Below are 144,179 nucleotides of genomic sequence, written 5' to 3'. Positions count from 1 at the left end.
ATTGATTCCAGAGATACATGCATTGGCTTTGAGGAGACCTTTTCCCTGGATCCTGCATTGGCTTATTGGGTGAGATTCTTGCCTTGGTTTTGAAGGAGGCTGTATTGTTGAAACTCTGGCTTAAGATACCATCTGAACTTCTAGCTGAGGATTACTGGGAAATCCATGGGGAGACAGAAACTTGGGGAAGCCCTGCCAGAGTTGAGTCTGGCTTCACAGAAGGGCTGGTAGTCTTATTAGAATCTGTCTTTTTAACTACATTTTTCCACTTTTACTCTTTCAACCTCTTTGTAAATAAAAATGCTAAAAGTCATTTCGACTTAAGCTATAATATTTTTATATTGGCAACCATAATATTACTTTATAATTCTCTTATTTAGTATAAAACCTAAATTTACTCCTTACAGTGTCTGCCATTGTAAATGGCATTATGCTCAGTTTTTACAAATATATTATTTGATATTCACAATAATCCTGGGAGGTGGATGCTATAACCATGTACATTTTACAGTTCTGGAAACCGAGACAGAATATAATAGTTATTATCCCAGGGTTATATAGCTAGTAAAAATCTTAGGCTAGATTTGAACTCCAATGTTCCTAACTCCAGCCCCATTGATCTATAACTTAGACCTACTTATCTCCACAAGCTCCTTCTTTCCTTTTCAATGTCTTCCCTTGAAATACCTATCTCACGTAAACAATCAAAATTCCTCCAAATGACCATATAATCGTATGACTTAAATTAATGTCCAATACTTAGAGTATTATTTTTATAAAGTTCATCTGACAAAAATAGAACCACATGACTAAGTTTTTCTGCCTACTCAGAAATCCTCACTCCACCAAAGCCCCAATAGGAGGGAAAAAGATCAAGAGATGAGACTACACCCAATTTATATCCTTTCTATGTCATCAATAATGACAGGAAGTGACCAGGGTGCTGGGGATTGTAGTTTTGCTGGGAATTGTAGTTTTTAGAGTAATGGATTCTAATTACACACAATGAAATGCCATTATTTTCAATTCTCTTATCCTGATCAATTTCTTTTGAACCTATTCCAATTTGTCAATTTTCTTTGTAAAATGTGGCACCTAGAACAGAAAACATATGCTACCATGAGCAATCTCCTTCCTCCCCTTCAAGAAAACCTTAAAAAGCTAATCATAATGAATGCCTTAATAACTTTTCCACCCTACTCTTTTCTTAAACTTTTAAAATCCAGATTCTATTCCCAAAACTCTATGGAAATGGTTGTTTTAACAAAGTACCTACTGATTCTGTAATTGCCCAATCAAAGGACCACACTTTTTTGAAGGAATTCCAGGTGTTATCTAGAAATCCCTTTATAAGGTCAATGTCATTGGCATCTAGTTGCCTCAGTGGATAGAACATCAAACCTGTAGTTAGAAAGGCCTGAGTTCATATTCAGCCTCAGACAATTACTACCTCTATGACCTTTGAAATGTCATTTGACCTATTTGCTTCAGATTCCTCAAATGAAATAATACATATCTCCCAGGGTTTTTGTAAAAATCAAGTTAAATAATTGCAAAGTGCTTGGCACAATGCCACATTAAGTGCTATATAAGTGTTGACCATTATAATGATGATTACAGTGATGATGATGATGAAACCTTACAATCTCTGCTTGAAAACCTTCAACCCACTATCTACTAAAGAAATAAACTGCTTTTTGTCAATGTTAGTGGTTAGAAAGTTTTATTTCTTTTATATCAAATCTAAATCCCCCCTTTTTTTTCAAATTCTTTCCATTGCTTTTTTTTTAATATTGGACAGAATCAGAAAAAAAATTAAACTTTCAGCATAGTTCTTTAAATGTACTTAAAGATTACCATGTCCCAATATTTCTCCTTCTCTGGGATAAACATTTCTAAGTTCTTTAATGGATCATTGCATGACTTGATTTCCAATAGTCTAATCATTCTGGTTATACTTTTCTGAAACTATTATACCTCTTTAATAAAGCTCCCATCACATACCTCTACTTCTTTAACTTCCTTCATGTTTTAGCTAAGATTTCCCTTTTTTCAAGTTTCTTCTTCCTGTTGGTTATCTGATTTATCTAGTATATCTTGTCTGTACATAATTATTAGTATGTTGCCTCCTCATTACACTGTAAACTTATTTAGAGCAGAGATTGCCTACCCCTTTAGTTATATTCTCAACATTTAGCATAGTCTGCAACATAATAGGTGTTAAATAAATGCTTAGGGACTTGACTTGTTGACTTATTCTATATTTATTCTTGCTTCCATAATCCCTAATGTTTTCTATCATAATCCATTTCCCTCCTTTTTCTCATCCCTTCTTACACAATAATTTACGTTCATTATGTGTATATTATATCATGCTTTTCATACACTTAAAACTCTTCAATGATATCAAAGTTATAATGTTTAAAATCCTTTCCCTGATATTCAAGCAGAAGACTGTCTGACACCACCATACATTTTCTATTTAATTTCATAGCATTTGCCCTACATACTCTAGCTAAACTCACTACCACAGTGTGTGCCTCACATTTTCATGTCCCTATAACTTTATTCACACTGTGCCTAGATGACTTTCCTCTTAAGGCACTCTTGTCCTGTATGAATTCTTATCCAGACACCTTCTCTAGGAAATTTCCCTCAGTTATCTGAGTCAATAATAACTTTGACCTGTCTGTCATTCCCAACTTTTTCCACTCTCTTATAGCATTTTCTTCACATGATATTTATGTACTCACTATATATCAAAACATACTCTATTTGCACATATTTTATAATCTATAAGATTATAAACTCAATAAGGAAGGGATCTTATGTCATTAAAATAATTATCTGATGAGAAACTTAGCAGTGCCCTGCACAAAGTGGGCATTTAATAAATTTTTCTTGAATTAAAACAGATGAGGTGATTATTTCATGGTTCCTTTTAATGTTAAAATTCTATGAAATGTAGTTTCACTGAGACCTTCCCTTTCATCCTGAGAATTCTTCAAAATCAGGCTTTTTACTCTCACAAAATCCCAAAATTACAGATGGAAAGCTTCTTAGTGGTCATGTACAACATTAACACACCTTGAAAAGGAATTCTCTAAACAACTTCTCTGACAAGTGGCCATTTTCAGACATGAACTTAGGAAGAACCCACTAGCTGGTGAGTTGCACTTTTAAATAACTAATTTTCATGGAATTTTCCCTTTTTCAGCTTAAATTTAGCTCTTTGTCACTTCTCCTTATTACTCCCAGCTTTGCCCTCCAGGGCTAAATATTAAAAGTAAACAATTCTAATCTCTCTTACAAATGATAATCCTTCAAATACTTGAAAACAGTTTCCACACCCATCTGACCCTTCCACTCCCAAGCCTTATCTTTACACTAAATATTCACTTACTCTTAAACATATCCATATATTAAAGGCCTTGATTTTGAGAGATTTTTACCATTATGACTGCCATCTTTTGGATGATCTTTAGGTTATCAATGACTTTCATGAAATGTGGCAAGAAAATTTCATAAATACTTAAATTTCAATTGTCTTAAATAATGAATGATTTGGCCAGTTTTTTTTTTAACTGTAATTTACTTTTCTGTGACTGTTGCAAAATTTTTAACCACAGGAATGCAATTATGAGAAATTGAGTCTCCAAGCCATAAAGAAATAGTTTTATGTGGTGAGAGCCTATCTCCAATAAAGCTGAACTTCTGATTAAGACCAAAAGAATCCTAGAACTATAAAAGAACTTCCTATATATTCCCAAAGAATATCCCAACTTTTATGCCAGTACAAAAATAATCCAAGACTAATAAAAATAGAGATGTGGATTGATTGAAGTAATCAGGAAATACTTCTCATTGGTAGAAGTCACTTGATAGACAATATAGGGTGGAGAGCCTGAAGGCCAAGTCACAAGTTCAAGGCCATAATATTTTTTTTCATCTTATCCTCACCACAATCTTGTGTAGCAGGTGCTATTCTTATCCCTATTTTATGCTTATTTCACACAGTTGCGAAGATCAAGTGAGATATTTGTAAAAAATAGGTATCTGATATATAGTAGACACTAATAAATACTTAATCCCTTCCTTTCTCCTTTCAGAGAAAAAAATGTTGTATTATTCCTCATTGATTGGACCAACAAAATGTGCATGATCAGTTCAAAATTTAGAAAAAAATTGGAAATTTTTTTCTTAAATATATTCACTATGAGGCATAACCATTATTTACTACCTCAATTCTTTAACAATTTAAAATATTCTTTAATATCAATTATTTAACAGTGTACCAGCCATTCCCACCTCCTCCAAATTACAGGCAATCTTTGAATCTTCTTTCCTAAAGTGAGGGTGCTGATCAGAAGAGTGAGAAGCTATCTACAGTTCTATTAAGCAAGTTTCACAGTATCTTAACTTCTTTTTGGAGTCAGACAGAAGGGACTTCATATAGCAGCTCATGTAAAAATGTAGCACCTGCAATCACTACACTGCAATCTCAGGATTTGGTGTAAATCCATGCCTGGCTGTGAGAATTGAACCTCCAACATCTAGCTAAGGGCAAGAGTGGAACCCACTGTGATCCTTCATTTTCAATATATCCTCTATGAATACTATTGGCATGATACGATAGAAAGCAATTGCAGGGAAATTCCAAGAGAGATCACTAATTTCTTAGAGCCACTTATCCTACCTGACACTCACTGAAAATGCCATTGATATGATAGACTTCAAATTATAGCCTCAAGAGTATAATTTGCAAAGTATATGTGCTATCTCAGACCTTAGGTGATATTCCTATAAAAATGCATTTCTCCCTCTTTTTCTGTATCATCTCTTCTTTCAAATAAATGGTGTGAAACTTTCCAATAAAATGCAACTCATTCAGTTTTGCCCTCCAATGGATTAATTTACATCTTAAGTGATTCAGATAATTGTATACTTGGTATGCAAAGAGGATATAAGCCTTTTCTTGCCTTACATTTCTCACTTCGATGAAGTGTCATGTGGAGCCAAGTCTGGCTTAAAATATGTGTAATGGTATTTAAAAGTTGACATGTAATATCCTGTATGGTGAAAAGTGAAATGGGATTTTTAGAAATTTGTTGGTAACAACATCTTCTAAATTGGTAGAAATTGAAGGGGCTCATGTTTTACTTCTGATGGAAGAGAGAAATTATTTCAAGGGTACTAATTAAAAGAGACTAGACACAAATTAAAGGAAGCATAATTTCTTATCTGACATAATATATTTCTGAAGATGGAGTGAGGGGACAGAGGAGTACCATCTCTAATAATTAAGGCTTCAAATGCCCCAATCATATATTTATGCGCTGTATTAAATATAAGGATTTGAGAGAAAGTAGGTGGAGGGTCAGAGTTCCTTGACAACTGGTTCAAAAATGTGTTTCTATGGGAAACGTTTTTTTAAAGGTAAAAGATAAAGAGTAGCAACCTCAAAACCAAATAGTATTAGAATTTCTCCCTTTTTCACTTAATTTTTATTTTTCCAGATATATTGATATAATTTTTAATAATTTTTTAGCATTTGGTAATCCATGTTCTCTCTTGTCTCCAACTTCTCCCAAGAAGGCAGTTGTGCAGCATTATATAAGGGGGACATGTGTTATCTACAGTACATATTTCCTTGTTCATTATAATGTGAAAGAAGAGGGGGCAGCTGGGTAGCTCAGTAGCTCAGTGGATTGAGAACCAGCCCTAGAGAGGGGAAGTCCTAGGTTCAAATCTGGCCTCAGACACATCCCAGCTGTGTGACCCTGGGCAAGTCACTTGACCCCCATTGCCTAGCCCTTACCATTCTTCTGCCTTGGAGCCAATACACAGTATTGACTCCAAGACGGAAGGTAAGGGTATAAAAAAATAATAATAAATAAATAAATAATAATGTGAAAGAAGACATATCACTTATACTAGAGAAAAATTCATGGAAGAAATAAAGTGAAAAATGATATTGTTCAATCTGCATTCAGGCTTCATCAGTGGATAGCTTTTTTTTGTAATGAATCTCTTGGAGTTGTTGTCCTGGATCCTCACATTGCAGATAATAGTTAAGTAATTCACAGCTCATCATTGAATGTTATTGTTGTTTCAGTGTACATGGTTCTCCTTGTTCTACTCAATTCATTTGTCCCCCTTTTTTCTTTACAACATGAATTATTCTTCTCAATTTTAAAAAAGAAATTAGCAAATCTTTAACAAATAAAATGCTTTATTCTTAATTAAGAATGAATCCATTTTTTTTCCAGACAAGGAAACTCAAGCTCAGAGTACCAAATAAAAGTCCTAAATTGAAGGAAAACTTATGACAAATTATTGTATAACACTCTTGGTCCTAAAATCCATCTATGAGGTTATCATTGCATTAAGTGGATGGTATAATATTGAATACTGATTTAGTTCAATTCAATATAATATTGAAACTTTTAAAACATTATTTTAATACATGTATTAATAATTATTAAAATGATACAATTTTATATATTTTAATGGCTTTTAGATAGAAATATTTCTGAGACAAATTGCTATTATTCTTTCATATTAAATGTTATTGAAACTATTAAATAATTACGGAAAATAACTATTGTTTTTGCAATTATGAAAAAAGAAATCAGGCTTAAGTGTTTCCTCCAGAGCCTCACCTAAAGCATAGGTTTATAGAATCCTATTTTTAGAATTAGAAGAGACTTTAATAATCACTATTCTAATCCCCTTAATTTACAAATGAGGAGACTGAGATGCAAAACAATGAAATGACCTGCCCAAGGTCATACATGTTCTAAGTGACAGAGGTTTGGGGAAGGAGAATTACAAACCAAAACGTTTGCTTAAATTGAGGCACATAACCTGGCTCTCACATTCTTACTCAGAAAATCAGTTTTTAAAAACACAAACATAGATAATGATGTAGAAATCATCATCATTATCATCACCATGATAGCTAACATTTATATAGTATCCACTATTTGCCAAGCACTTTGCTAAATTCTTTACAAATATGACCCAAGAAGAAAATTACCTCATTTCAAAACTACAGTAACTTCAGGTACTATAGATTCCAGAAAAAGTCAACCAGAAATCCAGGGGAAATAGGAAAAATCCCTTCCAGAAAAGTAGTGCCTTTAAAGACAAACCACCTATAAGTCTCTTAGGTAAAGCAGACATTGTGTAGACATGGAGCCTGCAAGGCTTTGTATTACAAGGAAGTAAAGGCAGAAGAATTCATTAATGCCCCCAAGGGGATCAGAAAGTCTTAAAGTGAATAGTGGAAGTAGCCAGAATTAGCAGTAGCCACAGTGACCATGACATCCCAGGAATAGGGGTTCAAAGGTCCCAGATGTGATAGAGTGTTTGAAGATGTCATAAAAGTTCCTGAAGATCTCTGTTCAGAACCTCAAATAACCAGGAAAGGACTCTAACCCCAGAATGTGTAGGTAATAACAGGAATCCTAGTGGTAAGATCTCCAAAACAATATTAAGCAGAGCCAGCAATCTCACCCAGAACTTCGCCAAGTAAGTAAGTCTGTCCTTTTCAAAATGCTCCAATTCAGGATGAAGGGATAAGTAAATGAAAGTTAAATATTCCTATAAAGAATTATAATTGATCTAGGAATACCAAAAAGGTTGAACAAGAAAAGAGATATTCCATCAACAACTGCAAGCTGATATTCAAAAAGCAAAATGAATTCTCCTCAAGGACTATAAGAATTCCTAGAAGATAAGAATTATAAATTTAAAATGAAATTTAAAATTCTAGAGATATTATTGGAAGAATAAAGATCTTCAAATTAAAAAAATAGCAAACTTTATCCAACTAACTGACTTCCTGAAAATCAGACCAAAAGAAGAAATTTTAAAACATCTGATATCAGAACCAACTGATACAGAAAAGAGATCAAGGAGAAATCATTTAAAATTATATAAATGTGTATGTGTTTTTATATATTTATACATCTATCTTTGCCTCACTTTGAAAATATTGTATTTGATTCCACATGATTAATGAAAAGAAATTTCTGACCATAAAAAAAGCTTGTTAATCCATATACCCTGGCTATCAAAATTCCATAGTTATAAAAAGTAAAAATACACATCTGTCACCTAAGAAGTCCAGAATTATTCATGCTAATGCACAGTAACCCAAGCACCTTCCCATTTAGACAAAGCTACCCTGGAGGTCAATATTTCAGCATAGACTTATGTAAATGTTATGGTTACTTCCTCTTCTGAATATCTGTTTTGCAGATAATGGAGATCAGACTATTTCAGGTGCATTATGACAAAAGTATATTAACTTCATATGCAGTTAGGCAGTGATCTGGCTTTAAACAAAATGTAACATGAACTCAGTTTAATTTATATAGTCAAATTATATAGAAATTATCTCTGCAAGGATTATAACCTATTATATTTTCATTCACAGAGAATAAATATCTGAATTAGGAAAGTGCATAGCTTGGGCATATGGGGCATGTACCAAGAGGCACCCTTTTATATGAATACACATATATAACATAGACACTGCTATGAGAAAATATGAATCTTCAGTCTTACAGTCACCCACTTCAAAGTCTATATTTGGCTCTCTAACAGGGACTGTTTCATTTTTATCTCTGTATCCTCAGCACCCAGAATTATATACAATGTATTTTAGTTAAGTTTGTACAAAAAGCGCTGTACAAAGAAGCACAAGTTCCTAGAAACCGGAGTCAAATCACCTTAATTAAAATCTTAGTTCTGATTCCTTATCCTTGTATTGCAATGGGCAAGTCACTGAATATCTCTGGCCCTCAGTTGTCTCTTCTGTAAAATGAGGGTAATATTTACACTACCTTCTTTAGACGTTTTAGAGAAAAACACATTTGAGAAGCAATGGTGCATGGTGGATATGTCACCAATAACATGATATATGTGAAGTGTTTTGCCAAGCTTAAAGAATTCAATAAATGTTGGATATTATTATTTGGAGCCAATAGTACTGAGTCCATATCCCAGTTCCACTATTTGCTGTATAGTCTTAAGCAAATTCCTTTGTCTGAGTCTGTTTTCTTGTCTGTAAAGTAAGTGGGGGAGGGAAAAGGGAGAAGTAGAAGGAATATATGGCATTTAAATTTCCTTCTATTTCTATAAGTACAATTTTATGAGCTTAAAGCACTAACTAGATTGGCATAACAAAGAGTTGCAGAAGCAGATCTCTACTAAAATTTAGGTTTTTGATTTGCCCAAAACATCCAGTTTTAGCACTCAATTATAGTCTATTGTTATTTAAATTATTTCATCAATGTTGACACTGAGTTAAAATTACTTTTTCAACTCTTAGTAACTATGTGGCATTGGACAAATCACTTGAGCCCTCTCTTATTCTGTTTCTTCTTCTTTAAAACAGACAGCATGATAATTATAATGCCCATGTCACAATCTTAATGGGGAAATTGGGGGTGGTGAAGATTGTAAAAAGGAACCATCATATACAAGGTGTTATTGTTAATGACTACATTTTCTTTTCAGAATAAGAAGTTAAAGCTGATTCTATGAAACTGTCAATCAAAAAATACTTTTTTGAAAACTCTTATTTTGCAGCACAAGTAGAATTATTGATTCTTAATTCATGGAGGGATCCATATTATACTCTGTTGACTCTAATGAACAACAAAGATGAAAAGTAATGGAATTTTGCTGGTGGAGCCAATCTTAATCTGGCATCATTTTAGTACCATCTGACCTGAGGGCCACCATGCTGAAGTTATCAAAGCAGTCATACTTTAAGGCCCTTCTGGAATAATGTACAATTGTAACAAGATTAAGACAGTAGGTAATGGACAAAGCAACACTGGTTAACCAATAACTTACTGGTCTAGATGCAGGGATATGGACTGGACCTGTGATTTCATTGGTTTAGGAATCCATGGACTGAGAAAACCCCTTAACCTAATACAGGTTACTACCTTTGCCTCAACTCACACTTTTAGAGTATTATTTAAAGAACTGAGAGATGAATTGACTGACCTTAAGTCATAGGGTCAGTATGTGAAAGAAGGGATATGTGAATCTAGACCTTCCTGGCTTCAAGAATTGAAATCCTATTGTTACCACACACTACTTATAAAAATGATTTTATCTGAGGAAAACCCATTGTTCCTCATTATTAGATGATAGAAAATAAATCTCTGAGGGAACAAGAGAAAGCATTAATAGAGAAAAAGAGGGAAGGAAAGTGTGGAATACAACTATTGATAGACAATCAGGGAAAATATGAAAACAGAATATTTGTGGAGGAGGACCTGAAGCTGATAGAAAAACAAATATTCCTTACTTCCAAAATTTTTCTAGCAATTGATTAAAAAGAGTGTTGCTACATTGTACTTCATGACTCAATACATTGAAGACAGAGGTATTGCCTGAAATAGGGGCTCTTATCCTTTTTGTTTCATGGATACCCTTTTGGTAAAATCTACGGCCCAGGACAGAACAAAATGGTCAAGTTGGAGGGAACAATATGGTAAGCTCCCAATCACAAGCTTCTCCAAACATATCTAGAAAATATATAAGACTGAATCTTAATGGAGAAATCCAGAAAAAAAACACAGTCATTTATCAATCACCCAGCCTAAGGAGAAAGGGTAACCTACTGACACTGGGTATTGTCATAAACACTCCAGTGTCCAGGAAGAGGCTGCACACTGACAAAGGGGGCCACATTCAAGCATCTTTAGAACCGTTCTAGGTTCTGTGATGGGTGTAGATGCAAACTGTCATCTCTTGTACTGATGGTGGACTGAGAAGCTACATAAGGAAATGGTATTCTGTAGTAGCAGTCCCTGGGCAATATACTGGGCAAGATGAACATTTTCAGAAGCTAGTAACAGCAGCAGTGTAGTTCACATCCCCTACTCAGAGCAGGGACTTACTTTCATCATCTTCTCCTGCAAAAGAACTACCAACACAGGAATCTCAAACCCAAAAGGAGCCTAAAATTCTGCCCCTCTGAACCAACAGAGCTTTACAGTTTGTTGAAAGAAACACAATCTTGTAGTAGTTGTGCATAGACCCAAACTATCAGAGTTCATACAAGGTAGTAGCAATCAGACTTTGCCATAAATTAGAACAGGTTAGAAGTACTGAAAGTTTTCAGGTCCTCCACCTGTTTCTGAGATAGTGGAATAATGCAACACTTAATACTTAAAGAAAGGTCACAACAGGACCAAGGCAGACTTCCTCCAGAAATTTGGCAAAATCCAACCTTATCATTAATCCTAAAGCAGAAAGTAAACTAGAAGAGTGAGTAAATAAAAAAGGAATTCCACCATAATAGGCTATTATGGTAATATGAAATCTCAAGATATAAACCTAGATGATGAGAACTACTCCAAAACATCTACAAGCAAAGCCTAAGAGAAAACCATAGCTTGGGCACAAACTCAACTAGACTTCCTGGAACAGAAAAAAAAGACTAAAAAGAATTTAAAATGTTTATTTTTAATAAATGGAATGAAAGCACTTGAGGGGAAAAATAGAAAAGAAATGACAGTTGTGGAAGAAAGAATTGGAGAAAAGGAATTGAGAGTTTTGCTCAAGAGGTTAAAAACTTTGCTCAGGCAACAAACATCATGAAAATTAGAGTGGATCAAAAAGAAGATAATGACTTGATGTGGCCACAAGAAATATTAAAACACAATCAAAAGGCTTAAAAAAGTAGAAAACAATGTTAGATAGATCTCATTGCAAAATAATTGGCCTGGAACAAAAGATCAAAGAGAAAAAAAAATTTAAGAATTGATTGACTATCTGAATACCAAAACCAAGAAAAAAAGCCTAAATACCATATTTCAATAAATCCTAAAACTGCTCATATCTCTTAGGACCATGAGGTAAAGTAGGAATAGAAAGGAGTTATCTTCTAAAAAACCCTCAAGTGCTTGCTTCAGCAGCACATAAACTAAAAAACCCTCAAAATGAAAAACCCCAGGAACATCTGTTTACAAATTTAAAAAAATTACTGCAAGCAGCCAAAAAAGATATCAAGAATCAAAGAAACACAATCAGTATCACACACCATCCAGCAGCATTCAACATTCACTAATATAAAGGAGCAGAGAACTTGTAAATATGGTATTCCAGAAAGCAAACAATATGGGCTTACAGCCAAGAATAACTTATCTATCAGGACAAATAAAATGCTACAGAGAGGTAAATGAACCCTTAATGAAATAGAGAGGCTTTCCTATATTCCTGGTGTAAGAGCAAGTGATGCAAAGAAACTTTGAAGAAAAAAATTTTAAAGTTTAACATGAACACAATAAAGGACTAAACAAGATTAAACTGATTACATCCAAATATGAAGAGATGATACATGCTTCTTGTCTGCACCCTACAATCATCAGAGTTCATAGAGAAAGCCCAATTATATAAAGCTTTGGAGTGTTTCTCATATCTTTATTATATTAAGAAAGGAAAGATTAGGGAAGAATATACTCTTAAGAGAAAAGGAAATAGTGAAAATTATCTCACCTAATTATGATACACAAGTAGACATCTTTACAAACAAGGAGGAAGAAGTAAGAGAGTCGACTGACACATGACCCTCACTCTCATCTGAAATAGTCAAAAGAAGGAAGAATACACATAAAGAATAAGATTCAGAAATACTTCTCACTCAGGAAATAGATAGGAAGATAAGTTGGTAAGGTGAAGGGAATTAGAGGGAAAATTGATTAAGGAAGAAATTAGTTCTAAACAAAGCAAACACATTCTATATCTTTTTGATGTGGCAAAAATGAGAATCTGAGGCATTGTCCATAAAATGGGCAATGGATTAATGTTACATTATATAAGACGGTGTACTATAGGAACATAGAGATGGCAACATGGACAGATGGATGTGAAGTCAGGAAAGCCTATATGACTCAAGGAAAGTCACTTAACCACTGCTTATCTCAGTTTCCTTATCAAAAATGATAATAATATTAACTATTTCCCAGGGTTATTTTGAGGATACAGAAAGACAAAAAATTATAAAATGCATAATACAGTGCCTAGCACGTAGTAAGCACTCTATATATGATAGCTATTATACTAAATTTTTATCAGTTGAATGACCTACTATAATTCCAGAGGACAATGACGAAATACACTATCCACTTCTTTATAGAAAAGCAAGTGACTCAGAATACAGAATGAGTTGAATACTTTTTTGAGCATAAAATGTCAAAATTTGCTTTGACTGCATTCTTGTAATGAATTTCATTTTTCTTTTGTTCTCAAATAAGGAGGGGATTGGAATGGAAAGCAGGGAAGGAAGATCTTAGATTATTAAAATAAACAATATATGTCTGCAATAAAAGAAATTTGTGGATTTCCTCTCAGAATAATATGATGGGTTGTTTTTTTTTTTAATTGAAGGAAAAGCCAACTTTCAATTAGATTTTAGTTGAAAAAAAGATGCTTTTCTTCTCAAAGTTGCCAACCTTTAATTTCTGATCTAGAGTGATAGCAAGTCCAATCCTAAGAAAAACTAAATTGTTACATGTTTCCAAAAAGCTAATCAAAACATTTAAAGAGGCAAGTGGCAATTGAGTAAAATTGTAAATGTCCCTATGCTCTATGATGCATTTGGCCTCTGGACAAATTCTAACATTTACTAAAAGATCTGTATAGGAATATTCAACTATAAATTTGAATTAAGTATTCTAGTAATAGCATAAAATAAGGCTGTTTCCTTTAACTATAGTTTTGCTCCTTAGCTAGAAAGTCCTATTTTTAAATGAAGACTATTCAATCCTGATCTGCCTTGAACCTATTATATACTACATTAAATTTTACCAAGTTATTAAAACAAATGCCTCATAATAATATCGAAAGCTTCTGCCTAGAGTTTTTGGACAAAAGAAATGGAAACCTTCTGCTTTACTGCTCACAATTAAAACTGATAAAATGAACTAGATTTTCAGTTATTATTTTAACATATTTAGTAACGTATGTTGGTTAATTGTGTATTGAAATATGGTGTATAGTTTATTTTGTAAATATCTGGGTTTAAGTGCTAGAAGGATCCTTAGACGTTATTTAGTTCAACTCTGACCTGCCTTTCTTCCATTTATCTAGTGAGGGAACTGTAACAGAGAGAAATTAAGTGGCTTCCTCAAAATCACTCAAGTAAGGTAGCAGAACTATGATTTTAATTCTAGCCACAAGATTCAAAATCCTTCACTTACTATCTCCACTATAGCATATTGTGTCAGGAGAGTTGAATTATTAGGCAGAAAACAGTAATGAAACGGGAAATTACATAAATTCTATCCTGATGCAAATCATTTGCTTCATTCCATGCTACAACTATAGTTTGGACCCAAACTTTGGAGAGCCAGAACACAACTCTATGCTTTTTCTTTTTAAACTATTAAGGGAAACCCTTTATCATATGGAATAAAAACTCTATGTATGACTCAATAGTGAATGATGTACACTTCCAGGTAAACAGCGGCAGTCTAGCCTCAGGACTCTTCCTCTCCTCAACACCTACTGATATAGACTACCTTAAAAGACCAAAAAACCCAAATTCATAAGAACAAAGGGACTCAACAGTAGGGCACAGCATTGAAGGTACGTGGGATTTGGGCATTGCCACACTATAAGGGGATAAAAAAAAACTCCCACCAAAACATAATCTGATCCATACCCCCCACTCCACCTATGGAGCCAGTGTCAGAGCGAGCACGCATCATAATCAGTGAGTGAGTGAGGGGCACCTCTACAGTGAATGAGGGGCACATCTAAGTCCTTGGCAGCTAAGGCCACCAAAGACCTACCCCTGAGAGCAGATACACCTGAAATCCCAGCAGGCTGAAGAGCGCAGACCATGGGTGCTTGAGGAAAGGTAGCACAGAGAAGGGCAGTAAATAGCAGAAGCTGCAGAGATTTGAGAGCTTGCCTCAGGCAAAATTCTTGCTCCTTAATTCCATAAACAGAAAGCCTGCCCATCTCACTAAGATTTCTGACTAAAAAGGGAAGGAAAAAACCTCCATAGTGATGGCAAATAGTACCCAGTAAAAACAACCTCCCTAAAGCAAGAAAAACAAGAAGAAGGGGCTGACCCTGTAAAATTTTTACAGAGGTAAAACCCAGGCTACAAAGGAAATAGAAGAGGAAATTCAAATAAATGCACCAAAATTTTCCAAAAAAAATGGAAACTGTCCAAAGCTCTTGAAGAATTTAAATTGGAACTTATCAAAAAGATGAAAACCTTCTGGTAAGAAAAGTGGGAAATAGTCCAAAGAGAAAATAAACATTTAAAGGACAAGAACTCCCCATTGGAGAAACAGCTGGAAGCCATGAAAAGCAGGATAGACTAAACTGAAGGGGAAATTCAAAGGATTATAGCAGAAAATCAAAAGATTAAAGCAGAAAACCAAAATATTATAACAGAAAACCAGGCCTTAAGCACCAGAACTGGGCAATTGGAAACTAATAATCTTGCAAAACAGCAAAAATTAATAAAGCAAAGACAAAAGACTGACAAAATAGAAAAAAACATAAAATATCTCACTGAAAAGATGATGGATGAGGAAAGCAGAGCACGAAGAGACAATTTGAAAATCATTGGTCTACCTGAAAACCCAGAAATCAACAGAAATCAACATCATACTACAAGAAATTATCCAAGAAAACTGCCCTGATGTTCTCAAACAAGGGGGAAAAATAGACATTGAAAGAAGAGTTCATAGAACACCCTACATCATCAAAAGACAGCTCCCAGGAATGTAATTGCCAAATTCAAGAGCTTCCAAGCTAAGTAGAAAATTTTACAAGAAGCCAAAAAGAGATAATTCAGATATCAAGGAGCACCAATCAGGATTACACAGGATCTGGCAAGCTTCCAGAATAAAGCACCTCAAGGCTTGGAATATGATATTCATAAAGGCAAGAGAATTGGGTCTTCAACCAAGGATCACCTAGCTATCAAAACTAGTCAGTTTTCCAGGGAAAATTATGGGCATTCTACAAAATAGAAGATTTCCGAGTATTTGTAAAGAAAAGATCAGAACTAAGCAGAAAGTTTGATAACCAAACACAAAAATCAAAAGAAAAACATGAAAAGGTAAATAAGAAAGAGAGGGAAAGGGTGGAAAAAAAATTTAATTCAAACTTTCTTCTTTAAGAACTACAATAAGATCAAATGATTTATATTAATATATGGGGAAAATGTTATTTGTAACTCTCAAAAATCATATTCATTATTATAGAAATTAGAAGAATCATTCAAAGGAAGAGATTGGGGTAATAAATGCTATAAGATAATATGCAAAAAAAAAGAAAAAGGGAAGGGGGGAATTAAAGATGGTACCAAGAGATACTTGAGGAAATAAAATATAGAGGATAATCTTTATCACACAATGATATGCATGGGAAGGGGAGAAGAAGAATAAAGTTATAAGGAGGAGCGGAAGAGAGTGCTAATAGGTAATAATTAAACCTTACTCTCAGTGAAACCAATTCTGAGAGGGAAGAACATCTAGATGCACTGGGGTCTTGAACTCTATCTTGTCCTACAGGGAAAGTGATAAGGAAAACTAAGCACAGTAGGGGGAGAGGGAGTTCAAAAAGGGAAGGAAAGAGAGGAGGAGGAGGGAACTTAAGAGACCCTAAAAAAACAAAAAGGCAACAAAAAAGGGAGGGGCCAGAAAGGGAAGCACATTAAGAAAGGGGATTAGGGGGATTGATTAAAAGCAAACCACTGGTTTAAAAGGATATAGCAAAAGAAGAAAGGGCAGAACCAGGAGAGGATTTTGAAATGCTGGGGAATACACAAGTGACAATCATAACTTTGAATGTGAATTCAATAAATTCACCCATAAAACAAAAACAAATAGGAGAGTGGATTAGAATCCAAAATCCTACCATTTGTTGTCTACAAGAAACATATCTAAGGTGGGTAGACACTCAAAAGTTTAGTATTAAAGGTTGGAGCAATATGTATTGAGCCTCAAATGATAGAAAGAAGGCAGGAGGTACAATCATGATATCTGACAAAGCAATTCTCCAAAATCAGTTAGAGATGAATCATAGAAACAATTAATAATTTCATTAAAGAAAATGACAATTATTAGACATCCTTTAAAAATCTATGGGATACAGTGAAAACAGTACTCAGGGGAAAATTTATACCCATGAGTTCATATTATTATTGATTATTATTAATAATATTATATATTTTAATATTAAATTAATAAATTAACAAATTAGGGAAGGCAGAGGTCAGTGAATTGGGCATGCAAATCAAAAAACTTGTAAGCCAACAAATTAAAAATCCCCCAAAGAAAACTAAATTAGAGATCCTAAAAATTAAGGGAGAAATTATAAAATTAAAAGTGAAAGAGCTATTGAACTAATGAATAAGACTTGAAGTTGGTATTTTGAAAAAACAAACAAAATTGACAAAGTACTGGTCAATCCAATTAAAAAAAAAGAAAGAAGAAAACCAAATTAACAGTATCAAAGATGAAAAGGGAGACATTACGTCCAATGAAGAGGAAATTAAGACAATCATTAAAAACTATTTGCCCAATTATATGGCAAAAAATATGCCAGTCTAGGTGATATGGATGAATATTTACAAAAATATAAATTGCCTAGATTAACAGAAAAAGAAATAGAATTCTTAAATAATCCCATATCAGAAAAAGAAATTGAAGAAGTCATCAAATTACTTCCTAAGAAAAAATCCCCAGGTCTTGTTGAATTCACAAGTGAATTCAATCAAACATTCAAAGAACAGCTAATCCCAATACTATATAAACTATTTGACATAATAAGCAAAGCAAATTTGTTTTATGACACAAATATGATACTGATTCCAAAGACAGGCAGGTCAAAAATGGAGAAAGAAAACCATAGAACAATTTCCTTAATGAACATAGATGCAAAAATCTTAAATAGGATACTAGCAAAAAGACTCCAGCAAGTGATCAGGAGGGTTATTCACTATGATTAGGTGGGATTTATATCAGGAATGCAAGAATGGTTCAATATTAGGAAAACCATCCACATAATTGACCATATCAATAAGCAAACTAACAAAAATTACATGATTGTCTCAATAGACCAGAAAAAGCCTTTCACAAAATACAACACTCATTTCTATTGAAAACACTAGAAAGTATAGGAATAGAAGGGCCTTTCCTAAAAATAATAAACAGTATATATCTAAAACCATCAGCAAACATCATCTATAATGGGAATAAAGTGGATGCATTCCCAATAAGATCAGGAGTGAAACAAGATGCCCATTATCACCTCTAATATTTAACATTGTACTAGAAACACTAGTAGTAGAAATTAGAGAAGAAAAAGAAATTGAAGATATTAAAATTGGCAATTAGGAGATCAAGCTATCACTCTTTGTGGATGATAGGATGGTCTACTTAAAGAATCCTAGAGAATCAACTAAAAAGATAGTGGAAATAATCAACAACTTTAGCAGTTTCAGGATACAAAATAAACCCACATAAGTCATCGGCATTTCTATGTATCTCCAACACATATCACCAGCAAGAATTGGAAAAAGAAATTCCATTTAAAATCACCCTAGACAATATAAAATACTTAGGAAACTATCTGCTGAGAAAAACATAGGAACTATATGAACACAACTACAAAACACTCTCCACACATTTAAAACAAGATCTAAACAATTGGAAAAACATTGATTGCTCATGGGTGGGATGAGCTAACATAAAAAAAAATGATAATCCTACAGAAATTAATTTACTTATTTAGTGCCATACCCATTGAAATACCAAAAAAAACTTTTTTTTTCCTGAATTAGAAAGAACCATAACAAAGTTCATTTGGAAGAACAAAAGATCAAGAATATCCAGGGAAATTATGAAAAAAACATGCAAAGGAGGTTGGTCTTACAGTACCAGGTCTAAAACTATACTATAAAGCAGTGGTCATCAAAACAATTTGGTACTGGCCAAGAGACAGAAAGGAGGATCAGTGGAATACACTTGGAGTAAGGTAAGTGACCTCAGTAAGACAGTCTATGATAAGCCCAAAAATCCAAGCTTTGGGGACCAAAATTCACTATTTGATAAAAACAGCTGGGAAACTGGAAGACAGTGTAGGAGAAATTAGGTTTGAATCAACATCTCACACCCTACACCAAGATAAACTCAGAATGGGTGAATGACTTGAACATAAAGAAGGAAAGTATAAGTAAATTAGGTGAACACAGAATAGTATACCTGTCACACCTTTAGGAAAGGAAAGATTTTAAAACCAAGCAAGACAGAAAAAAAAATCACAAAATGTAAAATAAATAATTTTGATTACATCAAATTAAAAAGATTTTGTACAAACAAATCCAATGTAACCAAAATTAGAAGGGAAGTAACAAATTGGGAAACAATCTTCAAAACAAAAACCTCTGGCAAAGGTCTAATTACTCAAATTTACAAAGAGCTAAATCAATTGTACAAAAAAGCAAGCTATTCTCCAATTGTTAAATGGGCACGGGACATGAATAGGCAATTTTCAGTCAAAGAAATCAAAATTATTAATAAGCACATTAAATGGTGTTATACATTTCTTCTAATCAGAGAGATGCAAATCAAAACAACTCTGAGGTATCACCTCACACCTAGCAGATTGGCTAACATGACAGTAATAGAAAGTAATGAATTCTAGTTGGGATGTGGCCAAGACAGGACATTAATGTATTGCTGGTGGAGTTGGAGAATTTATCCAACTGGTGGGCAATTTGGAATTATGCCCAAAGGGCACTAAAAGACTGTCTGCCCTTTGATCCAGCTATAGCACTGCTGGGTTTGTACTGCAAAGAGATAATAAGGAAAAAAACATGTACAAGAATATTCATATGGTATATGTTGGTGATGGAATACTATTGTGTTTAAAGAAATAATAAACTGGAGGAATTCCATGGAAACTGGAACAACCTCCAGGAAGTGATGCAGAGGAAAAGGAGCAGAACCAAGGGAATATTGTACACAGAGATTGATACACTGTGGTGCAATCGAATGTAATGGACTTCTCCATTAGTGGCAATGCAGTGATCCTGAACAACCTGGAGGGATCTATGAGAAAGAAAACTACCCACATTCAGAGGAAAAACTTTGGGAGTAGAAACACAGAAAAAAAAATTGCTTGATTACATGGGTCATTGGAGATATGATTGGGGATTTAGACTAAATGAACATCCTAGTGCAAACACCAACAACATGGAAATAGGTTCTGATCCAGGACACATGCAATACCCAATGGAATTGCACGTCAGCTATTTGAAGGTCATGGGGAGGGGAGGGAGGAATAGAATATGATTTTTGTAACCAAGGAATAATGTTTGAAATTGACCAAATAAAAAATAAATAAACTTTTAAAAAGTAGTGAATGATATACAAAAGTAACATCTCCATAGCTTAAAAATAGTATATGTTTTCAAAATTCATCCATGTAGGGTTCAATTACTGGGCAGATAGTAGGCAATAATTAATCATTTGAGTTAATGATTAATATTGCCACCTTCAGCCAGTGAACAATAACCTTCTTTACACTAAAATGTTCTGAGAAGAGGGAAGAAAGCTTTATCTGAGATACTACTTAAAGAATTGCTTGTTTAGGAGAAAAATGGGATCTTAAATGGGTATTTTGCATTTCATTACAGGTTATTATGCAACAGGAGTAAAGCTTGTCAGTTGTTGCCCTCATAATGTCAGGAGAGGCTAGAAATGCTCATAATGTTAACAAGCAATTACTCACATGTCTTTATTAGAGTGTAAGGAATTCAGGAATCTTTGTGAAAGCTGCTGAGCTCTGATCTGGCTTCCTGGTACAGCTGCATATGATGAAGCCCATGTCTTAAGTATTTTTATGACAGTCTTCCAATTGGACTTCTCGGGCCTCTTTTGGAGAGTCTGGCAAATGAAATTAAGCTTATCTGTTGTGAGACCTCTATTGGTCTAAGTCCAGAGATAAAAATGTGTTACTGGACTGGGTCCTTTGTCAGGAACCCTGTTGATAACCAAATAGAAATAAATAATTCGCTGAAACATTGAGTTGTGAATTAGATATAATAGCAAATCAGCAGATTTCTTGTGCAAAGTTCTCTAAAAATGGAATATGAACATGCTGAGATATATCTCACATATTAATAGAACATAGTTTTTCTGAAGGATAAAATTAAATAATCTTTTATCCATAATCAAAAAGAGAACATGTACCAACCCATGCACTATATATAATTATAAAAGCAGTTATAAAAGCAGGACAAACAGGACTAAAAAACATGACCTCATTGGCTGAGATGCTACTTAACTAAACCATAAGTGACTTCTTATAATACTGAGCAATGTTCTATAGAGGAAGCCATAATTGCTACTATTTTAAAATTACATTGATATTTAATATATGGATCTCCTTTATTTCAAAGTAAAAGATGTTTTAATTATAATAGGAAGAGCAGCATGATTGAGGATGGAATTATACACATTTGAATTTTGGGTGGCAATATGTCAAAAGGAATAAAATGCCAGGACTGAGGAAGTAGGCACTACATAAAGCACACATAGACATATGAAGAAATGAATTTAAGGCCAGATGAGCAATAAAAAGCAAGACTTTATAAATGCAAAGAGACAAAGGAAAATCTCTGTTCCCAAATCATTGCAAGTAGTCAGCAATCAGGAGATCTGCAGGAGTCCTAAGAGTAAAATGAAGAAAGTTGTCAAATGGCCAAACAGGAACAGGAACACCCAAGGGACCTGAGGTATCAATGGTTATTGGCAAAGGGTAAATAGAGACATTGACTGGCAGGGAAGGAAAGACTTTTATTACTGAAGCAGCTTCTTATCTTGGCCTCAAATATCTTTAGAATTCTCTCATGCTGATAAAAACCCATCTTCCAAGAATACCCGTTATAATTTTTTTTTTCCACCAATGACACTGATGCTCAAATTGAAAGTGGTGAAATACAAATGAATTCCTTGGATTTGAAATGTAATATAAGTGATAAGATGAAGAGAGTAGTTTAGTATTCTTAAAGAGTTCAAGGCATCATGCCTACATGAATTCAATCCTAGGATACTAACAAAAATTGATGAATATTGTTAAGATATCATCAGTGAATTATGATAAATCATGATCTTTGTAGAATGCTATAGGAATCTTCATTCACTTGTAGGTAACTGTTCTTTTTTTAATTAAAAAGAATCTTATATGTTTAAAAATAATTTTCCATGTTTACATAATTTGTTCACTTTCCCTCCCCTCTTTGCTTTCACCTCCCAGAGCCTATAAGTAATTCCACTGAGTTGTACAAATATCATCACTTGATATCTATTTCCATATTATTCATTTTTACCATAGAACTAAAACCACAAAACTTGTATAAACAAGTGATAAGTGATATGTCATAAGTTTTTATTTTGTATTTCTGCTCTCATAGTTCTTTCTCTCAATGTGGATAGCATTCTTTCTTATAAATCCCTCAGGAATATCCTGGATTATTGTATTGCTTCTAGTAGTAGAGTCTATTACATTTGATACTTCCACAATTGTTCACTTTCAGTGTACAATGTTCTCTTGGTTCTACTCATTTCACCTGCCATCAGTTCTTTGAGATGTTCGCGGTTCATTTAGAAATCCTCCTTAAAGCACAATAGTATTGCATCACCATCAGATACCATAGTTTGTTCAAACATTTCCCAATAGAGGGACCCCCCTCATTTTACAATATTTTTGTCACCACAAAGAGTACAACTATGAATATTTTTGTACAAACAGTTTTTCCTTATCTCTTTGGAGTACAAACTCATTAGTGATATTACTGGATCAAAGGGTATACATTCTTTTAAATCCCTTTACTCATAATTCCAAATAGCCTTCTAGAGTGGCTGGATTAATTCACAACTCCACCAGTAATGCATTAGCATCCCAATTTTGCCACAAATCCTCCAACATTCATCATTTTCTTTTACTATCATATTAACCAATATGCTGAGTGTGAGGAGGTATAGCACAAGGTACCATTTCAATTTGCATATCTGTAATTATGAAAGATTTAGAATACTTTTTCATGTGCTTATTGATAGCTTTGTTTTATTTATCTGAAAACTATCTATTCACGTCCCTTGAGCATTTGTCAATTGGGAATGGCTTGATTTTCTGTACAATCGACTTAGCTCCTTATAAATTTGAGAAATTAGACCTTTGTAAGGAGTAATTTTTCCAAACATTTTTTCCCAATTTGTTGCTTCCCTATTAATTTTGGTTGCATTGGGCTTTTTTGTAAAGAAACTTTTTTTAATTTAATTTAATCAAAATTTTTCATTTTACATTTTGTAATGTTCTCTATCTCCTGCTTGGTATGGTAATGCCAAGTCTCCAACTTCATTTTTTTTATTAGTAACCTTGATATACTTGATCTTTTGTTCTTCCAGATAAATTTCATAATATTTTTCTCTAATTCTATAAAAAAAAAGTTTTTGGGTAGGTTGATAGGTATAAAGTAAATTAATTAATTTTAATTATATTTATATATATTATATATATATATAATTAATAAAGTAAATTAATTTAGGTAGCATTGTCATTTTTATTATATTAGCTCATCCTACTGTTATAACTAAACTAAATCTAATATGGACCAAGCTGTTATAGTAATTATAGGTCTCAGTTCTTGAACTATTTACTTGCAGTGGACATTTGATTCAACTCTAATTTATTTTAGATGAAGCAGGGAAAAGTAATAGATAGGAGTTAGGAATAAGGTAGGAAATCTATTAATCCCTAATACTAAAATTGTCTAAAAAACACAACCCCCCAAAAAACTGGTTCTTCATGGAACTTCTTCATCTAAGAAGGTAGACACTACATTTAACTATACTCACTGACCAAAAACTTACTTCTATCTTACTAAACTGTGCTAAAATGATGAACTTTAAATATATAATAAACTCCTAAAGTAACATGTATAATCTTGAGAGAGAAGTTGAAGCAGTTGCTCTCTCTCTCTCCAAAAGTCAGAGAAGAAGCAGGCCTCTGATAGTTAGCTTTTCTCCACTCAAAATCTAACCATCCCCTCAGTTAACAAAAACTGTTCTTCAGCTCCCCTTCTGGTGAAGAGGAGAAAAGCTCTCAGTCCCCACTTTCTTTTCTTTTCTTTCCTTTTCTTTTCTTTTCTTTTCTTTTCTTTTCTTTTCTTTTCTTTTCTTTTCTTTTCTTTTCTTTCCTTTTCTTTTCTTTTCTTTTCTTTTCTTTTCTTTTCTTTTCTTTTCTTTTCTTTTCTTTTTCTTTTCTTTTTCTTTTCTTTTCCTTTTCTTTTCTTTTCTTTTCCTTTCTTTTCTTTTCCTTTCTTTTCTTTTCTTTCTTTTTTTTTTTAAATTTGGTCAATTTTGAACATTATTCCCTGGTTACAAAAATCATTTTCTATTCCTGCCTCCCCTTCTCTTCCCCTCCCTCCCATAGCCGACACAAATCTCCACTGGGCACTACATGTGTCTTTGATCAGAATCCATTTCCATATTGTTGGTATTTGCACTGGGATATTCATTCAGAGTCTATATCCCTAATCATATCCCCCTCTACCCATGCAATCAAGCAGCAGTTGTTTTTTCATGTCCCTTCCACCCCTGTATTCAAGCAGTTGCTTATCTTCAGTGTTTTTACTCGCACAGTTTTTTCAATGAATGTGGATAATGATCCTTCTCATACATCCCTCCAGGTTATTCAGGATCACTGCTTTGCCACTAATGGAGAAGTCCATTACATTTGATTGTACCACAGTATATCAGTCTCTGTGTACAATGTTCTCCTGGTTCTGCTCCTCTCACTCTGCATCAATTCCTGGAGGACGTTCCAGTTCACATGGAATTCCTCCACTTTATTATTCCTTTGAGCACAATAGTATCCCATCACCAACATAAACCACAATTTGTTCAGCCATTCCCCAATTGAAGGGCATCCCCTCATTTTCCAATTTTTTGCCATCACAAAGAGCACAGCTATGAATATTCTTGTACATATCTTTTTCCTTATTATCTCTTTGGGGTACAAACCCAGCAATGCTATGGGTGAATCAAAGGGCAGACAGTTGCTATAATCATCCCTTTCACATGGTAGGCTTTTATATTCTCCTCTTTTGCCCTAATCAAGAGGCTTCTTAATTCTTCTTCATATTCTCCAATTGTAATAGTACTGGCTACACATCTGATATTTCTCTCAGCAAAGTTAATTCTGGCATAATTCAACTTAATCCATTCAATCTGACATTTTGAATGACGCAGTCTGCATTTAAGTTAAATAAAATGGTCACAATATACAGCCTAATCATACTTCTGTCCCAATCTTAAACCAATCAGTTGTTTTATGTTCACTTCTAATTGTTATAGCTTGACCCACATATAGATTCTTTAGGATGTAAGTAAAACGAAATGATACTTTCATCTCTTTCAGGACTTGCTACATTTTGTTGTGACCCATACGATCAAAGGAATTAGTGTATTTGATGAAGCAGAAGTAGATATCATTTCTGGAATTTCCTTGTTTTCTCCATAATATAATGACTGTTGGCCAAAATTTGATTTACAGTTACTGTGCCTCTTCAAAAATTATCTTAGACTTCTGGTGATTTTCACTTCACATATTGTTGAAGCATAGCTTCCAGAATTTTAAGCATACCTTTGCTGGTGTCTGAAATGAGTACAATTGTTCAGTAATATGAATGTTCTTTGGCATTGGCATTCTTTAGGATTGGGACGTGACTGACCTTTTCCAATACACTAGTCACTTGTGAGTTTTCTAAATTTACTGGCATATTGAGTGTAACACTTTAACAATATCATCTTTTAGAATTGTGAAGAAATCACCTGGAATTTTATCACCTCCTCTGGTGTTATTGTTAGCAATGATTCCTTAGGTCCACTTGACTTCATTCTTCAGGTTCTCTGTGGTTTTTGGCAATGTTAAGATATTACTAGTATAAACCATCTGTCTATCCTTGCCAACCCATGCATTTCTTCTACTTCTCCTTCTGTTAAGTCACTACAGTTTTTTGTCTTTTATCATGCCTAATTTTGCATAAAATATTACTTTGTTCTCTATAATTTTCTTGAAGAAATCTCTTGCCTTTTCCATTCTTTTGTTTTCTTCTATTTCTTTGCATTGCTCATTCATGAAAATCTTCTTATCTCTCTTAGCAATTCTCTGGAATTCTACATTCAGTGGAGTATATATTTCCTTTTCTACTTTCACTTTCATGTTTCTTTTCTCATTTTTTTTTTGTGAAGTCTCATTATACAAATATTTTCCTTTCTTGTTCTTTTTTTTTCCTCTGGGCTGTTTTTCTGTTGCTACTGCCTGTAAAATATTAGAATCCCTGTCCACGGTTCTTCAGGGACTCTGTCTAGCAGATCTAATTCCTTAAACTTGTTAATTATTTGTACTTCATATTCATAAGGGATGTTATTTGGGTCATACCTATGAAAATATTTTTTCTATGTTTTTTCAATCTAAGTCTTCATTTTGTAATAAAATAGTCATGATCTAAGCCATAATTAGCTTTGGTTTTCTTTAAACTAACTGTAGAGCTCCTCTACTTTTCTTTGCAATGTATATAATTAGAGTCACTTTTTGGGTTATTGAAAAGAGTGCTTGCTGTGAACAGCAATAGACCAAATATCTATTAATTTCTGCCCTGCTTCATTTTGTATTCTAAACTTTGGGGGGGGGATGATTGGTATGTTCTGTTTAAAATTATAGGTACTTACTGTCCCCACTTCCAAGTAATATATTCCATTTTTGGACAGTTCTAATTTTTAGGAAGTTTCTCCTTCATTTGAGTTCAAATCAAAATGTTTTTTAACATTGACCAAAGAGAAAATGAACCTCTTATTTTATTTTATAGATATGACCTAACTAAAAAGACTCTCTAAAATACAATTGTATTGCCTTCTATGAAACGTGTAGCCTTAGAAAATTGCCTAAAGCAATGAGAGGTTAGGTGACTAGATCAGGGTCACAGCTATTATTTAAGTCAAAATATTTCTTAAATTCAAAGCCAGCCCTATGGCCACTATGTTAAACTACAAAAATGTGAGTGATGGTGATGTTCATAGTGATGATGATTGAATTTTAATTCCTATAATATCCATCCACTTATACTAGTTCAGTCATTTAAAACCAAATACAACAAATTTAATGCCTCAATTTCATAGAGAAAATGAGTTCCCTTATATGCTATCATTTTTATTTCATTATGTGATGAACTTTGGGAAATACTATAGAAAATTATCATTTTTGGTCAGGAATAGAAGAGAGATACATTTCAATTCTGCTATTCTATGATCCTATACAAGGTTTCTTATCTTGATATATGAACTTTTAACATTTTTTATAATTGTATTTCAATACAGTGTCTTTCTTCTATAATGGATCCTTTCTGAACATCATTTTAAATGCATGAAATAAAACAAAAAAGGATTTTAAAGAAAAATAAATGTATTGAAATATAAATACTAAAATATTTTTATTTTTAAAAAGCTCACCCAGGTTAAGAATTATTTGGTTTAGAGGATGAAATATTTCATCATTGGATCATCTCTCTTCTTAGGATAACAAAGAAATAGGGAGCTTGGGCACTACTTGAATCAGCAAGCAATTTCAGATGAACCTAGACACCAACATCTCACATGCCATACCCACCTTATTTCACTGATAGTAGAAACAGGCCAACAAGAGTATAGCTTTATTGAGATTCCAAGATGCTTCCTCTCCTAGTATTCAGATGTTTGTTTGGTTTTTTTTTTTACCTTGGATGGAATTTTCTTAACAGAATCTTTCTGTAGGCTGACAATTAAACCAGAAAACTTCAGTAAAAATAGATTTTTAAAATACTTTTACTCTTCCCTATTCTATCATTCCCAATGGAGAATGCTCCAAAAATCTCTTTTCTTAGATTTCTACCTAGAGAAACACTGCAACTTTTCTAATTGGTTTCTTTCCATTGCAGACTGGTTTTGTACTCCCTTGCATTTCTCAAGGTTCTGAGAAAGGTCTGATGCTTTGGGCTATGCTGCAAGAAGTCTAAAGTTTGAAGCATATAACAACCCATATTCAACAGCTCAGGTGAACAAATATTTACTGCCTTTTACATTTAAAGCATTTTACCAGGTACTGGCAAAAGGAATAAAGATAAAAAAAATACAATGTTCTGCATTCTCAAGTAGCTTACATTCTACTGAAGGGATGCATCATTTACACAGATAAGAAAAATGAAAGGTAATCTACAAAGGGAATGAGTACTAATATGGGATCAAGGAGGTTTCATGTAGGAGATGGCAAGAAACAAGGAAGGAGTTCTTTCCATCATCAACATCAAAACTAGGAATATCCTGTGTAGATCTAGGTAAGTGAGAGATATGTCATATTATATACTGTAGAATGGCTGGAAGTCCAAGTTTGACTGACATTTAGAATGTGTCTAAAGGTAATAATATGAAATTAATATGGACAGGCTGTTTGGTGTCCTATTTTAGAAAAATTTTAAATGTCAACTTGAGGAATTAGTTGGGAGCTATTGATTTTTAATAGTAGTGACATCAATAAATAATTGCTTTAGAAAGATTATTTGGATAGTAATGTGGGTTATAGAAATTTTCAACAATCATTCTGAAGAGTAGTTTGGAAACATGCCCAAAGGGCCATAAAGCTGGGCATATCCTTTGACCCACCAATGCCACTACTAGGTCTATATCCCAAAGAGATTAAAGATAGGAGAAAAGAACCCATCTGTACAAAAAAATATTTATAGCAACTCTTTATGTGGTAGCAAAGAACTGGAAACTGTAGGAATGTCCATCAATGGGAAATGGTTAAACAAAGCATATGCTTATAATGGAATACTACTGTGCCCTAAGAAATGGCAAACAAGATGATCACCCCCCCCCAAAAAAAAACCCTTCAAAGTCATAAAGAAAAAATACAGTGAAATGAGCAGAAAACAAACATGCTGAACAAAGTAATAAGAATAATGTATGATGATCAACTCTTAATGATTTAACTATTATTAACAAGATAAGGATCCAGTACAACTCTAACAGCATCATGATGAAAATGGATATCCATCATAGAAAAATCAACCAAAGGTTGAAACATACTATTCTTCACCTTTTTCCTCTTCACTAATTTCTCTCCAGTATAACAATGTTTCACAACATTACAAACATGGAAATATGTATTATACAAGAATATATGTATGGTTTAAATCATATCATTTGACTTCTTGGGGAGGAGGGAGGAGTGGGAATGAAGAATGAGGAAGGAAGAGGAATGAGGAAGAGAACATGAATTGCAAATTGTGAAAAAACAAATGTTAAAATTTTTATCACTTTGTAATTTGAAAAAAAAAAAAGCTTTTTTTAAAAGAAGTATTCAAAACAGAGAAACTACTAAAGAAGACATTCCAATAGCCCAAGGATAGTTTCATAGAAATATAGAAGAATTATATGTGTAAGAGATAGTGTATAAATAGGACTGACAATTCTTGGCAATGGGTGAAATAGATATGGAAGCTGGGAAAGATAAAAGAGACAAAGATGATTTGGAGTCCCAAACTTGAACTGCTTGAAGGGTATTTAATTTGATATATTTTGTTTGTTTGTTTGTTTTCCTTCAGAAAAATAGGATAACAAATTCCATTTAGAACATATTGGATTAAAAAGGAAGATGAGAAAGCTCTTGTGCATTTGTTATACAGTAAGCTTCTTGAGGTATTTAAACACAGAACACACCAGACTCAACAACTCAAATTAGCAAACATTTATAAATCATAAGATATGCAAAAAAAACTGTATAGAAAAGGGGGAAAGACACCTGGTAAGTGGGGATTATGGTGTGTAGTTTAAAAGAAATTTGGAATAAATTTTAAAATCATTTACATAGAAATGATAATTGAAATAATGATATCTTAATGAAATCACTATGAAAACATGTCAGTAGTCAAGAGAAAACAGAGGGCAGTGATTTCTTATATGGGTAAATAGTAAATAAGCTAATGAGTGAAGGAGCAAAGGGGATATGCATTCAGAAAATCTGAGGAGAAAAACATTTTTAAGCCTTTATATAACTACTTCAGACAACAAAATAGCTTAAAGTAAATATTTTTTTCATTAACAGAGATGTTGATTTTACATATATATATATACACATAAATATATTGAGTCAAAAACTTTAAAAAAGAAAAAAGTATAATGTAGTAGAAAAAGCATTGCAATGAGAATCAAAACACTTGAATTTAAGTCTCAAATTTGCTATTGCATATTAACTTCATTATATCTATCTAAAAAGTGAAAGTTTAAAACTAAATAGCCTCTAAGCAAGGATTTCTTAATTTTTTTAGTGTTATGGATCCCTTTAGTTTTCTAATGCAGTCAGTGGTCGTCTTCTCAAAATAATGTTTTTAAATATTTAGAATAAAATGTATAAGACTATAAAGGAAACTAATTGAATTTAAATCAATTTACTACTGGTGTATATATATATACATATATATATATATATACATATATATATATATATATATATATATATATATTAGTCTCTCGGTGATCGAGAATGACTGTTGTCTTTGTGCAGTTTCATCTACGGTGTACCCTCATGTGGCTTTGGAGTCCAAAGGCTGAGGCGCACAGTTTGTGGCACATGGGGCATGGGACGCCAGTTGTTACGGGAGGTGCGGTTGTGGCCTGTTGTCGGCGTTCACGCTCAGTGGCAAGACGTCGATGTCACTCATCTTCAAAGGTGGCGGCATGGTGAATGTGGGTTTGCCAGCTGCTTCTGTCAGAGGCAGCGAGTTCTAGTTGCTTTGGTGTCATGCCAGCCCACTTCAAGTTGGACTTTAGCTGATCCTTGAATCTTTTCTTTGGTCGGCCTTGTTTCCTGAGTCCAGCTGACAGTTCACCATAGAATACCTGTCTTGGTATTCGCTGTGGGTCCATGCGGATGACGTGTCCAGACCATCGTAGCTGGGTTTTGAGGACCAGGACTTCGATGCTGGTGGAGTTGGTTCTGTCGAGGACTTCCTGGTTGGTGATTCGGTCCTGCCATTGGATCCTCATGATTGACCAGAGAGAGCATTGGTGGAATTGCTCCAGCTGTTTCATGTGCTTCCGGTACAGTGTCCATGTCTCACAGCCGTACAGGAGCGAGCTGAGGACCACTGCGTTGTACACTTTGAGCTTCGTCGCAGTGCTTACACCTCTGTGTTGGAGGACTTTGCAGCGCAGCCGCCTGAGTGCCTGGCTGGCCTTTTGGATCCTGGCATTAATCTCGTGGTCTAGGGACCCATCGTTGGCGATGGTGCTGCCCAGGTACTTGAAAGTGTTGTCGTTAGAAAGCTGTGTGCCGTGGATTGTAATGCACGGCTGGTTCGTTGGCCTCCCTGGTGCAGATTGGAACAGCACCTCTGTTTTGCTGAGGCTGATAGTCAGGCCAAACAGTTTTGTTGTGGTGGAGAACCTGTCCACAATGGTTTGGAGATGATTTTCTTGGTGGGCCATGAGAGCACAGTCATCGAGCTTCCAGGATGAGTCTCTCTGTTGTCTTTGTTTTTGCAGTCAGGCGGCAAAGGTCAAATAGTGAGCCATCCAGTCGGTATTTGATGTAGACGCCCAGGTCTAGATCTATCACAGCATGTCGTAATACTTGGGTGAAAAATAGGTTGAATAGTACTGGAGCAAGGACACAGCCTTGTTTCATTCCATTAGAGATGTTGAAGCGATTGGAAGTCTCTCCACCAGATAGGACGTCCCCTGTTATGTCGACATGAAAGAGCTGGATCCTTTTGACGAATTTTGCTGGGCACCGAGCTTGCTGAGGATCACACACAATGCATCCCTGTTCACTGTGTCGAACACCTTTGTCAGATCTATGAAGACAATGTAGAGACTCAGGTTCTGCTCAAGGCATTTTTCCTGCATTTGCCTCACCGTGAAGACCATGTTGATGGTGCTGCAATCTGGTTGGAAGCCACATTGTGATTCAGGCAGGTTCTGCTCTGAAATGGATGACAGGAGTCTGTTGAGTATAACACGGGCGAGGATCTTTCAGGCAGTGGAGAGTAGTGAGATGCCTCTGTAGTTGTCACAGGCTGCTCATGAGCCTTAGTTCTTGTATAGGGCAACGATGGAGGCATCTCTGAGTTCTGGGGGCATGTCTTCCTCTTCCCATATGCTGGTCAGCACTATGTGGAATGCCTGGAGTGCCTTTCCATTTAAGACCTTGTACACCTCGGTTGGGATCCCATCTTTACCGGGTGCCTTGCCTGCACTCATTTGTTTGATGGCTTTTTGGACTTCCTCTATTGAAGGAGGGACATCAAGTTGTTCAATGGTGCGGTTTTGGGGGATCTGGTCAAGGGCACTTTGGTCGACTGAAGAGGGTCGGTTGAGAAGCTGACTGAAGTGTTCTTTCCACCTGTTGTGATGCCTTTTTTATCTTTTATGAGAGTGTCACTGTCAGAGGATAGCAAGGGAGTGGTGGTGGGTTTTGATGGCCCATAGACAGTCTTGAGGGCACGGAAAAATTGTTTGTAGTTTTTCATATCAGCAAACCGCTGGATTTCTTCTGCCTTTTTTTCCCACCATCGGTCTTGCATCTTTCTGATCTCACACTGCACTGTAGCTTGGAGAGACTTGAATCTGTCCATTTTAGGAGCAGAGTTTGGGTTATTTTGCCACTCCATAAAGGCTTTGTTCTTCTTGCTCAATAGGTCTTCAATAGCAGTGTTGTTCTTGTCGAACCAGTCCTGGTGTTTGCGTTATTTTAGGCCTAGGACTGCCTTTGATGTTTCCTTCACTGCGTCTCTGAACTGGTTCCATTTCTCGGTTGAGCTTCCAGTGAGTGGTCCCTTGGCAGACAGCTTGTTGTCCAGGCAGGACTGGAATGTTTGCAAATAAGATAGATCTCTAAGACGACTCACGTTGTAAAATGCGCGAACTGTCTGGGCGCATTTTGGATGGCGAGGCGCAATGCGCATTTCAAGAGTCACTCTAACCAATCCATGGTCTGTCCAGCATTCAGCTCCTCTCATGGCCCTGGTGATCTTTACATCCTGGATGTCTCACTGGCGTACAATGATGTAGTCAATGAGATGCCACTGTTTTGATCTTGGGTGCATCCATGTTGTTTTATATTTGTTCGCCATTCTGAACAAAGTGTTCATGATGGTGAGTTCGAACTCTGAGCATTTGCTGAGTAGCAGTAGGCCATTGTTGTTCATTTTGCCCACACCTTGTTTGCCAAGCGCTCCTTTCCATCTTTCATGGTCCTGGCCAACGCGGGCGTTGAAGTCTCCCAGTAGTACCAGCTTGTCATTTGTGGGCACTGAGTGCAGGATGACACTCAGGTCAGAATAGAACTGCTCGATGGTCTCCTCTGTGCTGGTCAGTGTTGGGGCATATGCGCTGATGATTGTGGCATACCAGTCTTTGCTGAGAGGTAAAAGGATCTTCATGAGCCTCTCGCTGATGCCCACAGGCAAGTCTGGCAACTGTTTGAGCAAACTGGTCTTGATAGCCAGGCCAACACCGTGAATTCTGTCTTCATTTGTGGCTCTATCTTTCCAGAAGAAGGTGTATCCAGTGGTGGCTTCACTGAGTGATCCCTCTTCTGGTAAGCGTGTTTTGCTTAAGGCTGCGATGTTGATGTTATATCGCACCAGTTCTTTACTGATTAGAGCTGTTCTTCTCTCAGGTCTTGGGGTGTTCTCTCTATCAAGTAATGTCCTGATGTTCCATGCTCTCAGTAGGAGTTTCTTTGTATTTTTTCTTTGATTTTGACCGCTTAAAGTGGATGATCCGCCAGCCACAGTGTGCTGACTGGGTGTTTGTAGGGCAGGCAATGTTTGGAACACTTTTTCTAGTCCCCTCCCTTGAATATATATGTTGGAGGTTCTTTTATAATACATTATATATAGTGCATGTGCATACATATATGTCTATTAGTGTGTAGTATATGTATAGGCATATTAAGGACCCCTATTTTGTTATATAAGGTCTCTTCCAGTTCTTAAAATTCTATCATTCTAAATACATGATCACTGTTATTGATAAAATACTGCATTAAAGATATTGTCATGGAGAGTATTGCTATCCCTTTGCCATTTAAGGTACTATGATATATAATATATTTTTCTTTACATTTCAGTGGAAGGATATCTCCTTATTCAGTTGACTGACAGAAACATCAAGTTGAATTATCTTATATTAGTATGATACCAGTAGTATGAATTTGGTCTGTTGCTTCAGTGATTAAAGAGTGGAAGCATCAAATTCTCTGATTTTTTTTTTGGCAAAGTTATGGATTTCCTTGAGAAGAAACTGAATTGTGACTCATCATGATTTTTTAGAAAGGGAGTTTATATGGAATGCTATGCTAATTACTAACAAGTAAGCTTCATCAAAGGCAAATAAAATAGATCTACTCATTTAAAAAGTCAAAAGTTACCTAAAACATATTTAGTATTCATTAGCAATGCAAAATTTTCTGATTTTACTATCATTCACAGAAATTGACTACAAAGTTTCATTCAAGAAAGTAATTGCTAAATAAGCCATTGAAACAAATTTTCTTCTAGCTTCTGTCCAATATAAAATATTTCTAAACCATAGTCAAAAACAGACTGAATAACTCTAACATTTCTAATAAAATTTGTCTGAGAGGTACACATATTTCGCATTAAGACCCAAACTCCTAAGAGTTCTTGGCAAAGAATCTTCCAAATTCTCCTTTTGAATAATAAATTGTCTCTTTTATTTGTTTAATTAATCCATCTGAGAACTATAATTTGTGAATGCCACCTGAGAAAGGAAGGCATGGAGTAAAAAGACATTTGCTTTTATTACTAGCTCAGAATATTTCCTGCCATAAGAGGAACATATGTGTTCCTTTGGCTGCTTAAAACTATGCCCTTCTGTTCAGTTGCTATGGAATATACAGAAAAGTTGGTCAACTTTGCCCAAGATGTTTAAGTGTTACAGAATGATGAGTGTATATGAGCAGTCACCTGGAGACTAGAAAATTCCCAGTTTCACCTGGCACAAGGCATAAGAGAATCAGAATCAATAGACCACCACCCCACATTTTGTTATAGACTATGTTCTCTACAAAAAAAGAAACTCTGATAAGGGGAAGAGAGTAACCAAGAAAAAATCAAATATTTTCATCTTCCAGTTTAAAAAATGTTGCTGGTGCCTTGGAAAACTCACTAAATCCTATAAAGGAAAATACCTTGAAGAAGCATTTGATGTGGAAAACAGAAAGCAAATTCAAAGAGCTATCTTAAATGTTGTTATGATTAAAGGGCAATCAATAGCATTTCCAATGTGGATGGACCATTTTTGTGTGCTGGCACAAAACAAGGGTGCTCCATTTGTTTTCAGAACATCTGGGTTGGCATCATAACTACCATTTTTTTTACTATACTGGTATAACCAAAATTTAACTTTTCCAGCATAAAGTTTTCTCATCTTTAAAACTATTACAGGTTAGATGGTTACCTAAGGTTGCTTCCAGATCTGTTTCAATACAGTTACATGATTCAATCAGCATAGAAAAGAAGCATAATGAAATAGTAGTGGAAAGATGCTGGACATTCAGGAATTTTACCAAATAGAAAAGGTCCCTAAATTTGTTTCTGTACCAGACACTTACTCTGAGGTGTGTGTCATTTAAACTATTTTGGACTATAAGATTAAACATTTAGAACTGGAAGAGAACCTTAAAGTCATTTATTAAAAACCCTCTATTGTATAGATGATGAATCTGAAATCTAGAGAGATTAAATGACTTTCCTAAGGTCATTTCGGAACTCATAGAGGTAAGATTTGAATCTAGGAACTCTGATTGTAAATTCAATACTCTTTCTGCAACTTTATGGAGCCATAATTGGACATAAGTTTATTCTACTTGAACATAAGATGATATTGAGATAAGACTGTGATCAGTAATTAGATAAATCCTGTAATGCAGATTTCAAGAATAGAAAAAAATGCATAAATCTATCCTTGGAATCTTCATGATATGTTCACAATCTAATTTTAAATACTTATTTTTAGATTTAAAATAACTTTTCTCTCCTTCCTATTCTTCTCCTCACTGATCAATAAAAAGAAAGATAAAACCATCATGAAAAGATATGCATATTAAAATAAAATGAATTCCAGTATTGCCTATGTCTAAGTATGCATATCTAATTCTGCATTTTAAATCCATCAATTTTCTGGCAGAGACTGGGTAGCATACTTCATCTTTAGTCCTCTGAAATCACAGTTTGTCACACATTCATTGTATTAAGTATTTCAAAATTGGTTTTCTTTGTAAAGATCTCATTGTACAACTCATTTTCTTAGTTCTATTCACATCACTTCATAGAAGTGTTCTGTTGTTACCTGTAAAATGGTCAATTTCAATATTCCTTTTAGTATAATATTACTCCATTATATTCACTGCCATAATTTGTCAAATCCCCCAAGAGGCAGGTACCCTTTAAATTTCCAGAATTTTACTATTACAAAAAAGATCTGATATAAATTTATTTGTCTGTAGAGGTTTTTTCTTTCCACATCTTGGAACACACATCCCTGTGGAAATACAGCTAAGACATTCTAAGGTCTAATTCCAAATGGCATCCCAGAATGAATAAATAAACTATGTCAAAAAAACACCAAAAATGCATCAATGTGCCAATTCCCCCAAACCTCTTTTTTCTCATTTTTGCAAATCTGAAAGGTAGGAGGTAGAACTTTAAAGGTACTTTAATTTGATTTTCACTAATTATTAGTGATTTGGGAAATTTTCTTTAATGTGGCTGTTAATAGCTTATATTTCTGCCTTTGAAAATTGCCTACTCACATCCTTTGACCATGTATTAGGGAATGGTTTTCTCTTAGAAATTTAAATTTGTTCCTTATATATTTTGTACTTACCAAAAGAATTTGTTAGAAAGATTGTTTCCCCAGTTAATTATTTCCCTTCCAATTTTAAGTGATCTTGTACTAGTGTTGTTAATTAAATTAATTTCATTTGTCCAAAATATTATAATAACTTTTCCATTTCTCTCTATCCTTTTTTCAGTCATAATCTTTTCTCTGAATAGATCAGAAAGATAATTTCTTCCTATAATTTGGTCCTCAAGTTTATTGATATCATCTTTTTTGTTCATTATGTAATCTTTTTTGACTAGGTCATGTGTCTATTTGTAGCATATCATGGCATCTAGTTTAAGATACTGTTCTCTGTAATTTCTGTCAAACTGTCTTCCAATATTCCCAGTTTGTGAAGTCTACATTTCTTCTTTTATTATGTATGTGACCTATTCAGTTGAGCAACCTCATACTTCTTGACTCCTTAATTTCTCATTTTTTCCATTAAATTCTTCGCTTTTTATGTTATATTGTTTGTTATGTTATGAATTTTGTTTTTCTTTTCTCTAACTCTAAAAATAATTATTTTGTAATTTGAGTGTTTTGCACTAAATCAATGTAAGTAGTGATATTATTTTTATGATTTGATGTTGTCTACTGAGTAATGAATATTAATCCAATTATTTGGGTCTTCATACTGTAAAGAATGTTTTGTAGTTAGATTCATCTAGTTTTTAGGTATGTTTTGGTAAATAGTTTCCTAAATATTTTCTACATTGAGTAATTATTTTAATGGAATTTCTATTTTTATTTCTTTCAACTGAGTTTTCTTGATAAGATACAGTAATACCAATAAATTAAAGGGATTAATTTCATATGCTATTATGTTTAATTAGTAGGGATGTAGTATTGCTCATAAATAATCAGATATCAGTTCAAATATCTTAAATAATGATAATAAGTCATTATCATCAACCTAATAAAAGTCAAAATCCTTTGTCTTGGATTCAAAATCTTCTATAATCACACTGGCCTAACTTTTCAGTTTTATGTCATCTTAATCTTCTCCATGCATTGTATGTATTTCTACTCATTCTTGAAATCTCAATTTAAATGGTAGCTCCTTTATTAATTTTTTTTGAAAAATTTTATTTAATTAATTAATTTACAATATTTTTCCATGGTTACAAGATCCATTTCTTCCCTCACCTCACTCCCCACACCCCTGTAGTCAATGCACAATTCCACTGGGTTTTACTTGTAGACACCATCTTTAATACAGAAATGACTTTGATTTCCCCCAACCCTGAGCTCCTTGGGCCTTCGCTCCCGAACTCCCCAGTGTTTCTTCTACATGCATTTACATGTGAGCTTGTCGTTGCTTCTTTTTTTTTTTAAGTTATATTTTATTTGATCATTTCCAAGCATTATTCATTAAAGACGTAGATCATTTTCTTTTCCTCCCCCCTACCCCCCACCTCCCATAGCCGACGCGCAAATCCACTGGGCATTACATGTTTTCTTGATTTGAACCCATTGCCATGTTGATATTATTTGAATTAGAGTGTTCATTTAGAGTCTCTCCTCTGTCATGTCCCCTCAACCGCTGTATTCAGGCAGTTGCTTTTCCTGGGTGTTTCCACTCCCATAGTTTATCCTTTGCTTATGAATAGTGTTTTTTTTTTCTCCTAGATCCCTGCAAATTGTTCAGGGACATTACACCTCCACTAATGGAGAAGTCCATTACGTTCGATTATCCCACAGTGTATTAGTCTCTGTGTATAATGTTCTCCTGGTTCTGCTCCTCTCTCTCTGCATCACTTCCTGGAGGTTGTTCCAGTCTCCATGGAACTCCTCCACTTTATTATTCCTTTTAGCACAATAGTATTCCATCACCAACATATACCACAATTTGCTCAGCCATTCCCCAATTGATGGGCATCCCCTCGTTTTCGAGTTTTGGGCCACCACAAAGAGTGCAGCTATGAATATTTTTGTACAAGTCTTTTTGTTCATTATCTCTTTGGGGTACAGACCCAGCAGTGCTATGGGTGGATCAAAGGGTAGATATTCTTTTGTCACCCTTTGGGCATAGTTCCAAATTGCCCTTCAGAATGGTTGGATCAGTTCACAACTCCACCAGCAATGAATTAATGTCCCTACTTTGCCACATCCCCTCCAGCATTCATTACTTTCCTTTGCTGTTATGTTGGCCAATCTGCTAGGTGTGAGGTGATACCTCAGAGTTGTTTTAATTTGCATCTCTCTGATTATAAGAGATTTAGAACACTTCTTCATGTGATTATTAATAGTTTTGATATCTTTATCTGAGAACTGCCTATCCATGTCCCTTGCCCATTTATCAATTGGAGAATGGCTTGATTTTTTGTACAATTGATTTAGCTCTTTATAAATATGAGTAATTAAACCTTTGTCAGAGGTTTCTATGAAATTTTTCCCAATTTGTTGTTTCCCTTCTGATTTTAGTTACATTGGTTTTGTTTGTACAAAAGCTTTTTAGTTTGATGTAGTCAAAATTATTTATTTTATATTTTGTGATTCTTTCTATGTCTTGCTTGGTTTTAAAGCCTTTCCCCTCCCAAAGGTCTGACATGTATACTATTCTGTGTTTACCCAATTTACTTATGATTTCCTTCTTTATGTTTAAGTCACTCACCCATTTTGAATTTATCTTGGTGTAGGGTGTGAGGTGTTGATCTATTCCTAGACTCTCCCACACTGTCTTCCAATTTTCCCAGCAGTTTTTATCAAATAGTGTATTTTTGTCCCAAAAGCTGGGATCTTTGGGTTTATCTTATACTGTCTTGCTGAGGTCGCTTTCCCCCAGTCTATTCCACTGATCTTCCTTTCTGTTTCTTAGCCAGTACCAAATTGTTTTGATGACTGCTGCTTTGTAATATAGTTTTAGGTCAGGGACTGCAAGGCCCCCATCATATGTGTTTTTTTTTCCATTATTTCCCTGGATATCCTTGATCTTTTGTTCTTCCAAATGAACTTTGTTATGGTTTTTTCTAAATCAGTGAAGAAGTATTTTGGTAGTTCAATGGGTATGGCACTAAATAGATAAATAAGTTTGGGTAGGATGGTCATTTTTATTATATTGGCTCGTCCTATCCATGAGCAGTTAATGTTTTTCCAATTGCTCAAGTCTAGTTTTAGTTGTGTGGAGAGTGTTTTGTAGTTGTGTTCATATAGTTCCTGTGTTTGTCTCAGGAGGTAGATTCCTAGGTATTTTATTTTGTCTAAGGTGATTTTGAATGGGATTTCTCTTTCTAGTTCTTGCTGCTGAGCTGTGTTGGAGATATATAGAAAAGCTGATGATTTATGTGGGTTTATTTTGTATCCTGCAACTTTGCTAAAGTTGTTGATTATTTCAATTAGCTTTTTGGTTGAATCTCTAGGATTCTTTAAGTAGACCATCATGTCATCTGCAAAGAGTGATAACTTGGTCTCCTCCTTACCTATTTTGATGCCTTCAATTTCTTTTTCTTCTCTAATTGCTACTGCTAGTGTTTCTAGTACAATGTCAAATAGTAGAGGCGATAATGGGCATCCTTGTTTCACTCCTGATCTTATTGGGAATGCATCTAGTTTATCCCCATTGCAGATGATATTAGCTGATGGTTTTAGATATATACTGTTTATTATTTTTAGGAATGACCCTTCTATTCCTATGCTTTCTAGTGTTTTTAATAGGAATGAGTGTTGTATTTTATCAAAGGCGTTTTCTGCGTCTATTGAGATAATCATGTGGTTCTTGCTGGTTTGCTTGTTGATGTGGTCAATTATGTGGATGGTTTTCCTAATGTTGAACCAGCCCTGCATCCCTGGTATAAATCCTACTTGATCATGGTGAATGATCCTTCTGATCACTTGCTGGAGTCTTTTTGCTAGTATCCTATTTAAGATTTTTGCATCTATATTCATTAAGGAGATTGGTCTATAGTTTTCTTTCTCTGTTTTTGACTTGCCTGGTTTTGGAATCAGTACCATGTTTGTGTCATAAAAGGAGTTTGGTAGAACTCCCTCTTTGCTTATTATGTCAAATAGTTTGTATAGTATTGGGATTAACTGTTCTCTGAATGTTTGATAGAATTCACTGGTGAATCCATCAGGCCCTGGGGATTTTTTCTTAGGAAGTTCTTTGATGGCTTGGTGGATTTCATTTTCTGATATGGGATTATTTAAGAATTCTATTTCCTCTTCTGTTAATCTAGGCAGTTTGTATTTTTGTATATATTCATCCATATCTCCTAAATTGGTGTATTTATTGCCATATAATTGGACAAAGTAATTTCTAATGATTGCCTTAATTTCCTCTTCATTGGAGGTGCTGTCCCCCTTTTTATCTTTAATGCTGTGAATTTGCTTTTCTTCCTTCCTTTTTTTAATTATATTGACCAATACTTTGTCTATTTTGTTTGTTTTTTCAAAGTACCAGCTTTTTGTCTTATTTATTAAATCAATAGTACTATCACTTTCGATTTTATTAATTTCTCCCTTAATTTTTAGGATTTCTAGTTTGGTTTTCTGCTGGGGGGTTTTAATTTGATCGCTTTTCAGTTTTTTCATTTGCATTTCCAATTGATTGATCTCTGCTCTCCCTAATTTGTTAATATAAGCATTCAGGGATATGAATTTACCTCTGATTACCCCTTTGGCTGCATCCCAAAAGGTTTGAAAGGATGTCTCGCCATTGTCATTTTCCTCGATGAAATTATTAATTGTTTCTATGATTTCTTCTTTAACTAAACGATTTTGGAGTATCATATTGTTTAATTTCCAATTGGTTTTAGATTTGGTTTTCCATGTACCATTGCTAATCATTATTTTTATTGCCTTGTGATCTGAGAAGGCTGCATTCATTATTTCTACTTTTCTGCATTTGTGTGCTATGTTTCTGTGACCTAATGTATGGTCAATTTTTGTGAATGTGCCATGTGGTGCTGAGAAGAAGGTGTATTCCTTTTTATTCCCATTTATTTTTCTCCATATGTCTATTAATTCTAATTTTTCTAAGATTTCATTTACTTCTTTTACCTCTTTCTTATTTTTTTTGATTTGATTTATCTAAATTTGATAATGGTTGGTTTAAGTCTCCCACTAGTATGGTTTTACTGTCTATTTCTTCCTTCAATTCTCCTAGTTTCTCCATTAGAAATTTGGGTGCTATAGTATTTGGTGCATACATGTTGATTAATGATATTTCCTCATTGTCTAAAGTCCCTTTTAACAAAATATAATTACCTTCCCTATCCCTTTTGATCAGGTCTATTTTTGCTTTGGCTTTATCAGATATCATGATTACCACTCCTGCCTTCTTTCTGTCAGTTGAGGCCCAGAAGGTCTTACTCCATCCATTAATTCTGACCTTGTGGGTGTCAACCTGCCTCATGTGTGTTTCTTGAAGACAACATATGGTAGGGTTTTGGATTCTAATCCATTCTGCTATTCGTCTACATTTTATGGGTGAGTTCATCCCATTCACGTTCAAAGTTATGATTGTCATTTGTGGACTCCCTGGCATTTTGATAGCCTTCCCTAATTCTAACCTTTTCTTCTTCAGCTCTACCTTTTAGTCCAGTGATTTACTTTGAATCAGTCCCCCTTGTCCCTTCCCTTTATGTTTCCCTTTTTAGTCCCTCCCTTTTTGTTCCCTCCCCCTGCCCCCTCTCTTTCCCTCCCTTTTTGTTTTCCCTCTCCCCCTCCCTCCCTTGGTTTTCCCTTCTCCTTACCCTTGTTGGGTAATATAGAATTCAAGATCCCAATGGATCTGGATGTTTTTCCCTCTCAGAGTTGATTTCCCTAAGATTAAGGTTTAAGTAAAAAACCCTCTCCTCTTCTCCTTCTTATAAGAGTTTTCTTCCCCTCCCCTTCCCATGTGAATCTTTGTGTGAGAACCATTATTCTATTTGGTCTTTCTTTACCCCCTATTTATACATTACATTTTCCCCACATGTTAGTATACATAGATTGATAGAGATGTAGTCCTTATAGAAGAGAGTTTGAGTAAAAGAAGAAGATAACATTTTTCCCCTTTCCTTAATATTTACCTTTTCTGGTATTCCTTGCTCTTTGTTTTTCAGTATCAAACTTTCCACAGAGCTCTGGTCTTTTCTTTGCAAAAAGTTGGAAGTCTTCTATTTTGTTGAATGCCCATACTTTCCCTTGGAAGTATATAGTCAGTTTTGCTGGGTAGCTGATTCTTGGTTGAAGACCCAGCTCTCTTGCCTTTCTGAAGATCATGTTCCATGCCTTATGATCATTCAGAGTAGAACTTGCAAGGTCTTGTGTGACCCTGATTGGCATTCCTTTATATCTAAATTGTCTTTTTCTGGCTTCCTGTAGGATTTTTTCTTTTGTTTGATAGCTTTGGAATTTGGCAATTACATTCCTGGGAGTTGTCTTTTGGGGGTTTAGTGTAGAAGGTGTTCTGTGAGCTCTGTCAGTGGCTGTATTGCCCCCTTGCTCTAGAATCTCTGGGCAATTTTCTTTGATTATATCTTGTATCACAATGTCGAGTTTGGTGTTTATTTCTGGCTTTTCTGGAAGTCCAATTATTCTTAAATTATCTCTTCTCCCTCTATTTTCCAGATCTATCACCTTGTCGGTGAGATATTTTATGTTCTATTCTAATTTCTTTGTATTTTGGCTTTGCTTTATTAATTCTTGCTCTTTTACACGATTGTTGTCTTCCAGCTGCCTGATTCTGGCCTTTAAAGCCTGGTTTTCCTTTTCAGTTTGGTCACACTGGTTTTGTGGATGTGTGAATTTCTTTTGCATTATTTCCCACTTTTCCTCCCAGAAGGCTTCCATCTTTTTGGTCATTTCTGATTCAAATTCTTCATGGGTTTGTGGAGAGTTTCCATTTCCTTTGGAAGGTTTCAGAGCATTTTCTTGTATATCATCTTCTATCTCCTCTGTATTTTTTATTTTGTTTCCATAGAATGTGTCCAAAGTCACCCCTTTCTTCTTGTTTATCTTGGGATTTTGGGGCTTCTGTGCTTCTGTGGAGTTTGCCATCTCTGAATGGGGAGGATTAGCTTTTCTTATCTCTGTCTGGTGTTCAGAGGCTTTAGTCCTGGGCAGATTGTAGGTTCTATAAGCTTTCCCTGGGTCAAATTGAGTATGGGCAATGACTTTCACTGGAACTGGAACGGAAGTGTTGGATCAGGGGGCCACACTCTCCCCTGGCTCTATCTGCTTCCCTGCAGGGGTCGGGTTGCTTTCTGGAAGTTGCCTTCAGAATAGCTGGCCATGAGGCTGTTTTGTCGGCCCTGAGGGTTGCTGTTGTTACAAAGCCCCCTGCTCTCTGTGGGGGGATGGGCCACGGCTTCCCGGAGCTCCAAGGGCAGTGACTTTCACTGGGACTCCAATAGAAGGATCCAGCCCGTGAGGCTGTCTTGCCCGCCCTGAGGGTTGTTGTTGTTTCAAAGGACCCTGCTCTCTGAGCGGGGCGGGGCTGCTGCTTCCCAGAGCCTTGGACTCTGCGCTCCTACCCCTTAGGTCTGAGTGATCTTGGGTTCTAGCTTTTGAGGTGGGATGTACCTTTTGTTCCAGGTCCAGGTCCAGGAGGAGGATTCCCAGGGTCTGTGCTGTTGATTGTTTTGAATTTCAGCGCCTTAGGAGCTTATAGTTTGAGATCGGTCGGGAAGGTTTTTCCGGAGATCTGAACTTTAGCTTTCTCTAAGCCACCATCTTGACCAGAAGTTCTCCTTCATTAAGTTTTATCTAATCCCCTCAATCAGTAATAACCATCACCTTTGACCTCAAATAGTACTTTGTTTAGAAGTACTCTAAACCACCTGTAATGTAATAATATATGCTCTCATTATTTGTATTTGTAATCCATCTGTGACACTGAAAGCTCCATAAGTGTAACTATTTCAGATCTTATTGTCCTTTGAACTTATCCTTAGGTTGTATATACAAAGGGTGCTTCATGTTTCTTAATTGAGTAAATGAATTACAAGATTTCAAATATTTCCAAAGGCATGCTTTTTATACTTTTCTTTTTTTCTTAGTATAGTAGGAGCAATAAGGGGCAGCTAGGAGATAAGATAGAATGCTTGGCTTAGATTCAGGAAGATGTGTTAAAATTCAGCCTCAGATACTTCTTAGCTCTGTGACAATTGAGTAAGTCACTTAACCTCTGTAACTGGAGAAGAAACTGGCAAACCTACCTTCATTATTTTTTCTAAGAAAACACCAAAGATGGAAGTTCCCAGGATTATGAGTCAAACATGCCTGAAAAATGTTAGACATATATAGCAACAATCATGAACAAACAATGCAATACACACAAAAGAATAAGTAGCTTAGATGAGGAATTATTAACTTATGTACAATTTATGTATTCTATAATGTGCATGTGATTTTTGCCAATGTAAGAATCTTGTTCAGTATATAGAGCTATATGTTGAAGTCAAGACTTGAGCCCTGGTCTGCCTGACCTTAAAGAGTTCTTTATTCAGTGGCAAAATGCCTCTGTCTCAGTGTCTCTCTCTCTCTCTCTCTCTCTCTCTCTCTCTCTCTCTCTCTCTCTCTCTCTCTCTCTCTCTCTTTCTTTCTCTCTCTCTCTCTCTCTGTCTCTCTCTCTCTCTCTTCTCTCTCTGTCTCTCTATATCTATCTTTCTTCCCTTCTCTCCCTCTCTCCCTCCCATTCTTCCTCTCCTTCTCCCTCTATTCTCTCCCTATCTCCTTCTTTTCCTTCTCCTTCTCTCCTCCCCTCCCACTCCATTTCCCCCTCCCTCTCTCCCACTGCTCCTCCTTTCCTAACCCATTTCCCTCTCTCTTTCCCTCTGTGCTCCCCCTCCTCTCTATTTCCCTCTCCCTGTCTTCCTCCTCCCAACTTCCTCTCTTTATTTTGTACAATTTAGTATAGCCAGTGGACATCAATCACTTTTATATGTCAAATTTAATAAACATTGTTAATACCAGCTTTCATTGCAAATAGACTGCTTCAATACAATGTATATCTGAAATGTGATACTGACATTAAGTTCACAACACTTAAAACATATGTGTGTGGCTATTAGAATTATGAAGGCTTCTTTATTTAAGCTTTCATCAAGGCATCATATAACTTCTTCTTGATCATGATATACCAACTAACATCAGGTAAAGGAAATCATAAAACAAGTGTCTGAACAAACACAGATAGACTCACACTAAGATAAGAGTTTGGCATCCACAAAGCCAGATGTCTCTAAATTGGTGACAGAATCTAAGTTATAGATATCTTCTTGATTCCTAAACAATACTACTTGGATTGTTACCTTCAATTAATTATATAAATAAGTTTGCCTCTGAACGATGTTATGACAAACCAGGACTATATATCTATCTATCTATTTATGTATCTATCTATTTATCTATCTAACTAAAAATACACACACACACACACACACACACACACATATATATATATACATATATATACATATACATATATATGTATATATATTAGGTTGCATTCGCAAGGTTCACTTAATCATTCTCTGTTGATAAAAGAGTTCCAGAAGTTGTTTTAGAAAGTGTAATGTAAGGCCTAATGGGGAACAGGGAGGATGGAGGGAGAGAGGGAAATAGGGAGAGAGGGTTGAGAGGGTGAAGAGATTGTTTGTCCCCTCTCTTCCTTTTTGGTGGAAGGTAACCAAGTTTTGTCTCCTTGACAGAGGGAATATGTCTCCTCAGAGAATGGTTCTGGGAGTTGGAGGACAAGAACTAGAGGAGGAAGCCCTAGAAAGATGACACACTGACCCCCTTAAGGTCCAATCTCTTCTTGAGAGGAAAGATGAATTCTTTTGCCTCTGGGACACCAACTGCCAGTTCCCTTCAAGATCCTGGGGCTACATCACTACCAAGGAGAGATGTTTATTCCTTGGGTTTGGCAGTTTGGATCACTGGGATCCAGAGGTTAACCCCCCTATTGGGGAGAGTAATGACCTCCCCATATCTTCAGTCTCCTTCATTATTGCTAGGAACAGACCCAGACCTAATTCTAGAGCAACAGATAAACTTATTGGGTTCAAACAGTGAAGGAGTGTTAAAAGGTAGAAAGTAGGGAAAATGGGGTTACAGGAGGCCCTACACTTGTCCCCTCTGGCAAATTGGCCCTCCAAAGTTTAGGGGTTCAAGATGTTCTCAGCCTTGAGCCCTCTTCTTGTCCATTGCCAATTGATCCCTACTCCTATGCTAACTAGCTATGAATAAGGAGTCCAGGAACAAAAAAGGAGAGATATGGAGAATGATATCTTTGAAAAGGGATCTCTGTGGATGGCTTCCTTCAAAGTCTCAGTACACAATATCCAATGATGGCTCTAACTTCTGTTATTGAGAGCTGAATGAGAGGTATCCAGAGGTTCAAAGGGAAACAGTTGATCTCCAGAGAGACATAAGTTTCTTACCAGCCTTAGAGATCTGCCTCTTCTCTCTAGCTCCCAGTTGGAAGTGAAGTGAAGTCACCAGTTGGAGTTCTTTAAGCTTCTGGTTCCCACCTGGAACTTTCAGTTTTTCTCTGTGCACTTCTCCTGCTCTCTGCAGTTGGTCTCTGTTCTCTGTGAACACTGTTCACAGCAGGGAAGGGGATTATATGACAGATTCAAATGGACATGTTTTTTTTTTTGTTTTTGTTTTTATTTTTGTTTTTTCCTGTGGGGAGGCTTGGACAGAAATCAGGATGAAGGTAGGGTACAAAGAAAAACAAAATGTATCAAAAGATTCTGTGGACTGGCCTAGTACAATTGATAATGGCAAGCCTCTACTATTCACTCTTTGGCATGTTAACTGACATGATTTATTGTGCCTATGGGACAGCAATGAATATAGCAAAATACTGGGAATAATTGAAACTTGAGATCACAACTTTATGGCCAATGTTCCCAGCCATTTATGGGTCTCTCATGATAGCATGACAACTTTACACTATTGTAAGGAAGGGACTCAGATTGATCTTGGGCAACCGTGACTGAAACAACAACATGGACAGTAAATTAGAGAGAGTGCTTTCCCAAATGGCCACCATGTGGCAGTCTAGACGTAGGACTCTTCCTCTCCTTACCACCTACAAATGCAGACTACCTCAAAAAGCCAAAAAAAAAAATCCAAATTCATATGAATGAAGGGATTTTACAGTAATGCGCAGCATTGAAGGTACGTGAAATTTGGGCATTTCTACACCATAAGGGGGTGGAAAAGCTTCCACCAAAACATGAGCTGATCCACCTTCCCCCACCCTACCTATGGAGCCAGAGTCAGAGCCAGCATGAGCACGAATCAGTGAGTGAGTGAGGGGGAACCTCTGGAGTGAGTGAGGGGTCCTTAGCAGCTGAATGAGACCACTGAGGACTTACCCCTGAGAGCAGCTAGACCCGAGGCCCCAGCAGGCTGAGTAGTGCAGAACATGTGTGCTGGCAGGGGCAGCAAACAGCTGAAGCTGCAGAGTCTTGAAAGCTGCCTCAGCCAAAATCCTTGCTCCTTAGCTCCATACAAAGAGGGCCTGCCCATCTCACTCAGATTTCTAACTGGAAAGGGAAGGGAAAACCACCAAAGTAATGGCAAATGTGCCCAGAAACAACAACTTCCCAACACCAAGAAAACAAGAGAAGGGGTTGACTCTGGATAATTTTTATGGAGGAAAAACCTAGGCTACAGAGGAAATAGAAGAGGAAATACAAATAAATGCACCAAAACCTTCCAAAAAAATGGAAATTGTCCACAAGCTCTTGAAGAATTTAAATTGGAGCTTATCAAAAAGATGGAAGCCTTCTGGGAAAAAAGTGGGAAATAGTTCAAAAAGAAAATAACAGTTTAAAGAACAAGAAATCCCAATTGGATAAACAACTGGAAGCCATGAAAAGCAGGATAGATCAAACCAAAAAGGAAAATCAAAAGATTATAGCTGAAAATCAGTCCATAAAGAACAAATGGCCGCCATGACAGACATGTATCAAGATTTCATGATTAACATAGAGAAACAGGGATGGGGAAGGACACTCTGACAGGCACAGGCAAAGACACAAACAAGGAAATGGGGTAGTGACATCAACAACTTTGACTGTAGGGCTATGCACAGAAAAAGTAATGGTGGACAGGCAAACAACAGAAGCCACAGAAGCTGAGAGGGCTGCAGGGGCTCAAAAGATTATGCCTCTCCAGGATTTTGCAAAGATTACACAGGACTCTGGCATCATCCACATGAAGGTCCTTAAGCCTTTCTCAATCCAGGATTTAGAGGCACCCCAGAAGAGAATGCCCCAATTTTGCACAGAACCTTTCAAGTGTCTTAAGGAGCTGAAACGTGCTTTCAGGTTCTTTGAACCCACTTTTGAGGACATTGAACTTTTATTGGGAGAATTATTTAGCCCCCAAGAGTAGGCCCAATTTCTTAAGAAAACAAGAGAGGATGCAAATCAACCAGCTGGCCAGAATTCCACAGTGATGCTGAATTTTCTAGGCCACAAAACTTAGCATACCTGAGAAAAGCTAGGGAAGATTTGCTGCCAGCAATAAAATCTTTCTGTTTCACCTGAATGCATGGGGAAAATTTGAAAGAATTAGACAGGACCCCAAAGAACACTCTTCCATTTATCTTGATAGGCTCCTGGAGAACACGGAGTCAATTTTAGGGTACCCTTAGGACAATGAACAGGCCATACCACACGACTAGAGACAGTTTTTATAGGGCTGCAATAACACACTCAAAAATTTCTTTAAACATTACTGCCCACAATTTGAATCACTTTCCTTGAAAGAATTGTGTGATTCTGCAATATACTTACATGACACACATTCAGAACAACAAAAGCAGAAGGATGATCAGATTAGGGACTTAAAGCCAAAGTTAGAGGAAGCCCAAGACACATTGAAACAAAAGGAGACAGAAGAAGTAGAAAATCTAGCAAGAATTAGAACTTATCCACAAACAAGACCCCGATATCAACAGATAGGTCAGGCAGATGCAAGGAGAATGCTTCCTTTGCAACAGAATTGGTCATATAGTCAAATTTTGTCCCACGAAATCCCAATATGCACAAGGGGACATTAGGAGACCATAATACAATAACCGCTACAACCAAAATAGAAATTACAAAAATAATGATAGAGAAAACACATACTACAACACATGCAAACCAAAATGCTATGATCACTGTGAGCTAAGAAATCAAACTACCCCTGATCTTAAAACACTGCAAAAACTCCTCAGACATTTCCCAGCTGTGTGACCCTGGGAAAGTCACTTGACCCCCATTGCCTAGCCCTTACAACTCTTCTGCCTTGGAGCCAATACATAGTATTGACTCCAAGATGGAAGGTAAGGGTTTAAAAAAATGCAAAAACTAATCAATGATGGGGCAAAACACAGATATTCAACAGTAGTAGCTAAGGGAAATGCACATAGTTTATGAAGCCAGGAAAAAGCCACATAGTTCAAAATGGGTACAGGGATGCATGGCAAGGGCTACTTCATCAAGGAGGGTGCTAAAGGAATTCTTAGGAGAAGAAATAGATTTTGGGGAGGAAGAGATTAAAAACAAAAACTTAAAACAGTGGGAGAGGGAAAAGGAAAAGAGTTTCAAAAAAAGATATTAGACATGAAAAACAATCTTTGAAACATACAGAAGCACACAAGGGAATAATAGGATGAACAAGGGGGAAATCAAGACGTACTTAGAAAAATTTTTGACATGCAAATATGGGTTGGGAACAAGCAAAATAGGGTTACATCACAAGTCCTTAAATCAAAACCAGCATCACAACAGAAAACTTACCAAATCCAAACCTTTCACTGATTATTCAAACCCCCAAAAGAAAGAAATGGGCAAAAAGCAAGAGACAGCCCCCCAAAAGTCCAGAATTACAGAGTCTAGCATGCAAAAAATCCATATCCCCACTTTCTGAAGAGCAAGGGCAAACTTCTGTACAAAGGGAACAAAAAAAATTGTGAGCAAAAGTCTAAATTAGATCCTAAAGCAAAAGACTTCTTTCCCAAAACAAAAATTGATTTACAACTCACAAGTAGCAACACAGAAGCAAACAGGAGTCACAAACCATCATAAGAGACCACTGAGAGAAAGAACTGATATGGGGAGGGCAATGTCAAAACTTCAAATAAAAAAGACATGCTCTCTCACAGACCAGTAACTTCCATAAACTCCAGGGAGATGGGTGAGGGAGAAAAGAAACAAGATCAAACAAGTTTACCTTGTACAGTTAACCTTAACACTGAGCTTATTCAAAAATCAAGAAGCAACTTTGTCACACTGTAACAGAAAGCCTGAAAAACCAAACACTGGACAATTTACACATAAATGATTCCATAAGGGGCACAGATATGAATGCAAAAGAATGCACACCAATACTTACACCACCTAATGCAAAATCAAATTATACAAATGAAAACCAAATCATGATAGCTTCACAAAACAGGGTAGAAAATCAACATCTAAACAGAAGGGAAAACAAATTTGCAAACAGCAACCACATGCCTTAGAGCAAGACATCATTGGGCAAGAGTGAGTTCAAGGCATGGAAAACACAGAATCACTGAATACAATGGTACCTGTCATGCGAAGCAATAACAATCAAGAATGTTGTGTGGATAAAAGTTGAGGAACAAAACTACAACACTTTACTTGATACCGGGGAAACAAGATCCATTCTCAAATCATCCCCAGAGAACAGCACCATAGATGAGTCTGTGAAAATAGCTGGAGCTACCAGGGAAATACAAAGGGTTCCAAAAATTAAGCAAAAGATGGTAAAACTAGGTTCTTTAACAATTGATCACACCTTCCTACTAATACCTGGATGCCTGGATAACCTTTTGGGGAGGGACTTTTTATATAAAATTGGGGTGACTATTCAGTGTAAGCAATCAGGGAAAGTCTATTTGCATCTATCCAAACAATCATTAAAACTCTATCCTCTTCTATCCTCTTCTATTCTTGGGGGCAATTAGATGAAACACCTGATCAGCTGTACATAGACAAACCAATGTTTGATATCCTCAAAAATATACCGGAAGGTGTATGGGCTATACATGCAAATGATGTGCACTATCTAGATGATCTTCTACTTGCATCTCCATCTGCAAGAATATGTGTACAAGATTCAAAAGCACTGCTAATTAAACTTTTAAAGAGAGGGTGCAAAGTATCAAAATAAAAAAAAAACTGCAATGGGCCTTACTGAAAGTAGAATATCTTAGTTTCACCCTGGAGAATAGCACTAGAAAGATCTCAAGCAAAAGAATATCAGACATCCAAAAGCTAGGAATGTAAAGAACAAAAAAGCAGTTAAGAGCATTCCTTGGGGTTTGTGGTTTTTCAAGAAACTGGGTTATTGGATACTCTAACATCTCTAAATGCCTAACTGAACTAACAAAGAATGAAGTAAAAGAACCCCTGAAACTCATGAAGGAACACTTAAATGCTCTGACACAATTGAAGCAAGCAATTTTAACTGCCCAAGCTCTTGGAATTCCAGATTACACCAAAGAATTCCCCTTGTATGTCCATGAAGCAAAGGAAATAGTTTCTGGAGTCCTAGCCCAGACTGTGGACTGCAGATGAGGCCTACTGTATACTATAGTACCATACTGGACCCCGTAGTTCAAGGCATGGTTCATTGTCTGAGGTGCGTAGCAACAGCTCTAATGGTGAAAAAAGCAAATGACCTAGTCCTGGGATATAAACTGCATGTGTATTCTGCACACCAAATAGAGAAAATACTGAAAAAGAGTAACATACAGGCTTTTACATCTGTCAGCTTATCCCAGTATGAAGTCATCTTGTTAGGCAATGAAAACCCATCCCTACACTGACGGGTCCCTACACACTCTAAATCCACCCACTCTTATCACTGAGTTACCCCTCACAGGAGAGCCACTGTAAAACTGTGTACAAAAAATAGAGCTAGTGCATAAATCCAGACAAGACTTAAAAGATATCCCACTCATAAGTCCTGAACTGGAGATGTTCTCCAATGGATCTTCATATGTACATCATAGTACAAGATTCATGGGAGCATCAGTAGTCACCCAAACTGACATGCTATGGCATGGCTCCCTGCCTAGCCATGTCAGCACTCAGGGAGCAGAACTGAAAGCTCTCACCTTGGCTCTCACCTTAGGAAAGGACAAAAGAATTGATTTTTGTGACTCACAGTATGCATTTTCAGTTTTGTATGGGACAGGGGATATATGGAAGAACAGGGGTTTCATAACATCGGCAGAGAAAAACATAGCATATGGAAAACTCATATCACAACTCTTAGATGCACTTCAGTTGCCAAAAGAAGTGGCTGTAATCCACTGCAAGGCTTACTCCTTTGGCAAGGATTAGCTATCTCAGGGGAATAACAGGTCTGATATAACAGCAAAATTTCCAGCTAGGTTTGGCCCCATACATGTGCTGAACTTCTCCCTAGTGGAAAAAGCAATATATCACACAAGCTTACAATGAAGGAGAGGTTCAGTCATGGAAAGAACAATTGGGAGCAAAAGTAGTATATGGGATCTGGATAGCAGAAGGAGGGAAACCCATTGTGCCCATGACATTGTATTACCATCTCTGCAATGTCATGCATTCAAAAGGACATTATGGCACTCTCGCCCTGTTAGACTAGATTAGGAGATTTTGGGTGGCTCTAAGGATATCTACATATGCAATAAGAGTATTCCAGGCATGTGCTTTTTGCAAGCAATATAACCAGGGGAACTTCAAAAGCAAAGAGTTAGGGGATAGACCTTTAGCTTTCCCACCCTTTGAATGCTTGCAAATTGATTACATCAACATACCTAGTGATAAAGACTATAAATATGCTTTAGTGATCCTGGATAGATTAAACTGGTGACCAGAGAGTACCCAGCCAAGAAAAGCAACACAACTTTTGTGGGCAAAATACTCCTGAAAGAAATCATTCATATATATATATATATATATATATATATATATATATATATATATAGAGAGAGAGAGAGAGAGAGAGAGAGAGAGAGAGAGAGAGAGAGAGAGAGAGAGAGAGAGTTGAATTTTCAAGGTTCACTTCATCATTCATCATTCTCTGGTGATAAAAGAGCTCCAGAAATTATTTTAGAAAGCTATGCTATAAATATGTAAAGTTTATAAGGAACCCTCTAACATGTTTTTATAGTAACTGAGGTAACTGGCTTTAACAAAATTAAGTTTAGCAAGTATTTCATTGGGGACCCTCAAGCATATATTAAAGAGGACTATGTTTGCTATCTAGAGGGAATGGTAGATACAAGTTGTTTAGTTTAGTTTAGTTATTACAACAGAAAGGCCTTAATGTGTTTATATATAGAAAGGAAGAAGTCAATGACTGAAGATAGAAGGGGAGAAGGAATGGTTGATAGAGAAAGAAACTAAGAAATATTAGAGATAGGAAGCATAGGCAGGACAGTTCACTTTGCTCACAGAGAAAACCATTTCTTCCTTTAATGCAGTGGGACAGGGAAAAGTGAATAAGAAGGGGAATAAGCATTTATACAGCACCTATTATGTGCTAGGCTTTGTGCTAAGTGCTTTTCAAATATTATCTCATTTTGTATTCATACCAACCCCACAAGGCAGGTGCTATTATTGTCCCCATCTTATAATAGAGTAAACTGAGGAAAGCAGAATTTAAGTGACTTACCAAGGGTCACATAACTGGTGTCTATTTAAAGTTAGATTTTAATCCCAGTGTTTATGACTTCAGGTCGCCACTCCATTTCACTATCTAGCATACAGAGAAGTCAAAGGAGATGGACTAAACATACTTTTAAGGTAGGAAATTGAGAAAGATCACTTCACATGGCTTTGATATTCTTATAAGGAAAATGAATATAAGGAAGTATCTTATCATAAAGAATAAGAAAAAAAATGAAATTCTGAAGTAGACATAAAGGGGACCTAGGGAGGAAGTTGCCACTCCACCAGAAAAACAGTATCCTAGAAAAATATGATGTACCCTAAATTTAGAGAGAACAGTTTTCAGCATTTTAGAAAATTTAAGTTTCTAGGTAACATATCTTCATCTTAACTACAAGTATAGTATTAGATCTGTAAAATGCCAAGACAAAATCCAGATAGATTCTAAGATTCTTTAGATAAGTTGACTCAACAAGCTTCCAAGAATGAAATCCAAATGAAATAAACAGTAATAGTTTCCATATGGAAAAAAAATTACATGTATCTAAAGAGACTGATGTAGTGTCACAGAGAACTTATCAAATAAATTATACTTTAAGAAGACTTGTACAGAAGATAGAATCAAGAGTAGATAAATAAAGAATATAAAAGTAATACACTACTTTAAGAATTGTGTTAGTGCCATTAAAATAGAGCAAGACTGGTTATGATTGCTAAGAGTAACAAATGGTCTTTTTATCCTAGGTTAGAGGCAAAAAGAAGGAGACAAAAAGAATAACACTGTTGGTCATAGTGGATTGGGCAATAGAAAACTGAGTTTAAAATTACATACTCAACTATTAATTTGCTTCTATTTTTTTTCTATCAAGGATAAAAATATGACTTGGAAGAATAAAGCAAAAACAGTCAGCAGGCAATTGAAATCCAACATAGGAGAGGAGGTGGTAGAGAATAGCAAACCCCTTTCAATGAGTTTAAGTCATCAGGCTTAGACAAATGAAATCATAGGGTAGTGAAAGAACTGGCAGATATGATGGCTGAGGCACTCTGAGAAATCAAGAAAAAATATGAAAGTGACAGAGAGAGATGGAAAGTCAAGATTCAGAAAGCAGAGTACATTTTTGACAAGATCAAAGTGTTTTATATTTTGCTTGACCATGCCAGATTGTCACAAATGTTATGCCTTCCTTCTCTTTCACTTGGTGGGGACAAAAAAGTGGGAGAGGAAAGGTGGGATTAAGTTTAGGTCTCTTCTCCTCCAAAAAAGGTAGAGAGAACAAAATAAATGCTATATATAAGTAGGACAATTGTAAAAATTTGATGTGGAATTTATTATGTAGATAAAAAGAAAAATAGGTTCCACACAATAATTACAGTATCATGTACCATCTTCTTCTCTTTTTATAGTACATATATATGGATATGTTCATTTTATTTGTGTTTGGTAAGTTTGGAATAAATAAGAGATTTATTTTTTAAAAATTAAAAAGATAAGAGACATAAAAATGGAAAAATATCATACCATAAAAATTATGGGAAGGTAATGATTTAATCAACCCATAGGCAGGTGTGCTCAACTTCTATTCCCAGAAAAATCCTAGAACATATAATTAAAGGAATTGTTTGTGAATATTAGAAAAGGATGTAATGTTCATTTAAAAACAGTATGAACGTGCTGAAAACAAGATATGTCAAACTAACCTTTCCTTTTTATTTGGACAAGGAAACTAAACTGATATCAAGGGAAAGCTGTGACAGACTGTATTTGGATTTTGTCTTAGCAGTTTCCAGAATCTCATACTATAATTGTAAATAAGTTGGAGAGATGTTACCTAGAATGTATTGAGAGTCAAAGGGCGTAGGAAGGGTTTCTGACCTTTTTTGAGTCTTGGTTCCCTTTGGTCATCTTTGTCCATAGACCTCTTCTCAGAATATTTTTAAATGCATATCATTTAATATAGAACTATAAAGGATAACAATTATATTGGCATGCAGTTGTCAAAATATTCTTTTGATTTAGTTTGTAGATACTAATTTAGTTGCCTTGAAGTAGGGATCTATGTGATGATATCAGGCTACATAAGAGTTCATCTAGATAATTAAGAGACAGGGATTGAACATCATGACAGGTGTAAACCTTAAAATTTCTTAGACTTATAAATGTTGGAAATTTCACCATTGGGAAATTTCATACTTGAAAAATTTCCTATTGATAGTGGGAACTCTATTGGAATGTGAACCCCATTGGTATGGGAGGTTCCTCCTCCTCCCTTCTTAAGATTACTTTAGGACAGAAACCTTTTTCTGAACAATGGAAAGGGCTTTGACCTATGCTTAAGCATAGAACAGGAATTTCTTTGAGTCATGATTGATTTTAGAATTGATACAATAGAGATACTTGGAATGACAGAACCAGGTCTTGGAAAATACAATTTCCACCCCACTCAGTCCTAACAGGATTTAGGAAGGGCTGTAGCAAAGGATCAAGATTTAATTATTTGAGAATATGACCTTCAACAGACATGTGCAAAGCCACAGACCTCTGGGCGGTCCTGGGTTAAGCTAGAGCCACCATTGGCACAGGGAAGACATGGACAGTGATTGGTAGATGTGAGAACTGAGGGGAGGGAACTTGGATGGTTTCCTTAAAGATAGCGGGGTCTGAGGACTAGAGGGTGGTTGGAGAGGTTTTGCTCTGAGAGGTTGTGCTCTGAGAAGCTTGCTCTGAAGGAAGCTTGAAGTGGAGGCCCTGAGATGGTTTCTCCATTTTGGTCACGTGAGTGATAGGGACTGATCTCTTTCCTTTGCCTCAGCTATCTAAGGGCTTGGGCCTTTTGGCCCAGCCTAAACAGAGGGTCTCTCTCTCTCTAATACCTTTCTTCCTCCTGTTTGTAATTAAACTCCATAAAAGGTTGACTGCTGACTTGAGTTTTCATTAAGGAATTACATAGCTGAATTCCTTGGCGACCTTAAATTAATATATATCAGTCTTTTAAGTGATTTCCTTCCCACACAGGTAGAGACTGCTTCAAGGAATTGGTGATGCTTAACATAAGAAAATAATGGATACTCATTGATGTTTCTGAGTTTTTTCTGAACTTCCTAAAATTTCTGAGAATGACTTATGAAAAAGGAAATAGATGTTTTTAGCATGACTCTAGAGTAAAAACCTTGATTATTAGGTAAAAATTAGTGCTGGATAATTTTTAACAATTTGAAATATTTGTAAATGTAATAAGCTTCCTCAGAGATATAGTGGTACCTCTATAGGTATTTATCTTTAAAGGTATTTATGTTGATATTTGAATGAACATTTGCTAGGAATGTTGTAAAGAATATTTCTGTTCAGGTATAGGTTAGACCAAATAACCTCTGAAATCACTTCCAGTTCTGAAAAAAAAATTCCCATAAAAATAGATCATTTATTTGGAAGACAGAAGGAAAGCTTGGGTGGGGATCTTATTTTAAAGAAGGAGAAAATTTAGAATAAGCTTTGTGGCAAAAGAAACTATGAGAGATGAATAATGATATTATAAAATGGCTGATCTTTTTTATTCTAGTAATGCTGCACTTTTAGCATTTAGCATTTGAAGGGTCCTTCAACTTAATCTAGTCATTGAATTAAAGGATTCAAAGCAGGAAAGATCCTCAGAAGTCACCTAATCTAACTCTCTCATTTCACAGATGAAGGAAGTAACATCAAAGGAGAAGCTATGATTTGTCTAGTCATACTAGAATTCTGTAGTTGATCTGAGATTCAAATAAATTTATTGTACTTTTCAATATAACAACATGTAATATGAACTTATAATGAGTGAAATTGATGCTACTTCTTTATTTTGTCCAACAGCTTTTTAGAAGCCCAGGAGAAGGAGTTGAAAAAAAAAAACAAACAAACAAACAGTGGAGTTACTTACAATTGGGAATAATAGAGTAGAACTACCAAAAAGTACAGGAAAGAGATTATAAATGTGTTGTAAGACAAAAATTAATGACATTGTTACTTTTTTACTTCATATTTCCAGCAATTAGCATAGTAGTTGAAGCAGAGAAGACATTTAGCAATTGCTTATTGGTTGATGGCTGACCTTGTGATCTAATTAAAGGTGATTGATGTTATGAATAAAGACAGGACATGGCAGTGAAAGTTACAATATAAAAGAAAAAACCAAAAGAATTGAAATGTCTCACAGAGAAAGGAAAATCTCTTATTTTAAGGTCATTCAAGCAGATGAGCATGAGTATTGAGTAATAAGAAAGTCTATGTAAGATCTTGCTTAAGAGAGCTAAAGTAGAAAAGATTTAAGAGTAATTATATTTGATGAATCTGAGGATCTGTGAGCTCAGTAAAATGGAACAATTGTTAATTGACATTTTGCTCTTCAGGATGATGGCAGGAAATAGGATAAGAAGAATATTGTGAGTCCATTGCTGAAATTATTGAGTAAAGAGGAATGATATCATGTAGTTATGATATAAATTCTGCAAATCAAACAAACTCCAACAAGACCTTGATTCTTTTATTTTTTATCATCTTCAATATCTCCTGTCTGTGATCAAGCTGGGATGGATTTTAACCTAATTATTGGTTAGGGTTTTATTTTCTTTGATACATTCTCATAAAAAAAATTGTACAATCCATTGTTGCCATTCCTTCACAGTCCATTTACTCTTTACATTCTATGGCCTTTTCCTCCCCATTCTTAAAACTCCAGAGACACTTTAGTATGATAAGATATTTATAAATATTCTATCAATAATCAAATATCTTTATCTTGGTTTTTATTTTTGCTGATCAACTGTAGCATTTCAAACTATTCTTCTCTTTCAAACACTGTCCTTACATAGTCTTTATGTTATCATATTTTTCTAGTTGTTTTCCTTTCACCCTCATCAGTTTTTCCCTGCCTGTTTTACTGATCTTTCTTACTATTCTTTTCTCTTAACTATGTTGATAGGCAATTCTGATTCCTCAGTATGCACATGCAAATATATACATATACACATGTACATATATATCTACACACACACACACATATATATATACTTATATATCATACCATTACATCAAAACCAACACTTCTAAAGCACAAATTATCGTCTAAACTTCATTTTTTTTAAATGCAACCATTTATTTCAACTGATTTCCATATTTCTCAATTCAATCCAGCATTTGCCAAGTCTCAGTTATGTGAAAGACATTATTCTAATTTTTAAAACATAGATAATTTTTTTCTTGTCAAGGAATTTATGATAGAAGGTGATAAATATATCCTATAAGTAAATCCAAAATTTATTCAAGGTAAATAAATTGCAGAAAAGAAAAAGCAGTTGCAACCAGGGTGATCTAGAATAAACTCATACCATGTATGTGGTGATAGGAGAATTAGGACTTAAATAGAGTGAGAAAGTAGTGTTAGTGTAAAGAAGAGGACAGATGTAAAATTTATTTTCCATATAATGTGTTAATTCCTTTATATTAGAGAGAATTTTGTGTATTCCTATGTCTGAGACATAGGTCAGGGATATCATCCACTATGCTGTGTTTTGCATTTTCTTTGTTCTTGGGAATCCCATGGAATGTCTTCCTTTTTAATAGAATGTGGTTAACAACTGAAGGAGACCGGGGCTCTTTTCCTGTGCATTTGCTCTACATGATATAGAAATGGGGAAGGATGGATATATTTATGGACCACCTCTTAACAAGCTACCTTCATTTAAAGATGTCTTGAAATGTTTAAGGGAATGCCTGAATAATAAACTCCTAAAATTTATTTATTAATCTGCCAGACCCAAATTAGGTGGTCCCTGGTGCCAACAGGGCCATGGATACCTACAAAACTTTATCAATAATGATGCCAGCCTTACTAATAAAATTGATATAATCAAAAAACTTTTAGTCTTACCCCAAAATTAGTCTCATGAGATAATCTTAAACATAACAAAGAGGACAACATAAAAGTTTTAATAGGCACAGATTCAACAAGAGTTGTCAACAAATTGACCAAGATAGTCAAAAAAGAGAGAAGAATCATGCTTTTAAAATTTGTCTTGTAAAATAGGTGACTTGAAGGATAGTGGTGTACTCAAAAGAAAGAGAAGCTAGAAGAGAAATGTGCTTTTTAGGAAATTTAATAATTTCTACTTTATATATTTCAATTTTTAAATGTTTTCAAGACCTCCATTAGGAAATGGCAATAGTCATTTGGCAGTGAAAGGCTAAAGCTCACTAAGCTAAATACAACAGTTTTTATATATATATATATTGCTATCTACCTATCTATCATATATATATATATATATATATATATTAACATAGTGATAATATTTAAAACCATGGGAAATGAAGGAGTCCAGCAAGAGAGGATAAGAGGATGCATGGAAAAAGAGAAGAAAGTCAAAGGAAGATTTCATTTGAGCAGTGGTCAGAATGATAGGAGCTGTGTCACAAAATTCCTAGGAAGAATGTGTGGAAGTGGAGGGGGTATCATCAGTGTCAAAAGCTGAGCAGAGTTCAAGAGAAATAAATACTGAGAAAAGGTCATGGTAGTTAGTAATTAACAAATGGTAACCTTGGAGACAGTAGTTTCTGACAAGAAGTTCAAGTTAGATTGCAAAGGGTTGAGAAATGAGTGGGAGGTCAGGAAATGAAAGCAGAGTTGTTCTGGGTACTTGTCTATGAAAATGGCAAGCTATATCTTTAGTGAATGTTTTTAAAAGATGAGAGCCAGCTGGATTATGTGGGCAGTAGGGAATGATCCAATGTCAAAAGTGGTATTAAAAATGAGGAACAAAGGAACACAATCAAAGAAGCAAGCTCCTGGAGTCTTTAAAAAGGAGAAAATAAATATCACTAAGAGGGAGGTCTCCTTAAGGAGAAGGTTCATCAAAGATTATAGCAATCAAGGAGAGAAAAAGATAATGATATAAAGAGATTTTCAACTGTAAAAGAAAAGTGAAAAATATTAACTGATTCCCTCCATTTTCATAGTAAATTAGGAAGCAAGTGTTTCTGCTACAAGGGTAGGAGAGAGATTGAGTAGAGAAAAAAGATTTAGAAAAGCAGTTGTTGGGGTATAATAGAGTATTCTACATAGCAATGTCAAACTGATTAGAAAAGATAAAATAAATTTGAAATAGTCTCAGGGATTAATTTGTGTGACTTCCTCCAATAGCATGTAGCAGCACTTCATTAAAAGTGGAGAAGGAAATGATTGAAGTATGAGTGTTGAAGATTGACAAGACATGGATGATGATAGAACAAACACAAGAGAATTATGGGTAGGCTACAATATATAAACTGGCTAACTTTGGGTTAGAATTTTGAAGGGAGTAATGTAAGGTCAGGACATGGAAGCAAAGTGAGGCGAGTAGGAACAGGTGATGTGTTTGAAGTCCACAGAGAAGATACAGTTTTAGTTTTAGTAATAGTGAGAAAAGAAATGAAACAAGCAGGGACAACTAGGGAGGAAATGTTTCTGACTGTCCTGGCCTCAGTCTCACTGATGCAGGCCCTGGGAATATGTAACAGCCCACACCTGTGTTTGCACAAGGGAAATAATTTATGTATAAGGATTGTCTTAGGAAAGCCCATGCTCAGTCCTGTGCATGGCAAGAAAGGCATTGACCTTTGATCCCAGCATCTCTAAGAGTTAGGCACGAACTCAGGTTTCTTTGTGCTCACCTGGCTGAGACAAACCACGCCCCTACCTTGTCGTAATTTACAATTGAACCAATGGCAATCCACTGTGTATTCATCAATATGTATTATGTACATTTGCATCTCAATGACAATAAATAGGATCGACCACAGAAAGCCAGCCCTTACCTTATCCCCTCTCACCTGTCTCTGTCTTTCCTGGAGCTTGGCCTCTGGCCAAGCTCAGCTTTCACTTCCTCACTTCCTCTCTCTCACTCTCACACTCTCTCTCTCTCTCTCTCTCTCTCTCTCTCTCTCTCTCTCTCTCTCTCTCTCTCTCTCTCTCTCTCTCAAAGACCTTTCCTTCTTAATCTCCTATCCTCAAGAGTTTCATGCTTATAGATCCAGCTCTAAGGGTCCGGTGATTTCTTTCTTAATCTCCTATCTTCAGGCTGGATTGGTCTGTACTTACAGCCTTGGCTTTAAGGGACCGTGGCTTTTCTCTCAGCTAGTCTCCATGTTCATTGCTTACTCCCGTATGTTGATTTAGAGTTACTTAGCTGTTTCATGTCCTTGTGAAAGTTAAGTAGCTGAGCTTATTCTGTGGAGCTTGATTGTTATAAATATTGTGTGGATGTCTGCCTTCTTCTTATTCATCTCTTTGGCTCCAGTCCTTCCCCCAAGGTCAACCTTCTATCTTTCCTTTCATGGGAGGGCTGTGGGCCAGGCCCCCTCCAACAGAATAGGACCAAATAAAACAGCATGGAATCAACAAGGCTACCTCCACAGGACAAGCAACCTCACCTTGTTTTCTGAGTCCAAAAACTTGCATTCTGGAGGATACCACTAGAATATGAAAGTGGAGGGTTGTGGAAGTAGCTGTGTTGGCTGTAGCCTTGTCTCCAGAGATCTCTGCTGACCCATAGCTGAATTAAAGGAGTTAACACCACAGAGGCTATAGGACACCCGGCCCTGAGAACAGGACCTCAAGACTCCCTGCTAACAAACAACAGACTTTGGAGGCCCAGGCAGATACCTGCTCTATCCCAGGCTGTAGTAGTGGAGAGGTGGAGTGAGGAAGGAGTGTGTTTGCTTCCCCAAGCTGTCAGCTATACTCACTCACAGGAGATTAGAGTCCCTGTTTGCTGCCACAGGAGCAGGTAGCTATCTACTTGTAGTTTCAGTGGCATAACTACTGGTGGGCTCTGACTAGAGAACTTGAGATCAATTACATAATGGAACCTAAATGTAGGATCTGGAATTACATCAGACCCAAGTTTAAAAACTTTTCAGTTTTCTAATGAAATAGAACTCAGGAAAAAGAAACACAGAAAAAAAATTGTGAAACACAAAATAATATGCCCCATTACCCTAGGAATTCTGGAATTTATTATAAGTAGATAGGTTAATAAGAAAATGTAAGTTTGCAAGAGGATAGAGGCAAGAGACCAATAGGGAAAGAATTCTTGAATGCTGAAAAGGGGAGTTGAGCAAGATCTCAGGTACCATTGAGCTAGCTCTCTCTGGGGGTACCTAGGAAGAGTAGCTGGCTATTGGGTTGCTGATCCTATCCTACTATCCTTTCTTGTTTGCTGCCTTATTGTTGTCCAGTTATTGTATTTCCCTAGGAGAAGAACCTTGTGATCCTGAACCAGCTGTCTGCACTAACTTTAAGACAAGGTCTGGGTCTAATTTGGATCTAGAACCCTTCCTGGGCTCTGCCAAATGTGCTTCAGACCATTGCCTTTAATAGCAACTAAAGGGGTTTGAGTGTAGATTAGCCAGAGCAGGGACTGACTCTTTGAAGACTCTCCCCGAGGAGACATTTAAATATCAGGGAAGTTAAATAGTGGAAATTGTGGAAATGAAACTAGACTAACATTGCTTCCTCTCAGCAGTGGTCATCTCTCTCCTTTGCTTCACCAAGCAATATTCACTCTCTCCCCTCAACTTCTACATACCCCCATACAAACCTCCCATTATCCCCCATTCTTCCAATCCTCCATTTCCTTTCCCAATAAATATTTCAAAATTAGCATCAGAGTTATCCAAACTCCCCTTTAAACTTTCCCTATTAAATTAGTTTCTCAGTTACTGAGTAGTATGTGTATTATTATTTTGTTGTTGGAGTTTGTATTAGGGTGGTGTTGAGGATGAGATGAGATAGATTAAATTGGTCCAGAAACAAGATGTTAAATGGTGGGTTGAAGGCCAACAAAAGAATAATAATTAAGCCTATTGGCCTGATGGCTAAAACTTCTTTTAAGTGAGGATGCAAAAGAGAAAGAAGTCAGCTATTAATAGGTATTATAAGGACAGATAAGATCTTGGTTCAAATCAGAGGACAATCAGAGGGCAATGAAGTAAAAACACCTACTTCAAACACAGCAAAGAATACAATAAATGACCAAAAAGAGCTTTTTGGGAGAAATTTTAAAAGACCTCAAAAATCAATTGAGAGGGGTGGAGAAAATGAGAAAAAAAAATAAGAGCAATGCAAGAAAATAATGGAAAACCACACAAATAGAAAAAGAGATTCAGACACTCAAAGAAGAAAATCATCTTTTAAGAATTAGAATTGGAGCAGAGAAAGCTAATAGTTTCTTAGCACAATAAGAAATAATAAAGGAAAATTAAAAGAATCAAATAATAGAAATAAATTTGAAATATTATATAACAAAAACAACTGACCTGGAAAATAGAACCTGAGATAAAATAAGATTCAATGGACTTAAATAAAGTTATGATCAAAAAGAATTTAGTCTTCATAGTCCAAGAAATCATCAAGGAAAACTTCCTAGAAATTCTAGAATCAGAGGGTAAAATAGAAATGGAAAGAATCCATCAATCAACATCTCAGAGACCCACCGATAAAAATTCACAGTACATCATTGCTAATTTCTATGGCTCCCAAGTTAAGATAAAATAGTATAAGCAACAAGAAAAAGAAAATTTCTAATACTATGGATATATAGTCAGAATAATATAAGACTTACAAGCTGCAATAATAAAAGAATGCAGGACATGGAACATAATATTTTGTAGAGCAAAAGAACTAGGTTTATAAATAAGAATAACATACCCAACAAAGCTGAGTATAATTATACAAGGTAAGAAATGGTTTTTAATGAATCAAAGGAGTTTAAACTATTCATAGGGGAAATCTTAGAACTGAGTAAAAAATTTGATCAATAAGAATCACACAAAGATAATCATGAAAGATCAATCACAAGAAATTAAAATGGTCCAATTGATTACTATATGGGAAAAAGTCATATATGACCCCTGGGAATTGCATCATTGCATAGCTATTTTGAAGAGGCATTTTTGTATGGAGGATTTAAGGTCAAAGGGAACAAAATGGAATGAATTAAAATGTGAGTAGACCAGGAGTGGAATGGCTATCTCATGTAAAGTGGGAATGAGTGGAGAAACTGCCATAGAGAAGGGAAGAAGCAGGTGGAAGGCAGGTAATACTAGAATCTTACTCTTGTCAGATCTGTGATAAAGAGAGAACAACATGCACAACTAGAAGAGTAAAAGTCTTCTTAATATACAAACATAAAGAAATTGAGATGGGATAAGGGAGGGACTGGGACTTAGTCTATTGGGGGATTGAGGAACTTAGAGAAGGAAGGGTAGGTGAAGAGAAAGGAGAGCAAAGGGATAAGAAAAGAGAGGGATACCTACAGGAGAATAAATATTAAGAGGTAGGGAGTAAGGTGAGGGAATAAGGGAGTAACTTGGGACAAGATAAAGAAGTTACTTTTAGAACCAAACTCATATCAAGAAGAGGGCATGGTAGAAAGGATGAAGAAGGGATTAATGGAAATGTAGGTAGAAAAATAATTAAAAGGAAAGTGGGAAGAGACAAGGTGGAATTTTTGGAGATGTGGGGCAATTTGGAACTAGGAGGCCAAGGTGAGAAAGCAAAGGAGAATTTCTCAGAACAGATGTGAACTACGGAGGTATTGGTCAAAGAAAATTGGACATATAAAGTGGGAAATGGTGGAAAGAAAGGAAGAGGAGGACAGTGAGGAGAAACAAAATGGGTGGAAATTCACAGAGAGTAACTATGACATTGACTGTGAAAGGGATGAATTCCCTGTGGGATGAAAACAGACAACAGAATGGATTAAAAACCAGAACCCAATGATGTTATTTACAAGAAACACACTAAAAATGAGAGGCAAACATAGAATGAAGGTGATGGGCAAATATACTATGCTTCAAATGATCTAGAGAAGGTATTGGTAGCAATCATTATCTCTGACAAAGATGGAACTAAAATGGATATAATCAGAAAGGATGAACAGTGTAACTATATTATGTTGGGGGATACTATGGGTAATGATGTATTATCAATATTGGACCTGTGTGCACCCAGTGTTATAGCACCCACATTTTTAAAGGAAAAATTAAATGAGTTGCATATGGAAATAGATAACAAAATGATAATAGAAGGTTTTAATTTCTCCTCTCAGAACTGGATTAATCCAACAAAAAAAATTAAGAAAGAATTTAAGGAGTTGAATAGAATCTTAGATAAGTTAAATATGATAGCTATATAAAGAGAACTGAAATAAAATAGAAGGAATTATACCTTCTTCTCAATAGTACATGAAACCTTTACAAAAATTTACCACATATTAGGGCATAAAAACATTATAGATAAATGTAAAAAAGCAGAAAATATAAAATGCATGTTTTAGATAATAATGCATAAAAATCATATGTAATAAGGGACTACAGAAATAAAAAGTAAAAACTCATTGTGGACAAAATAATTTAATCTTAAAGAATAAGTCAATTAAAGCACTAATTACTGAAATGATAAATAATATTAAAGAGAATGATAATAGTGAGACAGTATACCAAAACCTATGGGATAGAGAAAAAGTAGTAGTTAAAGGAAAATTTACATGTCTAAATGCTTATATTAATAAAATAGAGAAAGAAAAGTTCAATTCAATTAATTGGAAATGCAATTTGAAAAAAATGAAAAAACTAGAAAAATAGCAAAATAAAAATACCTAACTAATCATAAAAATTAGAAATTTTAAAAACTAAATGTGAGTTCAATAAAATTGAATGTAAGAAAATCATTGAATTAATAAAGTTTGCTTTATGAAAAAGTAAAAATAACCTGATAATCCATTGATTAATATGATATAAAAAAGAGAAAAAATCAAATCACTAGCATTAAAGATGAAATGGGTAAACACATCACCAATGAAGATGAAATTAAAGAAATTATCAGCAATTTAAAATATTTTTCATTTGTTCTTTTATATAAATTTTAACTCTATGGAGTACCTTAGTTTTGGGTCCCCTATCATAGTGAATCATCTTCTACCCTGAAGGAATACAAAGCTAAGGGATAAGTGAAAATAAAAAGTTGTCTCTAAATGGGAGAGAGAATTTAGCCATGAATCCTGGGGAATGTTTCTATAAGTAGAAGGTACTACAGAGGAGGATTTTGGGGAGTTAATTGAATTAATTGTCATTATGCAACTGTCCTGTCCCTGAGCTGGAAGAGAGTACAACTGCTCCATTAACTCCTGTAACCTGACTAGTTTCATGGAGAAACGAGGATTTGAGCTTGGAAGATATCTAGGAGGAGATCTGGGTTTCCTTGCAGTGCTGAGGATAATTTGGCTGTGGCAATTTGGCTAAAGTAAATCAAAGGGTTTAACAAATGGGCCTTTTGGGCTTTTTACCGAAGAAGTCAACATCCAGTTTGGGGAAGGACTCAGTCCACTTGGGAGTCCATTCTCATTAGCCTTTTTAGGGACAATGAAGGATAGAATAGTTAGTCAGATGGTTTGGGGAGATAGATAATATCAGGGAGCTGATAAGAAGGGTTGTAGAAGATCAGAAGAGCACTCTGTGAAAGAGGCATAGAAAGTGGGGGTGGGAGGAATAAAGCTCTGTACAGTCAGGGACATAATGAATCTTAACTATAAATTCCCTAACCTTGATAAGCATAATAAACTTGTATTTTGATATAATCTCAAGGGGTTTTGCACTTCACTGACCCCGGGAACATCCCTAGGTGGGTATTTCCATCACCAATCCATCAGAGTCCTTCTTTATCTCCAAATGTCCTTTTGGAGATACATATATTTTTCAGTTGATGGGTTGGATGGACTAGAGCCTAATGATTTTTGAACCAGGGAAACTGTCATCTTGATCCCTTTAGAAATCTAGGATCTTCTACTGGCAGGGTTTAGTAGCCAGCAAAATCTTCATGGTTGCTTGCAGAGGGCATGAGCCCTGAGTGACAGGCAGTCATATTTTTAAATTTTGTGTCACAGTCCTTAGATAACATTCTTTTGGGAACTGCCAATATATAGTTCTGTTTGGAGGGGTGGTAGAAGAATCTATTTCACTCTTATTTACTCAGATTTCATTCTAACAGCTCTCTGATTAGCCAAGGTGTTTATAACAGTGACAGGGAAAAGTAGTTTTTGTTCAACTGGGAAAAGCCTCTTGTGGAGCCAGTTTTTTTTTTAATATATTTTATTTGATCATTTCCAAGCATTATTCATTAAAGACATAGATCATTTTCTTTTCCTCACCCCCACCCACCATAGCCGACACGTAAATCCACTGGGCATTACATGTTTTCTTGATTTGAACCCATTGCTTTGTTGATAGTATGTGCATTAGAGTGTTCATTTAGAGTCTATCCTCTGTCATGTCCCCTCAACCTCTGTATTCAGGCAGTTGCTTTTCCTCGGTGTTTCCACTCCCATAGTTTATCCTTTGCTTATGAATAGTGTTTTTTTTCCTCCTGAATCCCTGCAAATTGTTCAGGGACATTACACCGCCATTAATGGAGACGTCCATTACGTTCGATTATACCACAGTGTATTAGTCTCTGTGTACAATGTTCTCCTGGTTCTGCTCCTCTCGCTCTGCATCACTTCCTGGAGGTTGTTCCAGTCTTGTGGAGCCAGTTTTACCTTTAATAGAGCCTGTCAATAACAACAACATGGGATTCTGGTATTATATCTCTTTAATACCACAAAATATTCTGTTAACTATGCCAGATTACCTTCATGATTTGTTTATATTTGAAATTTTGTCGCTTATCACAGAGACTATTATAAGAAGGGCTTTTTCATTTATACCATCAATATTATTGATCTGGGGTATTTTCTCTTTATTTGTAAAAGAGTTGAAACTCATTTTAAGGAAATACAATGTACGTAATTGGCTGGTTTTGGAAATGAATAACTTAAAAAATTAGCCATTTCCCTGTAGTATAAATTGGGCCAAATAGAAACCAATTATGTGGAATTAATGAAAGCAAATGGAATAGTACAAGGAATAAAGCAACAGGATCTAGTTAAGCTTGGGGGAGGGGTGAATGAACACCAACAAGTACCTACAAAGCTACAACTAGAAGGTGAGGCTTTAGAGAGTAATCCAGCAAGGATGTGCCCTCTGATGGATGTTCCATATATCTCAGCTGACCATGGTATTGTGCATATTAGACAACATAAGAATACACACAAAATTAATTGAATTCCTTAAAGATAAGAATACCTAAATATGAGGAGGAACCAATGAAGGTTGTGAACGAATTGGAGATGATAATTTGGATATTTGACCCAATTTTTCAAGATTTTGATCTTCTTATGGATGAGGTTCTAATAAAACAGGAGAAACAACAAATAATAGAGCCAACCAATATTAACACAGCTCTTACTACCTGGTTATCATAATATTATGATTTAGAAATAAATTCAGTAGAAAATTACAGACAACTACGTATAGCAAGAGAATCTCTCCTGGAAACTATGAAGGCAAATTCCAAATGCCCTGGGACATAGTCTAAATTCAAGAAATTAGGGCAGGACTCAGAGGAAATATTGGCTAGTTTCCTAGATAGAATAATTGATTGTGGGGAACATTGACTTGGGTTAAATTTATTGTCTGAAGAAATGTGAGTCACATTAGGAGGCAATTTGTGAAGAATGCCTGCCCAGCAGTGAAGAATATTTTAGGAGTAATTGCCCTAAGTGGTTCACCATAGGCTTAGATGAATTAAAGAGAACAGCTACATATATTTACCAGGTTAATTAGACAGGCAAGCAGAGGATAAAAATGATATAATTGACAAATTAAGAACTCAATTAAAAGAAGACAAACAGAAAATAAAAGAGAGTGAGATCCAACAGGTAAAGGCTGTGGTAGCTTTACAGTCTTACAATATATACTAGGTATGATTTTAATTCCAGACAGAATAGGCAACATTACCCTAGATTTTACCTTTATAATTGAATTAGTCATATGATGAGGGAATGCAGGTTTAGGTGTCAATTCTCTGGACAAAATAACAGAAGAAACTGAAGCAGTAATTCAATAACTATATGGGAATTATGCTATTAAAAATGACAAATTTTGGAAACAAAAAGGAACTAAGGGAAATGTATGAAGAGATGAAAAGAAAAATAAAGAAAAGAATCATTCATACTATGATTATACTTTTAAAAATAGCCACAAAATCAAGAGAAAAAAGTATCAAAGTGAAACAAGTACAAAGGGAACTCAAAAGCAGTGGTTGTTTATATTAGCACACATATATAATTTAGTTTTGTTTAAATAAGTTGTCAAGAATGTGAAATATGTTATGCACAATTTTTGCATTAATTAATTATTTTTTTTAGTTTCAATGGTTACTAATCTAATAAAGAAAACCCAATTGCATTTCCACCTCTTCCAGAAAACTTTCTCTATTCTGTCTTCTGAAATAATAATTGCTAAATAATAATAATACAACTACATAATAATAATACAACTAACATTTGTAGTTTGCTTACTATGTCCTAGGCAGAGTGCTAAGCACTTTATATTTATTATCTCATTTGATCTTCACAATAGTAATAGAACAAAGGTGGTATTATTATCTACATTTTACAGATGAGGGAATTGGGATTAATAGAGTTTATGTGCCTTGCCTAGGGTCATATAATAAGTTTCTGAAGCCAAATTAGAAATCAAGTCTTCTTGACTCCAGGCACAGTGCTATATACATTATGCTGACTCTCTGCCTCACTTTAGCATTATCTATAATAAATTTTAATAATAAACTTATTATTATTTTATTCCACATATGTTTGCCTTTTCTACTAAATTAAGTGAGTTGTTGAAAAAACATTTTCCACTATTATCTACACAGAAAAAACAAACTAATTTTTTAAATGTATATCACTCAGACTAAAATATGCCATGAGTTAGATAAGTCATAGTTAGTCCATGAGTACATATATCTTTAATGGATATTGAAACAAAGACCTGAACTTAAAGTGGAACAGGAATGGAATAGATTGAATTTAATAAACTATAATACTTTTAAGAGCCCCAAGATTTCCCCTAAAACAAAGGCTATTTTTTAACATTAACATTCTTCTGATGATGCTATCATTCTATACATCATGGATTATCACATACTTCAAAGAACTGAAATTGAGAATAACCTTCTGGCCAAAGAAGACACATAGTGGATATAATCAGATTATATCACAGAAGAAACAAATAATTTTGTAGGAATTGTATAAAGAATGTCACTAGGGAAATATGTATGGCTGGAGAAAAAAATTATCAGTTATTGAGAATGACAGATATTATGATGAACAGTCTAAGAACTCTATTGGTAACCACCTGATTTCAAGAGATAGTGAGAAAAACCCTTAGTACATTAAATGACTCTCTTATGAAAAATATATGGGAAGAAAGACACAAGAGAAAGAATCATTTAGAATGAGAAGGCATGGATAGATTCATTGTGATCTGTTCCAAAGGAGTGTTCATTTTTATTAAATCAGAGGTTGGTGAATATGTTAAAGTGTATTTCCAAACAACTTCTATGAAAAAATTGACAAGGAACTCAAAAATGTCAATATGTTTTAATATTAAGTGACCTTAATATGAAAATGGAAGAAAGGAGATAGTAAAAGAACTTACTTTGACTGCTGAATCTAATAGCATGATCTCAGAAGATTTCCCAGGAGAAATCAAGATATTCATAGAAATTAGCCAATAATCAACAAATATTTATCAATACTTGTGCCAAACATTATTGTAGACCCAAGAGTTACAAACAAAAAGGGAGAAAATAATTATGACTCATTAGCCAGTTTATATTCTAATGCAGGAAACAACAACAATGAATATAACATGAATAAATAAAAAATATATTCAAAGCAGATAAATACAGATTACTTGGAGATTACTACAAATGAGGTATCAAAAAAGGCATGGTGTATCATGGTACTACAAATGGTACATGAACTGCACCTTAAGGATAAAGAACTCTATGAGGTATAAATAAGGGGGAATGCATTATATAAGGAATTAAATTTAAGGGTTTGACTAAATATATGAGAAATTTTAGATAATACTATCGTTGCTGATTTAAAAATTATAGCTCAAGTCAAATTGACTTTTAGTAGCTTTGTTTACAAAGAGGTGGAAAGATTGAAAGTAGAGAAATATAAGAGGGTAGAGACGATGTCTCGCCTATCACCCTAAATGTTCCAGTCCCAGTTCCAGACAGCCTGGTAGGGCCTGTTAATCCTCAGCCTGAGAACCCAGTGGTGAATTAAACAGGGGTTCGACCCAGACAGCCTCCTTTAAGAGAGGAAGGCCTATCCAGAACTAATCTCTCCAGAAACCAGGAAAGGAGGGTCAGCTTCTCACTCACCTAAGTGAAGCTCCAAAGGAGATTTTTTTTTCTTCCAGTTTCACCAAAAGACGAAGGGCCAGAGTCCTAGGTCAAAGTCCCAAGTCATAGCTACAAGCCACAGTCCCAGTCCAAGATCCTCCAAACTGAAAATTTACCTGAAGACCCCCTTGGACAGGAAGTTTAGGACTTTTATAGTGCTTTTTCCGTATCACTTTCTGTTCCTTCCTCCACTTTACAGGAGATAATTACAGTCTCTAAATTTGCTTACCACTGCCCAGGAGGTGGTCAGTTGCTTCTGGAGTTGTCATCCACTTTAGTAAGTGGTTTGCAGACCTCCCCTACTTATTATTAAGTAGGAGTGTTTTCAGTTTTTATTGATTAATTTAAAAATAGGCAAGGGGAGAGTTAATCCTATCTTCACAATTAAATGCATTTGGGTTTGCCAGGGGTAAGAAATGGATAAAGGAGATGCATAATAATATGTATAAGGACCAGAGAAGAAGAGGGGGAATAGTCTAATGGGTCTGGAAAGAAAATTTTAAGTCTTTTAGGTTTCTATCCTATTTTTTAACTACATGTCAACCCTATTTTCTGTTCAGTTTTGCTTTTATTTGTTTTAGGCAGATGTTTGTATATTTTACCTGGTATTATGAAGATTAGTGGAATAAAGAGAGGATAGATAATAAGAATCAAAATCATAATTGTAAGAATAAATTATAATAGCAATGGCAAATATGAATTAAGTTAATTCAAAATTATTCAGGTTAATTTTGGTAGGTGTACTATAATAAATTATAATAATAAAAAATGATTGAAGTCAAGGCAAATTCCTGCAGTCTCATTTCTGTATGATATTTTCTGGGCATTTACTATATATTTCATTCCCTTTGCTTTTTCATGAGCTAAAATGAAATGACAGATGAATATACAGATTTACTCATTACCATGGTGCTAGATGACCTGCTATACGTTGATGATTCAAAATTCAGATATTTAGTGCTTAATATTCTTATTATAGACCTGGGAATACTCTGGTACAGAAAGTTTAATCTATGGCAAGTTACTGGCAAAATGAGTACATTTGACAACTAGTTCATTTCTCAACCACTAGACCACTTCTTTTCCAATAAAGAAAAATAGAAGCAGCAGAGACTGAAGTATATTAATAAAAGATAGATTTTTCCACAAAGAGCCCAAGGTCAAGACAGAAATTACTTCAAAGAACATGTGATGGCAAACTATATATCTTCTGCAATGCCACCTCTAGTATATTCAAATCAAAGACTATTTGAGAGCCTGAACCAAAGCCAAAAGTAGAGTTAACTTTGGTATAGATATATTGTTTTGTTTCAGTTGTTGGATGTATATAAAGAAAAAGTTAAAATGTGCACTAATGTAAAATTCTGGGGCAAATGTAATAAAACTAGAAATTAACTGAATTGGGTCTAGTGTTGATAATTTATTTACTCTTGAGCAATCAACAATAATAGCTAACATTTCTAAAAAGTTTTAAGATTGAACAAGCTTCATCAACATATATGTGTACATATGAACACATATAAATGCTAACTTTATTCAATTACCAACTGGATATTAATTGTGTTAAAATACAAAAATATATGATCACCTAAGGTTTTTGGCACTCTTCCAGGGAAGATCTGGCACAGAATGCAAATTATAGAGGAGATTCCTCATAGATGCTAAAGTCCTCTACACATTACTATTTGTAGATGGATTTACACCAATTAAATCAACACTAGGAATATTACTGAATCTTTCTAAAAACAGAACCACTAAAAGTTTGCCCTGACTATACATATTAGAAAAACCAAATGAATGAAGAATTCCTGATGCCCAGATTATAATATTCATTTACATGACTATCATCATGTTCGTCAATATAATCCTGAGTGTTCATATCTTGGATATAAATTAAAAATTCTATTGGGGATTTTTCCAGTCAAGATGGAGGCTTAGAGAAAGCTAAAGTTCAGATCTCCTGAAACCCTTCCTTACCGATCTCAAACCGAATGCTCCTAGGACACCGAAATTCAAAACGACCAACAGCATAGACCCTGGGAGTCCTCCTCCTGGACCTGGACCTGAATCAAAAGGTACACCCCCCCAAAAAAAAAAGCCAGAACCCGAGACCACTCGGACCTAAGGGGCAGGCAGAAGGAAGGTCCTAGGACCCATCCTCCCCAACCCAGAGAGCTGAGTCCGAGTCCGAGGCAGCAGAGGCAACCTCAGAGCCCCAAAGTCTGCTATTCTGAAGGCTGCTTCCTGAAAACAACCCAACCCAGTGGAGACAGCACCCAGACAGCAGGGAAACAGAGAGACGGGGGAGTTCATAACCCTCTGGGAGGAGCCCTCGGAGCTCCAGGAAGCCGCGGCCCCTCCCCCTCAGAGAGCAGGGTCTTCTGAAACAACAACAACCCTCAGGACTGGCAAAAGGGCCTGGGGAGCTGGCTATCCTGAAGGCTGCTTCCTGAAAACAAACTAACCCAGTCTCAGGGGCACCCAGACAGCAGGGAAACAGAGGGGGGGGGGAGCTTGTAACCCCCTGGCTGGATCCTTCCATCCAAGTCTCAAGTCCCTGCCTCAGGGCACACTCAATTCAATCCAGGGAAAGCTAATCTACTTATCAGGAGCCCTCCCCAGAGCTCCAGGAAGCCGCGGCCCCTGCCCCTCAGAGAGCAGGGTCCTCAGAAACAACAGTAACCCGCAGGGCTGACAAAAGGACCCCAGGGCCGGCTATTCTGAAGGCCTCATCCTGAAAACAACCTAACCCAGTCTAGGGGACACCCAGACAGCAGGGAAACAGAGGGGGGGGAGCTTGTAACCCCCTGGCTGGATCCTTCCATCAGAGTCTCACGAAAAAAGTCCCTGCTCAAGGCATACTAAATTCAACCCAGGGAAAGCTAATCTCATTAGGAGCCCTTGGGCTGGTTCAATATTAGAAAAACCATCCACATAATTGACCACATCAACAAGCAAACCAACAAGAATCACATGATTATTTCAATAGACTCAGAAAAAGCATTTGATAAAATACAACACCCATTCCTATTAAAAACACTAGAAAGCATAGGAATAGAAGGGTCATTCCTAAAAATAATAAACAGTATATATCTAAAACCATCAGCTAATATCATCTGCAATGGGGATAAACTAGATGCATTCCCAATAAGATCAGGAGTGAAACAAGGATGCCCATTATCACCTCTACTATTTGACATTGTACTAGAAACACTAGCAGTAGCAATTAGAGAAGAAAAAGAAATTGAAGGCATCAAAATAGGCAAGGAGGAGACCAAGTTATCACTCTTTGCAGATGACATGATGGTCTACTTAAAGAATCCTAGAGATTCAACCAAAAAGCTAATTGAAATAATCAACAACTTTAGCAAAGTTGCAGGATACAAAATAAACCCACATAAGTCATCAGCTTTTCTATATATCTCCAACACAGCTCAGCAGGAAAACTAGAAAGAGAAATCCCATTCAAAATCACCTTAGACAAAATAAAATACTTAGGAATCTATCTCCGGAGACAAACACAGGAACTATATGAACACAAGTACAAAACACTCTCCACACAACTAAAACTAGACTTGAACAATTGGAAGAACATTAACTGCTCATGGATAGGACGAGCCAATATAACAAAAATGACCATCCTACCCAAACTTATTTATCTATTTAGTGCCATACCCATTGAACTCCCAAAATATTTCTTTACTGATTTAGAAAAAACCATAACAAAATTCATTTAGAATAACAAAAGATCAAGGATATCCAGGGAAATAATGAAAAAAAAAAACACATATGATGGGGGCCTTGCAGTCCCAGACCTTAAACTATATTACAAAGCAGCAGTCATCAAAACAATTTGGTACTGGCTAAGAGACATAAAGGAGGATGAGTGGAATAGACTGGGGGCAAGAGACCTCAGCAAGACAGTATACGATAAACCCAAAGATCCCAGTTTTGGGGACAAAAATCCACTATTCGAAAAAAACTGCTGGGAAAATTGGAAGACAGTATGGGAGAGATTAGGAATAGATCAACACCTCACACTCTACACCAAGATAAATTCAAAATGGGTGAATGACTTAAATATAAAGAAGGAAACCATAAGTAAATTGAGTAACCACAGAATAGTATACATATCAGACCTTTGGGAGGGGAAAGGCTTTAAAACCAAGCAAACATAGAAAAAAATCACAAAATGTAAAATAAATAATTTTGACTACATCAAACTAAAAAGCTTTGGTACAAACAAAACCAATGTAACTAAAATCAGAAGGGAAACAACAAATTGGGAAAAAATCTTCATAGAAACCTCTGACAAAGGTTTAATTAATCATATTTATAAAGAGCTAAATCAATTGTACAAATAATCAAGTCATTCTCCAATTGATAAATGGGCAAGGGACATGGATAGGCAGTTCTCAGATAAAGAAATCAAAACTATTAATAAGCACATGAAGAAGTGTTCTAAATCTCTTATAATCAGAGAGATGCAAATCAAAACAACCCTGAGGTATCACCTCACACCAAGCAGACTGGCTAGCATGATAGCAAAGGAAAGTAATGAATGCTGGAGGGGATGTGGAAAAGTAGGGACATTAATTCATTGCTGGTGGAGTTGTGAATTGATCCAAACATTCTGGAGGGCAATTTGGAACTATGCCCAAAGGGCGACAAAAGAATGTCTGCCCTTTGATCCAGTCATAACACTGCTGGGTCTGTACCCCAAAGAGATAATGGACAAAAAGACTTGTACAAAAATATTCATAGCTGCACTCTTTGTGGTGGCCAAAAACTGGAAAGCGAGGGGAAGCCCATCAATTGGGGAATGGCTGAACAAATTGTGGTATATGTTGGTGATGGAATACTATTGTGCTGAAAGGAATAATAAAGTGGAGGAATTCCATGGAGAATGGAACAACCTCCAGGAAGTGATGCAGAGCGAGAGGAGCAGAACCAGGAGAACATTGTACACAGAGACTAATACACTGTGGTATAATCGAATGTAATGGACTTCTCCATTGGTGGTGGTGTAATGTCCCTGAACAATCTGCAGGGATCTAGGAGAAAAAACACTATGCATAAGCAAAGGATAAACTATGAGAGTGGAAACACCGAGGAAAAGCAACTGCCTGACTACAGTGGTTGAGGGGACATGACAGAGGAGAGACTCTAAAGAAACTCTAATTGGATTCGAATCAAGAACACATGTGACACCCAGTGGAATCACACGTTGACTATGGGGGGTGGGGGGGAGGAAAAGAAAATGATCTTTGTCTTTAATGAATAATGCTTGGAATTGATCGAATAAAATATTATTTTGAAAAAAAAGGAGGGTAGATATCATCCCTGAAAAAAAAAATTCTATTGGCAGGGGTCCAGAATTGAAGTTATTAGACTGGATTGCTTTTGGCAAATCACACATTTTAAAAAAATTAATATCTAGAGTTTCCAAGAAGGAAAAACCTCACCTTTAAACATGAATATGTGATACTGTAGAGGTGTTTTCATACTCTATATTCTCTGAAAATTTGAATTTGAGAATTGATCAAATAGAAATGGAAATTAAGTCAGTGGATGAGAGAAAGCCAAAACATACACAAATAAGGAATTACACAATAATAGTCATGTAAATATCATCAAAGAACTGTGTGACTAGTTAAGAAGTCAGTGATATCAGCCAAATTGAGGAGGCAATCGATATATTGATTTGTTCATATGAGGACATGTATGAGTCTTACATTATGAGTAATATAAATAGGAATTCTTTACTCTTTTTTTTTTCTATTTAACAGGGGACCTGGAGGTCCTCGTACCATAGAGATGTGTAGGGATTAACCAGCTCACAGTGACAGGAAGTAAGAATGATAGAGACAGGAAGTGAATTTGACAAGATTATAAAAGGAGTTAGGGTTGTCAGTTGTGGGGAAGTTGGCTGCTGGGTTTGAGTTAGTCACATTGGGTGCTGGTTGCTGGTGGTGTGGGTTGGTGATTAGTTGGTGGTTGGGATATATATATATATATATATATATATATATATATATATATATATATATATATATATATATATATATATATATATATATATATATATTTACAGATTTTGCCTGGTGAGCTAAGCTGAAGGGTGATCATCTGGGCTTTCTCTAACAGTAGTTATAGGTAGTTTTAGTCAGTTATAGGTAGATATATGCAGTTTTATGTAGTAATAGGTAGATATAGGCAGTTTTAGGTAGTAATTATAGGTAGTTATAGGATAACTAGTATAGACATTAGGAACTCTTCTTTCTTTACCTCTTTCCTTTATTTCTCTCCTTTACTATATTCATTTACTACATTATTTTACTATCTCAATTTTAACTAAACTAAATTGTTCGTTGTTAAAAGCAGCTAGAAGTTTTCTTTTCTCTGGCTTAAAGAGATAATATTAATTTACAGTTCTATTATATTCTCATTAAAACTAAAATTATTAAAAGCTGCTCTCTTATTTTGTCAAACCCCTATTTTAACCCTTACAGTAAGTGAGGATGATTTATTACATATATATGTAGATAGATAGATAGATAGATAGATAGATAGATAGATAGATAGATAGATATAGATATAGATATATGAATGTTAGAGAGAATGCCTATACTCATGAGATCAATGATCCATTGGAGAATAATGGTCAAATTAATTTATACAGAATTTATAAAACATTGTTTATATCATATTCCACATAATCCCTATAAAATTTTTAAAGTAATTCAAAAATTATTATTATTCTTTTTCAGAAAGATAAACAGAGGGCCAGATAGATTATACGATCAAATCATAATTAATTTTCATATTTTATTAAACCAAATCTTGATCTCTTTTCATTAATCCAGACTGGCTTGAATCAAAAGATATAAAAACTCTAAATTAGCAACATTTTTAGGTGGTTAGAGAATGAAATAAAAGATTTCTTTAAGTTTTTGGAACTCATTCAAAGAAGTAACAACTAAAAGGGAGGGGAAAAAATCTTCTATTTTTCCTGAGAGGTAGGAGGGGAAAGAATTTTACCTATTGCTTTGAAATACTCAGAATTTCATATTTTTAGCATGTTTCCAGAAGTCTTGTGAGTCATTGTTAATAAATACTCAAAATCTACCTCTTTATGAGAAATAACAAAGAAGCATTAGTTCTAGAGGACAGGATTGTACTTCTTCCACAAAGCAAACTTAGCACATTTAATGTCAAGCTGCTGGCCAGAGTTCACAAGTGTTCAAGAGCACAGTCATTAACATCACTTTCCTTGGAATAACGTTGGTTAAGAGAACAGATGACAAATATGCTCTGTCCTCTCAATGGAGTTGGTAGGTGTACATTGGATGGCAAATGTAGCATACATAGACTGACATATCTGTGTTATTCAGATTTGCTTGACAAATTTTCCTCGTTAAAAAAGATGGGGAAGAGCATATTAGAAAATTACATTGATTAAAAATATAAAGGCATTAATTAAATTTTAATTGTATAATAGTACCTTGTAAATCAACAAGCAAATGCTTGATTATCCTTGGGGTATTTCAAAACCTTATTGAGAAGGCAGCTAGATGGTTTAGTGGATAGAGAGCCAGACCTAAAGAAAGGAGATTCGGATGTGGCCTCAAATATTTCCTAGCTGTGTGACCCTGGACAAGTCACTTAACCTCCCAATGCCTAGCCCTTACTTCTCTTCTGCCTTAGAACCAATACATAATACTGAGTCTAAGGTGAAAGCAAGGACTAAAAAAAAAATAACTTGGTTGAAAGAGTTGAATCATTTAATATAATAAATATTTATTAAGGGTCTAACATGTGCTTGCACTGTTATAACCTAGGAACACAAAAATATTAAAAATTAAATAGTTCTTGCCCTAAATGAGTTAATTAAAATTTTAAAAAATCACAGTGGTAGAGTAAGTAATCTGCTAAACTTGGGATCCAGAAGACCAGAGTTCAAATACTATCTCTGACTCTCATTATTGGAATAGTTCTGAGCAAATTGGATGAAAATTGTAAGCTTTAGTTTCTTCATCTGAAAAGCAAGAGGGATAAACTCAATGATTTCTAATGTCCTTTCCAAGTCTACATTTATGATCCTATGAAATGTATCAAATAGATAAGGAAGTGAAGGAGGGAAAGCAGAGGCCAGACAAACAACTGTAGAATATGATGAGGCAGTCCTAAAAGAAAGCAATCCAAGCTCCCAACAGTCAAATGAAAAAAAAATATCAAAAACATTTATGATCAATTAAATGCCAATTAATGAAACTCTGAGCTTCAAACACCTTGACCAAATACACAAAGATGACCAGAAAAGGAAATAAATTTTTTTGATGTTTTAGGAAAACAGGCCCATAAATTACTATATAGGTGAAGGTATGAATTGATATGGTCAGATGAATTGAAGGATAATATTAGCCATTTTGGAAAGAAATTTCTACCTCTGACAAAAGATTACTAAACTCAGCATAGATTCTAATCCACTGATTCTACTACTGGGCCTAATCCCCAAAGAAATTAAAGAAAGAAAAATGAACTCACATATACAAAAATGTTTATAGCTTGCATATACATTTGAAGTAGCAAAGACCTGGTAAATAACATATGACCATCAGTGGGAGAATGACTTAATAAATTATAATACAAGAATGTGATTGAATAAAATAGATAGAAGAATGACATAAGAAATGATGGAAGGATAGTTGCAGGGAAACCTGAAAAGTCTTTAATGAATAAGTGAAGTAAAACAGACCTAGGAGAACCATTGATACACTAACAACATTGTAAAGAAAAGCATCTTTGAAAGATCTGAAAGATTGTTTTGAAAGATTGTTATCAACAATAATTCCAATGCCTGACAGAGAAGTGATAGATACATTCAAGATACAGAAAGAGATATATTTCTGGACTCACCAATGAGGAAATATTTTGCTTCTCTATGCCTATTTGTTACAAAGGTTTATTTTTTCTTGATTTTTCCCCATTAGTAGAATAAAGTAGAAAGAAAATAAATTAAATATTTAATTAAAAATAATTTTGGTGGGACTTTGGCATGTGTATGGAGGAACAGAATGGACCTTTGCTGGGTTGTAGCTAGAGACCCATAAATGTCATCAGTAGATTAGAAAGTATTAAGAGATACCTCTCTCTCTCTCCTACTTTTTCCTCTCTTTGTGACTACTACCACTATTTATTAAGCTACAAAAAATAATTTTGTTGATTGTGAGAAGATGGCAGAATAGGGCATTAAACTTCTTTGTCTCACAATAACCCCCCAATAAAAAATAAAAATAACTGCAAAAAATCAATCCTAAAAATAGCAAAAAAGAAAAAAAAAACAGATAAGAAGCAGTAGTGAAACTTAGTAGGCAAAGACAACTAAGAGAGGAAATCTATTACCTTCCCTACCTTAGCTTCACCTGATAGTGCAAACACTCCAGCACAAACAACAGGGCATTAACAGGTTGCAAGCCCTTGGGACAGGACCAGCAGTCTCCTATTATCTGCTGAAGCCAGGAGCTTTGCATTCTCATGGAGACTACTGGTAGAATACACAGGCAGAGTTCTAGGAGCAACTTCTGACTGCCGCCCTTTAAGCTCCAGAAAACCCAGCTTGCCCAAAGCTAAGAGTTGGCTGTTCACCCCAAAGGAACACCACAGAGATGACAAGCACCAAGCCCTAAGGGTTAGATGGGGAACCTCACCTGTCTGCTGGTCCTGGAAACATATTCCAGTGGTGTATAGTAGTGGAGTTAACAGGCAGTACTCTCAGAGAGTGACTATGTGGTCTGTAGCCTAGGCCACTGTCCAGGAAAAAAACAAAAATGCTGACCAGATGCTAGTTCTAACCTGGGACAGGAAGAGTAAGGAAGTAGCACTTACTGGCGAGTGTGATTGATGAGGGATTGGGACCTTTAGAACAATGATGGTGAACCTTTTAGAGATGGAGTGCTGGGCCCCACCCCCAGACCAAGTGTCATGCTGCCCCCCTCCCCAGAGACCAAGTTTCACACCCCACTTGCCTCAGAGACTGAGAGCCATGCCATGTCCCCCAGAGACCAAATGTCATACCACATACTCTCACTTTGCCCTCAGGCTTCCCTTAGCCCAGACAGGGGAGAGAGAAATCACTCCCATTTGGCTGCTGGGTGATGGAGGCGGTGATGAAAGAAATGTCCTCAGGGAAGTTGAAAGAGGAAGAAGGGAGTAGCCTGAGTGTCATAGATTCACCATCACTGCTTTAGGCTATGGTTTCCTTCAGAACAGAACAGAACAGAACAGAACATCACTGCCACCACAGGGGGGATGTGAGCTGTCTTCTTGTAATGCAGAACTGTCAGGAGGCTCTGGTTAAAATACTTGAGGTCAATTACAGATTGGTACTTGAACTGGGAGAACAGAGATTACACCTGACACTGGATTGAAATTGAAAGAACTAAATATGACCCAAGAAATAACAAAAAAATCCTTTAACCTGCACCAATGTCCCCACATATTCTAGGAACCTTGGAAATCTAGAAAAAAAAAAGTTTCTAGAATTAAGGTTTTTGGCCTGGTTGCTAATTAAAAAAAAAAAACATTTAAGTGAAGGAGAAAAAAAGCAACTAATAGAGAAGATCTGGGTTCAAATCAGAGGGCAGTAACATAAAAACACCTACATTTAAAATAGCTAATAAAAATAACAAATGGTCACAATCTCAAAAATAACTTTTGAAAGGGCTTTAAAAAGAATTCAGAGTACAATTAAAAGAGATTGAGAAAATTTTGAAAAAATGAGAAGCAAGAAAATGAATAAAATTATTAAAGATCACCCAAATGGGGAGGGGGGGAGATTCAGAAAATTACAGAAGAAAATAATTCATTAAGAGCTAGAATTAGAGATGGAGCCAAAATGGCAGAGTCAAGACATGGGAATATCAAATCTCTTTGAGAATCCTCCTTAAAAAGAAAAGTTGGTCAAATGGAAAAGGAGGATCAAAAGCTGATGGAAAGAAATAATTCCTTAAAAATTAGAATTGGGCAAATTTAAACTAATGACATCATAAGGCCTCAAGAAACAAAAGCAAACCAAAGGATGAAAAAAATGGAAGAAAATATGAAATATCTCATTGGAAAAGCAATTTACCTGGAAAATACATACAGAAGAGACAATTTAAGAATCATTAGATCCATTAAAGACAGGATAAAAAATAAGTCTAAATATATTACAAGTTATTACAGAAAACTGTCCTGGCAAGTGGGTAAAATCAAAATTGAAAGAATCTACCAGTCACCTCCTCAAATAAATCTCCTAATAACAAGTCACAGAAATACTATAGCCAATTTCAAGAGTTCCCTGGTCAAGGAGAAAATACTGCAGGCAGCAAGGGAGAAAAAAATTCAAATATAATGGAGCCACAGACAGAATAACTCAAGATTTTAGAGATCCTATGTTAAAGGATCAAAAGGCTAGGAATATGATATTCAAGAAGACATGGGAACTAGTTTGACTACCGAGAATCACCTACCTATCAAAACTAAGTATAATCTTTCTGAGGGAGAAATGGTCATTTAATAAAATAGATTTCCAAGCATTCCTGATGAAAAGACAAGTTGTAAACAGAAAAGTTGTTGTTCAAATACAAGACTCAAGAGAAACAAAAAAGAGAAATACAAAAGAGAAAGTTTAAGGGATTCAATAAGGTCAAATTGTTCATATTTCTATATGGAAAGATGGTATTTGTAACTCTTAAGATTTATATCCTTATTAGAATAGTTGAGAGTAAAAGTAGACACAGGATTAGAGCGTAAGTTGATTATGATGACGTGACATCCAAATAAATCAAGTGGTGAAAAAGAGTATTCCATTGAGAGAAAAAGATAGGAAAAGGATTGACCTGCAGAGACACACACACACACCAAAAAAAAAAAAAAAAAAAAAAAAAGATCTATTCCTATGGAGGGGAGGATAACAATGGTGACAGGGAAACCTTAAACATAATTCTTCAGAATTAGCTCAAAGAGGAAATATCAACTTTAATCATTTGGATATAGGATCCTATCATATTCTATAGAGGAGAAGAGGAATAAGAAAAGGGGACATAAGGAAAAAGGGGCATGATTAAAAGCAAAATAATTGTGAGGATGAAAAGATTGAAAAGAGAAAGATTAGGATCAAAAAGTAAAAATAAGATGGAGCTAGAAACTAGAAGGCTTCATAATAAGATCATGGGTGAAATAAGGATACCCATTATTACCAATATTATTTAGCTTGGTATTAGAAATGCTAGCAATAGTAATTATAGAAGAAAAGGAAATGAAAGAAATCAGAATAGGCAAAGAGGTAATAAAACTAATTCTTTTTGCAAAAGATATAATGGTATATGTGGAAAATCCTAAATAACCAAGTAGAAAATTAATGAAGCTATCAATAATTTTAGCAAAGTGGAAGGATATAAAATAAATCCACACAAATCATCAGGATTTTAATATAGTATTAACAAAGTCCTGTAGAAGAGATAGAAAGAGATATTCCCTTTAAAATCACCACAAATATGATAAAATATCTAGGGAGTATACCTGCAAAAATAAACACAGAAACTATATGAATATAATTATAAATATACTTTTTATACAAATAAAGTCAAATCTAAGTAATTGGAGAAATATTAATTGTTCATGGATGGGCAGAACAAATATAATTAAAATGACAATCCTACTTAAATAAATCTATTCATTCAATGCCATCTCAATTAATTTACCAAAATATTATAGTATTGAGGCAGAAAATTAATAAAATTCATTTGGAAGAACAAAAGATTAAGAATATCAGAAGAGTTCGTGAAATATGTAAAGAAAGGGAACCTAGTAGTACCAGATTTTAAATTGTATTCTAAAGCAGTAATTATTAAAACTACCTGGTACTGGCTAAGAAATAGAAAGGTAGACAGTCAAACTGGACAGACATACAACAAATAGTAGTAAAAGTTGTATTTGCAAAAGCATAGATCCAGATTTTTGAGATGGGAAATCATTAGTTTTTAAACTTGTTGGGATAGCCGGAAAGTAGTTTGGCAGAAACTATATTTAGACCAATATATTACACTATTCACTAAGATAAGATCAAAATGGATATGCAATCTCAACCTAGGACATGGAATATGTTACCTGTCAAATTTATGGATATGAGAATGATTTGTGAGTAAACAAGAAATGGAGAACACTGTGAAATGTAAAATGGAAAAAAAAAGAAATGTAAAATGGATAATTTTGAGTTCATTAAATTGAAAAGGTTTTGTACAAACAAAACAAATATTGCCAATATTAGAAGAAAAGTAGAAAGGTGGGAAAACATTCTTATAGACAGCCTCTTGGATAGAGGTCTCTTATCTAAAACAAAGAGAAAATATTGTCAAATTTATAATAAAAGCCATCCCCCAAATGATAAATAGGCAAAAGATATGAACAATTTTCAGATGAAGAAATAAAAATCATATATAGGTATGTGAGAAAATGCTCTAAATCACTACTGATTAGAGAAATGAAAACCAAAACAATTCTGAAATATCTCACACCTATCAAATTGGCTAAAATGAGAAAAGAGAAAAATTACAAATGTTGGAATGGCTTTTGAAAATAGTCACTAATATACTTTGGTGAAATTGTGAAATGATCTAATCATATCAGAGAGAAATTTGGAATTATGGCAAGAGTTATGAAATTGTGTATATCCCTAGATTCAATAATATCATTGGTAGGGCTGTTTCCTAAGGAGGTCAGGGGAAAAGGAAAAGAACTTATATGTTTCAAAATATTTATAGCAGCTTTCTTTGTGGTGGGTAAAGAATCAGAAATCAAAAGGATGACAATGAGTTTGGGAATACCTAAATAAAATGTGGTATTTGGTTTCCATGGGATACTACTGCACCATAAGAAATAAGCAGCTTATTTTTTTTTTAATTTGGAAAGAACTACATGGGATAATGAAAAATGAAATAAGTAAAACCAAGAGAACATTATTCAGAGTTACAGACTTAATATTTGAAGAATAAATCTTGACTCTAACATCTAGAGATTGAACAGAAAAATGGAAATATGAAAGACATAATTTCCATTAAAATGAAAATATAACATGAAAAGATAAAATGAAGAGATATTACCTAGTGTTGATTTTCCTGTTGATTCCTGTATGAACCTGATTTACATAGACTTTAAGCAATAAAATTTACATAGACTTTAAGGAGAAGCATTGCCTAATTTTGATTCTTGGTTGGGGAAGGAATTTTTTTTTTGTAAATGATGGCTTATATTCTGAAATGTGTACTTGGAATTTTAATTGAAATAACTTTTCTTCTTTTTCATTAGAATGCAAACTCTTTTAGGAAAGAAATTATATTGTTTTTTTTCTTTGTAGTAGGCAACTAATATATGTTTGTTGAATTAATGAAATTAAATTTCTAAATAAAATTTTCATTAGAGCAAAAATATTTAATAAGAAAATTTGAAATTAAAATTATTTGTGGGACAAAAATATTGACAAATTAAAGAACCTAATAACTTGCATCTAGTAACTCTTTAGATCTATGGAGAAAGAAGCTTATGCTCAACTTTGAAATAAGATAAGGAAAATTGAGATGAAAAAGAAGTCTGTTCTGCATATAGAAAAGATCTTGTTCAAATACACATTGGGAAGAAATAGTATGGCAAATTTTGGGGAGAGTCTATAGTTCATTTTGGCTAGAACTAGAAGCACACTAAAGGAAGATAATGTAAAATAAGTCTAGAGAAGTACATTATATCCAGATTCTGGTAGCATTTAAATGCAAGTAAAGGAGTTTGAATTTTATTCTAGTTTCAATCAACTCCATCCTGAAAAGTTTTGAGTGAGGGAATAACACATACAAATGTATATCTTGGACATATTTCAGTTGTGTGAAGACTGGACTGGAAAAGGGAGAAACTTGATAAAAAGACGATCATGAAGGAAGCTATTATAATAGTCCAGAGAGAACTAATGAAGTTTTGAATTAAGACAGAGTTTATTTGAGTGAAGAGATGATGAAAAAAGTATAACGTAATATGGATCTTGCATGGGGTATAGATATTGATAGCTGATTGATACTGATCAGGTGGTATAGATAGGTTAAGCTGTTATGGTAACCTCGTTGAAGTTGATGAATGAACTGACTGGATGGAGCTTGATCCAACACTTATTTATTTATAACTATGAGGACAGGCAGGGACAGGATAAAAGAGGTAGGAATAAAGCAGGAAATATCTTACCCTAATACTAATATTTCTAACTAAAACCCAGAGCACAAACTTCCCCTCATGGGGTGTCTTGAATATAGCTTAAATCTGTTTTATTAGCCTATTTTAAAACTATGAACTTGAATTTATATTAACTCCTTAAACTATCTATGAAAATCCACAAGCTGCCTCAGCTAACTGTCAGGTATGACTGTTAGAAATCACTATCCTGTCTGACTCTCTCAGCAGGAAGTTAGACACTGTTGCCATTCCAGAGAGAGGAAATAGAGCCCCCTCCTGGCAGTTTTTCTCTCTCTGAGAGAAAGCTCTCAATCCCAAACAACTTTCTTCAGCTTCACAGATGTTCTTCCAATTTCTCAAAGTTAACTCTCACAAAATCACTCACAGATAGTCTCAGAGTAAAATCTCCAGCAACCTCCTCAAGAGAGGGAGTTCAAAAGAGAGGCCAAGAGTTCTGTAATTGCCTTCCCAACATGCAAATCTTCTTAAAGTGCCCACAGTGATTTTTCCCCCTGGCCTTGCCTTAAAGTAGACAGGGGAAAAAAATTATTTCTCCAATATTGATCTCTGCTTCTAATAAGACTAGATAACTAATTAATAATGAATTAAAATCAACACATGTGAACTAATAAAGCCATGCTGGAGAACTATTTGGGATCTTGCCCAAAGTGACATAAAAATTTTACAAAATTATACCAGTACTAGTTTTCATTTTTGTTTTTTATCCCAAAGAGGTCAAAAGATAAGGAGAAAAGATCTAACTCTACAAAAATATTCATAGCAGCTATATTTATGGTGACAAAGAACTAGAAACTGAAGAGATATCCGTGAAATGGCAGAAAAAGGTGTGGTATATGATTGTAATGGAATACTATTGTGTCATAAGAAATGATAAACAAGATGATCTCAAAAGAAAACCTGCAATGATTCATATTAATTGATACAAAGTGAGGTAAGTAGAACCAGAAGAACATTGTGTTCAGTAAAAGCAATAAAGTATGATTATCAACTGTGAATGAACACTTATAGAAGGAACTGATCAAGTCTGAATAATGCAAACTGCCACATGCACTCACTTTATTTCCTCCATGATTTATTTTCTCTAGTATAAGTAATGTGTGTCTTCTTTCACAAGATAATGAACATGGAAATATGTATTATATAACAAATATATACCTTACTTCATATTACCTACTATCTTGAGAAAAAGATATGGGTAGGAGTGATGAAGAGAACATGGATCACAAAAATGTCAGAAAATTATTATTGAAAACTGTATCTACATAAAATTTGGAAAACATGTATATTTTTAAATGGTGTAATATCTATTTGCTAAGGAATCACATCCAAGAGAAAAGTTCAACCAGGATAACAGTTCTTGTAGCATGCATGCTTATTTTCCAAACACTTATTTTCCAAACAAAATTAGCAAAGAAGCATCAAGATTCCATAATGATGCCAGATATTAGTGGTTGCCTCTCCAGGGATAGAAAATACTTACATTGATTAAATATACAAAGATTCCTGAGGATGAAAAGTACATGGAATGTGGGTATCTTTTCTTTTGTAAATGAAGATATCTGCTCCTTGCCAATATAAATAGAGAGTCAGTTAAGGTACAATGTCTTTGTAACTATACCAGGTAAGGTCTCTGGATAATTTTAGGGGAACTTCTGTTATCCCTGTTATAATACTAAAACACACACACACACACACACAAACACACACACACACACAAAGTATTATCCATCAGATTCCTTAAGCTTTCTCTTTATCCTTGCTGTCTATTAGAAATATAGAACTGAATAAATCTACATATTAGATCTATAAAGACTTTGTATTCATAATCTACAAGGTCATGATGGAGAATAACATCATGTGCCTGACTCTTAATCACACTGTCAAAAAAGATAACCACTCCCACCATGATACTCCAGAGACTGATCCATATTCACTCCAACTATCACAGAGCAAGGTTAAGTGTCCAATTCTAAGAGGTTTCTATTACTATTAGTGTCTGCTTCAGAAACTAGCTGAGCCAAAATCACACTACATCCCTAATTCTTTAAGACACAAAGAGAGCTAATGATTCCCTTTCCTTGTAAAGGAGTCCCACCCAGCAATATTTAGAAAGATATATGCATCAACAACACTTATACATATATGGTCAGTCAGGCTCAATGACTCACATCTCACACTGGCAAACACACCCACCTATAAGTTATACCCTGCCCCCCCCACATAAATGTGTCTCTTATTTACAAAACTCTATATATTCCTTAATAGAAAATTCCAACATTTTCAAAATAGTTCACTATAAGTCAATTCAACCACATATGGGCCAACTTACTTCTGTCTCAAATGTTAGAATGAGAGGCTAATTAATCTTTTAGTCTTGTCCCATCGTGGATCATTAAGATTTAAGTTAATAAAACCACTACCTCTGTAAACCTACTTCATCTTTTTAATTTTTCACCCTTACTAGAATTTAAAGTCTTGACAACTAGTTGTATATGGTTAGTGAATGGGGTGAGAGTTGTAAGTGAGAAGATAGTGTAAAATGTGACTCAAAGGTATATAACATGTCAATGATATCATGCTGATTGGTAGTAGGACTTGTATTTTAAGTAACACACTATGAAGAGATGATCAGGAAGGGAAAAAGAAGTGGGAGAGAGGAGTTGAGATATAGAGAAATAAGGAAAAAGAAAGAAAGAAAGAAAGAAAGAAAGAAAGAAAGAAAGAAAGAAAGAAAGAAAGAAAGAAAGAAAGAAAGAAAGAAAGAAAGAAAGAAAGAAAGAAAGAAAGAAAGAAAGAAAGAAAGAAAGAAAGAAAGAAAGAAAGAAAGAAAGAAAGAAAGAAAGAAAGAAAGAAAGAAAGAGAAAGAGAGAAAGAGAGAGAGAGGAGAGAGAGAGAGGGAGAGAGGGAGGGAGGGAGAGAGGGAGGAAGGAAGGAAGGAAGGAAGGAAGGAAGGAAGGAAGGAAGGAAGGAAGGAAGGAAGGAAGGAAGGAAGGAAGGAAGGAAGGAAGGAAGGAAGGAAGGAAGGAAGGAAGGAAGGAAGGAAGGAAGGAAGGAAGGAAGGAAGAAAATGTGTTATTCTAATACAGGAGGTTACTTTGCCTTAAAGTATTTGCCTAGGCACCCTAATTGGTTTCATGGCTTAACCAAGGTCAAAACTCCTGTCAAAGTCAGAGCTTGAACCTAGGTTTTTTTGACCCCAAGAGCAGCCTTATATCCCAATACCCTAAATTTTCTCTGAGTTACTTTAATAATGGCTAATAACATAAATGTAATATTACACCATACTAGTGATAAAGGGTTCATATGTGATTATCTTCTCTCCACAGTAATCTGAAAAAACAGAGCAGAGAAAGAATGAATCACTTGAGCCTTAGAGAAAAGTAGTTTCAATGCCAGCCACTGTTTGCCAATGTCTATGAATTGAGAATTGGAAAATACACACAAAAGATAAATGTATCATTTTCAGGGAATTAAAACAAAAGAAAGCATAAGAACTGAATGTCACTCAACAATAAAACTGATTTTTGAACTAACAAGTATGAGTCAATCCTCTAATTTCTCTATATTCACAATTCCTCAGGGAGCAGAGATCTTTTTATCCAGTGTAAAACAAGGCAGCAAAGCATGTGCATTTTTCTTTTTAATGTACATAGAAATTGTCTCAAGTAACAAAACCAACAATCACATGAAAAACTATAACACTAAATGTGTAGAAAAGTATCATTTCAGGGTACCAGAAAAAGGAAGTTAGAGATGCAGAAGAATTCTGTTTGGATCACATGTGCTGAAAGAGAGAGAAAAAAAGAAAGATGCAGGGGTAGAGAGGAAACAGAAGGATAGAGGGAGTGAAGGAGGTACTTAGTTTGTAGTACTTATGGCATACTAAACTTTTTACTGAGCTTGGGTTCAGTTTAAAAACACTTCAGCTTTTCAAAGCACTTGGAACAGAGAGCTGGTGAGCTGTGCACCTGTGAAATGAGGTGTGCACCCAATTCCAGTTACATGGAAAGAATGAAACATTGATAAAAGGAAGACAATGAGATGTATTTGTAGGGAATCCACGTATTCTGTTGGAGTCTAATAGAAATATTTTAACCACTGGGCTGGATCCAATCTGCACAGTAATTTAATAGTCTATCACCCCCAAATGCAATCCATAAGGCAAGTGAACAGGGACCATAATGCAATAGGCCATTTTATTGGAATGGGACCAGTATTACCAAACTAATTTAAGTAGAAGAGAAAGCTGACTGTCCACCAAAAAATAAAATCAGCATCTGAAGGAAGACACAAGAATCAAACATTTTGTCATGATGCTATTCTTTGAAACAGATTCCATCAATATCAAAGAGTCCCTAGAATATCTAAAGGGAGAAAAAACAATATTAATATTGAAAGGTAGCAGTCAACATCTGTAATTTCCACTCAGACCAAAACTCTAAAACTTAGAGAAATCTTAGAGAGTTGTTCAGTAATAAGTGTTTTATCCTTAGAGTTATTGCTAGTAATTATTAAGGGAAAGATTATTGATGTAGGTCTTCTTGTTTATGTCTAAGACAGTATCCACTACACTCCCTTGCCTCTCCAATGTGAGTGTACAAATAAAGTCTTTCCCAAAGCTGTTAATAATATAATCTTGTCCATTTTACAATACAAGGAAAACCTGAGGGATAGAAATAAGTTATATCATCCACATTAGTTGACATTTTCATTTAAAATCTATATAATTCTTCAGAAATAATACTAAGTTCATACAAGACTATTTGATATATTTTAGTTAATAACTTTGGGCATTTGATCAGACCTGAAATTTCCCTGGGGCTGAGAACCCTTAGTGAAGAATTCCTAACTAAGATGTATATTTTACACCTTATATTAGATGTTATGCCTGGTACACCAAGTAAACTTCCCAGAATCACATAGTCAGTATACACCAGAGGTGGGACTAATTTGGCATGATGAAGAATAGAATCACAGTTATCAAAAGTTTCATTAAATTGATCATTCCAAATGTGATTCAGAGGAAAGTTTAACTTAGTGCAATGAGGAAGGGGTGAGGGGACTCCTGCCCAAACTTCTCTATTTCTACATATTAGCACCCTTAAAGGCTTGACTCACTCATCACCACTTTCAATAACTTTTTGATCCCCTGGTTGTTAACCATCTCCCCTCACCCCATAAAAGAACTTAAGATTTATTTTGTATGGATTTTCTACATGCTGCTTTTCCAAACTAGAAAGGAATGATCCACAAAGGTTGTTTTATTACCCTTCCCTTTGAATTTTTAATAGACTGCCCTGCACATGGAAGGCATGGAATAAATGCTTGTTGAGTTTAATTGATTTGACCATAAACAAACAAGAACTATGAATGTACCACAAGTTCACAATGATTCCAAGTTTAAGATCCGACTTTGGCCTATTATTTCAACCATTTATGACATGACAACAATTGTTTCCAAACACCTTAAGTATAAAGAACAACAAGCATAAAACCATAAAGTTAATATCTGTGAAGAAATCTTCAAGGAATAGGATTTGTTTAGTAAGAGCAGAGAAAATTACAGAAATATTTCCTTCTGAATTGTAATTTTATAAGGTGAAATGTTGCAAGAAAAAATTCATCATCAGGAATAAAAAATAAGAGTTATATATACAACTAATAAATAAATAGATGGTATTAAAGTACATGAACAAAGCATGTCTATAAAATGAGGTTATAAATGGCTAATTGTTATAATTAAAGGCAGCTTTATGTGGTTAATGGAAAGAGTACTGCACTCTCAGGAGTCTTAATCCAGATTGTCAATAATTAGCTCTATAATACTTGGCAAATGACAACTTTTTTGGACCTCTATTTTCTCATCTCAATAACAGCAAGGAGATTGGTCTAGACTATGAATACTTTTATTTCTGACATAGATAATCATATCCCCAAATCACTAAATTAATATGGAGTTATTCGGGGCCAAGTCCTGTATTGAGCACTTGAAATATGAAGACAAAAATAAGGAATTTAAGGAGCTTACATTCTATAAAGGAAATTATGTACATAAATGAACATAAGCAAAATAAATTATGGGGGGCTTGTGGAGAAATTAGGAGTAAATGGATCAGAAAAAAAGTTTTAAATAGAAAGTGACATTTGCCTATTTTTGAAAGAATAATGTATTTGGAAAGGTGGAAGTGAGAAAGGTATCTTTTTCCAGTATGATGAATAGTTGATGCAAAGATAAATGATATGAGTTACATATGGGAAGAATGGCAAAAGGGGTAATTTCATCTAAATCATAGTAATCAGGAAGGAAGATTTGGAAAGGGAAGTTGGGACCAAATTGTGAAGGACTTAAAAGTTAAACAGGGACATTCCTCATTTAATCTTAGAGGCAATAAGGAGATGAAGAATATATTATGTGAAATATATGATCAATTAAGTGAAGCTACAACATCCTGTCTAAACTTTTGGAAGATCAAAGCAAAAAAGGAGAGTGAACTAAGGGCTTTAGTACTCAGAGCAAAATCTTCCATCTGCATTTTGTAGGTAGAAGAGGACTATGACTACCAAATATCAGCACACACCAAAGATGTATTGTGGTTAATGAGCCAAGAGATTGTGTAATTAGAATTTGCTCCCCAGAACTCTCTTTCCCAGCATCACATCTGTGTATTTATGCTAAGGAATTAACATAGGGAAAATGTAAGTTTTCCTTATGTTAAGGAAGCTCCTCCCTCTCTCTCTGCTTCCAGGAAGGCAGTTTTGAAGGTTGGGTGAGAGCCAGGCAGGAGAATTTTACTCATGTGGTTTTACTCAGGATATTACTTTTATTCTTTTATTTCTTCTACTTCAAGTGATTACTAATAAATCTTATAAAATATAATACTTGGAATTATTGGACATTAATTTTAAATCTTACAGGATTTTTACAAGAAGCAGGAAGACAAATCATTAAGGGAAGGAATTCAAAGATCTGAAAAAAATAAATCCATATAGCACATATAGATTTAGCCTATGGCTAGTTAAATATATATATACACACACACACACACACACACACACACATATATATATATATATATATATATATATATATATATATATATACATATCTGACATTGTCATGAGACTAATTATTGTAACCTGAATTCTATACCTGTGGTAATAGTTTCTTGACAACCTTACTTGGTTATTTCTACCATGTCCTCCCTTCTTATTAAAAGTGGGTCACAGACTAAACTATATGTGGCATATCATTGATAACTTGATTTTTCTTTGCAAGCATATTAGAATTCATGCATCCAAATGAGTACTACACTTAAATATAGTCATCCTGACATGCTTGAGATTCATTCCATGATTTCAAGCTAATGGTTTCCTTGTAAATGTTACATATTTTAAGGACATTGCTAACCTGATAATAGCCAGAGGCCACAATACAGATGGTGATCCTCAAGTTCATCTGATATGAATATTGGTGGAAATAAGGGGGGAAAAGACTTAGGAGAATATGAGAACTCTTTTCTGATTTTTGGAAGTTGTTACTTGAAAAAAAACTATTTTTCCCACTTGGACTCAGAGGATAGAAGTAGTTACAATGAAAGGAAGATTCAAGAAATCAGTTTAAGCATGGTTTCAGAAAAAAAAAACTTTTTAAAAAATTGGAGTTATCCTAGAGCAGAACTATCTCAGTAGGTGAGATTTTCTCCTCACTGGAAGTCTTCTAGGTAAAGTATGCATCACCCTCTGTCAAGAAAAATGTACTTTATATAGCTAAATCTTATAATCATATGATTAAACACTTCATGAACTTAACTTACATAATTGCCTTCAGAACCATTGTACAGGCTACAGAAGAAAATTTCTAACATTATGTTATAATCACATTTAATAGTTAAAAGATGACATCAATAATTTTCCATCACCAGGAAATAAGAGCTCAAATAATGAAGCAATCTTAGGAGCTCTTGGTTAGATTTTTTAAAAAGAAAAAATTTAAAATACTGTCATCAAACACAGGTAGGGAATATATAGATGTTATTGAATTTTTGTCATCATTATTATTTAGCAGGAGAGATTTTTCTTTTTTAAAAACAATTTATGTCTAAACTACTTAAAATAATAGGGTACACTAAATGTCTTCTTTCACTCTATTACAAATCAAAATTCTATTTTCTTTGATTCTGCAAAGAGCTATGAATTGTCCTATTGTTAGGATTGTGTTGGTATCAGATTGAACAAGCTCCAAAGAGTCAATTATTAATTTTGCAGTATGATCATTTACACCTCAGAAATTGACAAGCACTATAGATTCTGCATGGCTTGAATTTTTGTTTCATTAATTATCTAGACTTGAGAAAGGGAGGGGATATGTACCAGGCATATTTTCCCACCCTTCTGCTTACACCTCTGCTTTGCCTATTGGTGACTGATTGATGGCAATATTCTTTGCCAATTTTCACAATATTTTTTCCCTTTGAGGTTGAAAGTTTAAAAAAAAAAACTTGGGAATTAAAATAGTCAAGTTCCCAACAAAAAAATTATCTAAAGGGGAAATCTTCACTGGCTAAAGAGAATTGCCCTTATGTGCAGCACATAGAAGGATCAAAAGTACAGTTAAAGCAAATGATAATTTTTCAGGTTCTTGTTTCCCCATCTAGTATAAAATGAGGGAGATAATCTAGCTTCATAAAATAGCCAAAGAATCAGCTACTGAAAATTAATAAAGAAAAAAAGAAAATACCACAAGGAAAAATTATTTGATATGGTATATTTCCATTCTAAAGTAACAGTTCTGAAAAACCAGGACATCTCCATTGTGCATCTTATTGCACAACTCAGTTGTGACTTAATAGGCAGATCTCCTCCACTATGTGAACTATATAATCCCTAAACATGAACGAATGAATATAAATTCATGGTTAAGGTTTGGTTTATGATTCTTATTCCACTAAGAGAGTGGGTTAAATTTAGAATTACTAATTGACAAGAAATTTTTCTCCAGCATGAAGCCATGAGAGAATGGGATGTAGGAGGGAGAAAATGCATTTAATAGTATAGGTAAATATGAAAAAAGGAAACATGAAAGAGAGTGAATGGATTAGAAAAGCATAACTAATGTTTTTAAATCCCTTGTCCTTGAATATGGTCAGTGATTGGTAAACTTTAAAGTGAAAGTGATTACGTGCAAATGCCCACATCAATTTTTTAAGAAAAGGTTTGAATGATGTTAAACACAGTCCTTGGAGGTAAGCTAATTAGTAAACTAGAGAGTCTTAAAACTCTCAAGTGCCATCTTTGAACTGAGGAAGACATCTCCTAATGAAGTCCCTAGTGTGCTAAGTCTAGATCAGGAAGCTCACACAGTGCTGCAGTAGAATTTTAACTATTTCAAAGCATTGAAAACAACATGGAAAGCTATACTTAAAGGGAATGAAAGGATAAAAATGCCCAGAGTTCCATAACCTGGCAATATTTCATTTTTAATCTGTTAGATCTCGCTCAAACATGTAAAATAGTCAGATGCAATTGAGGTACTCCATTAACTAAAAGAGGAAAAATGTATAACATTTTCCCCAGTGTGATATGTATGTTTATTTCCTAATAGCAGATTTTGGATCTGAGCTGTAGGTATATAATATATTTTAGTGAAAGAGGGGAAAATAAGTATTAAAAAGAAGTAAACTAAGTAAAAAATTCTGACTCATTTCTTTACCATGAAAATAAAACTATGTGAATTTATTCTACAGAAAAAAAAATTCTGCAAAAACACTTGGCCTTTCAGACTAAAACTATACTCAGATTTTCAAAATAAGGTTTTAAATAGATAATCAAAATAACAATACAGTTAGAGTTGCATATTTTGGCCACATTGTCTCATCTTGAATAGATTAAAGAGATCATTATTTGTACCTTTGTTTACTTATTATTTATAATCAAAACAAGATTTATTGTAGCTCATATAGAAGTCACTTGATATAAATTGAATTAACTAAGAGGTATCATCCCATTTAATATTCCTTTGATATTTTTTATACTCAGGATGCAAAACAGAGAGAAAATAAATTGACTTTAAAGATGAAAAACTGCAACCAAAGCAGCTAGAAAGTGATAATAGGAAATCAAGACTAGAACTTAATATATGTACACATCTGAACCAAAAGGCCTCCCAGACAAAATAAGTCCATAGTACCACTTTGGAGAAGGAGCTTTAAAATCTCTCAAATTTCCTGCATTGAAGATAAGTGATCAGGAACATTATACAATGGGGAAATAAATAAGATAAGCAGAGGAATGTTTGGCAGACTTTAAAGGTGGGCATGACCAGTAATGTGGCAAATAAACCTGGAGAGGGATATGAAAGGAGAATTACACTCACATTCTAGGCCCAGTCAGCTGGCTTGTTGTACCATGATTTCAAAATAATATAGTCCTGTCTGGTTGCCTTTGGTTTCTTTTGATTTCTTACATCTATATTTATAACAGAAAACAATTATCAAAGTACAACTAACCTGCTTTACAGAGCACCACAAAGTTAGATAGATTGACAGACAGAAAGATAGATAGATAGATAGATAGATAGATAGATAGATAGATAGATAGATAGATAGATAGATAGATAGATAGATAGATGAGAGAGAGACAGAGACAGAGACAGAGAGAGTTCCCAAAGAACTGAAAGAGAAAACACTCTAAAGTTAGCTCAGAGAATACCACAGTTTAGGTCTAGGTAGGAGGGGCGTCTACATGAAAGAGTGATTTAAAGTATTTTTTAAAAGCAAGAGGGATTATTCTGTAGATGATATTCTCTTTAGCAATTATGCTGTAATTGACTATATAGATAAATATGTGTATTTGTTGTTGTTTTTTATCTTGGTCTCAACAATGCTTCTGTTTTATTTTTTCATTTTCTGTTTTGTTTCTGTTTCTGTTTATCTCTTTTTTTCATTGCAACATTTAAGCTCCATGGGAACAGAAAATTGTTCTTTGTATCTCCTCTAAGGCCTTACATAATGTACTATACAAAATAGATATTTCATAAACATGTACTGATTTGGGCTTAACACAGCTCCTAGTACATAGTAAATACTTAATAAATCCTCCTGACTGAATGAATAGTGAAAATATTTGAAGAAATGACTTGTCATTTCCTCTTTCATTTCCTTCATTTTATTTTTGTCTTTGTATCCCTAGTAGCTACCACAGTGATGGGCAAAAAGTATGTATTTGATAAATGCTGGATTTGTTGACCAATTCTGTAGAGGCAAATTCACCCTTTGAAGCTCAATGAAGTTTGGTTTAGGTTTAAGCAAGACTGGCTTTTATCACAGGCAAAATTATCAGTCTAAATTTAAAATGCTCCAATGAGGACTCTTTCCCAATAATATAACACTTGCAGATCTTAAAAGTATTTGTTCTATTTTGTAACACCATCCTGAGGTTCATCTCTCAAAGGAAATCATCTATTAAAAAGAGTCAAAGAGATACAGAAGCCAAAGGAAGAAGATGGTAGCAAATTATGGCAGAATTATTTCTCTAAGGAGCAAGATGAGGGACAAGAAAAATATTGCAAAGTACTTGGAATGACCAAATCAAGCCATAATCATTCAAACAGATTAATCGATGAACCTAGAATTAAAACAAATAATTTTTGAAATGAAATTGATTTTCTAGCTTCTGTATTATTACTGTTCAGTAAATTTAGCTTGTCAATGCCATTGCTAAAATGAGGTGCTCAAATACACATAACACTGAACAGAACAATGCTCAATGTGGTAATCATCTGTGTCATTTTGGACACTACTAATGGAATCCAATACCAGATTAAATTTGTTTCCACAAGTTCATAGGAACATACATCTCAGGAAAAAAAGGGATTTCAGCAGTGATCTAGATGTGTCTTTGTATCATAGATGGGGAAATTAAAGCATAGTAATGTACTCTTGACATTTTACAACTTATCAATAATCAATCATCTTCTTAAACTTTGACAATGCTAAATCCAATACAATAGGAGAACTGGCAAGGAAAAGTATAGGGGTATTATCACCTCCCACTTGCTAGAAAGCATACATCTCATAATGCAACCAAAGGTTGAATTAACAATTTGGGGCTATCATATCATACCAATGAATTATATTGAGCTGCATTCCATGACTATGCATATATATGAACAACAGAATTACTGATGTTTAACTATGATTCCTCTAGTTTATGCTTATAAATTTGTTTATAATACAAGCATTTAAAATATATTTATCCCTATTGATTTTCAAGAAACCTGTCTAGGAAGAAAACAAAGTTAATCTGTTATGACCTGTTTTTGAAAAAGTCATGTAGTTCTTTTTGACTCTTACTTCCCTTTTTATATAGTTATTAAATATTCCTTTCTGAAAAATCACAAGTAAACAAGAGGGATGGGTTTTAAAAAGAAATGCTCTGAATCTAGAGCCAGGGCTCTTTCTCCAATATCATAATACCTTTCCACACTTGTCCCATCATGAACTTGTGAAGTTAAATTCTTGTGTAACCTGATATAAAAATTTACATTAATCTCCATCATTTTCAATTTTATTATATTTGTTTCAATATTCAAAACTGTTGAGGTCTTTTTTGAATTTTTCTCATTACTTGATATTGGAGTCATCTCGCAATCTTAATTTTCTCTCATATGCAAACTTGATAAGCATACAATCTCTTCTTTTATCCAGATCATTGGTGAAAATGCTAAAAAAAAGTGTATAACAAAGGATAAATCAGTGCAGCAGTTTACAGCAAGCCTCCTTCCAAGTTAACATTAATCTCTCCCTTTGTTCCATTATGAGGCTTTGTCAAATATTTTTCTGAAATCCAGAAAAATCTGGATTCAATATTTCATTTTATCTTCCAGTAGAGTCACAGAATTATAGGATTTAATAGTTGTAAGAGATCTCAAAGACCATATAACTCAACCCAAACACAAAGGAATTACCAAGAAAATACACCTAACTGGGCAATTAGCCTCTACTTGAAACTTTCAAGTAAATGGCATTTACCATATCTTAAAGAAGCCTTTTTCACAGAGAGCTATAGTTGTTAGTAATTCTAATAGCATGACACCTAAATTTTCCTTTTTGCAACTCCAATCAATTGTGTTTTGCTATGTTCTCTGGGGTCATCACAGGTCTAATCCTTCCTCTATGTAAGAACCCTTCAAACCCTTGAAAACAGTTATATCACCATCTCACATGACTTCTACAAGACAAATATGGACAGTTCCTTCAACTGATTTTCATATGGCATGATTTCAAAAAAACCCTTTATAATCTTCATTTGTCTTCTCTTGATATTCTGGGGTGTATCAATAATTTTCTCAGATTTTTGTACAGAGCTAAATCAAATACTTGATAAAATGTCTGACAAGAAAGTATACAAGGAGACTATCGCCTCACTATTGCCAGAAGCTATGTGAATTAAATAAAAAAATTTAAACCACTCTTCCTTTCAGAAAGGAAAGTTTTAAAAATTCATATCAGTCTCAGTCCCATCCTTTAATTCCTCTTGCATATGTACTATAGGAGGATACTGGGGAACACAAGGCTCTCTGGAAACTGGTCTCTTGTGCCATCTGACTGCTGGCCTCCAGAAGATTGAGTTCTGGTGAGACCAAGGTCAAGTCTGTCTAAACAGGGACAATCAGAAAAAGTGACATCACTGGGGTTATAAGTTATGGGTCAAGGAAGTTTGTAGTTGCTTGCCTAGGAAGCTTCAAGGAAGACATGAGATGAGAGAATTCAGATTATCCAGGCAACTAGTTATGTGAATATGTGTCTGTTCTCTCCATCCTGCTTCCACTATCTAATAAATAATTATAAATTAATATAATCTCCAGAGAATTTTAATCCTAATGCAAAAATCCTATCCCCCCAAAAAAAGTTTGTTCTGTAATATTTATAGAGAAATATGGGTGGATAAGAAGAACAGGGGATATGGAAGGTTTGTAGCAGGGAATGGAGGAGTTGAAGGGAGAGAGGGAATATGGCTGCCAGTGAGGAAAAGGAGAGAGATGTCCCCTGCCAAGAGGCTATTCTTGAATCAAATGGGGTGTCCAAGAAATTAGCCACTTATGATAGCCTGCGGGGTTTTCTCACTGGATTGCTGCCAAAGTTGCCCCAGAACAGGTAAACTCAGACCCTCCTGGGGGACAAGCAATTCCCCAGAATTTGGTTGCCCAGCACAGGTCCAATAAGTAATTAGATGACTGAACTGAGGTTCAGCTCCCTCTATATCCTAGGAAAGATAGTCCACTTATCTGACTGAGATATTCAAATAAGATAAATTTTAATGACCAGTTCGGATTGGAGAGGTACCAGGGAAAAGGGAAGAGGGATGTCTATAAATAAGGTTAGAGTCTTTCTCAGCTTTGGAGCTGAAGCCAGGTCTCACAGACGGGTGGAGAGTTTCTCTTATTCCTGTCTATGACAGACCTGTGCTAGTTTTCTTAATTTCAAAATCTTAGCAGTAAACAGTAAGCAACAAGAAAAGTTCTGATCTTCAGAGCTAGTTGGACCTGTCTCTTTGGGCTGAAGAAATCGAGGCACTGCTATACAGACTGGGAAGCCAAAGCCCCTCCCCCTACCCATGCCAGGAAGGAAGTGCTAGTCACAAGAACCACTGCCACTCCCAGTTGCCCCTTCTGCCACCAACTGTAAGTCTTGACAATTTCCTCTCTCTTTAATATTCCCATTGTTGCCTGTTCCAATACAGTGGCAGAAAGTCCAGAACTTGTTCTAGTTTCTTTTCAACAGTTCTTGAGAAAAATATGTTTTTCTTATTACTGATTCCATTTCTATATAGTTATTAATCATTCCTCTAATAAAACAATCCCGACTTCCGGTTAAGATGGCGGCTTAGAGAAAGCTAAAGCTCAGATCTCCGGAAAACCCTTCCCGACCAATCTCAAACGATAAGCTCCTAAGGCGCCGAAATTCAAAACGATCAACAGCACAGACCCTGGGAACCCTCCTCCTGGACCTGGACCCGGTTCAAAAGGTACGGCTCCCCTTAAAAGCCAGAACCCGAGATCCCTCGGACCTCAGGGGTAGGAGCGCAGAGTCCAAGGCTCCCGGAAGCCGCAGCCCGGCCGGCTCAGAGAGCAGGGTCCTCGGAAACAACAACCCTCAGGGCCTTCTACAGTCCCGGTGAAAGTTACTGCCTGGGGCTTCCGCTGCAGAGAGCTGGTCAAAACAACAGCAACCCTCAGGGCGGGCAAGACAGCCTCACGGGCTGGATCCTGCTATCCAAGTCTCAGTGAAAGTCTGTGCTCTCCGAGCTTGGGGAAGCGGCAGCCCATCCCCCCGCAGGCCGACGAAACAGCCTCACGGCCAGCGATTCTGAAGGCAACTTCCGGAAAGTGAGCCGGGGGGAGAGTGTGGCCTTGTGGTCCGACCCTTCCATTCCAGTTCCAGTGAGGCATATTCAGTTTAACCCAGGGAAAGCCCATAGAACTATCTGCCCAGGACTGCCTCTGAACACCAGAAAGAGACAAGAAAAACTAATCCTCCACATTCAGAGATGACAAACTCCACAGAACCACAGAAGCCCCCAAATACCAAGAAAAATAAGAAGAAAGGGGCGACTTTGGACACATTCTATGGAGCCAAAATACAAAATACAGAGCAGACAGAAGATAATATAAAAGAAAATGCTCCAAAACCTTCCAAAGGAAATGGAAACTCTCCACAAACCTATGAAGAATTTGAATCAGAAATGACCAAAAAGATGGAAGCCTTCTGGGAGGAAAAGTTGGAAATAATGCAAAAGAAATTCACGCATCTACAAAACCAGTTTGACCAAACTGTAAAAGAAAACCAGGCTTTAAAGGCCAGAATCAGGCAGCTGGAAGACAACGATCGTGTAAAGGAGCAAGAATCAATAAAGCAAAGCCAAAATACCAAGAAATTAGAAGAGAACATAAAATATCTCACCGACAAGGTGATAGATCTGGAAAATAGGGGGAGAAGGGATAATTTAAGAATAATTGGACTCCCAGATAAGCCAGAAATAAACACCAAACTGGACATGGTGATACAAGATATAATCAAAGAAAATTGCCCAGAGATTCTAGAACAAGGTGGCAATACAGCCACTGACAGAGCTCACAGAACACCTTCTACACTAAACCCCCAAAAGACAACTCCCAGGAATGTAATTGCCAAATTCCAAAGCTATCAAACAAAAGAAAAAATCCTACAGGAAGCCAGAAAAAGACAATTTAGATATAAAGGAATGCCAATCAGGGTCACCCAAGACCTTGCAAGTTCTACTCTGAATGATCGTAAGGCATGGAACATGATCTTCAGAAAGGCAAGAGAGCTGGGTCTCCAACCAAGAATCAGCTACCCAGCAAAACTGACTATATACTTCCAAGGGAAAGTATGGGCATTCAACAAAATAGAAGACTTCCAACTTTTTGCAAAGAAAAGACCAGAGCTCTGTGGAAAGTTTGATACCGAAAATCAAAGAGCAAGGAATACCTGAAAAGGTAAATATTAAGGAAAGGGGAAAATGTTATCTTCTTCTTTTACTCAAACTCTCTTCTATAAGGACTACATTTATATCAACCTATGTATACTAACATGTGGGGAAAATGTAATGTATAAATAGGGGGTAAAGAAAGACCAAATAGAATAATCATTCTCACACAAAGATTCACATGGGAAGGGGAGGGGAAGAAAACTCCTATAAGAAGGAGAGGAAGAGAGGGGGGGGGGTTACTTAAACCTCAATCTCAGGGAAAGCAGCTCTGAGAGGGAAAAACCTCCAGATCCATTGGGATCTTGAATTCTATCTTACCCAACAAGGGTAAGGAGAAGGGAAAACCAAGGGGGGGAGGGGGAGAGGGAGAACAAAAAGGGAGGGTAAGAGAGGGGGGAGGGGGAGGGAACAAAAAGGGAGGGACTAAAAAGGAAAACATCAAGGGAGGGGACAAGGGGGACTGTTTCAAAGTAAATCACTGGACTAAAAGGTAGAGCCGAAGAAGAAAAGGTTAGAATTAGGGAAGGCAATCAAAATGCCAGGGAGTCCACAAATGACAATCATAACTTTGAACGTGAATGGGATGAACTCACCCATAAAACATAGACGAATAGCAGAATGGATTAGAATCCAAAACCCTACCATATGTTGTCTTCAAGAAACACACATGAGGCAGGTTGACACCCACAAGGTCAGAATTAAAGGATGGAGTAAGACCTTCTGGGCTTCAACTGATAGAAAGAAGGCAGGAGTGGTAATCATGATATCTGATAAAGCCAATGCAAAAATAGACCTGATCAAAAGGGATAGGGAAGGTAATTATATTTTGTTAAAAGGGACTATAGACAATGAGGAAATATCATTAATCAATATGTATGCACCAAATAATATAGCACCCAAATTTCTAATGGAGAAACTAGGAGAATTGAAGGAAGAAATAGACAATAAAACCATACTAGTGGGAGACTTAAACCAACCATTATCAAATTTAGATAAATCAAATCAAAAAATAAATAAGAAAGAGGTAAAAGAAGTGAATGAAATCTTAGAAAAATTAGAATTAATAGACATATGGAGAAAAATAAATAGGGATAAAAAGGAATACACCTTCTTCTCAGCACCACATGGCACATTCACAAAAATTGACCATACATTAGGTCACAGAAACATAGCACACAAATGCAGAAAAGCAGAAATAATGAATGCAGCCTTCTCAGATCACAAGGCAATAAAAATAATGATTAGTAATGGTACATGGAAAACCAAATCTAAAACCAATTGGAAATTAAACAATATGATACTCCAAAACCGTTTAGTTAAAGAAGAAATCATAGAAACAATTAATAATTTCATTGAGGAAAATGACAATGGCGAAACATCCTTTCAAACCTTTTGGGATGCAGCCAAAGCGGTAATCAGAGGTAAATTCATATCCCTGAATGCTTATATTAACAAACAAGGGAGAGCAGAGATCAATCAATTGGAAATGCAAATGAAAAAACTGGAAAGCGATCAAATTAAAAACCCCCAGCAGAAAACCAAATTAGAAATCCTAAAAATTAAGGGAGAAATTAATAAAATCGAAAGTGATAGAACTATTGATTTAATAAATGAGACAAGAAGCTGGTACTTTGAAAAAACAAACAAAATAGACAAGGTACTGGTCAATCTAGTTAAAAAAAGGAAGGAAGAAAAGCAAATTCACAGCATTAAAGATGAAAAGGGGGACAGCACCTCCAATGAGGAGGAAATTAAGGCAATCATTAGAAATTACTTTGCCCAATTATATGGCAATAAATACACCAATTTAGGAGAAATGGATGAATATATACAAAAATACAAACTGCCTAGACTAACAGAAGAGGAAATAGAATTCCTAAATAATCCCATATCGGAAATTGAAATCCAACAAGCCATCAAAGAACTTCCTAAGAAAAAGTCCCCAGGGCCTGATGGATTCACCTGTGAATTCTATCAAACATTCAGAGAACAGTTAATCCCAATACTATACAAACTATTTGACATAATAAGCAAAGAGGGAGTTCTACCAAACTCCTTTTACGACACAAACATGGTACTGATTCCAAAACCAGGCAGGTCAAAAACAGAGAAAGAAAACTATAGGCCAATCTCCCTAATGAATATAGATGCAAAAATCTTAAATAGGATACTAGCAAAAAGACTCCAGCAAGTGATCAGAAGGATCATTCACCATGATCAAGTAGGATTCATACCAGGGATGCAGGGCTGGTTCAACATTAGGAAAACCATCCACATAATTGACCACATCAACAAGCAAACTAGCAAGAATCACATGATTATTTCAATAGATGCAGAAAAAGCCTTTGATAAAATACAACACCCATTCCTATTAAAAACACTAGAAAGCATAGGAATAGAAGGGTCATTCCTAAAAATAATAAACAGTATATATCTAAAACCAACAGCTAATATCATCTGCAATGGGGATAAACTAGATGCATTCCCAATAAGATCAGGAGTGAAACAAGGATGCCCATTATCACCTCTACTATTTGACATTGTACTAGAAACACTAGCAGTAGCAATTAGAGAAGATAAAGGAATTGAAGGCATCAAAATAGGCAAGGAGGAGACCAAGTTATCACTCTTTGCGGATGACATGATGGTCTACTTAAAGAATCCTAGAGATTCAACCAAAAAGCTAATTGAAATAATCAACAACTTTAGCAAAGTTGCAGGATACAAAATAAACCCACATAAATCATCAGCTTTTCTATATATCTCCAACACAGCTCAGCAGCAAGAACTAGAAAGAGAAATCCCATTCAAAATCACCTTAGACAAAATAAAATACCTAGGAATCTACCTCCCAAGACAAACACAGGAACTATATGAACACAACTACAAAACACTCGCCACACAACTAAAACTAGACTTGAACAAATGGAAAAACATTAACTGCTCATGGATAGGACGAGCCAATATAATAAAAATGACCATCCTAACCAAACTTATTTATCTATTTAGTGCCATACCCATTGAACTACCAAAATACTTCTTCACTGATTTAGAAAAAACCATAACAAAGTTCATTTGGAAGAACAAAAGATCAAGGATATCCAGGGAAATAATGAAAAAAAACACATATGATGGGGGCCTTGCAGTCCCTGACCTAAAACTATATTACAAAGCAGCAGTCATCAAAACAATCTGGTACTGGCTAAGAAATAGAAAGGAAGATCAGTGGAATAGACTGGGGGAAAGCGACCTCAGCAAGACAGTATACGATAAACCCAAAGATCCCAGCTTTTGGGACAAAAATCCACTATTTCATAAAAACTGCTGGGAAAATTGGAAGACAGTGTGGGAGAGACTAGGAATAGATCAACACCTCACACCCTACACCAAGATAAATTCAAAATGGGTGAGTGACTTAAACATAAAGAAGGAAACCATAAGTAAATTGGGTAAACACAGAATAGTATACATGTCAGACCTTTGGGAGGGGAAAGGCTTTAAAACCAAGCAAGATATAGAAAGAATCACAAAATGTAAAATAAATAATTTTGACTACATCAAACTAAAAAGCTTTTGTACAAACAAAACCAATATAACTAAAATCAGAAGGGAAACAACAAATTGGGAAAAAATCTTCATAGAAACCTCTGACAAAGGTTTAATTACTCATATTTATAAAGAGCTAAATCAATTGTACACAAAATCAAGCCATTCTCCAATTGATAAATGGGCAAGGGAAATGGATAGGCAGTTCTCAGATAAAGAAATCAAAACTATTAACAAGCACATGAAGAAGTGTTCTACATCTCTTATAATCAGAGAGATGCAAATCAAAACAACTCTGAGGTATCACCTCACACCTAGCAGATTGGCTAACATAACAGCAAAGGAAAGTAATGAATGCTGGAGGGGATGTGGCAAAGTAGGGACATTAATTCATTGCTGGTAGAGCTGTGAACTGATCCAACCATTCTGGAGGGCAATTTGGAACTATGCCCAAAGGGCGACAAAAGAATATCTACCCTTTGACCCAGCCATAGCACTGCTGGGTCTGTACCCCAAAGAGATAATGGACACAAAGACTTGTACAAAAATATTCATAGCTGCGCTCTTTGTGGTGGCCCAAAACTGGAAAATGAGGGGATGCCCATCAATTGGGGAATGGCTGAACAAACTGTGGTATATGTTGGTGATGGAGTACTATTGCGCTAAAAGGAATAATAAAGTGGAGAAGTTCCATGGAGACTGGAACAACCTCCAGGAAGTGATGCAGAGCGAGAGGAGCAGAACCAGGAGAACATTGTACACAGAGACAAACACACTGTGGTATCATCGAACGTAATGGACTTCTCCATTAGTGGTGGTGTAATGTCCCTGAACAACTTGCAGGGACCCAGGAGAAAAAAACACCATTCATAAGCAAAGGATAAACTATGGGAGTGGAAACACCGAGAAAAAGCAACTGCCTGAATACAAAGATTGAGGGGACATGACAGAGGATAGACTCTAAATGAACACTCTAATGCAAATACTATCAACAAAGCAATGGGTTCAAATCAAGAAAACATCTAATGCCCAGTGGACTTACGCGTCGGCTATGGGGGGTTGGGGGGGGGGGAGGAAAAGAAAATGATCTATGTCTTTAACGAATAATGCTTGGAAATGACCAAATAAAATATATTTAAAAAAAAAAATAAAAAAAAAAACAATCCCAATTCCTCCTTACCCTAGGAATCACAGAATCATTAGTCTAAAGTTTACAATTTTTCTCTTCTCTTTTTTGAATATTAGGAAAGCAGTTGACTTTCTTTAACTCTATGATACCTCTTCTATTCTTCATGATATTTCAAAGATCACTTAGAGTTGCTAAATGATCATATCTGCCAGTTCTCTCAATACCCAAAGAAAGATTTCAACTAGATCTCCTGACTTGAATATATCAAAGGCAGCTAAGCGTTCTCCTATTATCTATTTATCTGGGATTTCAATTCCATTTCATTAATTTTCCTGTCCTTTCTAGTCCAAAGATTATTACACTCTGGAGAGGAAATAGAAGCCAAATAATACCATATAACAAATAAATTTCTCCCTCTATTTTTTGCACTTCTTGCCTCCCAGAGAACCACACCATGAAACAATTTTTTTTACATTGAGTATTTCTGCTTTTCTGCCATCATTTGTTATCACTGTCCAATTCACACACACCCATCTTTTCTTTGATTCTCTTTTTAAAACATATTGCTTTGAAAAACCCCTCTTTCTATTGCCCTAATCATTAGATTAAACCTAGGGAAAATGTATATTAGCTGATGCAGGATAAACAGGAAGAACAGAAAGAATAATATGCATAATTACTATACAAATTTAAATGTTTAAAAACACTAAAATGAAGCCAATATAATGTCAAACACAATGATAGTATCAGAATCTTATTATTAATAATTGTAGTACATGCTTTCTCTTTTAATAACATACTAGAAAACAAAAAAGCAACAGTTATAATCATTCAATCAAGTAATTATATTTAACTTTTCTGGAGAACTTTTTTTGGAGGTTTCTTTTAGAGATTTGGCTGAAATATTTGTGATTTAAAATAATATTTCAGGAGACATAATATGGGTAGAAAGTGAATAAAAATTTGAGACATAGTTCTCTAAGTACAAGAGTGTTAAAGCTTAGAATGAAGAGAGAAAAAATTGTTAGCTGCTCTGCATCAAAGCCTGAAAATGCTATATTCCCTTGATTCTGACTTTTTCATTTTTGTACTTGAGATTCTGAATCATTATTCCCATGAATTTTGTTATGATTTTGTCTGTCTCAATAAATCATCTCATGGTAGTTTAATAGGCATTGATATAAAAATTTTAATTAATTTAGATAATATCAGCTTTTTATATTGTCATGGTCAACTCGTGGACAGATAAATTATTAAGAAAAAAAGAAGGAAAGAAGAAAGAAAAAAGAAGCAAAATCAGTATAACCAATACATCATAAAAAGCTGACAATATTTGTAATATTGCACATTTGTGGAATTCTCTCCATCTCCTCTTCAAAGGAATGAAGAAGGTATCTGAAAATATTTCCAAAATACTTAATCTATACCTTCCACTCTACAAAGTAGTGGAATAGGACTGTCTTCTGATACCTCTTCTTTGGAGTCATGCTTGTTCTTTGTAATTTCACTTTTTCTTATGATAAGTTCTGTGTGCATTTTTCTGTTTACATTGTTAGTCATTGAATATAGTATTTTTTGCCTCTCCTTACTTCACTTCTCATGAAGTTGTATAAAGCTTTCCATGCTTCTCAAAAATCATCATTCTCATAATTTCTTACAGCATAGTAGCATATTATTGTATGAATGTGTCATTATTAGTTTAGCCATTCTTCTATCAATGGGCATGACTTTGCTTCTAATAATGTACTGTTATAAATATTTGGGTGTGCACAGAGACTCTCTTCTTATTTCTAACTTTGTAATGCCCTTCTTTAGAATAGTAATGGAGTTTTTAGTATGCATGTTTAATCAATTTATTTGCAAATTTTCAAATTGCTTTCCAAAATAGTTATAGTGGTTCACAACTTTATGAGCAATGCATTTTTATGTCTCTCTTCCTCTAATATTGAATATTCTATCTTTTGTCATCCATGCTAACTTTTCAGGCATTAGGTGAAATCTCAGGATACGTTTGATTTGCATTTCTTTTATTTGTGATATAGAGCATTCTTTGCTCATAATTTGGAATCCTGGAGGACTATTTTTTCATATCTTTTGGCCACTTAACTTCTAGTAAATGGTAAATATATACAAATATGTACATGTGTATATACTTCTAAAATACATATTTTGAACAAAACATCCTTTTCTGAGAAATTTGGGAGAAAGACATTTCTCCCATTTGACTGTTTATTTAGTTATTCTCACTGCAATACTTTTATTTGTGCAAAATCTTTTTTAAATTTCAAGTATTAAAATATCTATTTTTTGTAATAGTGCTATTAAATTCTTAAATTAGTCAGTTAATTCTCCCAGGTTTACCCTGTCATCTACAAATAATGATTTCTTTTAGTTTTAGCAGGTGTTTATGTTATTACTGACACTTTTTTAATCATGCCAAATAAGTAAAGAAGAATAAGAATCCTTGAATTATTCCTCTATTGTTTTGAAAATTTTATGGCAAAAAACAAAATTTTATGTTTAGATACATATAATCTTATCATATACATAATGCATATCATGATAGGACAATATTGATGGTTCAAAAATTATTTGTAGAGCTTTTATGAGTGTTGTATTTTCTCAGATGCTGTATACTGATATGAATGTACTGGGTTTAATTTGTTTTTAATCTGATTATACAAAGACTGACCATTTACTAGGGCATAAAACATTGCAAACAAATGTAGGAAAGCAGAAGTAATGAATGCATTTTTCAGAATATAATGCAATAAAAATTACAATTAATAAGGGTTCATGAAAAGGCAAATTTTAAATTAATTGCAAAGTAAATAATCTAATTCTTTTAAAACAGATGGGTCAAAGAACAAACAAAAGATGCAATTACTGATTTCATTGAAAGGAATGACAATATAGAAACAACATATCAAAATCAATAGGATACAGCCAAAGCGATACTCAGGGAAAATTTATATCTACAAATCAGAGAGGGAAGAGATAAGTAAATAAGGCATGCAAGTTAAAACACTAGAAAGAGAACAAATTTAAAATGCTCACATAAAAATAAGTTGGAAATCATAAAAATTAAAGGAAAAATGAATAAAATTGAAAGTAAAAGAACTACTAAGCTAATAAACAGGAGTAGGAGCTGGTACTTTGGAAAAAATAAATAAAATAAAGTACTAGTTAATCTATTAAAAATAGAAAGAAGAAAATCAAATTAGAAGTATCAAAAATAAAAAGGGCAACCTTGCCTCTAATGAAGAGGAAATTAAGATAATTATTAAGAGCTACTTTGCCCATTTATATGGAAAAATTATGACAATCTAGGTGAAATTGGTGAATATTTACAAAAATATTAACTTCCTAGATTATTAAAGACCAACTAATGCCAATATTATACAAGTTATTTGACAAAATAAGCAAATAAAGAGTGTTACCAAATTCCTTTTGTGACACAAATATGGTACTGATTCCAAAGCCAGGCAGACCAAGAACAGAGAAAGAAAACTACAGGCCAATCTCCTTAATGAACATAGATGTAAAAATCTTAAATAAAATACTAGCAAAAAGATTCCAGCAAATGATCATGAGGGTTATTCACTATGATCAGGTAGTATTTATACCAGGAATGAAAGGATGGTTTAATATTAGGAAATACACCCACACAATTGACCATATCAATAACCAAACCAACAGAAATCAGATGATTATCTCAATAGATGCAGAAAATGCCTGTGACAAAATACAATACCCATTTCGATTGAAAACACTAGAAAGTACAGAAAAAGATGGGCCTTTCCTCAAAATAATAAATAATATCTATCTGTATCTATATCTTTATCTATATCTATATCTATTTAAACCATCAGCAATCATCATCTGCAATGGAAAAAAGTTCACAACCTTCCCAAAAAGATAAGGAGGGAAGCAAGGATGCCCATTATCACTTCTATTATTTAACATTGTACTAGAAATACTAGCAATAGTAATTAGAGAAGAAAAAGAAATTGAAGGTATTAAAATAGGCAATGAGGAGACCAAGCTATCACTCTTTGCAGATGATATGATGATCTACTTAAAGAATCCTAGAAAAGCAACTAAAAAGCTAGTGGAAATAATCAACAACTTTAGCAAAGTTGGAGGATACAAAATAAACCCTCATAAATCATCTGTATTTCTATTTATTTCCAACACAACTCAGCAGCAAGAGTTAGAAAGATAAATTATATTTAAAATTGACCTAGACAATATAAAATATTAAAATATTAAATATTTAGGCATCTTTTTGATAAGACAAACACAGGAATTATATGAACATGACTACAAAACACTTTTTATGCAATTAAAATTAGGTCTAAATAATTGGAAAAACATTAATGGCTCACGTGCAGGATGAGCTAATATAATACAAATTCAATCATATTCAAATTAATTTACTTATTCTGTGCCATACCTATCAAACTGCCAAGAAACATTTTTATAGAACCAAAAAATTATACCAATGGAACTAATGAAAACATGGGAAGGATGGAGGCCTACCAGTACCAGATCTTCTTAAACTGTACTAAAAAGCATTTGTGTGAAGTGAGAAAAAAGTGTGTTATTCTCAAGGCAGTGGTTATTCATATATCCTAAATAAATATGCCTACTACCCAGGGAAATTGTTCTCTCCTGGGATTAAATCACCTATTCAGAATTCAGAGGCCTTTTAACTATATTTGACCTGGGTGGAATGGAAACAATGCATGTCTTTACTAAGTATTTTTGGAATTGTGGGATGTATCTTTCAAGTTGATATTTTACTTTATTAGTAAGTTTGTATCTTTCTCTCATTTTATGTAAACCTTAGCCCATGGTACCACATATCTTTCTGCATCCTGAGTGAATATGCAGATTAGAACCTCTAACTGAATCCTCACCAGAGTATTCCAATGGAATCTGTGTGGTTATGCAAATGAGAACTCTAATTGACAAGATAGTTTTCTAACTGAATTCCATGGGAGTTAGAGAGGGGATTCCAACAGAGTAGGTAGCAAGTCAAGGAAGGATGTGAGGACTTTTCCTCAGGTTTTTCTCTACATTGGGATTGATGACTTCCCAGTATCTTGAATAGTGGCTAGACTGCCATTGCACACAGCAGTGAACATCAAAACAATATGGTACTGGCTAAGAGATAGAGGGGTGGATCAATGGAATAGACTTGGTGTAAATTACCTCAACAAGATAGTGTATGATAAACCCAAAATCCTAGTTTTGGAGACAAAAACCGATTCTTTGACAAAAACTGTTAGGAAAATTGGAAAACAGTATGGGAGAGATTAGGTTTAGATCAATATCTCAAACCTCTACAAAGATAAATTCAGAATGGATAAAAAATTTAAATATAAAGAGGGAAATTGTAAGTAAATTAGGTGAATATAGAATAGTATACCTGTTAGATCTATGGGAAAGGAAAGAATTTAAGACTAAGCAAGAGATAAAGAATATTACAAAATATGAAATGAATAATTTTGATTACATTAAATTAAAAAAGGCTTTGTACAAAAAAATAGTACAACTAAAATTAGAAGGGAAACAACAAACTGGGGGGATTATAACAAAAACCTCTGACAAAGGTCTAATTTCTCAAATCTATAAGGAGCTGTCAACTGTACAAAAAATCAAGTCATTCCTCACTGACAAATAAATGGTGAATGGAAATGAATAGGCAGTTTTCAGATAAAGAAATGAAAATAATCAATAAGCACATGAAAAAGTGTTCTAAATCTCTCATAATTAGAGAAATGCAAATCAAAACAACTCTGAAGTATCACCTCACACCTATCAGATTGACCAAAGTGACACTAAAGGAAAATAATAAATGTTGGATGGGTTGTGGCAAAATTGGAACACTAATGCATTGATGATGCAGTTGTTAATTGATCCAACTATTCTGGAACGCAATTTGGAAATATACCCAAAGGGTTTTAAAAGACTTTTAAAAGATACCCTTTGATACAGCAGTATCACTGCTGGGTTTGTACCCCAATGAGATGATAAGAAAAATACTTGAACAAAAATATTTATAGCTACACTTTTTATAGTGACAAAAAATTGGGAAATGATGGTGTATTTTTCAATTGGGGAATGACTGAACAAATTGTGGTATCTGATGATGATAGAATACTATTGTGCTGAAAGAAATGATAAACTGGAGGATTTCTATGTGAACTTGAAAGAGCTCCAGGCATTGATGTAGATCAAAATGAGAAGAACCAGGAAAACATTGTACAGAGAGAGTGAAAAACTATAGCACAGTCAAATGTAATGGACTTCTTTACGAGTAGCAATGCAATGACAATGACAATGACAGTCCCAAGGGACCTAGGGGAAAGAATGCTATCTACATCCAGGAAAAGAACTATGGGAGTAGAAATGCAGAAGGAAAAACATATGATGGATCACATGGTTCGATGGGTAAATAATTGGGGATTATGGCTTTAAATGATCACTACTGTAAATGTTGAATAATATGGAAATAGGTTTTGAACAATGATACATGTATAACTCAGTGGAATTGCTTGTCTGCTTGAGGAGGAGGGAAGGAACAGGGGAAGGAAAGAACATGAATCATGTAACCATGGAAAAATATTCTAAATAAATTAATTAATCAATTAAAAAACTATATACAAGACATTATACTTTGTATTATGCATAGCAGAACAAGGAAACAAGATGGTCTCTATTCTAAAGTATTTCACATACTAACTAAAAAATAGCATAAATAGAATAAGAGAACAATGACTGGTGGTAGTAGTGACAGTAGTGGTAAAACATGGTATCATTTGGGGGTAAGACCATCAGGGTAAAATTGGAATAGACTAACGAATATGCCTTGAGGGAAGGGAGCATTGTAGCTAAGACTTCTGATGATACAGAGCATCTGGGCAAAGACTCAGTGATTATCAAATCAATCTGAGTGGCAACACCTCTCTGTCAAAAGGCGATTACGGTGGATTTGGAGAAGAGTAGAAAATATACTGGGTGAAAATATATTAATATTGATTTTTTATAGTATTTTTAAACATAATGTAGTTTCTCTCTTTATCTCTATTGACATTTTGGTTTTTTTATTTCTACTTTGCTAGTATAAAGGCAAAGTCTGTTATTTGAACTCTACTGATATGTAATAAAATTTCTCTGGTTTCTTATTTTTATTCTATATGTATCTTTGTCTTTTAGATGATTTCCTTGTAAAAAGGGGGAAAATGTTTTATTTTATTATCAGTTCTATCATTTTCTAATAATATTAAATGTCTTAATACATTTTTATTAAAGGTTATGATTGTTGCATTTGCATTTTCCTACTTTCATTTCTCTTATATAGATTTTAGCACCTTCCTTAAATTAATGTTTTGTCTCAATGATTAGTTTTGTTCATGCTACTGATATCTAAACCATTCATTTGACACTTTGCTTTATTGACTTGTAATTTTATCTTTTTACATATGTATTATATTTTGTCAAATGAACAATTGGCCATTTGAGGACAATGACTGTGTCTTATACTTTGAAACTCTAAGTCAACAAACATTTATTAAATACATACAGTTTGTCTGGTAAGAGATAAAATAGTATAGCAGATAGAGAAACAGTCTTAGAGTTGTAACCTATGTTCAAGTCTAAGCATTGATAATTATTTTTTGTCTCCTTGAGAAAATTGTTAACCTCCAAATGCTTCAGACAACATTTTAAGACCCTTAATTTACAGAATAGTTGCTTTGGCAGAAGATCCTCACCAGTCTGGATTTTTCGTTAGCGTTGGAAAATAGACCTGTGCCCCACAATTTATGTCATACAACATTCTGAATCAATACTATGCATAACTAATGCTATCTTTCACATAGTGAAAAGGACAATCATGAAAATTTCCTAGGAAGGAAGTAAAATATTTGCTAGGAATTATCTCGGGAATTCAAAGTGATATAAGTAACTAATTATATTAAAGAAACAATTCTATAATCTGCTCTTCTATCCACTCAAAAAGATTCACTCCACAATGAACCCTTGGAGGAGAGTTTGCATTTCTTCATAAGAAGTAAATATTCATTTACAGGCTTTCCTAGGTGCTAGAAAAATTTATATTACTGTTGTATCCAATGCCAGGGCAAAGTTGTATCTCAGGAAGATTTTCAGAACTGAGAGGAGAGGTTTTTTTTTTTTCTATTGTTCCTTAGTTTAAAAAAATAAACATATGCAAAGCTGCCACTACCATAATAAGATTAGTTTAGGAAATTATTAAATGTTCTCATTTCTCTGCCAAAGAGTCCTCAGAAATTCACAGCTCATTAGAACCTTCAAAGTAGTTAATAAACAAAGCTTTCTATTATTACCTAATTAAAATATATCTCATTTCAACATTTTATTATACACCATTAAGATTCTTCTGCTTGTAGAGGTTATATAAAAATTACCATTCTGACTTCCTTTAATTGCAAGTTTCACAGAGTAGCTCTTTCATATCAAAACACATAGAAATTGGAGTTGAAAAAATATGTCATCTACATTTCTAAGATTGTTGAAATAAGTAAAGAATAATCCTGAGGATGCAAAATCATTTCTTTAGTTAAGATATTTTAGCCTTTCATGCTTAATCTCTGATTCACTAAAGTAACTATAAATAGGAGATCCATATTATACTTTTAATTCTTTGACCATCTTTTTGTAAACCACCAATTTTTTTGTAAACCACCAAAATTTTTAAATTTTTATATTGTTATACTTTGTTTTCGCATCTCCTTAATTTTTGAATGTGCCCTTTCCTCTTTTTTCTACTCAGTAACACATTAGTAACAAAATAAACAGTTCTCATTTTATTAGACATCTACTTGTGCCTTGTCATTAAGAAAAATATTAGCTATCAAGACAAATACATGTACATCATACAAGATATGAAATGTTTTGCATCCATAGTCTGCCACCTCAGCAAAGTAAGAAGAGTTGCCTTTTTTTCATTTTTACTCCAAGATCAACATTGATCATTATAACTATACAGCATTCAGTTTCATTTTACTCTTGTTTATAACATATACAGTGTTTTTTAAACCCTTACCTACTATCATATAATGAATATTGTGTATTGGTTCTAAAACAAGAGAGGTAAGGGCTAGACAATGGGAGTTCAGTAAATTGCCCAGGGCCACACAAATGGGAAGTATTTGAAATCAAATTTAAATCCAATACCTCTCATCTCAAGGGCTGGTTGGGGCTACCTAGCTGCCCCACAACATATATATATTCTCATCTTGCTTCTATTTACTTCTACATCAGTTCATGTAAGTCTATGTATTGTTAATTTCTTCATTTTTTGCAGTTAAGTTGTAATCTATTTGATCCACGTACCCACAATTTGTTTGGTGATTTATCAACAAATGGGCATCAGCTTTGTTTTCCTCTCTTTGCTACCACACACAAATTTTTCTATAAATATTCTGTTGTATGTCTTCTTATACATAACAAAGTATGTCTACCATTAGAATCTCTTTGAAAAAGGGAATGGATATTTATTTTATTCACTTGTTTGAGCATATTCCAAATTACTTCTCAGAATGGCTGCACTGATTAGCAGTTTCACTATTAATCTGTCTAAAGTTGCACAAATTCTTCCAAAAATGACTCAATATTTTATCACTCTGGTCAATTCGCTAAATGTGAAATGTAACACAAATTGATTTATTTTGTAATTTCCTTAATATTATTCAGAGTAAATGTTCATATTGTTAATAAGCACTTCTTTTGTGTCCATATGTTTATGTTCATCTACTTGTAAAAGTAAACGTGGAATGAAACAATTGAAATATAAAAATAAGGATAATTCATGAAGATCCGAAGAGAAAAGAGTATATACTAGATTACATTAAAAAATAACACAAAATCAAGGTCTCTGACTTCCCTTGCCTCAGTCTCAGGAGATAGCTGACCTCTGAGTAAACACAGAATCAACAAGGGACAACTCCTGGGTGCAGTTCCTATGGTCTCACCTTGCTTCCTAGACCTGAGAGTTTAAATACCAGTAGCAGATAATGATGGAGTGAACAGGAACAAGCCTTGGGAGCAACTGTGTGGGCTGCAGCCTCAGCCCCGAAGATTCCCCCTCATGAACAGCCAGGGGCTTATTGTTGAGGAGAGAAGGACTTGGGGGTCCAAGCAACCAGATGCATGCTCTATCTCAGACTGTGGCTCCAGAAGAGGAAGATTGAGGATGGAGCACACTCTGTTGAGTGCCATAGGGGCTAGGACCCTGTCAGCTGGGGTCACTCCTAGGTAAGTGGAGTCTCTGACTGATGTCACAGGAGGGAGGTAAGCTGCCTAGAGCATCAGAGGGACAATCAAAAATTGAGTTTGGGGGGTAAAGTGAGGTGATAAGGGAAGAACTCCAGGACAAGATAATAAAGGAATTTTAGAATCAAATTTATATCAAGAAATAGAAGGACAGGGTTTAGGGGATAAGGAAGGGACTTTTGGAAAGATACATTAAATAAGAACTAGATGTTAAGGGACAATGGAGGGACATATAGAAGGGTGGGCTAATTTAGAACTAGAATGACAAGGGGAAAGGTTAAGGGAAAAATTCTGAGAAGTGGGAATTGGAAATGGAGTAGACAAGAAATTGGATTTCTGAGGAGGTATGGGGTACTCAGGGAGGGGTAATATCTCTGGTATGGAGGGCTTGTTGTGCCCTTCTAGGGCAGCTCTCCAGCCACTGACCCTTACCTGACACCCAGCTCTCACTTGTGGCTCCTAGTAGCTGCTAGCACGCGGCAGCGGCCACACCCCAGGCAAAGGCTTCGACAGGCCAGCTAAACCTTGTGAGGGTAGCCATAGGGTCAATGTCGACCCCTGGTGAACTAGGGCTTTGCTCACCCAGCATGTGAAGACTGCTTCAGCAGAACAGGCAGAAGAAACCAACAAGAAGTTTCAACAGCTGAGATGGCGATGCAGCAAGGCACTGTGGAGTGCTTAGGGCATGATGGAGCACAAAAGACAACACGGCCATCCAATGCAGCTGAGGAAGTCTCCAGGTGTAATGACTTTTTGTGCCAATGGACCCAGGCTTCCAACGCCAAGAGAGTGGGACTGTCTCTGTGCATCTACTTTTCCACTTAAATTTTCATGCACAGGTGTCTTTATGCAGAAAAACACACAAAGACAATCGTTATCCTCGGTTCGAGAGACAACCAACAATGGGGTGAAAAATTAGGAAGAGAAGGACAAGTAGTGATTAAAAATAGAATGGAGAGAAATACACAACTCCTTACCTACCCAACTGTTTCTTGATATGTAGTTCCTCCTAGGAAACCCTCTTTACTTTTCCCATTGCTTTCTTTCTCTTAACATCCCTCCCTCCTCTTAAGACACTTGATGCTTAAGGAGACTCAGTCTCTCCTTTATTCTATATCTGTGTTGGCAAACCTATGGCATTTGTGCTGGAGTATGCCAGAGTGTGCTGGAGAGGGCTGTTCTCCACATAAGCCTGAGGACATCTCTCACATGACCAGCCCCTCTGCCCAGCAGCTCAATGGGAGTTCTTTCTCCCTCCCCTGTCAGGAGTTAAAGGATGGCTCACATGAGGTGTGAGAGTTGCAGTTTAGCACTTAGTCTCTAAAAGGTTCCCTTTAGGGTCCTATACCTTCACCTTCCTATTTCTCTGTACATTAAGAAGACTTAACCTTCTAGCTGTATATAATTTGTATATAAGTTGTATATAATATAAATATATAATGTATATAAAATATATATAATAAATATATAATAAAAAGAATATATATTTATATATATATATGTATATATATATAAGAAGACTTAACCTTCTAGTTGTTCCTTCTTTTAACCCAGATATGATGAGAAGTGTTCTAATACTAGCAGGATCCACTTGGCTTATAACTAGATAAAGCTAACCAAATAAATAAATAAATTAATTAATGAATAAATAAATAGATAGATAGATAGATAAATGAATGAATGAATGAATGAATAAGTTAATAAATAAATAAGAAAAAAGTAAAGCATATGAATGGAATATTAGATAAATTAAAGATAATCAATATCTGTAGAGAATCAAATGGGAACAGTAAGAAATATACCTTCTTCTTAGTGGTACCTGATACTTTTATAAAAATTGACCATAAAGTTACAAAATGGAAAGCAAAAATACAATGCATTCTTTTCAGGTCATAATGTAAGAAAAAGTATATGATGATGGACCATGGAAACAAAAACTAAAAACTAGTCAGACTAAATAACTTAATCTTTAAAAATGAGTAAATTAAAAAACAAATCCTAGAAATACTAAATAAGTTCCTTAAAGAAAATGATAAATAATAAGATAATATACCCCAACCTTTAACAAAAACAGTTATTAGAGAAAAATGTATCTCTCTAGAAGCAAATATTAATAAAATAAAGAAAGAAAAAAAGAATTGGGAATACAATTTTAAAAACTAGGAAAAGAGAATTAAAAATCCCCAAATAAACACTAAGTTGGAAATATTAAAAATTAAAGGCAAAATGCTTAAAATTGAATGTAGCAAGCAAAACCATTGAATTAATAAGTATATCTTGGAGATGATTTTATGAAATCAACAAAATAAATAAACCATAGGCAATATGATTTTTAAAAAGAGAGGAAAACTATATCACTAGAATTAACAATGAAAAGGGTGAATATACTACCAATGAATATGAAATTTAAGCATTTATTAGAGGTTATTTTGCTCATATACATATACAAACAAATTCAGCAATGTAAGTAAAATGGAAGAATACCTACAAAAAAAGTATGCCTAGATTATCAGAGGAGGAAATAGTTTATAAAGCTTTTTTAGAAAAAGTAATTGAACATGCTATAAATGAAATTCCTAAGAAAAAAGCACAAGGACCTAGTGGATTTACAAGTGAATTCTATCAAATATTAAAAAATCAAGTAAATCCAAAATTAAAAAATTATTTGAAATATCATGTAAAGAAGGGGTTTCTAACTCCTTTTGTAAAACAAATAATGTGCTGATCCCTAAAACAGGAAGAGCAAAAATAAAGAAAATTGTATATCAATTTCATAACAAATATGGATGCAAAAATCTAAATAAAACTAAGAAGAGATTAAAAAATATCTTACAAAGATTATACTATCTCAGTGTATCCAAAAAATTTTGGCAAAATGTAATACTCATTCCTATTAAAAACTCTGGAAAGCAAAAGTATTAATTTTTTCCTAATATGATATGAAGCATCTACCTAAAACTAACAGCAAGTATTACTTGTAATGAGGATAAGCTAAAAGTCTTCACAATAAAATTAGGAATGAAACAAGGATGCCTATTATCACAAATATTATTTAACCTAGTGTTAGAAATGCAAGCTAGAAACCTGGGATTAGAAATAATTATGAGAAGGAAAAGAAATTGAAAGAATCAGACTGGGCAAAGAGACAATAAAGCTATCTCTTTATACAGAAGATTTTATGGTATATGTGGAAAATCCAAGATATCCAACAAAAAAACATTAATTGAATTTATCAGTAATTTTGACAAATTAGCTGGATATAAAATAAATCCACATAAGTTATCAGTATGTTTATATATTATTAATGAAGTCTTAAAAGAAGAACTAGTAAGAAATATTCCATTTAAAATAACCATATGGAGAATAATATACCTGGGATTATACCTGCTAAAGAAACCCAAGAACTACTTGAATATAATTATAAATTAATTTTTATACAAATAAAGAAGTAGGTGTCAGAAACACAATTGACTTCCTTCTAAAATATCCTCTCAGTTACAATGTAGATACATATTATTTGCTTATTACTTTCTTATATTAGAATTTGAGTTATTTCTATATATGTAGATAGAAGAAATATTATGTATACACATAATACATACCTAGACACATATAAATATTCTTATTGATATAGCACTTTAACTTTTATAAAGTAGTAGTAGTCTCTCGGTAACCGAGGATGACGATTGTCTTTGTGCACTTTCATCTGTGATGTAGATGAGTGTGCACAAAAACACTTGTGCGTGAAGGAGATTTAAGTGGAAAAGTCAATGCACAGAGACAGTCCCACTCTCTCGGCATTGGAAGCCTGGGTCCATTGGCACGAAAAGTCGTTACACCTGGAGACTTCCTTAGCTGAATTGGATGGCCGTGTTGTCCTTTGTGCTCCAACACGCCCTGAGCACTCCACAGTGCTTTGCTGTGTCACCCTCTCAGCCTTTGAACCTTCTTATTGGTTTCTTCCGTCTGTTCAGCCAAAACAGTCTTCACATGCTGGGTGAGCAAAGCCCTGGTTCACCAGGGGTCGATGTCGACCCAATGGCTACCCTCACAAGGTTTAGCCGGCCTGTCATTGCCTGGGTTGTGGCCGCTGCCACATGCTAGAAGCTACTAGGAGCCACAAGTGAGAGCTGGGTGTCAGGTGAGGGTCAGAGGCTGGAGAGCTGCCCTAGAAGGGCACAACAAGCCCTCCATGCCAGAGATACTGCCTCTCCCTGAACACCCCATACACCCCTTTATAAAGTACTTTCTTCACAATAACCCCATTATTATTATATCTCCTATCCCAGGTTGCCATTTATACAAATAATTATATATCATGGATTTTTATATTTGCAAATTACCAATATATCATGAATGTATAATTGAATCTATAAAGCGAAAGTTTTTGAGAGATAGTATATGTATAATATTAAATATACAAAAATAAATACGTTTAAAAGAATAAAATAGCATGTTAAATAGAATGCTTACCTTGATGAAATCATAGAACCAAAGATCATGGTATATATAAAATCATTCTTGAGTATATACAAATATATGCATAAATACACATGACTTTCCTGGATCTCTGATTTCATCAATACAGGCATGCTATTTAAGGGTGCAGATCATCACTCATATACCTTTGCCCATCCTGTGGAGCTAGATGAATAAAGTTGAAAATAAGGAAGACATAAATTCATATTCATACTTATACCCTTACTAATTGTGACTTTGGACAAGTCACTTAATCCCTATATGTCTCCGTTTTATCATATGAAATGAGGATAAAAGCAGCACCCACCTACTAGGTTTGAAAATGATATAGTATTTGTAAAGTAATTTTCAAATCTTTAAATGCTATATGAAAGACAGCTATTATTATGTCAATCAAAAATTAGCCATTGTGAGTTTAACTAATATTCTGGGATCTTTTTTTTTACCCATATAAAAAGGAATTACTGACAGGTATTTATTAATCACTTATTGCATATAAAACATAGCCTAGCATAGACTATTTGTTCATTGACCTTTGGATGATCTTCAACTTTAATTCTTTGAAAACTGATTTATTCCACAAGACAGCAATATGGCTCTTACGATCCATTTTCTGGTGATTTTTAAAAATTACACATAGCTCTCAATCATGTGTATTAACAGAGGACAGGGACTTTATAGATAATTATCAAAATCTCAGTTTTATCAAAGCTTGCAAATTTACATCTGAACTGTTAAAAATAAGTCAACCAATTTGTTTCTTTTCTGCTTATACCTTCCACATTCTGTTATAAGCTCTAATAATAGAAATTATGTTGCAGGAAGTCATCAGGAGGAATGGCAAAGGGCTTAGATACTCAGAAAACAAATGCAGGAAAGAAAAGTCTGTAATCTAGATTTCTTTCTCCATGCTGGAAATCTCCCATTATATTCATCTCCTAAAACCACTTTTGTTTTTTAAAGAATTCAATATGCTAACTGTGTAATTTTATTTGAAGCTGAAATTGGTGGATCTGTGCTGTCTTAAAGTTATTCAACTAAAATAGATAACAAATTACAAATGAGTTATTGATTTTGATTTTTGGAAACTAGAGATTTAGTTTTCAGAGACTAGACTCATAATATCTCCCCTCTGTGTTACTGCACAAATTCTTGGAGGTTTTCACAGTGTTTTTTTTTTTTATAAACTACTCATTTTTTAAATATCCTTAACATTTTACCCAATATTTAAAATAATATGAAAATTATCTATCATTGTATTATGTAATAGATACCCCTCTTAGGAGAATTATGGTAATAGGACAGGGACACCAGGAAGCAAGGTAGAGGAAAGACTGGATCTTAAACTCCTCCCCCCACACTTCCTTTGTCCTATCAACTTATTTGAGTGCTCTACTCAGGAATGGTAAAGTTGAAGATTTCTTTTAATAACTAACTCTCACCCTCAAATCTTTAACTAAGAGGTTTTATTCTTTTAAATAGAGTAGGTAAGGAGAGGGAGGAGGGGGGAGAGAGGAAAATAGATTTCCCTAACTTCCTATATTTTCCTGTTGATTGGAGATCTCAATTTAAGAAATAAAGTTAATTTTCTCTAAGGGTAGATGTCGATAGCAAATGGCTGGCAGAGTTTCTTCTGAGCTAAGCTCCAAAAGTCTTCTCAGTACTCAGTCAGATAAATAATCTTTGTCCAAGAGAGAGTCTGGCTTCTTCCCCACAATCAGAGAAGAAGTGAACAGCTCAAGCTGTCCAACTGTTTTCTTCAAAATTCCATGAAACTCGACTCCATCTCAGTTGATTGGCAGTTGCTGAGTTCCAAGCCTCTTGCTTTTCTGCAGATCCATTTTGTTTTTCCATTTCCTCTGTTACAATCATTTGAAAAGAAACAACGGGTCAGCCAGGTGGCTCAGTGAATTGAAAATCAAGACTAGAGACAAGAGGATCTGGGTTCAAATTTGACCTCAGCTATTTTCAAGCTGTAAGATCATAAACAAGTCACTTAACCACCATTGACTATCCCTTACCATTCTTCTGCCTTGGAACCAACACACAGTAGTGATTTTAAGATGGAAGGTAAGGGTTTAAAAAGAAAAAGAGAAGAAATACTCTAAAAATTTTAAATGTAGGAAATAAGTTAAATATTTTAAAAGTTTATGTTCAAAATAGATGTCTTTTAAAAATAATTTTATATTTTCTATTTTTTATTTCACTCATATTTTCCAATGTTCTCATAACACTTCCCTTCACAGTTATCCCTATTACCAAAAAATAGTAGGGGGAAAAAAAACAGTTCTGCAAATTGAAAAATCTGGCATAAGTAGTATTCTATACTATAATGTCCCACCACTGCAGAGAAGGGAGAAGGAATGAATTTTCTAATACTGAAGGTAAGGCTGAACATGATTTCAAAGACTTCAGTTAGCATCACTTAATTATTTTTATTTCCATTGTCATCATCATTTTGTATAATGTTTTACTGATTCTGCTTAACTTATTTTGCATCATTTCATTTAGATCTTCTCAAACTTCCCTGTATTTCTTATGGACATATTGAAATTCTATTATATTGAAGTGTCATAATTCATTTAGCCATTCATTAAATGATGGGCATGCAGTTTGTTTTCAAATTTTTGTTGCTATTGCAAAATTGCTACTATAAATAATGAGATCATTTTTTAATCATTGACCTTTTAAGTGTTTATACCTAGTAATAGAATTGCTAGATCAAAGTGTATACTCATGTTAGCTACTTCCTAAAGATAATTTCAAATTGCTTGCAGAATGGTTGATCCAAAATTTTATATTTAGTTCAACCCCACCAGTAGAATATTGTTGTTTCTGTTTTTCTACAACAATTTTAATGTCTATTATATCATATTTTTACTACTTTTGTCAATTTACTGAATTTGAAATGAATCCTCAGTTACTTTGATCTATGACTGTCTGATTACTAGTTTTTACACAATATTTTCATATGATGTCCTAAACTGTGTCTGACTCAGGACAGTTCCCATGTAGTTTAATTTCAACATTGGAATAAAATGTGACATAGGTAAGTCATTCAACAGTTAACAAAAAACATACATAAACAGAATAAAAAAAAAAACGGTTATTCAATTACGATAAGTTTTAGAACACTAGTACAGTGTTGGTGGGGCTGTGAACTGATCCAACCATTTTGGAGAGCAATTTGGAATTGTGTATACCCTTAGAACCAGCAATATCTTTCCTGAATCTGTTTTTCAAGAGTAAAAGAAAAATAACTCATCCTTTCAAAAAAATTATAGCAGATTTCTTTGTGGTGAAAAAGAAATGTAAATTGGGAAGATGCCCATCAATTGGGGAATGGATAGGACAAGGGTAGGATAGGATAGGATTGTGATAAAATGCTACTGTGTCATAAGTAATAATGAGCAAGCTAATTTTTTGAAAAATTTGAAAGAACTACAAAGGATAATAAACAGAAAAATGTATAGAACCAAAAGAACTTTATACATAGCCACAGAATTAATTCTGGAAGAATAAATTGTGAATGTTACCTCCAGATTGTTAATTGTAAGGTGAAAACATGAAAGACTTAATTTGTGTGAATATTGTGTGAATATCAGTCTTCCAAATGATAACTTCTGTGATCAGATGTGTGAATCGGAGGGCAAGGACACTTGTGGATAGAACTTATTATATAGATATGAATGAAAAGATGTTAAATTTATAAAAAAAATTGTGATTTCATTTATGTAGTCATCTTTTTATATAAAGAATATATGCCTGTTTTATTTAGAATAAAAAAAGAAAAAAGTATGAAACTGAAAACTACATCTCTCCACTTCTATAAAATAAATGATCTGAACAATGCTGACTTTCTTGGGATTGTTTAGTAAAGTTAAAACATGAGCTAAAGATGATAAAAAAAAAGTTTCAGTAAACCTGACCCCTCTGAATGACTATCATTTTGGAATATTCGTTATTTTCTGCTGAATGTCCATTTGTTCCCAGTTCAATCTTTCCTAAATGAAGGAAATGAGTGAAGAACATGCTGTGTATAATGTACAGAGGTGTATATCTATATGATAAAGGCAGTCTACAAAAAATAAAACCTAACCAAATAGGGATATGTATTAAGCAAAAAAGTTGATTCAATTGAATGAAGCTCCTTTGTTTGACTTATCCACAAGTCAAACCATCTCCCTCCATCCCCCAAGGTCTTCCTGGCCACTTTATAATCAGATAACTAGACAGTAATATCAATAATCTAAGCCCTTAGTACAATGATACAATCAACCCCGAGGAATATCTCAGTATGTTTTGTCCTTTATTTTTCTTCTTATATTTTTCTAGATTTCATGTCAATTACATTATAATTTTAATATTCTTTTTTTTCTTATATTTTGCTATCCATGTTCTCTCCTTCCCTCTCACACCTCCTATCTCCCAAAAAAGTCAGATAATCCAATCTAAGTTGTACATATATTATTCTATGGTACATATTTCCTTGTTCATGCTATTGTGAAACAAGAAAAATATTGCTTACACTAGAGAAAATTACATGAAAGAAATAAAATAAAAAATGGTTTGTTTCCAAATGCATTCAGATTCCATCTGTTCCTTCTTTAGTAGTGGATATCCCTTTTCATCTGAATCCCTTGGAGTTGTCAAGGATCCTTGCCTTGTTGATAATAGTTGTCATTGACAGTTGATTATCATATATTATTGTTGTTACTGTGTTCAACATTCTCCTGCTTCTGCTCACTTAAATTTGTATCCTTCATATGTCTTTCCAGGATTTTTTGTTATCATTTTGTTTATCATTTTTTATTACAGAATAGCATTCTGTTGTAATCATATATTACAACTTATTGAGTCATTCTCTGAATAATGGATATCTCTTCAGTTCCCAGGTCATTGCCACAACAAAAAGAGATATTATCAATGTTTTAGAACATATAGATTATTTTCCTTTTTCCTTGATCGTCTTAGGAAATAAATCTAATTTGGTATTGCTGGTGTTGAATTATCATTTATAGCTTGAGATTCCTTATCTGAGACCTATTCATTAAAATCTTTTGACAACTTATCTACTGGGAAAAAGGCTTTTATTTCTATTTTATTTCTGTTCAATATCTGTATGGCTTGATATCAACTCATTATGTGTAAGAGTTCATATAAAGAAAGTTACCTATTTATCCTGTTCCCATTTTGTCCTAGAAGCATTAATTTTGTTAATGGAAAAGCTTTCTGATTTCACAAAATAAAAATTATTTATTTCATCTTTTGTAATAATCTCCATCCATTGACAGGTTAAAAATTCAGCACCCCCCCCCCAGCCCAGCCATAACTGCAGTTTATTTTATCCAGCATAATGAGTAAATATCTTCTAGTCTAAACATATGTCTCTCTTTATATGCATCAAAACTTCAAGGATCCATGATTCCATTGGTGTAGTTCACTCCATCTCTGCACCAAAAACAGATCAATATTCCCCTCAGCCTCAGTAGAATATATTTGTGACTGATTGTGACAGAAAAAAAAATCAATCACCTAGTGGCCAAGTTAGACACATACTGCATCAGTGAACCCATATTCAAAAACTCTCTAGGTCTTGGCAGAGTTTGTACCCAAAAAGTCTAGTGGTTGAAAGCCGAGGGACACAGTCAAACCACCAATGAGGCACTTAAGTGTGGTGTATGAGATGGGAAAACAAAAAGCAATACAGCTATAATACGTGTATGTACAAATTCTAATTTACTTTAAGGAGAAAATATTTTAAACATTTTTTTTGCTAGAACACAGATTATAAACTTAGAGCAACAACATAGTTTTGAATGGCATAAGCAGTCCTAGGGAATAAATAAAAATATGATAAAAGCCAATTTTATATTTTGACACCTCCTAATCTCATTTTCTTTAGTCCTTCCTAAAACTATTCCTCTTTTCTCCAGTCCCTATACATACACACACACACACACACACACACACACACACACACACACACACACACCTCAGATGCCTATGAACTGATCTTCCTCAAGATATTATTTGATCATTACATCATTAAGGTATTGGTGATAATTTAAGAAGTAACCTTTCCCTGCCATGAACATTTGCACTTTGTTTTTATTTTTTTAATTGACAAGCATATCTTTTCTCTTCCTCCCACCTCCCCACATAGATGGGGGAAAAGAAAAAGCAAAACCCTTGTAACAAATATACATAAACAAGAGTAATCTGAACAGTATAAATGAACATCGGTCATACTAACTCTTCTTGTATTCTGACTTTTGGTCTAGAACACTTCATGTTAACATTTAAAAAATTTAAACGGAAACAGCAAGATCCTTTAAAAATAGTCCATAAGGAACTTTTCTATTACCTAGCACAATGACTTATAAATAATAAGCATTTAATTAAAGGGTTATTGAAAGGAACAGAATCTTTCATTTGATAACAATGACAAAGAAATATCCTCTTGTGCAAACAACATCATAATACATGTTCTCTTCACTTTTTTCCAAAAGCTACTCTTTGCAGAATGTATATGTATAAAGAACTTAATTATATTTTCATTTCATGGGAAGGGCTGGCTATATGAAGGAATTCTGAGATAATTATAAAATAAAATCTTTTAGAAAATAATCATTCAGAACATTTTTGTAGGTTTCAACTTTTGTATGCATGGTTTCCTTACAGGGAAAATAGTATTGTGCTCTGTAGCTATAGTGTTCAACTCAGAAATGTAAACATTGTCAGACCAGTGGTTCAATCAATCAACAAGTATTTTGAATTAGGGAGAGGATGGATTAAAATTTTACTTAAAATACTAGCTTCATGACCCTGAGAAAGTCATTTGATGTCTCCTGGCTCTACTTTCTTCATTTAGAAAATGGAGATAAATGATAGAACCTTCTTCCTCAGGATCATTTTGAGTATCGAATGTGATCATATATAAAATCCATTAAAGAAGCATTAAAGCATTATTACATAAATGTGCTAGGCATTGTGTGGAGGCTTAGACCCCTAGGACATGGATTCTACCTGACAAAATCCATTCTAGAGAGAAGCTATCCAATAAGCAGAGAGTAAAAAATGGAACATTTTAGTCAAGGATACTTACTATTTCTATAATTACTGTACTTTTGAAGTATTGAGATTATTTGTATTGTTGTGAAGGGGAGGCTGTGGCAAGATACTTTGTTGTTAGTCACGAATATATCTTTCATTTCTCCCCTCAGAAGGAAAGCCGGGAATGACTTCCCTTCACCAGGCCCTTATGTACTTTACTTGAAGACAATAAATTCATAAAAATACATTTATTTATAATTAACAGATATAAATATAAGGAATAATAACAATATAAGTCTTAACACTAACAGGGAACTAACTTTTCCCCCTCCATTTATGTTCACCTCACAGTGAAGCCTTCAGTTCTTCCAGCTATACTAAATGTTCCTAGCACTTACTAAACCCCCCCCAAATGCTATCTGACAATAATCTAACTAAAATTCTTATTCAATTAACTTAATTTGATAACGATATCTCCAAGTACATATAGATTCAGCCAGCCAAGATAGCAGCTGCTAACAGACAATCAGGTAACTCTAGTATGGCCAGAGTCCAGGCAAACAGCCTTCAACTTTTCTTTCTCCAAAACTGTTCTTCAGCAAAGCAGATCTACCAGTTTCTTTTTAGAGATGACTTCTGTAGGTCAGGAAAATGGAAAACTTTTTCAGATGGGTTCCAGAGTTCTCTCTTACCTCTCACTAGTATAGAGCAAGGTCTCAGAGAACTGCCTCCACCAACAGCCAAAGAAAAATTCCCTCAGTCAGTGAAGGGACCTCACCAACTGTCAAAACCTTTTCCTGTGTTCCTCCTTCTGAGCTCTTGTCTCATGCCCAACACTATGCCTTTCCTGTACCCTCAGAGATCTCCTAATCAAGTATATTATTTTTATCAATACTTAATCAGTATCCTAAATTCCATACTATACTCTTTAATGTACAATAAGACCAGTAACTTTATATTTTAAAGGATCTTCAAACATAGTAACATCAACCTAAAGAAAGTCATTAATTCATTCTCTCTAGTTTGAAAGCATTGATTTAAATAATAATAAAAAGTATTACCTACTAGTATAGTGCTTTAACAATCTTACAATACTTTATAGAAATTATATCTCATTTCTTACCCATCATACTTCTTAGTGGTAGATACTATTATTATACATTTTCTACATATATACAAAGTGAGACTCAAATAGTTAAGTGACTCCTTTAAGGTAAAATACATAGTACCTAAAAAAGTGCTGTCAGATCTTCCAGTCTCTAAATATATCATTTTGAAATTCTGAAAAGACTCAAATATCAAACATTATCATTGCATATTGCCATTAGGTTTCAAAGCTTTGAGCGTAATCAGATCCTACTGGTTTCATGAAATTAGTTCCTGACATATTCAAAATCTCAAAACAAGCTGAAACTCTTTGCCAGCACCCAAATATCTTGCTCTTAAGTTTTCATGATAGAGCATACATTCCAATTAAGCATCTCTCTACATCCCTCATCTTACATTATACATATGAAATACATGCACAATATATCATTCCAACCAAAGTCAATGTTTAACTTAGTTCATCAAATGTTTAATTTGTGCTAGGATTTGGAAAAGTAAAGATTTTTAAGAATGATTGTTCTTAGTTAGATGCAATTGAATGACTTAGAGGACCTACAAATGTAATGAAAGACACCAGTCTTTCTTAAGTTCATTTCAAGCTATGAAAGAAATTATGAGCACATACAATTATGTGCTTGATAGACAATAAAATGTAATAAGGATAAAAAAGAGATTCAAAAGAAAAAAAAGAAATAAGTAAGGAAAGAGTTATCACTTTTTTCTAGGGTGTCAAGGAATATTTATTGGAGGAAGGGAACCTCAGTTAAGTCTTTAAAAGAAGAGAACGATTTTAACCTCTGAAGATGTGGAGGTAATAAATTGGCTCTCCAGGAAACAAAGTCCCATTCACCTGGTCTCTGTTAAGAGGATAAAAAGTAAAACATACTATGGCATAATGGAAAGAGACAGAGGGTTAAATGACTTGCTCAGAGTCACACAGTGTCTGAGGTCAGATTTGAATTCAGTTCTTTCTGACTTTAAGCCTGACATTATATCCACTGCTGCCTACCTAGCTGCCCTAACTTAACCAGAACTCTTGCCACCAAATTATCAGTGAAAATAGCATCAAAATACTGTTGTCAAATTGGTACTATCTATGTACAAAGCACGGAAGATTGAGAGGGAGGCAAAAAGCTATTGCTTTTCCAGTGTTAAAGAAAGTAAGACTATAACCCTGGACTCAACATCAATATCTAAGAACAAATCTTCCTTCAGACAATTACTATGTGACCATGCCTATCTCAGTTTCTTCATCATCAAAATAGAGATAATATTAATGGATTCTCAGGGTTATTATGATTATAAAATGATGTATTTATAAAGCATGTAACACAAAGCAAAGCCTTGATATATGTGTGTTTTAAAATACCATGTTATTTAAAGGGCCAAATATATTGTCCACCAGTTTATCTCTATGGAAACAGGTGGTTGTTAGCAGAAATATGTGCTATGGTTTTCAAATGTATTCATGGTTAATGGCCAAGTTCAATTTTTGTTCCCTTTCTGCCAAACTAAACATCACATTCCTTCCTAGCCTCAGAAAAATAATTCAGTATATGAGAGATATTTTGTCAAGAATATCATAATCAAATTTTAAAGATACAATTATAAAATCCAGAACTTTAGGAGTTTGATAGATGTATATTTTACCATAATTATTTAAGGGCTACAAAATCAAAATAAAAGGTTCTCTGTAATTTGGTTTTTTGAACTATAAAAAAAAGTCAATGAATCAAAGGACTCTCTTCTTTATGTCACACCCTGAAATTGTTTGTGGGGATGGGGGGATGTTGGACACTAATGGAAAAGAATGACATTGGATGGTGAACTACATTTTTAAAATGTCCACTGTATCACATTGATTCTCCCTGGTTCTGAGTTTGAGAGATTTAGTTAGATATATTTAAACAACTCTGCAAGTTCCTGACTTTGTTTCAAGCTAGGCTAATTACATTCCATTGAAACTGGTACTGCACATGCTTCTGCTTTGTCCAGGTAATTTACTATGCCTGAAGTATATTCCTTCCTTATATAATTTTAGCTTCATTCAAGAGAATTCAGGTAAATTTTCCCATGGCAAGCCAATTCCAGTTCCCTTAAATGTTACTGCTTTCTTCCTCTTGAAATTGTTTTATATTCTTAAACTGTTTACAATGAGTATCCTCTTTGTATAAAGGAAAGCTTCTTGAAAATAGGAACTTTCTTGGCCCCTTTTTGTGTTTTTTTTTTCCCTTTTAGCCTTTAATTCAAGCATTTAAGGAGTATTTTAAAAATTCTTGTGGACTTCTTGATTAACATGGCTGCAGTGTAGAAACAGGATTCTTCCTCTACTTATCACCTGTAGATATAGACTACCTCAAAAGGCCAAAAATACCCAAATTCAGATGAATAAAGTTACTCCACAGTAGGGCATTCACAAAGTCTGACCATGTACCAGGGCATAAAACATGGAAAACAAGTACAAAAGAGAAGAAATTGTAAATGCAACCTCTTTAGATCATAAAGCAATGAAAATAATAATTAGTAAGGGTACATAGAGAGGCAAATTAAAAATTAATTAAAAATTAAATAATATGGTTCTCCAAAATTGCTTAAAGAATAAATCATATAAATAATAATTTCATTTAAAAATGACAATGAAGAGATATCCTTTTCAAAATCTATGGGATGCAGCCAAAGCAGTACTCAGGGGGAAATTTATATGCTTGCGTGCAAATATTAACAAATTAGGGAGGGAAGAGGTCAAAGAATTGGACATGCAAATCAAAAAAAAAAAAGATGAAAGTGAAGAAATTAAAAATCCTCAGATGAAAACTAAATTAGTGATCCTAAAAATTAAAGGAGAAATTAATAAAATCAAACTGAAAGAATTATTGAATTAATAAATAAGATTAGAAGCTGGTATTTTGAAAAAACAAAATAAACAAAGTGCTGGTCAATATATTAAAAAAAGAAAAGAAGAAAACCAAATTAAAAGTAACAAAGATGAAAAGGAAGACCTCATCTCTAATGAAGAGGAAATTAAGTCAATCATTAAAAACTATGTGGTACAATTATATAGCAATAAATATGGCAATCTTGGGAATGTGACAATTACAAAAATATAAATTGTCTAGATTAACAGAAGAAGAAATAGAATATTTAGATAATCTCATATCAGAAAAATAAATTGAAAAAACCATCAAAGAAATCCCTAAGAAAAAATTCCCAGGGCCTGATGGATTCACGAGTGAATTCTATCAAACATCCACAGAACAACTAATCCCAATACTATAAAAACTATTTGACAGAATAAGCAAAGAAGGAGTTCTACCAGATTCCTTTTATGACATAAATATGGTACTGGTTCCAAAGCCAGGCAGGTCAAAAACAGAGAAAGAAAACTATAGACCAATCTCCTTAATAGAGATAGATGCAAAAATCTTAAATAGAAACTCCAGGAAGTGATCATAAGGGTTATTCATTATGATCAGGTGGAATTTATACCAGGAATGCAAGGATGTTTTAATATTAGGAAAACCATTTACATAATTTACCATATCAACAAGAAAAAACAAAAATCACATGATTATCAATAGATCCAGAAAAAGTCTTTGCCAAAATACAACACTCATTTCTATTGAAAACACTAGAAAATATAGAAATAGAAGGGCCTCTCCTAAGAATAATAAACAGTATATATCAAAAACCATCAGCAAGTATCAACTGCAATGGGGGTAAATTAGAAGCATTCCCAATAAGATCAGGAGTGAAACAAAGATGCCCATTATCACCCCTATGATTTAGCATTGTACTCACAGTAGCAATTAGAGAAAAAAAAAAGAAATTGAAGGTATTGAAATAGGAAATGAGGTTCTTCTTTGGAACCAATGCACACTATTGATTCTAAGACAGCAGGTAAGGGTTCTAAAAAAATAGGTAATGAGGAGACCATGCTATGTCTCTTTGCAGATGATATGATGGTCTAGATTAAAGAATCCTAGAGAATGAAATAAAAAGCTAGTAGAAATAATCAACAACTTTAACAAAGTTGTAGGTTACAAAATAAACCCACATAAATCATCAGCATTTCTATATATTTCCAACATATCTCAGGAGCAAGAGTTAGAAAGAGAAATTCAATTTAAAATCACCCTAGACAATATAAAATACTTAGGAATCTATCTGCCAAGAAAAACACAGGAACTATTTGAACACAACTACAAAACACAATTAAAACTGCATCAAAATAATTGGAAAAACATTAATTGCTCATGGGTAGGACAAGCTAACATAAGAAAAATGAAAATCCTACACAAACTAATTTACTTATTTAGTGCCAGACCCATCAAACTACCAAGAAACATTTTTTTTTACTGAATTAGAAAAAAACTATAACAAAGTGCATTTGAAAGAACAAAAGATCAAAAATATACAGGGAAATAATGGAAAAAAAATGTGAAGAAAGGTAGCCTAGAAATTCCAGATCTCAAACTGTACTATAAAGTAGTGGTCATAGAAACGATATGGTACTGACTAAGAGATGGAAGGGAGGATCAGTGGAATAGACTTGGGGTAAGTTACCTCAGCAAGACAGTCTATGATATACCCCAAATCTCAGCTTTTGGAACAAAAATCCACTATTTGACAAAAACTCCTGAGAAAATTGAAAAACAGCACGGGAGATATTAGGTTTAGATCAACATCTCACACCCTACATCAAGATAAACTCAGAAATGGTGAATGACTTGAATATAAAGAAGGAAACTATAAGTAAATTAGGTAAACACAGAAGAGTGTGCTTGTCAGATCTTTGGGAAAGGAAAAATTTTAAAACCAAGCAAGAGTTAGAAAAAAATACAAAATGAAAAATAAATAATTTTGATTACATTAAATTAAAAAGGTTTTGTACAAACAAAACCAATGCAACCAAAATTAAAAGGGAAGCAACAAATTGGAGAAAATATCTTCCTAACAAAAAACTTGGACAAATTTATAAAAAACTAACTCAATTGTTCAAAAAAAAAATCAAGCCATTCCCCAATTGATAAATGAGCAAGGGACATGAATAGGCGATTTTCAGATAAAGAAACCAAAGGTATCAATAAGCACATGAAAAAAGTATTCTAAATCTCTTATAATTAGAGAAATGCAAATCAAAACAACTCTGAGGTACCACCTCACACCTAGCAGATTGGCTAATATGATAGCAAAGGAAAGTAATAAATGTTGGAGGGAATGTGGCAAAATTGGGACATTAATACATTGCTGGTAGTGTTGTGAATTGATCCAGGCATTCTGGATGGCAATTTGGAACTATGCCCAAAGGGCCTAATAGATTGCCTACCCTTTGATCCAGCCATAGCACTGCTGGGTTTGTACCCTAAAGAGATCATAAGGAAAAAGACTTGTACCAAAATATCCATATCTGTGTTCTTTGAGTTGGCAAAAAAAAAATGGAAATTGAGAGGATGTCCTTCAATTGGGGAATGGCTGAACAAATTATGGTATCTATTTGTGATGGGACACTATTACACTCAAAGGAATAATGAACTGGATGAATTCCATGTGAACTAGAACGAACTCCAGGAATTGATGCAGAGTGAAAGGAGCAGAACCAGAAGGAAAATACACACAGAGACTGATACATTGTGGTACAATCAAATGTAATCATCTTCTCTACTAGCAGCAATGTAATGATCAAGGACAATTCTGAGGGACTTATAAGAAAGAATGCTATCTACATTCAGAGGAAAAACTGTGGGAATAGAAACACGGAAGAAAAACAAATGCTTGATGACATTGGTCGATGGGGATATGATTGGGGATGTAGACTCTAAATTATCATCCTAATGCAAATATCAATGTTATGGAAATGGGTCTTGATCAATGACACATGTAAAACCCAGAGAATTTCTCTGTCAGCTGCCAGAGGGAATTTGGGAGAGGGCAGGGAAAGAACAAGAATCTTGTAACCATGAAAAAATATTCTAAATTAATTAATTAAGTAAAATTCCCTCCCCCCCAAAATAAATAAAAATAAGTAAAATAAACAAACAAACAAATAAATAAAGATAAGTAAATAAATAAATAAATGATTCATATGGTATTGAAATGAGTTGTAGCAGTCAGGCCATGCTTTGCTTATTCTCTTAGGCATCTCTAGGTAGTTAGCTGATTCACTGTAAGTCTTTCATGGTTAGGGATGTTATACCTCCTGGAGTTTCATTTGCCATTCCTATTTATATATGGTATAGTTGAAAGGATTCTGGATTTGAAGTCAGAAAATAAGGATTTGAATTCAACTCCTGCTTCTGCCATTGCCACTATTTGACCCTAGACCTCTCACTTCAACTTTGTGATCATTGATTTTTATATCTATAAAATGAAGGAGGTGTAGAGGAGACAAAGAAAAAAGCTAATGTTATTTTAGTACTTTTGAAAAAATGCTAATTAGAAAAGTATTATTCTATTCTGAGAGGATGTGTGCATTTATATAATTTTGTTATTAAGCTAAATGTGAAAATGGAAAAGTGTGTTTTAACTAAAAGGTTTTAAATCCATATTTACTTAATCACAGGCAAAGCTGTTACAGAATCTGTAAAATAATTTGGATTTCAACTATTGTTTGCATTTTTATTCATAAAATATGCAATATGTAATACTTTCTTTGTAAATAATACTGGCTGCTGGGTCAGCTAATATTTTTTAAATGCAAAACCACAACAAATTACTGCAAATGTGAATTTAAATAGTCTATGAAATCTGTTTCCAGAAATTCAATTCAATGCCTCCAGTCATGTTTTCCCACTACCCATAGACTGTGAAGTAGGTAAGGGCATGCAGGGGTATTGGTTTGATGCAGTAATCTATCATGTTATTGTTATGTAAAATGTATTGGAGAACTATATAGTTTTTCACTTATTATACAGAAATCCTGTTTCCACAGCACTACAGAATTTTATAAGACCTTGGAGTTATAAAAGAGTAATTCCAAGGTCATGTTATTCTGAGAAGAATTCTCTAGTATCTCAACAAAAATTCCCTCTTAAACACAGCTAGCTGACAAGTTACCATCTAGCCTTCACTTGAAGCCCTCTACTACAGAAGAACCCATTACTTTCTCTGGCAGCCCATTGTGTGTTTGAACAGCTCCAACTGTTAGGTAGTTTTGTAAACATTGATCTAAAAATTACTTGCTGTTCCTACTTTATAATAGTAATGTTTACATGGTATCTTGAGGTTTTGATACAATATTTCATGTGAGCCTCATAACAACACAATGAAGTAGATACTCTGATCTTTATCATCTAGACAGCTAGGTGTTCAATGGAATGCTAGAGAGTGTTTGGAAGACCTTTGCTCAACTCCTGCCTCAGATGCTGACTATTGACTATGAATGAGTCAAACTCTCTCAGTCCCAGTTTCTTCATCTAAAATATGGAATAATGGTAGTATTTCCTTCACAGGATTATATGAGGATTGAATGGGATAAAATGTCAAGTGCTTTGCTAACCTTGAAGCAGAAGAGAATGTTCCATAAACAAGACATTCCATCTCAGCTTCAGGAATTTTCTTGGGATGTCAAGCTTGAAATGTTCTTTTTCTCCCTACTGGCTTCGCTGGCTTCTTTCAGACACCAACTAAAAGTCTACCTTGAATAGGGTGCCTTTCCCAACCCCTCCTAATTTTAGTGTCTTCCCTCTGTAAATTATTTCCTATTTATCTTATATATAGCTTGTTTGTATATCACTGTTTCTTTATTGACTTGCCCATAAGAACATGAGCTCCTTGAGGGTAAGGACTGTCCTTTGTCTCTATTTGTATCTCTGGTACTTAACATAGTGTGAGACAGTGGGAACTTAATAAGCGCTTATTGACTGCCTGAATGCTAGATACTATTATTAGGTCTAATGTACAGATGAGGAAGCTTGTCCTTCAAACAAGATTCATGGAATAGATGTTATCTTCAACAATTTTGTTACCTGCTTAACGATGTCCAAAGGATCCTTTATGCTTTGAAGAAATTATTAAGAATAAATCACTTAAGCATTTATTTTCTTCTATGTGCCCGCCACTATAATTCCTAGCATGGAGGAGCTTAGAACTAAACCAAAGGAAGGCAACATATGCATATAGAGGTATTGACCAAAACCTATTATGATGCGTAATTATGGCCTGAAGGTGACTCTTCTTTCTTGAGGTCTGGTCAGTGAGTGACCTATACAAAAGAGATGTAAGACAATTGGAGGGGGGAATGCATTAGCTTCTGGAGGAAACAGAAAAGGTTTCATGAGAGAGGTTGTACATGAATTCATTATTTTAAAAAATGAATGATTCTAAGAAATGGAGGAGAGGATAATATACATTCAGGGCAAGGAGAACAGGACAGATGGTGCAAAGGGTTATTTTTACAAAAATGCAGTTGCCTTGGTATGTGGTCTAAAAGTGTATTTGTCGGTGGGGGGGGAGCGGACACAGAGTACTTTTCGTTTGGTGGCTTTTATGACCCTTTTAATTGTTGCATGTAAATTTGAACTTGTTGAGTATATATAAAATGTATTATTGGTTTTTTTCATTCATGTTTTTATATCACTCATTTCTGAATTTATTCTGTCTTTCTCCCTTTACCTGCCATCCATTCCTTAAAACCAAGAATAAAAAAGAGAAACAGAAAAAAAAAAGCCCTGCTGTAGATTCAATGTAAATGATCATAGTAAAGTAACTTAGCATAGTGAATTCTGAATGTTTCTCCATATAGGTTTACCTGGAATGTGAACACTTGGCTAACCTCCTTGGTTAACTGTAAATGCTTAACTGTAGTCCTGAATAGTTGCATTTCCGTCTGACTCAATAAATTTGAATTTGTCTCCCTTAAAAAAAAGTCCAGCCGTGGGTAAAATCCTCCCAAGATGCTTGTGGTTTATCCCATTCTTTGTACAGAGCACATATCAGTGACTGTATTTGCCACATTTAGCCTAGCCAAAATGTATATCTAAGAACAGGAAGGGTTCTCTAATTCCTTCATCCTGACTCTTCCCCATATAAGAGAACATCTCTGGTACTTTCTTGGTGCCCCTGGGAAAACCTAGAATTTAAACCAATACCAGAGAGAACAGAGGCAACTGCCTGCCTGCCTGTATGTCTGTTTCTATTTCTTAGGGTAAAATCACAACCTGGAGCTAAAGCAAGATTCTTAACCTGGGGCACATGAACTTGAAAAAAAACTTAATAAGTACATGACAATATAAGTTATTTCTTTGTAATCTTGAATTTTATTTTGTGCATTCAATCTTTTTTTCCTATGAAGAATACCATAATTTTCTCCAGATATCCAAAATAGTCTGAATTATGTAAAGGTTGAGAATTACTGCTTTAGGCTAAATCTAGAAAATTAAAATGCCAAAAATCTACTCTTTTCTATGTCAAAACCCTTAATCTAATGTTATAGTTCCATGATAAAAAATAAGCAGAAAGGACGTTCAAATAAATAGATAAAGCATTCATTATTTATTATGTGCTAGCAACTATACTAAGTACCAGGAATACAAATATGAACAAAAAGAAGTCCCTACCTACAAAGATCTTACATTTTAATGGAGGAAATATGCATGCATCTATAAACAAGAAAATTTAAAGGAAAACTGGAATGGTAGGCCTTGAGGATGAGGCTCCTCGAGAAGATACAGAGAAGCAGAGAGAATTCAGGAGTGCTACTGGGAGTCGAATGAGTTGGAAAGGAAACCGACTCAGAGAAGTTAAATTACTTACCCAAGTCAGCATAGCTAGGAAGTAGCCAGGACTGGATCTCAGATCTTTTCACTTCAAAGAGTGTGCTTCTACACATTGTACTTAGTTCTTTTTAAATTCAGTTTCAGGTGTCAAAATCCAAACTATCTCTCCTTTACAAAGTAAAGATAATGGGTAGTTTAGGACAATATCTTTTAGAAAATCTACCCCTCCCCTCCGGTAATTTTTTTTTTTTAAATAGCAAACCAGAAACTCCTATGATTGACTCCAGCTGACACTTATCTTTCTCTAAGTCTTATTACACTGATAATCCATTAGTAGTAGTAGTAGTAGTAGTAGTAGTAGTAGTGGTAGTCTCTCAGTAATCGAGAATGACTATTGTCTGTGCAGTTTCATCTATGATGTACCCTCATGTGGCTTTGGAGTCCAAAGGCTGAGGCGCAGAGTTTGTGGCACATGGGGCATGGGATGCCAGTTGTTACGGGAGGTGCAGTTGTGGCCTGGTATCAGCGTTCATGCGCAGCGGCAAGATGCCGACGTTGCTCATCTTCAAAGGTGGTGGCGGCATGGTTAATGTGGGCTCGCCAGCTGCTTCTGTCAGAGGCAGCGAGTTCTAGTTGCTTTCGTATAATGCCAGCCCACTACAAGTTGGACTTTAGCTGATCCTTGAAACTTTTCTTTGGTCGACCTTGTTTCCTGAGTCCAGCTGACAGTTCACCATAGAATACCTGTCTTGGTATTCTCTGTGGGTCCATGTGGATGATGTGTCCAAACCATCATAACTGGGTTTTGAGGACCATGACTTCGATGCTGGTGGAGTTGGCTCTGTCGAGGACTTCCTGGTTGGTGATTCGGTCCTGCATTCCGATCCTCATGATTGACTGGAAGGAGCATTGGTGGAATTGCTCCAGCTGTTTCATGTGCTTCCTGTACAGTGTCCATCACTCACAACCGTACAGGAGCGAGCTGAGAACCACTGCGTTGTACACTTTGAGCTTCGTCGCAGTGCTTACACCGCTGTGTTGGAGGACTTTGCAGAGCAGCCGCCTGAGTGCCTGGCTGGTCTTTTGGATCCTGGCATTGATCTCATGGTCTAGGGACCGGTCATTGGCGATGGTGCTGCCCAGGTACTTGAAAGTGTTGATGTTAGAAAGCTGCGTGCCGTCGATTATAATGCACGGCTGGTTCTTTGGCCTCCCTGGTGCAGGTTGGAACAGCACCTCTGTTTAGCCGAGGCTGATAGTGAGACCAAACAGTTTTGTTGTGGTAGAGAACCTGTCCACAATGGTTTGAAGATGATTTTCTTGGTGGGCCATGAGAGCACAGTCATCTGCAAAGAGAGCTTCCAGGATGAGTCTCTCTGTTGTCTTTGTTTTTGCAGTCAGGCGGCGAAGGTCAAATAGTGAGCCATTCAGTCAGTATTTGATGTAGACGCCCAGGTCTAGATCCATCACAGCATGTCATAATACTTGGGTGAAAAATAGGTTGAATAGTACCAGAGTGAGGACATAGCCTTGTTTCACGCCATTGGAGATGTTGAAGCGATCAGAAGTCTCTCCACCAGATAGGACTTCCCCTGTCATGTCGACATGAAAGAGCTGGATCAGTTTGACGAATTTTACTGGGCAACCGAGCTTGCTGAGGATCACCCACAATGCATCCCTGTTCACTGTGTCGAATGCCTTTGTCAGGTCTATTAAGACAATGTAGAGACTCAGGTTCTGCTCAAGGCATTTTTCCTGCATTTGCCTCACCCTGAAGACCATGCCGATGGTGCTGTGGTCTGGTCGGAAGCCACATTGTGATTCAGGCAGGTTCTGCTCTGAAACAGATGACAGGAGTCTGTTGAGTATAACACAGGCAAGGATCGTTCCAGCAGTAGAGAGTAGTGAGATGCCTCTGTAGTTGTCACAGGCTGCTCGTGAGCCTTTGTTATTGTGTAGGGCTACAATGGAGGCATCTCTGAGTTCTGGGGGCATGTCTTCCTCTTCCCATATGCTGGTCAGCACTATGTGGAATGCAT

This window comes from Monodelphis domestica, chromosome 2 (assembly GCF_027887165.1).
Source record: "Monodelphis domestica isolate mMonDom1 chromosome 2, mMonDom1.pri, whole genome shotgun sequence".
Taxonomy (NCBI): Eukaryota; Metazoa; Chordata; class Mammalia; order Didelphimorphia; family Didelphidae; genus Monodelphis; species Monodelphis domestica.
The sequence above is the reverse complement of the archived record's forward strand: the minus strand, read 5'-3'. Positions refer to the sequence as shown.